General features: G+C 32.2%; 23 protein-coding genes and 1 long non-coding RNA gene across 26 annotated transcripts; 19 read left to right on the forward strand and 5 right to left on the reverse strand.

Moving 5' to 3' along the window:
- Nucleotides 1–1615: 1615 nt before the first annotated feature.
- On the reverse strand, nt 1616–3614 carry LOC149094442 (uncharacterized). Its single transcript, XR_016197983.1, has 2 exons — nt 3483–3614; nt 1616–3106 (listed from the first exon to the last, which is right to left on the reverse strand). It is a non-coding gene; the product is annotated as an uncharacterized LOC149094442 (long non-coding RNA).
- Nucleotides 2112–3537, forward strand: LOC107367172 (enoyl-CoA delta isomerase 3, peroxisomal-like). Its single transcript, XM_015934856.3, has 3 exons — nt 2112–2507; nt 2592–2651; nt 2715–3537. The coding sequence occupies exons 1-3, from the start codon at nt 2144–2146 to the stop codon at nt 3302–3304; spliced, it is 1014 nt and encodes a 337-aa protein (XP_015790342.1). The 5' UTR covers nt 2112–2143; the 3' UTR covers nt 3305–3537.
- Nucleotides 3615–3884: 270 nt separating the features above from the next.
- LOC107367359 (aminopeptidase N) lies at nt 3885–14355 on the reverse strand. The gene is made up of 15 exons (XM_015935059.3): nt 14109–14355; nt 13140–13845; nt 12201–12613; nt 9057–9212; nt 8889–8985; nt 8690–8825; nt 7722–7990; nt 6924–7058; nt 6802–6867; nt 6401–6731; nt 5455–5801; nt 5178–5380; nt 4552–4863; nt 4405–4486; nt 3885–4326 (listed from the first exon to the last, which is right to left on the reverse strand). The coding sequence occupies exons 2-15, from the start codon at nt 13575–13577 to the stop codon at nt 4174–4176; spliced, it is 3138 nt and encodes a 1045-aa protein (XP_015790545.2). The 5' UTR covers nt 13578–13845; nt 14109–14355; the 3' UTR covers nt 3885–4173.
- A 5598-nt stretch (nt 14356–19953) lies between these two features.
- On the forward strand, nt 19954–21760 carry LOC107367163 (decapping and exoribonuclease protein Rai1-like). The gene has a single exon (XM_015934846.2). It carries the CDS (start codon nt 20244–20246, stop codon nt 21330–21332), a length of 1089 nt encoding a protein of 362 aa, XP_015790332.2. The 5' UTR covers nt 19954–20243; the 3' UTR covers nt 21333–21760.
- A 4136-nt stretch (nt 21761–25896) lies between these two features.
- Nucleotides 25897–26913, forward strand: LOC149094443 (decapping and exoribonuclease protein Rai1-like). The gene has a single exon (XM_089266381.1). It carries the CDS (start codon nt 25897–25899, stop codon nt 26911–26913), a length of 1017 nt encoding a protein of 338 aa, XP_089122507.1.
- Nucleotides 26914–27436: 523 nt separating this feature from the next.
- On the forward strand, nt 27437–28501 carry LOC112539423 (decapping and exoribonuclease protein Rai1-like). The gene has a single exon (XM_025161920.2). The coding sequence runs from the start codon at nt 27437–27439 to the stop codon at nt 28499–28501; it is 1065 nt and encodes a 354-aa protein (XP_025017688.2).
- A 234-nt stretch (nt 28502–28735) lies between these two features.
- On the forward strand, nt 28736–30618 carry LOC112539422 (decapping and exoribonuclease protein Rai1-like). The gene has a single exon (XM_025161919.2). It carries the CDS (start codon nt 29045–29047, stop codon nt 30107–30109), a length of 1065 nt encoding a protein of 354 aa, XP_025017687.2. The 5' UTR covers nt 28736–29044; the 3' UTR covers nt 30110–30618.
- An 83-nt stretch (nt 30619–30701) lies between these two features.
- Nucleotides 30702–34578, forward strand: LOC107367161 (decapping and exoribonuclease protein Rai1-like). The gene has a single exon (XM_015934844.3). It carries the CDS (start codon nt 30960–30962, stop codon nt 32010–32012), a length of 1053 nt encoding a protein of 350 aa, XP_015790330.2. The 5' UTR covers nt 30702–30959; the 3' UTR covers nt 32013–34578.
- On the forward strand, nt 33463–34518 carry LOC107367160 (decapping and exoribonuclease protein Rai1-like). Its single transcript, XM_089266382.1, has one exon. The coding sequence runs from the start codon at nt 33463–33465 to the stop codon at nt 34516–34518; it is 1056 nt and encodes a 351-aa protein (XP_089122508.1).
- Nucleotides 34579–35342: 764 nt separating the features above from the next.
- On the forward strand, nt 35343–36392 carry LOC149094444 (decapping and exoribonuclease protein Rai1-like). The gene has a single exon (XM_089266383.1). The coding sequence runs from the start codon at nt 35343–35345 to the stop codon at nt 36390–36392; it is 1050 nt and encodes a 349-aa protein (XP_089122509.1).
- Nucleotides 36393–42916: 6524 nt separating this feature from the next.
- Nucleotides 42917–43968, forward strand: LOC107367180 (uncharacterized). Its single transcript, XM_015934861.3, has 5 exons — nt 42917–43069; nt 43146–43255; nt 43319–43401; nt 43551–43646; nt 43734–43968. The coding sequence occupies exons 1-5, from the start codon at nt 42965–42967 to the stop codon at nt 43850–43852; spliced, it is 513 nt and encodes a 170-aa protein (XP_015790347.2). The 5' UTR covers nt 42917–42964; the 3' UTR covers nt 43853–43968.
- A 1754-nt stretch (nt 43969–45722) lies between these two features.
- Nucleotides 45723–46776, reverse strand: LOC107367159 (uncharacterized). Its single transcript, XM_025161897.2, has 5 exons — nt 46605–46776; nt 46407–46528; nt 46261–46343; nt 46015–46110; nt 45723–45926 (listed from the first exon to the last, which is right to left on the reverse strand). Exons 1-5 carry the CDS (start codon nt 46707–46709, stop codon nt 45808–45810), a joined length of 525 nt encoding a protein of 174 aa, XP_025017665.2. The 5' UTR covers nt 46710–46776; the 3' UTR covers nt 45723–45807.
- A 1039-nt stretch (nt 46777–47815) lies between these two features.
- Nucleotides 47816–48907, forward strand: LOC107367181 (lopap-like). Its single transcript, XM_025161895.2, has 5 exons — nt 47816–47997; nt 48074–48195; nt 48260–48342; nt 48492–48587; nt 48676–48907. The coding sequence occupies exons 1-5, from the start codon at nt 47893–47895 to the stop codon at nt 48801–48803; spliced, it is 534 nt and encodes a 177-aa protein (XP_025017663.2). The 5' UTR covers nt 47816–47892; the 3' UTR covers nt 48804–48907.
- Nucleotides 48908–54942: 6035 nt separating this feature from the next.
- On the reverse strand, nt 54943–56039 carry LOC149094445 (uncharacterized). 3 transcript variants are annotated; one of them, XM_089267147.1, is made up of 5 exons: nt 55755–56039; nt 55560–55678; nt 55414–55496; nt 55253–55348; nt 54943–55171 (listed from the first exon to the last, which is right to left on the reverse strand). In XM_089267147.1, the coding sequence occupies exons 1-5, from the start codon at nt 55857–55859 to the stop codon at nt 55053–55055; spliced, it is 522 nt and encodes a 173-aa protein (XP_089123273.1). In that variant the 5' UTR covers nt 55860–56039; the 3' UTR covers nt 54943–55052. The 3 variants fall into 3 exon arrangements, with proteins under 3 accessions (XP_089123273.1, XP_089123279.1, XP_089123274.1); XM_089267153.1 differs by having other exon boundaries at nt 55253–55318; nt 55755–56037; XM_089267148.1 differs by having other exon boundaries at nt 55253–55339; nt 55755–56037.
- Nucleotides 56040–58003: 1964 nt separating this feature from the next.
- On the forward strand, nt 58004–59022 carry LOC107367185 (uncharacterized). Its single transcript, XM_015934863.3, has 5 exons — nt 58004–58175; nt 58252–58367; nt 58431–58513; nt 58607–58702; nt 58791–59022. Exons 1-5 carry the CDS (start codon nt 58071–58073, stop codon nt 58907–58909), a joined length of 519 nt encoding a protein of 172 aa, XP_015790349.2. The 5' UTR covers nt 58004–58070; the 3' UTR covers nt 58910–59022.
- A 1220-nt stretch (nt 59023–60242) lies between these two features.
- On the forward strand, nt 60243–61283 carry LOC112539421 (decapping and exoribonuclease protein-like). The gene has a single exon (XM_025161918.2). The coding sequence runs from the start codon at nt 60243–60245 to the stop codon at nt 61281–61283; it is 1041 nt and encodes a 346-aa protein (XP_025017686.2).
- Nucleotides 61284–61947: 664 nt separating this feature from the next.
- On the forward strand, nt 61948–63393 carry LOC149094446 (decapping and exoribonuclease protein Rai1-like). Its single transcript, XM_089266203.1, has one exon. The coding sequence runs from the start codon at nt 62201–62203 to the stop codon at nt 63260–63262; it is 1062 nt and encodes a 353-aa protein (XP_089122329.1). The 5' UTR covers nt 61948–62200; the 3' UTR covers nt 63263–63393.
- Nucleotides 63394–65635: 2242 nt separating this feature from the next.
- On the forward strand, nt 65636–67254 carry LOC107367381 (decapping and exoribonuclease protein Rai1). The gene has a single exon (XM_025161894.2). It carries the CDS (start codon nt 66138–66140, stop codon nt 67188–67190), a length of 1053 nt encoding a protein of 350 aa, XP_025017662.2. The 5' UTR covers nt 65636–66137; the 3' UTR covers nt 67191–67254.
- A 2829-nt stretch (nt 67255–70083) lies between these two features.
- Nucleotides 70084–71130, forward strand: LOC107367156 (decapping and exoribonuclease protein-like). Its single transcript, XM_015934839.1, has one exon. The coding sequence runs from the start codon at nt 70084–70086 to the stop codon at nt 71128–71130; it is 1047 nt and encodes a 348-aa protein (XP_015790325.1).
- A 1760-nt stretch (nt 71131–72890) lies between these two features.
- Nucleotides 72891–74276, forward strand: LOC107367155 (decapping and exoribonuclease protein-like). The gene has a single exon (XM_015934838.2). It carries the CDS (start codon nt 73066–73068, stop codon nt 73951–73953), a length of 888 nt encoding a protein of 295 aa, XP_015790324.2. The 5' UTR covers nt 72891–73065; the 3' UTR covers nt 73954–74276.
- Nucleotides 74277–91513: 17237 nt separating this feature from the next.
- Nucleotides 91514–97246, reverse strand: LOC107367374 (uncharacterized). The gene is made up of 16 exons (XM_015935074.3): nt 97086–97246; nt 96931–97010; nt 96722–96872; nt 96408–96547; nt 96256–96349; nt 96004–96161; nt 95773–95907; nt 95470–95715; nt 94777–94887; nt 94492–94563; nt 94264–94423; nt 93562–93738; nt 93372–93492; nt 93075–93289; nt 92197–92712; nt 91514–92124 (listed from the first exon to the last, which is right to left on the reverse strand). Exons 1-16 carry the CDS (start codon nt 97168–97170, stop codon nt 91637–91639), a joined length of 2949 nt encoding a protein of 982 aa, XP_015790560.2. The 5' UTR covers nt 97171–97246; the 3' UTR covers nt 91514–91636.
- Nucleotides 97247–97846: 600 nt separating this feature from the next.
- Nucleotides 97847–98911, forward strand: LOC112539420 (decapping and exoribonuclease protein Rai1-like). The gene has a single exon (XM_025161916.2). It carries the CDS (start codon nt 97847–97849, stop codon nt 98909–98911), a length of 1065 nt encoding a protein of 354 aa, XP_025017684.2.
- Nucleotides 98912–100648: 1737 nt separating this feature from the next.
- On the forward strand, nt 100649–101668 carry LOC107367153 (decapping and exoribonuclease protein-like). The gene has a single exon (XM_015934836.2). It carries the CDS (start codon nt 100649–100651, stop codon nt 101666–101668), a length of 1020 nt encoding a protein of 339 aa, XP_015790322.2.
- A 2269-nt stretch (nt 101669–103937) lies between these two features.
- Nucleotides 103938–104984, forward strand: LOC112539418 (decapping and exoribonuclease protein-like). The gene has a single exon (XM_025161915.2). The coding sequence runs from the start codon at nt 103938–103940 to the stop codon at nt 104982–104984; it is 1047 nt and encodes a 348-aa protein (XP_025017683.2).
- The last annotated feature ends 644 nt before the right edge of the window (nt 104985–105628 follow it).

Raw genomic sequence — 105628 nt, forward strand, 5'->3', positions numbered from 1 at the left:
TGACTTTGATAAAATATTAACTTGTTCAGAAGAAACCATTTCCACTTATTTATTGTTATAATCAATTGTATAGTTTTTTTAGATTCAAACATACCAGGTTATTCAAAAGAAACTTGTTGTGAAGCTCAAAAGTTAGTCAAGTTATCGTTTAGTTAAGATTGCAAATAAATAATGAACGTTACAGAACCATTCCAAGATAACCGTCTTTTCAAGAAAAAATCATATTTTGCAACTAATCAGCGATTATTCTTATTTTTGGCAGAATTATTTTGCTTGATATCGATAATCGCAACAGATTCACATTTCTTTAATCTCAAGTCAAGCTCGAAGTTTTATGCATATGCTTTGTGTCGAATCGTAATCAATATAGTTTTAGTTACTTCTCGCTTCATCCTTGTTTTGGTTTTAGTTAAAAGTGAAAAAATTGCTTCTTTTTTGGACAATTTATATGCAATTGGCGTTCATCAAGATCATGAATTGATAAGATTCGTAACTCGACAGCAGTGGTACAAAAATAGCGCATTTACAACTTTCTTAATCCTACAATATGCGCTTCAGTTCATGCGTTTTATTGATATTGATAAGCGAAGTTTTTCTGTTTGGAGGGAAATACTTTATATTTTTAAGATCTCAATTCATCCAGCTATATTTATCTTTATCCTCAAAGAGATTTCTGATGCTTGTATCCACTTACAAGCAGCATTTAAATTGGTCAATTCAAAGGTTAGTTCATTGGTAAATGACCAGCCAACAAATCTGAAATCATTAATATGTTGTCGTCGCTATTACACTCATGCGGTTAAAGCCACTAAATCAGTTGAAAATTATTTTCGCTATTTCGTTACCTTTTTCTACATTCAATATGCTTGTTATAACATAATGAATATCGTCGATGCATTCGGAGGTCGATCATCAATGGACATTTATTGGATATTTCATACCATCAATGACACTCTATTGATGGTCTATTTAACTACTAAGTTTCAATCAATTTATTATCTCGAGAAAGTTTGGATAATCTGTATGAGCTTTCATTCAAAATGAAAAGGATGGACATGAAATATGAGGTAAAAGCTCGTATTATCGTTTTGCAGGACTAATTTTATTGAATTTCATTTTATCAATATTTTTTACAGAATGAGATTTTCATTGGACGAGTTTTATTCACTGATGTTGGCTTCACTTTTGCAAACCTTTTCACCATAAATACACAGTTCATCGCCTCTATGTTGACCCCATCACTGACCATAATTCTGGCTTTGGCAAACTTTCTCTATCAATAATGAGTGAAAGTTTCAGTCAAATGATAGGTTTCAATCCTGGTCTGTAAACATAATTAATAAACTGATCTCAATCTCATTTGTTATGGGTTTATAATTTTTTTCATGTTATATCGCATTCAAATGCATAAAGATTGTTAATTCATGATACTTCGGATATTTTACATTATATCTTGTTATGGACAAGTTTATTCAAATTATCTGTTATAACTGTATAACCTTTATGCTTCTAAGCATAAGATATACTTGCTGTTCATGGGTTAATAATAGTAAAGAAGAACATGGATAACATGTTAAGGATTAATATTATGAAATAAATGATAAAAATGGGGAAATTGGGAAAAATATCTCATTCAGATATCTAAACATTTATTTGATAAACAATGATAAAAAGCTTGTAACTGACGCAATGTGAGGCTCATTTGATACATCTTTTTACATAGTAACAAATTATGAACCAGTAACTCCTCTACTCTCTGGTAACACAGTTAGTTGTTTGGCTTAAATGACATTGAACGGCCCTAACCACTTATGCTGAAATATTATCAGCTTGTAAAAGTTATCTCATCAATAACTTCCATGTTTTACATGTTTGTTAACATGAATTGACAAGCCTGAAGAACGTGTAGGAACTTCGAATTGGAGGATTTCCAAATCTATTCGTTGATTATCTTTCTATTACAACACAAAATTTCACAATTTAAGCCTTTTACGACTGATAAATAAATGCAAAGTAAAACTGAACAATCAAGGATAATGGCTGTTATTATCAAAGTATAAGTCAGTTCGTGGTTATGTGATCAATTCATTATTAAATTTACATTTTTTCATTCACTTTGCTTGTTGTTCAATCAAATAGCACAATGTCTGCTCCACAACTCAATACATTAACTCGTCTGATCAAATTATCCCATCTGAAAAGCCAATCGTTTGTACATTTGAATAATATCGCAACTCTAAATGTACGACTATCTTCGACGACTTCAACAGCCAATGTTAACAACACTGGCCAAAGCTTAGTATCGAAATCAAGTGATGAAATTGCTGTGATCAATAGAAAGGGCATTTTAACACTTCGATTAAATCGACCTGACAAGAAAAATGCCATTTCCATTTCAATGTACGATCAAATAAGGGAGACTTTTAGTAAAGCTGCCACCGATGACAATGTTAAAATGGTTCTAGTCACTGGAACTGGCGATTACTATTCAAGTGGAAATGATTTGGGTGAGTTTTAATGTTTGAATGATTAACTGTTTGATTGAGGAATAAATGAGTTTATTATTTTCGGTTGTCTTATTGCATGTGAAGCCAGTGGCTTTGGTTCAGGAATGCTCAAATCTTTACGCGCCCAGCTTCAACAAAAAGATGGTAAGCGTACCATTAACCTTTCAATGTGCACTGTAAATCTTCAACTGTAGCTTTCTCATCTAGGTAATAGTGAGATTAAATTGACGCCTGAAACGTGTAAAATGGCCGACGAATCTGCACAACTGGCTGAACAATTTGTCAATTCAATAATTGATTTCCCAAAACCTTTATTTGCGGTTGTTAATGGTCCAGCTTTTGGCATTATGGTTACTACTTTGGGTTTGTGCGATAATGTCATCTGTTCCGATAAAGCTATATTTGTGACTCCATTTTTGTCCACATCGCAAGTACCTGAAGCGTGTTCATCGTACACTTTCCCTCGAATCATGGGAACATCTCGAGCCAATTCACTCTTGCTCTTCAATCAAACTCTGACTGCTCAAGAAGCTTATAATTCTGGTTTAGTTTCCAAAGTTGTTCCTCACGAGCAACTCGACCAATACGTTGAATCATTACTGTTTGATGATAAAAAAGGATTAGCCAGTTTCGAGTCAACAATAACCTGGACCAAAGGTAAACCATTAATCAGAGATGAAAAGGAAAAGGAACTTTTAAGAAAAGTAAATCATAAAGAGTGTCAGGAAATTGCGGAAACGTGGAAGTCACCAGATTTTGCTAAAGCTATGCTAAAATTTTTCAATCGCAAAAAATAAACCTTGAATCGACTCAAGGATTCAAGAAATGTCATTATTTTTCATGAATTGTTTATATTTTAATCAATCTTTACATTTTCTGATTGCAATCAATCGACAGCATAACTATTTCTAGAAACCTTAAAGCTTATAATTTTTCTAGTACATTGTATATTAATAACATGATAAATTTACTCACCCATTATTTGTTAACTATTGATAATAAAATTAATACAAAAATACTATTTAGTTAATTCCTTCTTGAGATTATTCCATGGATTTTAACCAGAACGTGATTACAGTAATTTTTAGGTTAATGCATCAAAAGTGGATTCAAGTAAAATTAGATTCCACCAGAAGGCGTTGTTTTAATGACTTCTGACTATCGTTTGGATTTATTTCCATAGCAACAAGCATTATCTCAATCTAATTAACGTTAGATGGAACTTTTTATGCATTCATTGATAAATTACACCAATTAAATTACAGTAGTCTCATTGGATTATTGAAAAGTCTTATTAATATAAACAGTAATATTTGTAACGTAATGTTTAAACTCTCTTTGCTAATATGCTTACTCTGGCTGTAAGATGAAATTGGCTTAATTTTGATAGTTATTTAATTAAATGGCGATTCTTGGTTTACAGTTTATATATTTTAAAATTAGTTGTAACAATATAACAGTCAAATTACTTGTTACTGTTATAAATCAGTCTTTTCGAGTTTATTAAAGTCTATTTACCGATAAAAGATGACAGATGAAAGACAAAAAATGAAAAACAAAAGCAAAGAAAACAGTAAAAACTCAGAGAGGATGAATTATGGTAATAATATTAATGATGATTTCGTGTAGTCAAAATGAAATTCAAGAAAGCTCATAAAGGTTCCATTTAGGATGTTTTTTGTTGGTTTATCCAATTCTCGATCTCCTGGTAATTTAGATTCATCCAGGCAACATTTGCTTCAGCCTTTTCCAATGCTTGTTTAAAAGCTCTTTGAGCTGACGTTAAGTCATCTTTTACACTTTCATAAAATGATTTAAACTGTGAGTTGAAAATGGAAAGAAATTTAGTCATTAATAGATGATCAGTTAAGAAGCAATTTAAGATTTAATTACGCACCTGGTTCAATTCAAATGGAAGTGTGATTGAACTTGAAACCGATTTTATCACATGGCTCATCGCAAAGTAAGATTTACCATAACTGTAATAGAAACAGAAAGTAGAAGTTAAAATTTGCCGGAAAAAAAATTGGGAATAGCAACTTACTAAGAAACAATTTTATCCCATTTATTACGGAAAAAGTTGAATGCAATGTCCCTACCATAGCCACTTGTGGCAATGGCTCGGAAAACAGTGGAACCATCTTGTTTCCTGATTCCACTTGAATCGTCAAGAGACATTTCTAAGTATCTATTCAATAACCAGGGTTCCCTGGAACATGCTAAACCTCTCATAAGATACTCTTTTTCAGTTGCAGTCGATGCAGACAAGTATTGTTCCCAAACCCATTGCCAATCCTTTTCAGTTCCCCATTGAATACCAAAGCAAACAACATCTCCTCTCAAATTTGGATGCACTCTGTGAAAAAAAAGTGAAAAACATTTCGTGAATTAACGTCATTAAGTTTTCTGTTGAAATTAATGGAATCAGATAATCATCAACAGCTCGTCACACTCTTCAAAACAGATAAATGAAAGCAAGTTAAAATCAAGTTAACTGTGTCAATACTTGGAATACTGATTAATTTCAAAGTATCAATTCGACTCAATTTATCTCAAAATCAGTTGAAAATTTTTCATTTTTTGCCTTGCATTTTGTTTTGAAAAGATTCAAAGATAAAGATGAAACATTTTCCAGTTGATTTTAATCATGATTTACTGCATCTATCTTACGGGTTTGTCTTGTTCTCGGATTTTGCTGTTTTCCAGGCTTCAAATTGCTTCTGAGCTTCAAGAATGCATGGCATATGTTGATAATAACAAGCCCAGTTGATAACTCTTAATTGCATAATTTGACTAGCAATGTCATCTGGATTGTCGGGAGCTCGCCATCCAAATTTGTTGTATTTGTTTACAACTAAACTCAGAACATAACTCTGAAAGAAAAGAAGAAATTAGAAAAATTAATAAATTAATTGATAGACGATTCAATCTCAATTAAATTAAATACCTTCCAACGACCGTAAAGACTTGTTCGTCTCAACATTGAGTCCAAAAATCTGATTTCACTGGAAGCTGAACCCCAAGGAACAAAGTCTTCTTCATTAACAAGATACCGAGTAACTTCCAATGCTAATGAATAGTTGACTATATTAGCACGAGCCAAATCAAACAAATCATCAACAATTTGGGCTCGATTGAGAACATGAATACGATTATGATCTTTTTTAAGTTGATTAATCAACATTAACCAATTTTTTTCGTCGTAGTTCACCTTGTAATAGCCAACTTCTTGTAAATTGAGAATGATCCATTCATCGTCTTTCGGTAAGAAGGAAACCTCCATCGATTTTTCAGCTAAATTGATTAGAGCCATGAAAAAGAAATTAATAAAAATTAAAAGATTATCAGAAATCAATGAGAAACAAATTCGAGTAAATTTGATAAAGAAATGTAATCGTGTTAATGAATTATCTCATCATGCAACTTTTTGATTTTCAATGGGAAATCCTCCATGATAGTGCATCAACTAAATGACTTTTAACAGAATATAATTGAGGTGTTCTTCCATGATTCATGCAATTCACACTTAATAATATGATTCAGCATGAGAAATTTTTCCTTCGTACTTGATAATCATTTCAAAGTTTAATATTAATCTTTGAGCAACAAATTTGGAAGCTTTTACAACAGTAATTTTTGTATTCTCTCCAGTTAGTTCCGTTTTAATTCCAATCAACTGAATCATTCGATTCACAATTTGAATGAAGAACCACCACTGTTTGGTTATTATTGAGGAAACTATGAAATGAATAAATTTTCCCGTTTCATCGGTTTCAGATTGCATTCATCATTCTATATCAAGATTTTGTCGCTTTCATTGAAACAAAACAATTTACAATAATTTACTGATTGATAATGCTCAAGCTAACAGAGCATTGAAACACCTAATTTACCTTCATTTGAATGGATCCAAAACTGTGGTAGTGGATCCCAACTTGGGTTAGATTGGGTTGTCAATGAAATTGGAATTTCCCAGCGTTCTTTAGATTCGATTGAGTTGTTCAATGAGAGTAAAAACCTATTCTGAGTCAATTTTCCAGCCTTTTTACCAGCTCCGTAAGAACGGGTCAATGTGACCAAAGGGAATCCAACTTGAAGAGCCCAAGAGTCCATTACTTTTTTAACAGGAATAACACTTTTAGATGAATTGTTTTGTGCAATGGTCAGGTGATGCCAGAGGTCATCTTGTTCAGCATTTTTAAAAGCTAAAGCTTTCAGATACGTCTGAGAAAGAAAAATAAAGAAACTTGTGTTAAACCAAAAATCAAAAAACATTGATAATCATTTGACTTACCGATACTCCTTCACGGAAAACCTTGTCTCCTAATGTGTATCTCATCATTCTGATGAGAGATGCACCCTGAAAGTAAACGAAAAAGATTAGTCTTTGATTTAAATATGGAATATGTATCTTACCTTTTCGTAAGAGATTCGGTCGAAAATCTCATTAATTTCGTCAGGATCACTGACTTTTACCGAGATTGGATGCGATGAAGTTAAACAGTCCAGTTCGAAAACCACTTGAATTCCTTCAATTATAAATGCATCATGCTTAATTCAAAATAAAAGACAGAGAAATGCAAATTAATAAGTGAAAAATTATCAATCCAGATCAGAGGATTAATAGAGAAATTGATAATTTAATTTGAATTCATGCCTTGAAAACATGGATAAAACATGAGGAAAATAACTTCCAAATAAAAATTTAGAACAAAATTACGTTTCTTCCAATAATGAATACTCTGTTATTAAGGTTCCTATGTTTCTTCTTCTTCCATGATTAGCACCTGAATTCTGATCTCAATCTGACTTTACACCTAGAATAAAATTGCTGATTTAATTTACTATTGAAAACTTTCTTTAAAATTCTTTTGGTTCGGAGCATTATCTGAATGCAAATTTAATGGTTAAAACATCAACTCATTTTACGAATGAACAAAAACCAAGAAATTTAATTTGATTATTTTTCTTTACTCTTTCAGTGTTTTCTGAGTAAACATTTTCGCCATTTTCCATTATCTTGTGATCTTTTGTTCCTTTCTCATCTTTAGTCAGCTAATTGAAAAATGTTTGAGTTGGAAGATTGACTTTTGAAAATGAAACCAACTACAAATGAAATGTATCTTTTTTAATTAGGTTAGTGTGTGGTGGGTTAAAGTTAATCATGACAATTGACTGATTCAAAAAGAAATGAAACAAAAATTTAATAATTACCGTCCTCCATTCCGGATGAACACTATTAACACCTTCATATTCCATGTAAGTAGCAAATCCTTCATTTAACCAAAGATCGTCCCACCATTTAGGTGTAACCAGATTACCAAACCACTGGTGAGCCAATTCATGGGCGACTACATCAGCAACCTGTTTTTTAGTAAATATTGAGGCACTTGATGGATCAAAGAGCATTGTTGTTTCACGATATATTATGATTCCCCAGTTTTCCATGGCTCCAGCATTGAAATCAGGAACGGCAATCATGTCTAAAAAAGAATTGGAAATGAGTTAAAATGTCAATTTACCTCACATTTTATCGCAGGTTTAAGATAAAATCAATTAATTTAAAAACACTAAAAGTTTTACGGTCAAAATCGAATCTCTCCTTTCGGATAACATCATAATCTCTTTAATGTTATATCGTGTTTCAAAGAGTTGACAAATTTTTAGTTTACTTAACTGACCAAAGGCTTGTAAATAATTCAACCTGAAATAACTATCAAAGTTTATCAAGAGGCTCTTCTTGATGTATCATAATTATAATCAGTAGAAGGGTTTTTTGGTTTTTTCATGAGGCAAAAGTGCGTGAGCGAATGAGCCTAAGTATAATTTGCTAGAAAATAAAATTTCATTGCAAAATCTGACTAATGAATATTTGACTAATGCATTAAATTGATCTTCATTTTTAATTCATGATTATATTTCGACATTTCATTGTAACATCACTATCTTTAGGAAAATGAAATGATTTTAAACTTCACCAAGTGACTTATAACTGTCCCAACAAATAACCTAGCTATCCTAGTAAACCAACTATCTTACGATATCGTTAGATAACTTTTTGAATGAGCATCGCTTAACCTTGTGTGAATCGGTTTCGTCAAGAAAAAACTGCTGTTATTGTTATTGCTGAGTTATGCTGATATAAGTTTGAAACATTAACAGGAATCAACAATCCACTTTACCTGTTTTGGGCAGTGGATAACCAATATCGAAGAACTTTTCATAATGTTGTAAAATCTTGGGTCCAATTGAAAGTGCAAATTTTCTCGATTCCCTTGTACCTGGACGGCCCCAAACTCCAAAAGATCGATTACCTTCCTATCAAGTCAAAATAAATACAATTTCAATTAATTTGAATAGACAGAAGTTATATCCATTTACCTTGACAGTGTCATTTTCAAGATTACCAACAACAAAACCCAATAGATAAGTCGACATGTTAACCGATGGACTGAATCGAGTTTCCGTCCATTCGCCTCTAAAGTATGACAAGGAAAATATTAGCAAACATTAAAATGCTTGACTTTGATCAGAAAAACTCATTTTTACCTATGAATTGTTTCCATGACTGGCATGTTCGACAATGCTGTCAAGTTACTCAAATGAACCAAAGTAATGTTGAATATCGATTTAAGTGCTGGCTCATCGAAACAAGGGAAAGCTCGTCGTGCATCCGTCGGTTCAAATTGGGTTGTGGCAATCCATCTAAAGAGCAAAAAGAAACATCAAAAGGCCAAAGATTAGAATCGAATCAAACTCAGACTGAATTGGTGATTGAAAAGGATATAAATCATGAAAGACAAGAGGCATAAAAACCCAAAAATCTAGGTTTACTTTAGCAAAATGATGAATCAAGAAATAATGAGATTTTTGCATTATTTTTAGACATGAATTTGTCAACTGAAATGTTATGAATCGACGTTGAAGCTTGTCTAATCAATCAATTATTTTGAATTGGAAAAGCTTCAAACAACTCAACAATTAATGTTCAATTTAATGGCAATATTTATGCATTGAAATGGTTAGCTTGGTCAAGTGATTAACCAACAAGACTAATGGTTGTTGAAATGTCGTTTCATGATTAATTTAATCATTGATTAACATTTTGAATATCAATGACTTAAGGTAAAAAATTAAATATTCATTTCCTCAGGGTTAACTCATCAAAACCCACACCTTTGACCTGAAAGTAAAATTTAAAAACAATCAATTAATGATGATAAAAGCATCTAACCTGTGGGAAGAAATTATGTTACAAATTCTTGTAAATGAATTATCTTCTTTGTTTTTTATTCAATTGATTTGATTTTTTTGCTGAAGTTAGGTTGAGGTTAGAGGTTTACTCGGAAAAAAGTTAATCTCTTCCAAAACTTCTTAATCTGCCTTAGATTTATGATTTTTCATGATGCGCTTGAGAAAAGCAAAACCAAATTTTTTGCCGTTATTTTTAATTTTGTTAATAATTTGTTGAAAATTCTTTTAGAAAAATCTAGTGAAACAAACTTTAACTTAAAACAGACTTCTGAAAGTATCAACTGTCTCAATTCAGGCACTTTATGATTTAAGAAACGGCCTGAATTTTAAGATCAAAAATGTCTGGCACAATTCCGCTAAATAATCTGAGGATTTAAGACCAGTCCGAAAAATTCGTATATGTCGAATAACTTTTGAACCAAAGTGCGGATTAACTTCAGATTTGGATCAAGTATTGTTCAAAGTTTGATCCTCATTTCCTGAAAATTTCAGCCTTCTAACCCTAAAATTTAGCATGGATTTAATTAAACTATTTGTAACATAATTTCTTCCCACAGGTTAAAAGGTTTAAATCAATAACAACTAATATTAGGTCAATTGATGGTTATTTTTAGATTAAATGGTTCAAATGTTAGTTATCGAGTTAATTTGATCAAAAACAAATATTGAAGCAGCCACAATTGGCCGGTAAAAGAGTTTAATAACCTTAATTGTCTGACCAGAAAATTGTCAAAACTAACTGATAATCAAATCTATTTTTCAATTTCCATATTTTCAATCTGTTGCATGACTCTAACCAAACATATTACAAATGGTAATGACAATGAAACAGTAAACATTGAAATTACGTGTTAAATGGATGCAATTTAACAGGTAAAATTAGTAATTGTTGGTTAAATTAATACAATTAAACTGGCAACCTTGATAGTCAACAATTGAATGTTAAATACACAGAAAGAGATAAAAAAATTGGGTTTAATTGTTGAAATAGCAATTTGATGGGAAAAAGCTATTCTAATACATTTTCACATTCAATTGGCTAATTAAATTGGCTACAATTATCCTGAAAGTTGAGAAATTTAAACAACAATAAAATTGCTATTAACTAATCACAGTCTCTATCAATAATTAATTAAAGGCTACGGAAAAATGAACCAATTGTGTCTCTAACAATGCAAATAAATGATGACAACGCCTGGAGGAGTTTATGGTTAACCTGTTGATAAAAGTAAATTAATTGTCCTCTTCAAAGACCATAATTAACTATTCAAATGGCAAATATTGTACTTGATTGGAAAGCTTGAAAACTGACCAATTTAATGTTGAGAAGATTAGTGATAATTTAATTTCCATTACAATTGCAGTTGATTAAAAGATGAAGCAATTGGATCGCACAATTAACTTTGGGTTGGTTTTCAAAGAGTATTGAATATATTACAGAAAAATGGTGAAAATTTCATGATTAGCAATTAATTAGCTTCAGTAATAATGGTAAGCAAAAATCAATCAAATTAAGTGTATTTTAGAGCTCATTTTTTTCTCTTATTGATTAACAAGCTTAAGAATTGGAATTAACTAAATGCTAATTTAAAGGGAGTGTTGTTGATCTGATACTTGTGGGTGTTAATTGTTCAATAATTGTGATTAAAATGAAAGAAATTAAACACTTTTCAATGCATTCAGAAATTAAGTAATCCATTTGAAAAGGTTAATAACTCGACTTGGATTCAATCTCAATGAGTTAATCGAGCCAATTTATTGATTATCAATTATTAGCTATCTGATTATTTTGACTTCAAACTAAAGGCATAATTTTTAACAATTATAACTGTCGAATGATTGGTCAAGTTTCTTTGATTCGGTTATTAAATGAATTAAATGAATTACTGGATGACTTCATTGCAATCAATGAAATGAAAAAAAGGATTTTGTGATTAAACAGAAGTGTAAATTGTTGTTGAAGAAAAAGTTGAATCAGTTTAATCACACTGATTACTTGGATTGATGAAAAGATTTATGATTCCAAAAAATTGATATTTTCATCAAAAAATTGAAAATGTATCAATTTTCAGTTGATTGAAAAATGAAATGAAATGGATGAAGCAAAATATCAATTGAAATGAAATCGAAAGTAAGAAACATTGTTAACTGTTTAACAAAAAGCGTTGATTATGATGATACAAATTAGTTAGGTGAGGCTAATTGTTGATTTGAACCAATTATCAATTGAGATCAGAATTAACAAGTTAATCGGTGCGAATCAACAAACACTAAATGATATTAAACAATATATACATGTTATAACGTCTAATGGTGGCGACAATTAACAATTTTAGCCAAATAGTTAAGGTTACAATCAATTTGGGTGAGAGAATGTAAAGTGTTGGAGAATACAAAATTGAATAGCAATTAAGTTTGATAATAATAAAAAATAATTACCTTTTTTGGTTAGTATTTGTATCATTGTATGAGCTACGATAAAATCCAGCTAAATCTTTATTCAGATTTCCCAAAAATTTTATTGACAGTGAATAACTGTTACCGGCGACAAGTTGATTGTTCAAGTAAATGATAAAGAAATCATTATCCTTTTCAATTGCTGTAGATACAAGTTGAGGGTTGATTGTTGTTCCCTTTGAATCACCAATTTCCCTGATTGACCGTGATTTGGGTAGGAAAAAAGATGATGATCCATCATCACTTTCATCTTGTTTACTCGGGCTTGATGGTTCCTCTTTCTTTGGGTTAAAGGTTAACCTTTCCACCTTGATACTTTCATCGTAGATGGTTAAATTATTGGCATGAAGGGTAATACGATCAGTTGATTCACGAACATCCAAAATAATTTTTACCTGTAATGATGAGAGAAAAAGAAGGGGAAATGATTAGAAGAGCAAAAATTAATAGATTGGGTTAATGTAAGCTTTGGTATAATAACATACTGACATCATGAAAAAAGTTATTCACAAATTGTTGGTGAGCTTGTATTGATTGGAAAAAATATAGTCTGATTGGGTAATTGGAGATACAGGTAAGAATAGTTTCGACTATCATAAGGTAAGGTTTCGTACCAATCTTGCCTTTTTAAAACACTTTCTGGGAAACTCATACTCAACATATTCACCTTGATATCAACTTACTGATTAGATCCAAATGTTCACTTGTTCAACTAATTAAGTTGAAACTATGATTTTTGGTTGACTATTCAATGATTGAAACAATGTAAAGGGTAAGGGAAAAGTTGACGGTTTACTCTACTCTTTGTCACTTGAAATTTTCTTTCAATATTGAAATTTGTTATTTGATATTTACTAGTTAATGATGATGTAGTGAATGTAATGAAAATTAACCATTAAAAACAAAAAGGGTTAAACTTACATCACCAGCAAAGGTAAAGTTGTCAGGAATAATGAACGGTTGTAATTTAATCGCGTACGAAGTTGGCACAATGGCGGTTGGAAGACGAGCTGCTGGTGTCTTCTTACGAGGATTACTTGTTGAATCAGATGATAAAGATTTGATTAAAGATGAAGATGATGATATTGCACCCTGAATTGGGTTCAATTGATTGGTACAAATGGGTAACAAATGAAATAAAAGAAGTGTAAATATCACGAGACCGGATAGAATCAATGAAGCAATTAAAATGAGAGTCCAACGAGGAAGAAATATTCCTTTGGTTCGGTCAAAGCTTATAGTTGATTCATTTAAACCATGGGTTGATGAAGATGATTGCAATTTATTGTTGCTCCGATTGTTAACACAAAATTCACCCAGATCCATATCCAGCTTTTCTCGGCTACTTTCATTCATCATTGAATATCGAGAAAGGAACCATGAAAGGCAACCAAACCACCAGTAAATGTAATGACACTCTGATAACAAAAATTAACACCAATCGGGTAATCCACTTGCTTTATGAGATCACAAAGAAAGTATACAGTCGAGTCTATGTGAAAAACCAGGGCTTCTCTTTACTCCATCCAAATTCAAAACAAGATCATCAACAGTGGATACAATAAACTGGTGATAATGTTACAATGATTGTGCTGGTAGCTTTTGTGGCGGTGGCGATGTTTTCAATCTAAAAATAAGTTGGAAAAATAAATTGATAGATTAATTCAATACATTCAACAATTTGTAACCAATCAAGAAATGAACACAAATCCACAGAGTGTTAAGAGATAAACAATAACCACAACATGAAAAACCACTTCAAGGTAAACTTTAAGTCTTAAATTACTCAGTGAGATTGTAAAGAGAGCGAAATGAACAAAATAGGAGGTTTCTCAGGTTTCTCAGATCAGAAGGTTTTAATATTAAATTAATGTTGTACATGATACATACCATAAGCGATGACAATTAAAATTAATATCAATAACAGTTGCACTACAATTTAAAGATGTGAAACCAAAACCTAAAATAATGTAACTGGAAAAAAGGAAAACACTGGAATCATTGGAAGCGTTCAAATTAACATATGTTTAGGAGATTGTAAAGCCACCACAGGAAAAGTAGCACTTTTAATTGTTCGGATTAATAGTTGAAATGAATTAATCAACCAACTGATTTGTTGGTTGTTAACTTTGATTGTGACGAGTGATCCAAGTCATGAAGATTACTTGTAATAAAAGGGAGAGACCAGAAAAAAAGAGAGCGAGAACCAAGAGAGAACCAAGTGAGCGTGTTTGCAAGCCCAACAAGTGGATACAGTATTTGAGTGAAAAAAAGTGATTTGAGATAGAAAGAGAAAACAGGAGAAAAAGAAAGAGAAAGCAACTGAACTGAATTGAATTTAACTTGAAATTTTCACTTTTATCAAACACAGAAAAAAGGAAAACGATAAAATTGAAACGAAAAAAACAGTGAAAAAATAAATTTTACATTTCCCTCCTTTTTTGCTGTGATGTCATGTTGACCAACAGTTTCATATGGCGGGAGCTATTTTTATTTGGATTATTTTTACCCAATGAGGAAACCTAAAAATTAAATTAATATACCAAATTTTATTGTTTTATATGTAAATTTACATAATTACGTGATGATCATTGAAATTATTTTCAATTTACATGATATATTTAGGCTTATTAAAGCTCTGGTTTCACCAGATTTACATTTACTTAGGTTTACATCAACCAGACTCTTTAATATTTCATACAAGTTCAACTCTTTTTTTATTGTAATGCACTTTCTATGACTTGATTGTAATGCAAATAATGTTTTGTAAATACTTGATTTAATGATAAAATGGACAATTTGATACTCTAACGAGGAAAAGTATTCATTTAAAATTGATTGTAATTGATTCAATTCCACAAAATCATCAATTTACATTGCAATCCTAATCTTTTTCAAGATTCATTTAAAATTCATATCTGCTAATGATGTTGATTTGGTGCTAATGGTTCTTTAGCGTTTAAAGAACCAATATTTCATTGAACAGAGATTCTGAGTAAATTTAAATTCAGACAAAAGCTGGTTGACTAAACTATTAACCAAGCAAAGTTACCCAAAATTACAGAAGCCAATTATATCGGGTTACATAGATATCATTAGAAGCAAAATTATTTTCAAGATCAATGTTTACAAGGTTATCCGATAACATGGACTTGACCAGAACATTTAAATTGACCGAAAAGGCCAATTTAAACATTTACATGTCATTAATTTGAATGGTAAATTATCAAATTACAATAAATAAACCAGTTAATGATCAATATGTATTGACAGTAAAAAGTGTCATCTTTCCCTTTCCTGGTTAACTGCGGATATTTGGGTAAATGGGTAATTGGTTTGAATCGTGATCAAGATAAGGGTTTATTGTCACGTTGATGGCTAGTTAATTACTAGATCAAAGGTTTAATTAAATTTTGAATCAATTTGTTAATCTAAATTTGGGTTTTTATTTGATGAAACCTCATTAAATCCAAAATTGGGTTCAATGAAGGTATGGGTAAAATTGGGTTTCTCCTCTTGTTATTGCTATTGTTTTTTTGGGTTACAACCCTTTAGAGATTAATTACCAATATTATCAATATTAACTCTGGTTATTTAGTTGATTTTTATCAATTAATCAGATAATTCTAAATATAATTGCTGCACAATCTGTGGAGTAATCAATGATTAACCCAATAATTGAGAGTCTTTACCAATCCATACATTGAACATAATGGCTACTGTGTCCCTGGAAACAAATGGTTTAATTTAACAATTAACTACTCACGTAATTGGCTATTGTTGCTAATTTATGCTGATTACAATTAGACAATTGTATAATTCAATCACAAATCAAGAGTAGCCATTGTTGATCAAGTCTGATGCAAGAGACGCAAACACTCGATTAATCTGAAAGTGTAACCCAAAAACATGTGTTTTTGTTCAATCCAATACAATAAGTAAATGGTAGATTGTTGATTGAATCATGTTTAATTGTTTATTGAATTAAATAAACTCAAGAATCAAGAAAAGTGTCGCTGATAAAGGCAATCAATGTTATTGTAATGCAAATCTGGTAAAAATTTCATCGCTCAACATTGTGTGAAACTTGGTTTCTTTGGTTGCAAAAAGGCTTCAGTTTATTATTTGATATTGTTTGTGAACAGCGAGATTGAATGATAAATTGATTGTGAATATTTGCATCAACTAAACACAATTATTATTGATATTTGCAGCTAAATATTGGCTTCATAAATATATATTTAAGATGAGATGAACGTTGCCGATAAAAAGGTACAGATTTTGCGATTGTTGTACCAGGTTTGAGATGAGCTTGAGCTTTGGTGAATCAGTTAAGATTGAGAAGGATTTACGCAAATTGAATTTAACACAAGAAATGTGTTTTTAACCGTTAAATGACAAATTAAATCATTGGTCTTACCTCTCGATCGCAAGACAATTCGATAAAGCTATTAAATTATTAATTCTATGACTAATCTCTAATCAGTTGCCTGATTTCTTGATGTAGGTGCTTCATTTCTGAACTGAAACTTGAATTGCGATTTTAATCAAGTATCTGATGGCCATTTACAGCTATTATAATTTCATCTCTTTAGCTATGGAAGTTGTAACTAATCAGTAAAATAATTTTTTCTCGCAGACTTGTTGAAGTTTCAAGTTAATATTAGATTTGTTAATGAAACAATAATATTGATTTTTATTCTTGAATTTCATTTCCCAAAGATCGAATTGGATTGGAATTTTTTATAAGCAGGAAATCAGTTTTCACTCTCGAATGTTTAGTTAAGATCATTTGATATTGATAGAGTTAGTGTTAAGGTATGACTGGTAAAGTTTGACAGTAATTTTTACAATCTTTCATGGCGGCTCAACGTCTCGACAGATTTGCACAAAATCAGACTTAATTTAACGGAAATTTTCTTGGCTTTCATTTGATATGCGTTTTAATTAGTTTTAACTCTCTATTTGTCCAGTATGGGTCTTAGTGATAGTGATAGTCCTAAATTAATAATTTTTTTTGTCAGCGACCGCCCAGGGTAAAGTTTATACGAATGATTAGAGCAATCGCAGCATAGTGATACCAACTCGAGGTCAGTCTACAGGGTTGGTGTAAGGGTCGGAAATCAAAAAACTGTAATAACTTCAATAAATGTGGCCGTGAACCGACGTAGATGACGCAACAGAGTTTTGAGCGTTTTAACGACTAAAAGAAGGACTAAACGGCTATCAACGATAATTGGCGGTCGCTGACAGCAAAATTCGACATTTCCTTGGCCTATTGACAGAAATAATTAAAAAAATCTGGTATTAAGGCCTGGAAAAAAATTCGAACACCCAAATCATGTACGCTTTACTGTCAAACTTTACCAGTCATACCTTAATAGATTAATTAATGTAAGAGTTTATTTGTTAACCATGTTACAAATGATTCCCTAATTCGGTTAAAATTATTTACAACTAGCTGTTAACCATATTAGACAATTTTAACTAAACTAGCTTAAATTGACTTACAAGCTGACTTGTTAGATGATAAATGATGATAAATAGAATGCAAATTATTTTAAAGTTTAGTCACTAAATTGTGATTTATGTCAATCAGCACATCCAGAACTCAAAATTATCGCGGAATATCCAATGGAGTCGATTGAATCGATAATTCGCTGATTTGGCTAACTGCGGCCTCTAGTAAAGCAACTCAAATCTTTAGAAACACATTTTCAACTTTGAACATTTGCTTACACGAAACAAAAAGACGAGAAGTACGAATCGATTGAGAAAATAATAAAGCATTTATACACGATCTAAAAAGGACAATAAATCGTATTATGCAGCTTCTAATTTGCAACGTGCGATTATCAAGAGTAACAACAGTTCTGAATGTACTTCTCGAAGAAAACAGGATATTGATGAACAAATTCCTGGTAAACAGGATCTTGGTAACCATGCATTTGAACAAAGCAATGATTTGTAATGTAAGGATGGTAATGTGATATCTAGAGATGCGATCTTATTGCGGTACTTATAGTTTGTAGGATTGGCCTTCTAGATTCAATAAATGGTCTACTAGGGTTAAAAGGATGGATAGTAATTATGTTTTTGAATTACGATTCATGTTATAAGCAATTAATTGATCCACCATTTGCAGTAACAGTGCCTCAGCTAAATGTTTAGAAGTTCAATTTGAATCGCAACCGACAACCATTGACCATTGAATTAGCATCATATCCAAACATAAAGTGCTATGATCATCAATCAATTAGACGTGCATCAATTGTGCCGAAATAGGGACAATAATGTTTCATTGAAAGGACCAAAGAGACTTGGATATCTTTCAAGTTCTGACCATGAAAATAATAGTGCTTTTAGTCAAGATAAATCAGCCCTACGGTACTTGGACTTTCCTGATCCAGTCAATATCGATTGTCTCCAAGGATACGATCCAAATGTCAAGTATGGCCACTTTATATCAAAAGATACACTCTTATTGCGATGGATTTTGGAAAATGAAGAAACAATGCAAAAGTTTCCATCGGATTTCATTGGTAACAATGGTGTTATTAAAGATTTGATGACCATAAAGGATTATGTTTACAATTGGAGCCTTTCTGCAATCAAAATCAGAGGGAAAATTATATTAAATAGAGTTGAATCGACAGAAAAAAAGACAAGAATAGACAAACAATCTGAATCAGTCAACAAATCTACTTACGCAGCTTTCAATTTTCCGAATTTGATTACCAAAAGTAGAAGTGGAAGAGAAGGAACTTTATTTTATGGTGTTTTTCATTCAAAGATTGGGTCTCATCGAATACTTCACACAGGAAAGCTGCACTATGTTGAAAGTGCACAAGAACTGGATAAACCATTTGACGAGATGAAGTTTGTTTCAATCAGAAAGATGCATGCTCTGGTGAATTTCCCTTCATCTATTCAAGCTAACAATTGGTGGTCATTGGCTACTCTTTCTGGAATTGATACAATCGTTTGCGCTAAATGTGATCGAGATTTTACAGTTGCAAAAATCGAGAAGTTACGCGTGGACGATTTGATCGATAAACACAAACAAATGCTATTCATTGCTACATTAAATTCAATTCTCGATCATTTAAAGTCAATCGTTACAGAAGAGAACCAATATTACGACTTTCATTTCAATGGTAAGGATAAAAAGTTTATTGGATGCTTGAAAATGGATCTAAAGGATAGTCTGATTCCATCATGGTACATTGATGGCCAAATTCCTAATGGATCATGCTAATCATTCCATTGAACATTACGTTTCAACATTTAAAAGACTCAAGAAGCAACCAAAATTTAACTTTTAACACAATAAAAAAATCTCTACAAGTTTAAACTTTTCATCTTTCTTAGTTTCTGTAAAAATCGAATTGTAAAAAATTCTTGCCTTTTCCAATAATTTTTAGACACAGGTCAATTAATAAATTAAATACTGATATACTAGCGGAACATTTAATTGATTTTATGTAATAACTATCATTGAATAAAAAATGTGCACCTACAAGTAATAGTTATAAAAATATTGAAAACAGTTTCTTCTTTTGTGATTTAAGTATGGTTAGGTTAATCTAGAGATGCGATCTTATTGCGATATTTGAAGTTCGTGGGAACGACTCTCTAGACTCAATGGATGGTCTACTCAGGTTAAAAGAATGACTAGTAATTATGATTAGCTTTACAGTAAAACCTCTCAAAGGTTGTGAGCGGTCCAGCCATCTAGAGGAATCACTATCGCACTAAGGATTATTTTATTAAAAACTTACTCATAAGCCGGGTTAAACGTCAAATCCGCTAGATGGGGGAGTTCAATTTCTCACAACCCTTGAAAGGTTTTACTGTACTTACATTACGATTCATGTTATCAGCATCTACAATTTAAAATAACAGCTAGCAACTATAAATTCCAATAGTTAACGACTCAAGTCTTTTTAAGCTATTTACTGTGGTAATATCGTTTTCTAATACCAATTGAAATTCAACTCAAAGATACCGTATTTGTGCGTCTAAATGTTTCTAAATCAACTTAACATGCAGGAAAATGAGTTAGATCTATTATCTGTCATAGCGGACCATAATATTTGTTTGGATGGACCAAAGAGACTTGGATATTTTTCGTTCTATTGCAATGCTGGAAATGAAAGTGTTTACTGTCCAGACCAATCATCTTTACGGTATTTGGACTTACCTAATCCAGTCGATATCGACTGCCTCCAAGGATATGACAAGAACATTAAGTATGGTCTTAGAGGATCCAAAAACCAACATTTATTACGATGGATTTCGCAAAATGAAACAATTTTGCGTAACTTTACACACGATTTCATCTGTTCCAATGGTTTACTGAAAGATATAATGATTTTTCCGTATCGGTTCAATTTTGGTCTTACATCTATGAACATTTCTGCTGTCAAGATTAGAGGAAAAATTATATTAGATAGATGCGATTCGACTGCGAAAAAAATGCAAATTGATGTACAATCAGAAAGGGACAACATATCGACTTATGCAGGTTTCAATTTACAACGTTTGATTACCAAGAATAACAATCATTCTCAGTGTGCTTCTGAAAAAGAAAATGATTCATTTTATGGCGTTTTTCACTCAAACATTGGTACTCATGGAATAATCCATGTTGGATATTTGGATTGTGTCGAGAGTCAAAAAGAAATGGATAAACCTTTCGGTGAAATGAAGTTTGTTCTAATCAAAAAGCATAATGTTTCGAGACGAATTAAAAATAACAAATGTACCGAAACTTCATATTCATCTACACATGCTGAAACTTGGTGGTCATTGGCTACTCTTGCCGGAGTTGATACAATTATTCATGCTAAATGCGAACAAAACTTTAGAGTAAAACATACCAATCAATTAATTGTAAGCAATTTGATTGATAGACATAAACAAAAGCAGCGTCTCACTACATTGAACTTGGTTCTTGATTTCGTCAAGTCAATTGTTAAAGTTGAGAACCGATATTATAACTTTTATTTCAATAGCAATGATCTAAAGTTGACTGGATACATGAGAGTTGATTCCAGTGACATTATCATTCCCTCATGGTATGTGGATGGACAGCTGCCCAATGAATCTTAATCAAAGAAAACTGTCGATAAATTGATCCATCGTGCCGTTCACCAATCATTTCTAACGAAAAACAAGTTTCATTAAAAAATTTGACCTCATTGCTGTAGAAAAGACTGTCCAAGTTTTAATTTTGATTTCGATTTACTCGAAAACTGTCGCTCGGATGAATTTTCAAGTGCCTACAAACTCATAAGTTTCAACTCGAAGATCCAATTTTATGCATAATCCTTTCACTTGTAATTTTGCGATTCTTCAAACATAAAGATCATTAATCCCACTGAAATAATTAGAAATCCGATTTTGATCTATTTAAGGTCACTTTTATTTTCATCGCAAGGATAAAAAGTTGATTGCATTATGAAGCTACAGATTAATCCAGCGTATATTGATGTAAAACTTTCTAGTAAATCTCAATAAACACTCATTTTACCATTTCATTGGTACTTTGTATTTTATTCAATTTATAACTCAATACTTCAATCGCATTTTTAACTCTGAGATGTCGTTAAGTGAAGATACTTTTGTGCAAAAAGAGTTGGACCTAAAATGTGCCAAAACAAACCAAAACATTTGACTAGAGAGACCAAAGAGACTTGAATATTTCTCGATGTATTGCAATGATGAAAAAGAAAGTGTTTATTATACAAACAAATCATCTCTACGGTACTTAGACTTATCTGATCCAGTTTCTATCGACTCCCTCGTAGGATATTATTCGAACATCAAGTATGGAAACAAAAAATGCAGGCTTATTACGATAGATTCTTGAAAATTATGCACAACTTAATGATCGCATCTGTAATGTTTATTAAGATTTCGATATAACCTTTCTGCGGTCTAAATCAGAGGGAAAGTTGATCTTAATAAGCAAGAATCAATTGAGATGAAAGAAAAGATTGATACGCGATCTGAAAGAGAAACAAACCTACTTATGCAGCTCCTAATTTGCAACGCTTCATTGCGAAGCACAACGATCGTTTTGAATGTACTTCTGGAAGAAAAGAAGAGTCATTTTATGGTGTTTTCCCTCAAAGATTGGGTCTCATCAAATATTAAATTCAGGATATTTGGGCTGTGAAACTTTTGTTTAGATTAAACAAAAAATGAACAAACCAATGGACGAATTTTAGTTTAGTTTAGTTTAGTTATTTTGTCCGGAAAGTCCAAAGCTGAGAGAATCACAGTCGTCTTAACGTAACAGACGGTGATCATTAGAAAAAACTTGATAGAGTTGTTACATTTATCCGTGCTAAATATGATTAAGAATTTATTTTTAAAAATATCGATAAGTTATCGTCAAAAATCTGGTATTGAATAATTTTGAATCTTCTAAGCTTTTTCGCGATTCTAACATTAAAATGTAAAGTCATAAAAACTTAGAAACTAATTATATTTTTTTGCATATTCAAGTAATAATTACACCTATTTCCATACAAAAAGAGGTAGCTTTTTATTTAGCAAAGATGGATCGAATTGATGAACAGTCTAAATCGGTAAACCACTCAACTTACGCAGCTTTCAATATCCCAAATTGCATTACCATTAGAAGTGCAAAAGAAGGGACTTTGTTTATTGGCGTTTTTTAAATGATTGAGCCTCATCGTAGACTTCATCCAGATAAGTTGCATTGAGTTGAAAATGATAGAACTAGATAAACCATTCGATCAAGTTTTTTTCAATCAAAAAGATCAATGCTCTAGCGAATTGTCCTTCAACTATTCAAGCTAGCAATCGGTGGTCATTGGCTACTCTTTCAGGAATTGACAATCATTTGCGCTGAATGTGCACGAGATTTTACAGTTAAAAAGATCAATAAGTTTCACGTAGACGAATTGATCAATGAACATAAACAAAGGATGCTTGTTGCTTCATTAGATTCAATTCAAGATCATTTAAAGCCACTTTTTACAGAAGAGAATCAGTATTATGACTTTCATTTCAATGGGAATGTAAGTATGGTTAGGTTAATCTAGAGATGCGATCTTATTGCGATATTTGAAGTTCGTGGGAACGGCTCTCTAGACTCAATAAATGGTCTACTCAGGTTAAAAGAATGACTAGTAATTATGATTAGCTTTACTCACATTACGATTCATGTTATCAGCAATTAATCAATATACAATTTAAAATAACAGCCAGTAACTATTTGCAAGTATTGTTACTAAACTCCAATAACTGTTAGTTAACAACTCAAGTCTTTTTAAGCTATTTACTGTGAAGATATCCTTTTCTAATACCAATTGAAATTCAACTGGAACATATTTGTGCGTCTAAATGTTTCTGAATCAACCTACCATGCAGCAAGATGAGTTAAATGACATTTGTTTGGAGGGACCAAAAAGACTTGGATATTTCTCGTTCTATTGCAATGATGAGCAGGAAAGTGTTTATTGTCGAGACAAATCATCTTTACGGTACTTGTACTTACCTAATCAACTCTATATCAACTCTCTCCAAGGATATGATCCAAACACCAATTATGGACATAAAAAGTCAAAAAATAAAAACTTATTGCGATGGATTCTTGAAAATGAAACAATTGTGCGTAACTTAGATTACGATTTTATCTGTTCCAATGGTGTACTGAAAGATATTATGACTTATCCGTCTAATGATTTCGATTGGAACCTTTCTGCTGTCAAAATCAGAGGGAAAATTGTTCTAAATAGATTAGTTTCGATTGAGAAACAAAATGGGATCGAAAAGGACAACAAATCTCTTTATGTAGCTACTAATTTGCAACGTTTATTTACCCAGAATAAAAATCATCCAGAATTTACTTCGTGGAAAGAATATTATTCCTTTTATGGCGTTTTTCACTCGAACATCGGGTCTCATGGAATAATTCATGCTGGATATTTGGACTGTGTTGAGAGTCAAAGAGAAATGGATAAACCTTTCGATGAAATGAAGTTTGTGTTAATCAAAAATCACTATTCTAGGAAATTGCCATATTCATCACCCTATGCTTACATTGGTCATTGGTGGTCATTGGCTACTCTTGCTGGAGTTGATGCAATTATTCATGCTAAAGTTAAACAAGACTTTAGAGTAAAAAATATCGATAAATTGATTGTTAGCGGAATGCTTCCTAGAAAAAGACAAAAGCAGCTTTTCACTACATTGAACAATGTTCTTGATTTCGTCAAATCAACTGTTAAAGTTGAGAACCAATATTATAACTATTATTTCAATAGCCAGGATCGAAAGTTGACTGGATGGATGAGAAAAGATTCCAGTGACATTATCATTTCATCATGGTATATGGATGGGCAACTTCCCAATGAATCTTGAATAAAGAAGACTAGATAAATTGAGAAAATTGTTCGTTCGTTATGTTCACCAATCATTTCTAACGATCAAAAACAAGTTTCATTAAGAAATCTGCCTTCATTACTGTAGAAAAGACTATCCAAGTTTTAATTTTGACTTCGATTTTCTGGAAAACTGTCGCTCGGATGAATTTTTAAGTACCTACAAACCCATGAGCCCAACTCAAAGATCAAATTTTATGCATACTCCTTTAATTTGTAATTTTTGCGATTCTTCAAAGCCAAAATAAAAAGTTAGATCATTTATCTCAATAAAATAATAAGAAATCTGATTTTGAAGCTCTAATATATTTAAGGTCACTTTTATTTCAACCGCAAGGATAAAAAGTTGATTGCATTATGAAGCTACAGATTAATCCAGCGTTTATTGATGTAAAACTTTCTAGTAAATCTCAATAAACACTCATTTTATTTGCTACTTTGTATTTTATTCAATTTATAATTCAATAATTGAATCGCATTTTTAACTCTAAGATGGCGTTAAGTGGAGATAACTTTTGTGCAGAAAGATTTTGATCCGAAATGGGTCAGACAAACCATCTGAAAAAGAAAAAAATCAACATTTGAAGCTTCTTATTTGCAACGTTTCATTACGAAGTACAACAATCGTTTTGAATATACTTCTGAAAGAAAAGAGGAGCCATTTTATGGTGTTTTTCACTCAAAAATTGGGTCGAATCAAATATTAAATTCACGATATTTTGGTTGTGAATAGAGTAAACAAAAATGGATAAACCAATGCATGAATCGCGGTTTAGTTTAGTTATTTTGATCAGAAAGTCCAATGCTGAGAGAATGACAGTCTTCATAAAGTAACAAACGGTGGTCATTAGAAACACTTGCTAGAGTTGTTACAGTTATTCGTGCTAAATGTGATTAAGACTTTATTTTTAAAAATATCGATAAGTCGGAAGTTGAGTCAACTTCGTCAACAATCTGGTATTGAATAATTCACAATCTTCTAAGCTTTTTCGCGATTCTAACATTAAAATGTAAAGTCATAAAAACTTTGAAACTAATTTTATTTTTTTGCATATTCAAGTAATAATTACAACTATTTTCATATAAAAAGAGGTAGCTTTTCATTTAGAATGGATTCATTCTACAAATAATACTTTTCTTGATGCAATAAGTTATTGCGTGAAACCTGAGTCTAAATAGGGAATTCCATTTGCATCGAAGCCACAACCATTGACCATTCAATTAGCATCATATTTTCGACTATCCAAACATCAAGTGCAATGATCATCAATGAATTAGACGTGCATCAATTGTGCCGAACCAGGGACAATAATGTTTCGCTGGAAGGACCAAAGAGACTTGGATACTTCTCATGCTATGATAATGATGATAACAGTGATTTCAGTCAGGATAAATCAGCCCTACGGTACTTAGACTTGCCTAACCCAGTCTTTATCGACTCCCTCAAAGGATATGATCCGAACACCAAGTATGGTCACTTTATATCAAAAGATATGTTCTTCTTGCGATGGATTTTGGAAAATGAGGCAACAATGCAAAAGTTTCCTTCGGATTTCATCGGTAACAATGGCGTGATAAAAGATTTGATGACCATAAAGGACTATTATCAAGATTGGTGCCTTTCTGCAATCAAAATCAGAGGGAAAATTATATTAAATAGATTTGAATCGCCAGCAAGAAAGAATCGAATAGACACACAATCTGAATCAACGAACCAATCAACTTATGCAGCTTTCAATTTCCCACGTTTGATCACCAAGAGTAGAAGTGGAAAAGAAGGAGCTTTATTTTATGGTGTTTTTTATTCAAAGATTGGGTCTCATCGTATACTTCACACAGGAAAGCTGCATTGTGTTGAAAGTGAACAAGAACTGGATGAACCATTCGACGAAATGAAGTTTGTTTCAATTAGAAAGATCAATGCTCTGGCGAATTACCCTTCAACTATTCTAGCTAACACTTGGTGGTCATTGGCTACCCTTTCTGGAATTGATACAATCGTTTGCGCTAAATGTGCACGAGATTTTACAGTTAAAAAGATCTATAAGTTTCACGTAGACAATTTGATCAATGAACATAAACAAAGGATGTTTGTCTCTTCATTAGACTCAATTCTCGATCATTTAAAGTCAATCGTTACAGAAGAGAATCAATATTACGATTTCCATTTCAATGGTAAGGAAAAAAAGTTTATTGGATGCTTGAAAATGGATCTAGAGGATAACCTGATTCCATCATGGTATATTGATGGCCAGATTCCTAATGGATCTTGCTAATAATGCATTTGAACATTACGTCTCAACATTTAAAAGACTTAAGAAGCAACGAAAGTTTAGCTGCTAATTTATTAAATACTTGTGGAATGTGTAGTCGGTTCTATGTAATAGCTATCATTGAAATATTAAATATGTATAACGATATTAAAAACAGTTTCCTCATTTGTAATGTAAGTATGGTTAAAGTTATATCAAGAGATACGATCTTGAAGTTTTTGGGATCACCTCTCTAGATTGAATGAATGGTGTACTCAAGTTAAAAGAATGACTAGTAATTATTGTTATGTTTACTTGAATTACGATTCGTTTTATCAGCAATTGACTCATCCATCGGGTGTTAAATAACAGCAGCTCAGTTAATTGTTATAAAATCAACTATTTACTGATATTATTCATAAACTCGTAACTCCAATAGTTAACAACCCAAGTCTCATTAAGCTATTTACAGTGAAGATGTGGTTTTTGTAATAACGTTAGAAAGTGAATATTGAAAGCAAAAATACGAGTGAATCTTTTCGTTTAAATGTTTTTAAGTCAACCTACCTTGGTACAGAAAGAGTTGGATCTAGAATATGTCATAGCGGACCATAATATTTGCTTGAAAGGACCAACAAGACTTGGATATTTCTCGTTCTATTGCAATGATGAGCAGGAAAGTGTTTATTGCCCAGACCAATCATCTTTACGGTACTTGGACTTACCTAATCCACTCTATATCAACTCACTCCAAGGATATGATCCAAACGCCAATTATAGACATAAAAAGTCAAAAAATAAAAACTTATTGCGATGGATTCTGGAAAATGAAACAATTGTTCGTAACTTCACTTACGATTTCATCAGTAATGATGGTGTATTGAAAGATATTATGACTTCTTCATATAATGATTTCGATTGGAACATTTGTGCTGTCAAAATCAGAGGGAAAATTGTTCTAGCTAGAAATACTGTTCTAAATAGAATAGCTTCGTTTGAAAAAGAAATTCAAATTGATGCTCGATCAGAAATGGACAACAAATCGCTTTACGTAGCTACTAATTTGCAACGTTTGATTACCAAGAACAACAATCATCCAGAATTTGCTTCTTGGAAAGAATATTATTGCTTTTATGGTGTTTTCCACTCAAACATTGGTTCTCATGGAATAATTCATGCTGGATATTTGGATTGTGTTGAGAGTGAAAAAGAAATGGATAAACCTTTTGATGAAATGAAGTTTGTGCTAATCAAAAAGCACAACTCTTTGAAATTGTCATATTCATCTTTACATGCTTACGTTTGGTGGTCATTGGCTACTCTTGCTGGAGTTGATAAAATTATTCATGCTAAATGCGAACAAGACTTTAGAGTAAAAAATACCAATCAGTTAATTGTAAGCAGAATGCTTCCTAGAGAAAGACAAAAGCAGCTTTTCACTACATTGAACATGGTTCTTGATTTCATCAAGTCAATTGTTAAAGTTGAAAACCAATATTATAACTTTTATTTCAATTTCACGAATCGAAAATTGACTGGAAACATGAGAATGGAACCAAATGACAATATCATTCCATCTTGGTTTATTGATGGACAACTTCCTAAGCCTTAACTGGCAGTAAATTAAAAGTGTTCGATCGGTGATAATACTTGTTAATGTTTCAAGTTAATATTAAAACTATCAAGATGGTGTCAAAGACAAACTTTTATAATAAAAATACAGTAACCGATCATTCAAGTTTTCACTCTCGTATATTTAGTCGATATCATTAGATAGTCATATTCACCAGGATTTGCTAATTTGGTTAAAATTAATTAACCATTGACTGTTAGTCGACTTAATCAATGCAACTCGAGTTGACTAAGAGTAGTAAGATGATGAATGATGAGAATTAAAATGCCAATTATGTAATGATTTAGTCACGTAGTTGTGATTCATGTTACCTGCAATCAGTCCATCTAGCCTTCAATAAACGTTGACGGCTAAGCTGAATATTATGGAGTCAACTATTCGCTAATGCGGCTGACTAACATCTTTAATTAAAATGATTAGTGAACAACTCGAGTCTCTAAAAGCCATTTTCTGTTGATATAAAACCATTTCTTATTTATATTCAATTTATAACTCAATTATTCAATCGTTTTTTACTTTGAAATGTCGTTAAGTGAAGATACTTTTGTTCAAAAAGAGTTGGACCTAAAATGTGCCAAAACAAACCAAAACATTAGTTTGGATAGACCAAAGAGACTTGGATATTTCTCGATCTATCGCAATGATGATAAAGAAAGTGTTTATTGTCCGGATAAATCAGCTCTAGCGTATTTAGACTTACCTGATCCAGTCTCGATCAACTGCCTCCAAGGATATGATCCAAATAACAAGTACGGATATCAGCGGTCAAAAAATAAAAACTTATTGCAATGGATTCTGGAGAATGAAGCAATTGTGAGTGACTTAAATTACGATTTCGTCTGCAACAATGGTGTACTGAAAGATATCATGACTTCTCCGTATCAAAATTTGGATTGGACTCTTTGTGCTGTCAAGATCAGAGGGAAAATCATTCTCAATAAAATCGCTTCGAACGAGGAGAAGGAAAAAATTGAAACACGATCTGAAAATGACAACAAATCGATTTATGCAGCTTTCAATTTACAACGTTTGGTCGTCAAAAACAACAATCGTTCTGAATTTACTTCTGGCAAAGAAACTGATTCATTCCATGGCGTTTTCCACTCAAAAATTGGGTCTCATGGAGTACTTCATGCTGGATATTTGAACTGTGTTGAGAGCAAACAAGAACTAGATAAACCCTTTGACGAGATGAAGTTTGTTTTGGTGAAAAAGTTTAATGCTCCAAAGGAATCACACTCATTTTTTCATGCTAACACTTGGTGGTCATTAGCTACACTTGCTGGAATTGATACAATTATCCGTGCTAAATGTGAACAAGATTTTATGGTTAAAAGTATCGATAAATTGCAAGTTGATAGTATGGTCAATAAACACAGACAATCGATTTTTGTGGCTTCATTGGCTTCAATTCTCGATCATGTCAAGTCAATTGTTGCAGAGGAAAACAAATGTTATAACTTTCATTTCAATGGCAAGGATAAAAAGTCGACTGGCTACGTGAAGATGGTTCTAGATGATGATCTCATTCCAGGATGGTATATTAATGGACAACATCCTAACAAATCTCAATCACCATTCATTTAAACTTAGCATTTCTTAATTGTGTCGGGTGTGATAAAAGTTACTTCTCAAGTCCTAAACATAAATACAGAAAAGCACTGTTTTTCATCCTTACGACTCCGTATTTACATTTACAAAAAGTGTTGACATTCCCGAATCTAGATAACTTTTGCTGTGTGAATAGTGTTGCACGAAAAAGAACCATATTTTCCGATAATCGTCCATTCAATGAACATTCAGTCAATTTCAACTTTTAACTATAAAACTATGAAGAACTATTCTGAAGACTTATAAGACTAGATAAGACTAGATAAGAGTTTAATTAGCGCTATAAAAGCTAGCGAAATAATTTACGAGAAACTTTGTCCACACCCGACATCTTAAGATGATAAAACTAGCTTTTGAACAATTGTTTTGTTACTAATGATCTATTAATTGCCTTTTTGATTGTTGATAAATTTTGCCACTATTGTATCATAAATTAAGCCTTCACGATTAAAAAAGACCTTTGTTTAAACAAAGTTTGTTTTGAATTTCATAAGTATTATATATAATCCTTGCATCCACCTAAATCTTAAAGACTATCTGAAATCCCTTATCACTAGATGGAGACTGACAAAAATTGCTTTAACCGGGTACTTTAGTGTGATTATATTACATAATGTATAAGAGTTAGCTAAACAACTACATTGATTTTGTAATGAGTCACTTCTATGCAAGCGTATGATCTAACAAGTGCCAGAATGAATTGTTATATAACTAATATTTTTTCATCCAACTTGGATTTATTTTACAAAGTATAAATTCTTATATTATAGATTCGCTTGAATTAGAAAATTTATTTAATCGATACCATAACCATTGATTTAGTAACATGGCCTCGACCGTTCGAACAAAAAGTGCAACAATCATTGATGCTTTAGATGTTAATCAATTGTACCGAGAAAAATCAAATCGTGTTTCACTAGAACGACCGAAGAGACTTGGAAGTTTTTCATACTATGATGATAATAATGATTACTGTCCAGATATATCAGCTTTACGGTACTTGGCCTTACCTAATCCAGCCAATATCAACTGTCTACAAGGATATGATCATAATGTAAGTTATGGTCATTCTAATTCTAGAGTTATGCTCTTATTGCGATGGGTCTTGGACAACGAAACAACTATGCAACAGTTTCCTTCGGATTTCATTTGTTACAATGGTGTAATCAAAGATATGATGACTGTTAAGCATAATAATCACGATTGGAACCTTACTGCCATCAAAATCAGAGGGAAAATTATTCTTAATAGCAAGGAAACTATTGAGGCGAAAGATAGGATTGGCATTCAAGCAGAAAAGGACAACAAATTGAGTTATGTAGCTTTGAGTTTACAACGTTTGATTACCAAGAACAACAATTGTCCTAAATGTACTTCTGGTAAGGAAAATGATTATTTTTATGGTGTTTTTCACTCAAAGATTGGCTCCCATCGAATCCTTCATGTTGGACAATTGGACTGTGTTGAAAGCAAACAAGAACTGAATAAACATTTCGATGATATGAAGTTTGTTTCAATTGAAAAGTTCGACGCTCCCAAAGAATCACAGAGCTCTTATCAAAGTAGCACATGGTGGTCAATGGCTACTCTTGCTGGAGTTGATACAATTATCCGTGCTAAATGTGGACGAGATTTTACTATTCAAAATATCGATAAGTTGGAGGTTAAGGATCTAATCTGTAAACAGAGACAAATGATATTTGTTACTTCATTGAATGTGGTTCTTAATTTTATCAAGTCAATTGTGACAGAGAAATATAAATGTTATACTTTTCATTTCAATGGCAAGGATAAACAGTTGGTTGGATACATGAAAGAATCAGAGAAAAGTTTCATTCCATTTTGGTACATTAATGGACAACCTTCTCGCACATCTTAATGACCATTCATTAGCACATACATTGTACTTTAATCTGTGGTTTATCTGAACTAAGGCTCCGATTTCTGGTTAAATCAAGTATCCAATTGTAATCTGAATTTTCATCTCTCTACTTCATAGGAATTGACTAATCAGGTTTCAACTATCAATAAACTAATAATTAACTAACATCTTTTTCCCACCAACAAGTTTAAAGTCAATTTTTGCAGAGCTTAGTCTTCGCTTCACTCAGATTACTATGTTACTATGAGTAGTCAAACGAATACATTGAGTTAATGAGAAATTTATGCTGTTTAAGATGTTTAGTTAACCCTTATTTCATTACTTGTTGTGAAAATCAATAATAATTTCTAATAGCGACTCAGCTTTCTAACTCAAAATATCTTAAATGCTTTCTTTGAGTCAAGGTGTTACTTTTAGGCAAGAGTTGACTCTAGGATGGGTAAAAACGGATTGTCCAGACGAATCATCTCTTCGGTACTTGGACTTACCTAAATCAGTCTCTATCGACTGCCTCCAAGGATATGATCCAAACATCAAGTATGGACATGAAGAGCCAAAAAGGGTAAACTTATTGCGATGGATTTTTGAAAATGAAACAATTGTTCGCCACTTTACTTACGACTTCATCTGCAACTGTAGTTTGTTGAAAGATCTGATGATTTCTTCATATACTTCTTCTAATTGGCACCTTTATGCTGTCAAAATCAAAGGAAAGATCATATTGAATCGAATCATATCGACTGAGAATGGAAGCATTGTTACACGATCTGAACAGGACAAAAAATCGACTTATGCAGCTTCTAATTTGCAACGTTTGATCACTCTAAATGTTTCCTGGAAGTTACAAGTGACTTTTTTTCAAACCCAACACCTGAAGATGATAAAAATAGCTTTTGAACAATTGTTTTGTTACTAATGATCTATTAATTGCCTTTTTGATTGTTGATAAACTTTTGCATTATTGTATCATAAATTAAGTCTTCACGATTAAAAAGGACCTTTGTTTAAACAAAGTTTGTTTTGAGTTTCTTAAAAACATTGAGTTATAAAATGGGATATTACATCGGATAACATTGAATGTGATGCACTGGTAGCTGTACCTAACGCAACAAATCGGTCAATTTTTATCGTAGTCGCCATCAATCAGTCTCTGAAATTAACTCCAAAGTCGAGCATTATTTTCGTATTAATGTCTCTAAAACAATAAAATACCAAAGATGGCGACACCGAAACATTGCGCTAAGTGCAGCTACCAGTGTAACTTATACTTATAACAGAATAAAGTTGTAAAGGTTTTGTGTTCACGCATCTTATTAATAGATTCATTTTGCAAAGTTATTTTGCTTTAACACATTGAGTGATATTTGTGTCTAAAATACGTTTTCAGAAGTAAACTTAAGACGATACCGCAACCCTTGATCGATCAATTGACCATAGATTTAGCAACATGTCCTCGATGATTGAAACAAAAAGTGCTAGTGTCATCAGTGAGATAAATATGAACCGGTTGTGCCGCGATATGAAGGATGTTTCACTGGAAGGACCAACAAGAATTGGATATTACTCGAGCTATAAGAATGATGAAAAAGAAAGTGTTTTTTTACCAGACAAATCATCTCTAGCATATTTGGATTTACCTAATCCAGTCTACATCGACTGCCTTCAAGGATACGACAAGAAAGCCAAGTACGGTCATATCCTTCGTGGAGAGATGCTCATGTTGCGATGGGTTTTGAACAATAAAGCAACCATGCAAAAGTTTCCTTCGGATTTCATCTGCTACAATGGTCTTTTAAGAGACTTGATGAATGTAAAGTATACGGATGCCGATTGGAACATTTCTGCTACTAAAATCGAAGGAAAAATTATTCTCAATAGGAAAGCAACGATTGAGGCGAAAGAAAGGTTTGATACTCAGTGTAAAAGAGCTAATCAATCATCCTATGTAGCTGACAATTTACCACGTTTGATTACTAAGAATATTAATCATTCTCAGTGTTCTTCGAGAAGATTGAGGGATTCATTTCACGGCGTTTTTCATACAAAAGTTGGTTCTCATCGTATTTTGCATGCAGGATATTTGGATTGTGTTGAAAGTGAACAAGAATTGACTAAACCTTTCGATGAGATGAAGTTTGTTTCGATCAAAAAGTTCAATGCTTGGAGACAATCACATTCAACATTTCAAGCATACAATTGGTGGTCATTGGCTAAACTTGCTGCAGTTGATACGATTGTTCGCGTCAAATGCGATTGGGATTTTATGGTTAAAAAAATCGATATACTGGACGGACAGAGTCTAATCCATAAAGACAGACAAATTATGTTTTTTGCGACATTGAATACGGTTCTTGATCATTTCAAGTCAATCGTTACAGAGGAAAATAAATGTTATAAATTCATTTTCAATGCCAAGAATAGAAAGTTGACTAGCTACATGATGATGGATCTTGATGAAAGTTTAATTCCATCTTGGTATATTGATCAACAAATTCTTATTTAATGTTAAAAATCATTTATTTGAATATTGTGTTTTCACATTCAACAGATAAATCAACAAAAGTTTAAATTATTATAATTTCGTATTATGTGATGTTAATATTGCTTTATTATTATTATTTTTTTCATAATTGATCTTTAAGAATGGCAATGGTCATAAATGTATTACTGTAACTCATGTATAAATGTAATACTTCTGGAAAATAAGTCGATTTATCTAATTGTGTTATTTCGCTAACATCGGGTCTCAACGAGTACTTCGTGCTCCAATGTGTTCACTGCCAAGATAGATCAAATTTTTGATCAATTAATTTTTTTGTTATAAAATGATACTATTTTTTGGAAGAAATTTTAAAAGCTAAACTACAAGATATTTCATTCAAACTTCGAACTCGTCAGATCGAGCTTGTAACTTTTTATTGATAAGCCATATCGTAAATCCTTGCCTGGCTGTTCGATCTCAAATCTGCTCTCCAAAACTGAATGTAATGTACTTCTGGGAAAGAAGATTATTTTCGAATAAGACTTCTTCATATCAGACTCAGGAATTAAGTTTCAAAAACAATTAACTAACATTTTTTCCCACAGTCTTGTTCAAGATTACAGTTAATTATGTTATAAGAGTTAATCAAACAACTACATTGAGTTTTAATTGAGTCATTTTCTTGCAAGCCTTGGATCTAGCAAGTGCCATAATGAAATTTTTTTAACTCAGCTTGGATTCATTTTACAGAGTAGTTTCGACTTTAATGTATCATTTTTATGTTATAGATCCGCTTGAGTTTGTAAATATATTTAAATCAATACCATAACCATTAATTTAGTAACATGGCCTCGACCGTTCGAACAAAAAGTGCAACAATCATTGATGCTTTAGATGTTAATCAATCGTGCCAAGATACACCCAATCATGGTTCATTGGAAAGACCAAAGAGACTTGGATATTTTTCATGTTATGATAATAATAATAATAGTGTTTTCAGTCAAGACATATCAGCTCTACGGTACTTGGACTTACCTAATCCAATCTCTATCAATTGCCTGCATGGGTACGACCCTAATGTAACGTATGGTCATGTTATCTCTGAAGATATGCTCTTATTGCGATGGGTCTTGGACAACGAAACAACTATGGAAAAGTTTCCTTCGGATTTCATTTGTTACAATGGTGTAATGAAAGATATGATGACTGTTAAGTACAATCATCATGATTGGAACCTTTCTGCTATCAAAATCAGAGGGAAAATTATTCTTAATAGGAACGAAACTATTGAGGTGAAAGAAAAGATTGACATTCAAGCAGAAAAGGACAATAAATCAAGTTATGTAGCATTGAATTTACAACGTTTGATTACCAAGAACAACAATCGTCCTGAATGTAGTTCTGATTCACTTTATGGTGTTTTTCACTCAAAGATTGGCTACCATCGAATCCTTCATGTTGGACATTTGAACTGTGTTGAAAACAAACAAGAACTGGATAAACCTTTTGATGATATGAAGTTTGTTTTGATCAAAAAGTTCGATGCTCCGAAAGAATCACAGGGTTCTTATCAAAGTAGCACATGGTGGTCATTGGCTACTCTTGCTGGAGTTGATACAATTATCCGTGCTAAATGTGGACAAGATTTTACGATTAAAAATATCGATAAGTTGGACGTTAAGGATCTAATCTGTAAACAGAGGCAAATGATATTTTTTAATTCATTGAATGTGGTTCTTGATTTTATCAAGTCAATTGTTACGGAGAAATATAAATGTTATACTTTTCATTTCAATTCCAAGGATAAACAGTTGGTTGGATACATGAAGGAATCAGAGAAAAGTTTCATTCCATTTTGGTACATTAATGGAGAACCTTCTCGCAAATCTCAATGACTATTCATTAGCACATACTTTGTACTTTAATCTGTGGTTTATCTGAACTAAGGATGCGATTTCTGGTAAATCAAATGTCTAATCGCAATCTGATTTTCATCTCTTTACTCCATAGGAATTGACTAATCAGGTTTCAACTAATTAACTAACATATTTTTCCCACCAACTTGTTGAAGTTTAAAGTTAATTATTTTTGTAGAGCTCAGTCTTTGCTTCGCTCAGACTAATTACGTCATTTGAGTTAGTTAACCGGATACATTGAGTTCATAAGAAATTTAATGCTCATATTCATGCAGTTTAATGTTGAAATATTAATTATACAATACAACTCATATTAATCTTGTAGCTCGTATTAAAAGATAAATTAAACGGTTTATAAAAACAAAAGTACATATAGTAAAACCTCGCAAAGGTTGTACTCGTTTTTCGGTTTTTGGACCAGCCCGACAGGGACCGCACCAGCTTTTGTTCGCACTAATTACACATTTGTTATTCTGACGAATCCGGGTAGGGGAAGAGGAAATTTCCAGAAGGCTCAATCTCTGGGTAAGCTGCGAGGGTTTGCCTAACCTCAAAACTTCGGCGAGATTCGAACGCTAACCCCAAGATGCAGAACACAACATATGAAAGTTAGCAATCTTATCGCTTACGCTACCCACTAGGCTACTCGCAAAGGTTGTGAGTGGTCCTGACGCCTAGCGATATTGTTTAGGCAACTCTTTGAAATTATTAACATAATTGCATTGTAAAATTGGGGAAAATCTTAAATCCCAAAGATGGCGTTGCTAAATTTCATACAACCCTTGCGAGGTTTTACTGTAATCCAATCAGTCATGTTTCCACTCTTTAATGTTCAGTTAAGATCATATGAACGAAGCTAGAGTTCACCTATTTCAAGTGATTAAGTGATTTGTTGATTTAGTTGATAGACTCTTTGAAATAAGATGTTAAACACCTTATTCCGTTACTTATTGTAAAAATCAAAACGCTTCCCAATAGTGATTCAACTTCTTAACTCAAAATAGCTCAAATGCTTTCTTTGAAGCAATACGATAATTTTGTGCAAAAGTTCAGCCTAGAAAAAGTAAAAACGAACCCTAAAATTCGTTTAGCCGTGCCAACAAGACTTGGATATTTCTCGTTCTATTGCAATAATGAAAATGAAGCTGTTTATTGTTCAGACGAATCATCTCTTCGGTACTTGGACTTACCTAAACCAGTCTCTATCGACTGCCTCCAAGGATATGATTCAAACATCAAGTATGGACATGAAGAGCCAAAAAGGGTAAACTTATTGCGATGGATTTTTGAAAATGAAACAATTGTGCGCCACTTTACTTACGATTTCATCTGCAACTGTAGTTTGTTGAAAGATTTGATGATTTCTTCATATACTTCTACTAATTGGAACCTTTATGCTGTCAAAATCAAAGGAAAGATCATATTGAATCGAGTCAAATCGACTGAGAATGGAAGCATTGTTACACGATCTGATCAGGACAGAAAATCGAGTTATGCAGCGTCTAATTTGCCGCGTTTGATTACAAAGAACAACAATCATTCTAAATGTTTTGATGGACAAGAAAATGATTCTTTTCATGGCGTTTTTCACTCAAAGATTGGATCTCATCAAATTTTATATTCAGGTTATTTGGACTGTGTTAAAAATAAAGACGAATTGAATAAAACTTTCGATAAAATGAATTTTGTTTTGATCAGAAATTACAATGCTCCGAGTAAATCTCATACATCTCTTCAAGCTAACACTTGGTGGTCATTGGCTAGACTCACTGGAGTTAGTACAGTTATTCGTGCCAAGTGCGAACAAAATTTTACAGTTAAAAATATTGATAAGTTGGAAATTGGAAGTTTAATCAGAAAAAACACAAAAATGAAATTTGTTGGTTCATTAAATTTAATTCTCGATCATTTCAAGTCAATTGTTGTACATGAAAATAGATGTTATCACTTTCATTTCAACGGCAAGGATAGAAAGTTGGCTTGTTATGAAAGTGGAATTAGATAAAAATTTTATGTAATCTTGGTATAGTATTCATGATCAATTACTCATGGAATCTTAGTAATAATTAGTTTAAACATTGTATTTTCACAGTTAACAGATTAAAGAATCAATGAAAATTTAACTTTTTATCAATTAACTAAATATTAGTACATTTTGCGACATGTGATTGATTTCATGCAATAGCTAGCATTGAATAAAAAAGTGCAACTGGTATTAACAATGTGAAAAAAAGTTTCATTTTTGTAAAGTTCCATCTGGAACTCATTCATCTGGTAGTTATTCTTGGAATCATGTCAATGCAGTAAAGTTCTTTCGTTTGAGGCACCAAAGGCTGACTGAGATACTTCATTTTTGTTTGGTCAAAAATCATAAAACTCTTTGTCCATTGAGAAAATTTCGAGACACTGAGAGAGAATGAATGAGACAGTTTTCAATATTTTCAGTATGTGATGGGTGTCTTAAAAATATCGAGTTACCGCACAAAATTTAATTGTTTTCTTCTCCTAAATACCCGATACAACCCATTAACCCGAAGAAAATTCAAATATCCTTTTCTGTCATCAGGAATATGCACAAGAAGAATAAAATTGATTAAAATTATAATCCAATAACTGTCCACAAATCGAAGTTTGAGCTCAGAACATTATTTATTTTCTCGAAATCTGTTAACTAAAGAAGTTTTTCTATCTCCCAATGCTCTTAAAACCCCCACTAATAGCAAAAAAAGACCATCTCTAAAAGATCAATATTGAACTTACGATCTGATTGAGCTCAACCTTTAAAAATTCGATAACTCGAAGAAAGATCGAATGGCCTAAAAGATACAAAAATCATTCATAAATTTAAAGATATCTGATGATTTTGGTCTTTACTCAATCATTTTATTAGTAACAGTTTCCCTTGCGACATCTACGATTCTATGACATTGCTTTTATACTTCATATAATCCTTGCATAAACCTAAATTTGAAGCGCTGTCGCTTTCATTTCTAGAGGGAGACTGAAAAGAGGTTTGCTTTAACCGGGTACTTTAGTGTTTTTGCAATGTCTCATTGAACCACTTTTGTGCAAGAGTTATATCAAAGAAGTGTCATAACAAACCATACAATTTGTTAACAAAGTTTAGATTCCTTTTGTATTTTTGCTTGAATTGAAATAAATTTGAATCGCAACCAAATAGCAACATGCCCTGGACCAATCAGATAACAGGTGCTATCCTCATTGATGAGTTAGACTTGAATCAATCGTACCGCCAAACAACCAATTGTGTTTCACTGGAAGGACCAAAGAGAATCGGATATTTTTCATGTTATGATAATAACAATGATATTGTTTTCAGTCAAGATATATCATCTCTACGGTACTTGGACTTACCTAATCCAGTCTCTATCGATTGTCTCCAAGGCTATGATTCAACTAGAAAGTATGGTCATGTTAATTCTAGAGATATGCTCTTATTGCGATGGGTCTTGGAAAATGAAACAACCATGCAAAAGTTCCCTTCGGATTTCATCTGTAAAAATGGTTTAATGAAAGATATGATGATTGTTCTGTATGATGATGACAATTGGAGCCTTTCTGCTACCAAAATCGGAGGGAAAATTGTTCTTAATAAGATGGAGTCGATTGAGAAAAAAGAAAACATTGATTCACAAACTGAACATGTCAATCAATCAACTTATGCAGCTTCTTTACAACGCTTCATTACTAAGAATAGCAATCATTCTCAGTGTTGCTCTGGAAAAGAAAATGATTCATTTTTTGGTGTTTTCCATACAAAAATTGGCTCTCATCGGATACTTAATGCTGGATGGCTGCATTGTGTTGAAAGTAAACAAGAACTGGATAAACCTTTCGTTCATATGAAGTTTGCTTTGATCGGAAAATACAATGGTCCGAGAGAGTCTCATTCATCTCATAAAGCTAACACTTGGTGGTCATTAGCTACTCTTGCTGGGGTTGATACAATTATCCGAGCTAAATGCGAACAAAATTTTACCGTTAAAAAAATCGATAAGAAGGACGTTGACAATCTAATCAATAAAAACAGACAAATGATATTTGTTGAATCATTGAATGTGGTTCTTGATTTTATCAAGTCAATTGTTACAGAGGAAAACAAATGCTATAACTTTCATTTCAAGGGCGAGGATAAAAAGTTGACTGGATACATGAAGATGGATGCAGAGGAAAACCTGATTCCACCATGGTATATTGATGTTCAACTTTCCAGCAAATCTCTATAACCATTCATTTGGATATGCATTGCTACATTTCACTTTAAGCTATATTAATATCAAATATCTTTTGAATAAATAATAAAGATTCTTTCTGAAATTACGTTAATTGTTTAAGTAAAATTGAAACGATGTCTGTTAGTCGGTTACCCAACAAAACTTTTAAAATCATTGTCCTCCTAAATACTTAAATTTGCTCAGCAACTTAAAGTGGATTAAAATATCCTTTTCTATCCAAATCAAGTAAAATAGACTTTCATAGAATTTTATAAGAAAATTTTACGTAAGATAGACAGAGAAACAGACATAACTTCAAAAGAAGATAATAAATTAAATTATTTCTCTTTCCTATTTTTAACACTTCATGTTCAAGTATTGAGCTTCATCTCTCATAGTTTAAAATGCAAGTTTTCAATTGCACAACAAAATATGATGTTCATTAGCTAAAAATCAAGTGATTTATAACAGATGATTAAATAATGAGAATGCTCAATCAATTTGAATCATTCAATTGTACTGAATTTTGAAAGCAAACGATCGAGAAGAATACACCCAATTTCTGCAAACTCACAATATCTTGACTATAAAATCTCGTTCGCATTTAGCTTGGATAATTGTATCAACTCCAGCAAGTGTAGCCAATGACCACCAAGTGTTAGCTTTATGAGATGAATGAAACTCTCTCGGACCATTGTATTTTCCGATCAAAGCAAACTTCATATGAACGAAAGGTTTATCCAGTTCTTGTTTACTTTCAACACAATGTAGCCATCCAGCATGAAGTATCCGATGAGAGCCAATTTTTGTATGGAAAACACCAAAAAATGAATCATTTTCTATTCCAGAAGAACACTGAGAATGATTGCTATTCTGAGTAATCAAGCGTTGTAAAGAAGTTGCATAAGTTGATTGATTGACATGTTCAGTTTGTGAATCAATGTTTTCTTTTTTCTCAATCGACTCCATCTTATTAAGAACAATTTTCCCTCCGATTTTGGTAGCAGAAAGGCTCCAATTGTCATCATCATACAGAACAATCATCATATCTTTCATTAAACCATTTTTACAGATAAAATCCGAAGGGAACTTTTGCATGGTTATTTCATTTTCCAAGACCCATCGCAATAAGAGCATATCGCTAGAATTAACATGACCATACTTTCTAGTTGAATCATAGCTTTGGAGACAATTGATAGAGACTGGATTAGGTAAGTCCAAGTACCGTAAAGATGATATGTCTTGACTGAAAACAATATCATTGTTATTATCATAACATGAAAAATATCCGATTCTCTTTGGTCCTTCCAGTGGAACACAATTGGTTGTTTGGCGGTACGATTGATTCAAGTCTAACTCATCAATGAGGATAGCACTTGTTGTTTGATTGGTCCAGGGCATGTTGCTAAATCAATAGTTGTGGTTGTGATTCAAATTTATTTCCAAATTCAAAAAACTTACAATAATAATTATTACATAAAAACAAAATTACTTTGTAGAACAGATGTAAATGTGTCAAATGGGAGTAAGGTCACGTCACGTCAATCCATGTTTCTTGCCATTTTAGTGAAATTTTTATTCTAAATCGAACTTAATATGAATATTTATCTGCAAGAATAATTGCTGGGACAAGTAGAGATCGAAGTGTTTGCTCAATTTAATGCAATTGTTTATTTTAATTCTAAAGTAAGAAATATCGTCATAGGCTATTGAGGTCACTTTAATTGAATTAAATTTTCAGCCCTTTGATAACTTGTTAAGGCACCTTTTTGGTTCATAAGGTTCATTAGAGTTAATTCATTCAAATAGATTTAAAATAAAGTCGCATTCAAATCTTATCGAAATTTCTTCATCGTTTCATCGCCTCTAAAGAGGCTAAAAGAGACGAATTTGAATTAGGATCACACATGTGGGGTGAAAATTACGTCAATCAAATAGCTATTACTGATTTGGTTATAACTCATGTTGGTGACAATACAAATGAGAATAATCTCCTTTCTCTTACCTAAAAACACTAAAATCGAACATTGTTTATTAATTTGGTACATGATAGTGGATATTATCTCCATATCCTTCTCATGAAATTCATAAACTATCTTTTTACTTTGAGTGCATTTTCATTGTTTGAAAGGGGCCTTTTCTTGATCGGTAATAAAACATAATAATTTATCTTAGATTTTGATTTCGATATTGAGATGAAATTATTTGATAATCTTTTGATATAAAGTATAAAAGGTGATATTAAACCCATTACCAGCATCAGTTTATCAACAATTTTCATTAAAAACATTTAATTTCTAATCCTTTACCAAAACTATGAAAATGATCGTGACTCTCTTCGTTGTCTTTGCTTTTGCTTCTTCAGCTTTTGGTTTCACTTGTCCAGTTCCTGAAACTACTCGAGGTGCCGATATTGACAAAGTAAGTTCATAATAACTTGTTCTGTTTAGCCGATACGTTTGAGTTTATCCATTAATTCGGTATTCAATTGATTTAGATTGCGGGTCAATGGTATCAAATTAATGGAACAACTTTAACATCAAATGATACGTACATTTTCACTCCTCGAGAAGAAGTAGACTTTGAAATTGAAATTACAAAGCATACGTAAGTAAGCACAGTTCAATGATTTCAATTTTCAGTAATGCAAATTATTCATCCATCATCTAGTGGTGAAAAGTTTAGCGCGATTTGGTACGGCAGACGAACTGATAATCAAAATTTACTTAACATCTATTTTGATGTGGCAAAAGGTAAGTAATTTTTGCCTACTTTATATTACATGATGTGTGTTATTAAATTGACAATTTAACAATTGATCAATACAATACATGTATAAGAATTATTTCTTCATTATTTTTCATTTCAATAATTATTAATATTATTTTTTATTTTTTTCCAGAGGCTCCAGTTTACCTTTCCTTAAATGTAGTTGCTACTGATTACGATAACTATCTGGCTGGTTATCTGTGTTGGCTTTTTCAAACTGAATTTTTCTGTGAGTATCACTCAAGCTAACTAACTAGATGTTTCTAATGTAAATTGATTTTGTGTTGATACTAATTTAACTTTCCTATCATCACAGTCGGTAAATTAATTTTATCCAGGACTAACATCTTGGATGCTGACAAGTATGACGAGTTGGACGCTTTGTTGACTGATAAAGTTGGCAATAGTATTGTACCAAGTATTCAAAAAGACTAACTATTGTTTAATCTCTCAGTGATGACATTTACTTTGAAAAATTGAATTTCCCTGTAATGGTTGATAAATCTAAAAAACAAAATTTAAATAAATAAATAGAAATTTTTCATTGCATAGTCGAAAACTGTTTTATCATTATATGATGACCGTTTTATATTTTCAGCATCTTTTTGTATTCATGCGAAAATTTAAAGCTTAGGCACAAGAATCACTCGTCTATTCAGCCATGCATCTTCTAAGAAGCAACAATAAAATGAAATAACCAGCCAGTAATAACAGGAATAGATACCGAAGCCAGCCAGGTGATGGCTGACAACGGAAAACATTGACTACCCAGTCGAATGATACACTGACGCCATAAAATGAGCACACAGAGAAATTGTCAGATTTGGCGCAAATTTTGCGCTAACGCTGATTAAATTACAAGCAAAAAGATTCCTCCACCCAACCTCGATCCTACTCTCTCAATTATTCATGTCCATCTCCTTTAACCACTGAGCTATGAAAATTATTTAATAGATAGTTTATAATTAATGAGGTCTATCGTGAAAACAGAGATTAATACTTTTGTTTAAATGCGTTTAACACAATCAAACGCAAAAGACAAATGACTCTGGCGTTTTTTTTTCAAAAAATGTCTTGGTGAGCGTGAAACGCGGCTCAGTGTAGCAGTTTTCATTCGACTGGGTAACTGAAAGCTAGCTTTCAGTTAGTTACATTTGGTGGACATTGGCTACACTTGCTGGAGTTGATACAATTATCCGAGCTAAATGCGAACAAAATTTTACCGTTAAAAAAATCGATAAGAAGGACGTTGACAATCTAATCAATAAAAACAGACAAATGATATTTGTTGAATCATTGAATGTGGTTCTTGATTTTATCAAGTCAATTGTTACAGAGGAAAACAAATGCTATAACTTTCATTTCAAGGGCGAGGATAAAAAGTTGACTGGATACATGAAGATGGATGCAGATGAAAACCTGATTCCACCATGGTATATTGATGTTCAACTTTCGAGCAAATCTCTATAACCATTCATTTGGACATACATTGGTATATTTCACCTTAAGCTAATATCAAATATCTTTTGAATTTATAACAAATTCAATCAAAATTCTTTAAGTAATTACGTTGATTACTGAAGTAAAATTATAGCGTCGTTTGTTAGCCAGTTTATTGAAAATATTGAGTTACCCAAAAAAATTGGTACAATCTTTGTCCTCCTAAATAACTTTTGCTAATCAACGCAAAGTGAATTAAAATATCCTTTTCTGTCCAAATCTAACTTTAAATTTACTGAAGATAGACAGTGAAATAGACTGAACTGGGAAAGAGGATGATAAATTGAATCATTTCTCTTTCATATTTTCAACACTTCAATTTTCGGATATTAAACTTCATTTGATATAATGGGAAATCCAAGTTTCCAATTTACGAATAGAATTGCTCATTAGCAAGGGATCAAGTGATTCATTTGTAAGATCGCATGCATTTAATTTAAAAAATTCATTTCCAATTAGCTGTGTTAATCAAACTTTAATGTTCAAGACTATCAAGTTAGAGATGTGCTCAATTTGTCCTACCCATTGTATAAAATAGTAAGATTTGTGTAAACAAAACATTTACATCTGTTATTATAATGACTGATTATTTCATTTTTATTGGTGCTTCTTGGAAGATATATGACTGAATCGACGAGTGATTCGCCTGCCTGAGCTTTAAATTATAGCGTTTTATGATGAAAGTCTTATCAATGCACAGCGAATTTTTGCATGAATGCAAAAAGAAGCTAAAATACGAAACAGTTATCTTGCAATAATGAAACAATTCTCGACAATACAATGAAAAATCTCTTAATTTATTTAAATTTAGTTTTTTAAGATTTATCAACCATTAGAGAGAAAATTCAATTTATCCAAGTAAATGTCATCACTGTCAAACTAAACAATATTTAGTCTTTTTGAATACTTGGTACAAAAATATTGCCAACTTTATCAGTCAACAAAGCGTCCAGCTCGGCAACCTTGTCAGCATTCAAGGTGTTACACCTGGATAAAATTAATTTATCGACTGTGATAATATGAAAGTTGAATTAGTATCAATACAAAATCAATTTAAATAAAGAAACATTTAGTTAGTCAGATTGAGTGATACTTACAACGAATTTCACCCTGAATAACCAAACACAGATAAGCAGCCAGATAGTTATCGTAATCAGTAGCAACTACATTGAAGGTGAAGAAAATTGGAGCCTCTGGAAATAGAGAAATAATGATCACAATTATTATTTAAGTTGATGTTACAATGAAAAATAAAGAAGAAATAATTCTTATATTGTTCAATTGTTGAATTGCCAAATAAATGAGGTACACCATTTGATATAAAGTGGGCAAATATTACTAACCTTTTGAGTCAGTCAAATAGACATTAAGTAAATTTTGATTATCAGTACGCCTACCATACCAATACGCGACAAACTTTTCACCACTAGATGATGGATGATTAATTTTGATTACAAAAATATACAATAATTGAACTATGCTTACTTACGTAGATGTAGAACCTGGAACTTTAATTTCAAAGTCTGCATCTTCTCGAGGAGTGAAAGTCAATGTTGAATTTGTGGTTGAAGATATTATTAGTCCACGAATTACATACCATTGACCCGCAATCTAAATCAATTGAATACCGAATTAATGGATAAACTCAAACGTATCGGCTAAACAGAACAAGTTATTATGAACTTACTTTGTCAATATCGGCACCAGGAGTAGTTTCAGGAACTGGACAAGTGAAACCAAAAGCTGAAGAAGCAAAAGCAAAGACAACGAAGAGAGTCACGATCATTTTCATAGTTTTGGTAAAGGATTAGAAATTAAATGTTTTTAATGAAAATTGTTGATAAACTGATGCTGGTAATGGGTTTAATATCACCTTTTATACTTTATATCAAAAGGTTATCAAATAATTTCATCTCAATATCGAAACAAAAATCTAAGATAAATCAATATGTTTTATTAGCTATCAAGAAAAGACCCCTTTCAAACAATGAAAATGCACTCAGAGTAAAAAAATAAAGTATGAATTTCATAAGAAGGATATAGAGATATTAATCACTATCATGTGCCACATTAATGAACGATTTTTCAAGACCCATCGCAATAAGAGTATATCTTTAGAATTAACATGGCCATATTTCCTAGTTGAATCATAGCCTTTGAGGCAATTGATAGAGACTGGATTAGGTAAGTCCAAGTAACGTAGAGATGATATATCTTGACTGAAAGCACTATCATTATTATTATCATAACATGAAAATACCCAAGTCTCTTTGGTCCTTCCAGTGAAACATCATCGAGTGTTTCTCGGAACAATTGATTTACATCTAACAAGCTGAGACACGATCATGACTGATCGTAAATTTCTTTAACCACCCATGCTAACCGTCTTTTCACGGTATTGTCTATGTGTTGGATTGAGTGTTGGACAATATGGTGGACAATACAAATTGATTTGTTGCAATAGAAAATTTTCATTAAAAACTAAGCGGAATATCCTCATGATTTCATCGCCTCTAAAGGACCTAAAAGAGACGAATTTGAATTCGGACCAAACGTGTGGGGTGAAAATTACGGTAATCAAATAGCTATTCTTGTTGTTGATTTGGTTATAAATCATGGTGGTAACAATACAAATGATTATAATCTCCCAACTCTTTCCTAAAAAACAAAATTCAGCAGAATTGTATTGTTAATTAATGTGGCACATGATGGTGAATATAATCTCTATATCATTCTCATGAAATTCATACTTTATTTTTTTACTCTGAGTGCATTTTCATTGTTTGAAAGGGGTCTTTTCTTGATAGCTAATAAAACATATTGATTTATCTTAGATTTTTGTTTCGATATTGAGATGAAATTATTTGATAATCTGATGATATAAAGTATAAAAGGTGATATTAAACCCATTACCAGCATCAGTTTATCAACAATTTTCATTAAAAACATTTAATTTCTAATCCTTTACCAAAACTATGAAAATGATCGTGACTCTCTTCGTTGTCTTTGCTTTTGCTTCTTCAGCTTTTGGTTTCACTTGTCCAGTTCCTGAAACTACTCCTGGTGCCGATATTGACAAAGTAAGTTCATAATAACTTGTTCTGTTTAGCCGATACGTTTGAGTTTATCCATTAATTCGGTATTCAATTGATTTAGATTGCGGGTCAATGGTATGTAATTCGTGGACTAATAATATCTTCAACCACAAATTCAACATTGACTTTCACTCCTCGAGAAGATGCAGACTTTGAAATTAAATGGCCTGGTTCTACATCTACGTAAGTAAGCATAGATCAATAAGTTAGCATTTTTTGTAATGAAAATTATTCATCCATCATCTAGTGGCGAAAAGTATGTCGCGTATTGGTATGGTAGACGCACTGATAATCAAAATTTACTCAACATCTATTTTAATGTGTCTAAAGGTAAGTAATTTTTACCTAATTTATATTAAATGGTGTACCTCATTTATTTGACAATTTAACAATTGAATCAATACAAGAATTGTTTCTTCTTTATTTCATTGTAACATCAACTTTAACTATTATTGTGATTATTATTTCCCTATTTCCAGATGCTCCAATTATCCTTTCCTTCAATGTAGTTGCTACTGATTATGATAACTATCTGGCTGCTTATGTGTGTTGGCTTGGGGAGAATGAATTTCTCTGTAAGTATCACTCAAGCTGATTAACTAGATGTTTCTACATTTAAATTGATTTTGCATTAATACTAATTTAACTTTCATATTATCACAGTCGATAAATTAATTTTATCCAGGAGTAACACCTTGAATGCTGACAAGGTTGCCGAGCTGGACGCTTTTTTGACTGATAAAGTTGGCAACTTTTTGGACCAATTATTCAAAAAGACTAAATATTATTAAGTTTTTTCAGTGATTACATTAACTTTGATGGAGATGAATTTTCCCTCTAATGGTTGATGAATCTTTAAAAACTAAATTTAAATAAAGAAATTTTTCATTGCATAGTCGAAATCGTTTTATCATTTTACGATAGCTGTTCCGTATTTTAGCATCTTTTTGCATTCATGCGAAAATGCGCTGTTCATTGATATCGCTTTCATCATAAAATACTAAAATTTAAAGCTTAGACATATGAATCACTCGTCGATTAAGTCATACATGTATATCTTCCAAGGATAGAGGTTGGATTGGGTAGGTCCAAGTACCGTAGAGATGATATGTCTTGACTGAAAACACTATCATTCTCCTTATTATCACAGCATGAAACTAATCCAAGTCTCTTTGGTCTTTCTAGTGAGTCGGTCTTTCCAACATCATTAAGTATTTCTCGGCACAATTGATTTGAATCTAACTCATTAATGAGGATAGCACAGACTATTTGATCGGGTTAAGGCATGTTGGGTAATCAATGATTGTAAGATCGATTCAAATTGATTTTCAAATTCAATCAAATGTGATTAAGTTTCAATCCAATTCAATCCATTTTTATTTATGAAATTAATGAAATTTCCGTTTGAAATCAAGCATCAATCAATGAATATTTATTCGAAAGAATAATTGCTTGTACGATTAGAGATTGAAATGTTCGTTGAATTTAATTTAATTGTTGATTTCGATTATAAAATAAAACCGGCATATACTATTCAGACCACTTTAATTGTCTGAGCGAAGCTCGTTTAGCCGACCACTTTGAAAAATTACCAATTCTTGAAGATGATGAACAGAAGAAATGTGGCGATGAAACAGTGGTAATGCCCGCTCAACAGAGAGACATAAGCATAAAAAAATAATTTTCCAGTAAAGCTGTTCGAAAAATCTGAATAAAATCATCTTATTATCGTTGTTCAGTATAAATATATTCCAAGAAGACAATTTTACTCACCAGTGGAAATTATTCATGGTTTTTTTTTGCAAATCTAGAAAGAAAAAACTGCCTGAAAGTAATAACTTATCTCGAAAAATTCCGGAGATGAAAAATACAATACAATTAAAACCACACTTTGGCTTCTCAAACTTCTAAATTCAGGAGTTAAAGATCAGCGTATAATTAAGCAATACCTGAAAATGAATTATTCAACGTTAACGGATGCTGAGATGGTGAATTTACTTCCAATATTAGAACGAAAGTTTAATGCATGGCAATTATTTATAGGAGATATAACCCCGAATTCAAGTTGGGCCGACTCCCGGATGGTCGCCCTTACGGGAGTTAATTTGTGAAACAGTTTAACAATGAAGCATATTTTACCAGGTTCAGAATTTTGTATTGACCTCAAATTAATTCCTAATTGTTTTAAACTAATAGTTGCTAAAGGTTGTTTGGTGACAAGGTGACATGGTGTTGAGAAATGTCAAAGATTCTGTACTTGGAAAATCCTTTGTTTGTAAGAATAGAAAATGTAAACAAATTGATTGGGCTCGAGTAACAATTTTTGATGAGACCGAATTACCGATTTTAACTGTTTTACAAATCATTTCTTGATTGACTCAATGTTTTCGGTTGAGCGTGTCATACTTGACTCTCAATAAAACCCAAAAGAAAATAATCTAATGGATTAAGGTCATAAGAACTTGGAGGCGATTCAAAATCACTACGTCGACTTATAAGTTTAGTTGCAGCGTGTTGCGTAAACAAGGCAAGGGCTTAATTGGTGCAATGAGGAATGGCTCCGTTCTGCTAAAACCAGGCTGTTTCCAACTGATAAGGATATTTTGCTAACTCAGGAATGAAAAAGATTGAATACATTCACGGTAAGTAACCTGACTAACATTACTAGAGAAAAAATAGTGACCTATGAGACACTATGAGCTTAAATTAGCCCAGACATGGCATTGAGGATGAGCGACAAGTTGATTTATGTTTGAATGCTCTGGTTTCCTTGCTAACCAAGTCCTGCTGTTTTGTCGATTGTTTCGTCCCGTTAATGTAAAACGTTCTCATATGAGAACCATATATTTTTGGTGTCTAAAATTGTTAGACGAAACCATTTGTAGGAGCTTGGCGCAAAAACTGAAGCTTGCATCAATATGGATGGCTACTAGTTGCTGAGTATCCGTTGGTTTATGTGAAAAGAGTTTATTAGATTTGAATGTCCTCAATATCGACATTGGTGATAAATCAACAGCCGCTGCTTTTCTCAAAGAAATAGTTGAATCATTGGTAACCATCTCCATCACCTTGGCTTTTTCATAACGTTGTTTCGGGAGGCATTCAAAATAGCCAAAAGACTTGGGCAAAATACAAAATAGCCAAACGAGGAATGAGCTAAATACGCTTAAGCCAAAAAGTCCATGGGCAATAATTAACACAAACAAAAGAGGTTTAAAAATTAAGAAGTTTAAGTTTGGACGTTGAAATAATTTGAGCAGTTTTAACTTGGTAATAGTTTGAGTCTTCGTCTTTTCGATTGTAATAGAAGCTCGATATTGTAATCATCATGAATTTTGAATACGTGAAATCAACTAAGAACCGTGATTTAATAATGCATCAAAGTTTTTTGTATCGAAAGAAATCAATTTATGGAACCACTTCATATTGGATCTGCTGTGATAACACATGTAAAGCTAGAGGCTCGCTCAAAGATGGAATATTCATATTAAATGGTCAACATCAACATGAACCTGATTTTTCTGCTATTATACAACGTCAACAAAACAACTTAATCAAAGAAAAGATAATTTACAATCCAAATCAAACTGGACTAGAGATTTACAATGCCTCCACTCAAGCATTACAAGATGTGCTGAATATTAGTGATGAACAACTTTGTGCTTCGATAAAACCTTATATTTCTGTTCAACCAACAATATCAAGAGCAAAGAATTCTCTATTGCCTAAACTTCCGTTGACAAGAGAACAGATAAATTTACCTGTTAAGTTTAAAGTATTGTCAACCGGTGAAAATTTTTTAATAGCTGATGATGGAACTGACTATAGAATTCTGATCTTTGGAACTTTTAAATCTCATCAAAGAATGGCTCAAGCTGATAAACTCTTCATGGATGGAACATTTAAATCATGTCCTGAACTATTTGCGCAAATATACACAATTCATCTGGTGGTGGATAAATTGATGGTACCAGCTGTATATTATTTACTGCCTGACAAAAAGAAAGTCACCTACGAAAGACTTTTCCAGTTATTAATAAACTATGGTCGACTTTATGGAATTGTTTTCTCTCCACCAAGCTTTTCGATCGATTTTGAAAAAGCTACAATCAAAGCAATACAACAAAAATTTCCTGGCTCAACAATTACTGGATGTATGTTTCATTTCTCTCAATGCATCAGAAGAAATATGCAAAATCGGGATTAACAAATAGATGTCAACAAGAAGAAGTAGGTAAATGAAACTTATACGCAAAAACACTCAAGCGCCTTCAAAATTTGCCCTTAATCAAGAGACAAGATCTAGTACAAGTCTTCAAGACGATTGTAGCTGAAGCTCCTGATGATGATGATCTAGATAAATTATTGGAATACTTTTACGATAATTTCTTAAAAGATAACGCAAGATTCCCGAATGACATATGGAATCACTCAAACAATGATGGACCGCGAACTACAAATCACGTGGAAGGTTGGAACAGTTTACTAAACAATTCGAACAATATAGCTCATCCTAATTTATGGACATTCATTCAAAAAATCATGGAACAGCATAAATATCAAGAAAAAAAATTATCAGTTCATCTATCTGGCCAGTCTGTAATACGGAAAGAAAAAAGAAAATCGCAATCGAAAAACGTTTCTGTGAATTGAAAACTCAATATGAACAACAAAATATAACACCGATGCAATCGTACCGATTTTAGATCAAATAAAGTATGTAAAATTTACTTGCTAAACAATAATAATCGCAACTAATTGCATATTTCTTTCTACTGAGTAAAATAAATGCAAATTCAATTTCACATTTAAAGGCTAAAATTCTTAATATAAAAACATCTTCAATATCAAAACATAAAATATTGTCCATCATTTGGTCATAAAATTTTTTTAGAACCCTTCCGAAAAGACATTATTTTGATGCAAAAATGACTGAACCTAAAATTTTCTCTGGGTTAAATCCAAAAATCCGTACCAAAAAGCTCAAACTAATAATATTCATTTGGAATGAAAAACCATCGTCAAAATAAGAAATCCAAAAAATAAGATCTTTTGATTTTGTCACAATAATAATATTCATTTATAATGAAAATACCATCGTCATAAATTAAATTAAATTAAATTCATTTGGAATTGGTGGACAATCGTTGGTAAAATTGAAGTCAAAGTTGAAACTGGTCTAATTTCAACAGTTGAGGAACCTTATTTTACATCAAACTCTTTACACGAAAGGCTATTTTTAAATGCTTCTAATCTAACAATTAACCAACAATCAAAATGTAAAACATTGAAGGATTTTATTGAGTTTGATTAACACTAAAATCCTTCTGCATTTGGGTCTTCTGTATTTGGCTCTTAAAGCTTTTGGCTGTTTTGTATTAGGCTCATATGTTTTGGCTCATCTGATGGTCAATCCGTTGTTTCTTTCCTTTTGTTGGTTTTGTTTAAAACAGATCCTGTTTCTTTAAATTTTCGGACCGCTTTGAGGATCCCATTCAATGCCATTCCTTCCAATCCTTTACCTTTTCTACTCTCTGAAGGTCACTGTTTAACATCCGATAAACTTCCAGGTAAAGGGTCAAAACTTGAGTACGGTAAGCCATTTTTTGATTTATTTTTATTAATCAATTCAATAATTAATCACTACTTTTGTTTGTTTGTTTATGTTTATTTACAACACGTTTTTGCATAATCGATTTATCGATAAACCTCTACTTTCATTTTGTTCGAAGAGTAATAATAAGAGACCCCTCTTCAATGCTAAATCTTGTAATGAGATATTTAATTAAAACGGTCACCACAAGGTAGCAGCACCATTAAATTTGAGATGAAAATTGTTGAAGGGAAAAGTTTGATCTAATTACTCTTTGATTTTTTCCCCATTTTTTGTCTTCTCCTTTTCATCAACATTCTTATCATTGTCATCATCATTATATTATAATTCTTATCAAAGTAAGATAATTTTCACTTCTTACGCGTTACACCCTTTACAATGACTGATTATTTCATTTTTATTGGTGCTACATGGAAGATATATGACTAATTCGAGAGACTCGAATGCCAAAGCTTTACATGTAATTGCTGTAATGTATGTGTAATCTATGTAATGCTATAGCTCCATTTCTGATAACAACGGAAATACGAAAAATTATTTCATTTTCCGGTTTGGAGCTATATATAGCTTTACTCGCGGCAAATTTTATTATTCATTATATCGTCTCCAAACCATCTTTTTCTACCATCTTTAACACCGTGTTTATACCGTATTTCAACATTAAAAGCAAGGTTTTTGAACCATTAACATTGTTTTTTCAACATCAACGTGTTTTTTGGAAATTTTTACCAACTTTTAAACCAACTTCAACTTCAAAATCTCAAGGGCTGACACTTGATAGAGCAGTGGTAGATATAGGCGAAAATGAAAGAACTTTAGGACTATCATATGTAGCTTTAAGTAGAGTAAAAACTCTTGACGGACTTATGCTTGAAAATTCATTCGAAAAGAGTCGCATTGATAGCATATCTAGGTCAAATATGATGGTTTTTCGATCAAAATATATGCAGAAATTCGTTTGAATTTCACGCAAGGTTTTGGCATTAGGTTCTCGTGCTGCTAAGTAAATCTATTGCTTTGCATATCTATACAATAATTGATAAATGTTGATGCTTCATTATCATAATCCGCACCTATAACTATGTATTTTCTTTAAAAATAAAATAAAAATTCTATAAAAAGTTATTTCGAAATATTCATTTACCATTGTTCATTTAAAAAAATCGCGACGCAAGCACAGACTACGCCACTTCACGGCTGACCTAGTAGTATTTATGATGAAAGCATTATCAGTGAACAGCGCCTTTCCGCATGAATAAAAAAGACGCTAAAAATACGGAACAGTTATCGTAAAATGATAAAACAATTTTCGAATATGCAATAAAAAATTTCTTTATTTAAATTTAGTTTTTTAAGATTTATCCAGCATTACAGGGAAAATTCAATTCATCCAAGTAAATGTCATCACTGCGAAACTAAACAATATTTAGTCTTTTTGAATACTTGGTACAAAAATATTGCCAACTTTATCAGTCAACAAAGCGTCCAGCTCGGCAACCTTGTCAGCATTCAAGGTGTTACTCCTGGATAAAATTAATTTATCGACTGTGAAAATATGAAAGTTAAATTAGTATTAATCAATTTAAATGAAGAAACATCTAGTTAGTCAGCTTGAGTGATACTTACAGAGAAATTCACTATCCGCAACCCAACACAGATAAGCAGCCAGATAGTTATCGTAATCAGTAGCAACTACATTGAAGGAAAGGATAACTGGAGCATCTGGAAATAGATTGTCAAATAAATGAGGTACACCATTTAATATAAAGTAGGCAAAAATTACTTACCTTTTGACACATCATAATATATGTTAAGTAAATTTTGATTATCAGTACGTCTACCATACCAATACGCGACAAACTTTTCACCACTAGATGTTGGATGAATAATTTTAATTACAAAAATGCTATCTAATTGAAACATGCTTACTTACGTAGTTATAATATTACCAGGGACTTTAATTTCAAAGTCTACATCTTCTCGAGGAATGAAAGTCAATGTATTATTTAATGTTAAAGTTGGTCCAAGGATTCGATTCCATTGACCCGCAATCTAAATCAATAAAACACCAAATTAATAGATAAAGTCAAACTTATCGGCTAAACACAATAAGTTATTATGAACTTACTTTGCCAATATCGGCACCAGGAGTAGTCTCAGGAACTGGACAAGTGAAACCAAAAGCTGAAGAAGCAAAAGCAAAGACAACGAAGAGAGTTGCAATCATTTTCATAGTTTTGGTAAAGGATTAGAAATTAAATGTTTTTAATGAAAATTGTTGATTAACTGATGCTGGTAATGGGTTTAATATCACCTTTTATACTTTATATCATCGGATTATCAAATGATATCATCTCAATATCGAAACAAAAATCTAAGATAAATCAATATGTTTTATTAGCTATCAAGAAAAGACCCCTTTCAAACAATGAAAATGCACTCAAAGTAAAAAAATAACTTGTGAATTTCATGAGAAGGATATGGGGATTATATTCACTATCATGTACCAAATTAATTAACAATACAACTCTGTTTTATTTCATTTTTTAGGTAAGATCGAGGAGATTATTCTCATTTTAAGTTGTAACCAAATCAACATAAAGATTAGCTTATTGATTGACGTAATTTTCACCTCGCACATTTGGCCCTAATCCGAGTTCATCTCTTTTAGGACCTTTAGAGACAATGAAGCCATGAGGATATTTCGACCATGAAACTTTTCATCAAATCTATTTGCACTGACCCTAATGAATCAAAAACAAGTGCTTAAAAAAGTTATCAAAGGGCTGAAAATTTGGTTTAATTAAAGTGGCCTCAATATAGTGTTCTATTGTTCCAATATTTTCGCGGAACAAGAACAACGAGAAGAACAGTACAAATCGAAACAAAAAATTCTAGCGGAACAAAACACTAAAACTGAGAACGATTTTGGTGAAAATTTTAATTCATCAACAGATTTTGGGTAAAATAGGGTTTGACTTGAATCCCTCTAATGTTAATGGGTTACTTTAGGCACTCATTTTCTAGATTTGGGTTGTTCTGTTCCTAGGTTGTTCCTAGTTCCGATTTTTCGGAACAAAACAACGGAACAGAACAAAGAACAATTGTTCCTGGCGCTTGAGAACAAGAACAATACAACACTGCCTCAATAGCATATGCCGGTATTTTCTTATTTTAGAATCAAAATCAACAATTAAATTAAATTCACCAAACATTTCAATCTCTAATTGTACAAGCAATTATTTTTTAAATAAAAAATGCATATTGCTTTGTTTCAACCAAAAATGCATTTAAATGGCAATAAAAAAGGATTGAATTGGATTGAAACTTGATCACATTTGATTGAATTTGAAAACCAATTTGAATCGATCTCACAAACATTGATTTAGCAACATGCCCTCAACTCATCAAATAGCCTGTGCTATCCTCATTAATGAGTTAGATGTAAATCAATCGTGCCGAGAAATACACAACCATGTTTCACCGGAAAGACCAAAGAGACTTGGGTATTTTTCATGCTATAATAATAGTGTTTTCAGTCAAGATATATCATCTCTACGGTACTTAGACTTACCCAATCCAACCTCTATCAATTGCCTCCAAGGCTATGCTTTAACTAGAAAGTATGGTCATGTTAATTCTAGGGATATACTCTTATTTTGATGGGTCTTGGGATGTGTTTAAAATGAACAAGAACTGGATAAACCTTTCGTTCACCATTGAAAAAGTCATTCATCTAAACAAGCTAACACTTCAGTATTAATGATTGTGAGATCGATTCAAATTGATTTTCAAATTCAATCAAATGTGATCAAGTTTCAATCCGATTCAATTGCTGCCACTTTAATTAAACCAAATTTTTAGCCCTTTGATAACTTGTTGAAGCACTTCTTTGATTCATTAGGTTCATTAGGGTCAGTGCTAATAGATTCGTTAAAAAGTTTCATTAAAATCTTAGCGAAATATCCTCATGGCTTCATTGTCTCTAAAGGTCCTAAAAGAGATGGACTCGAATTAGGGCCAAATGTGCGAGGTGAAAATTACGTCAATCAATAAGCTAATCTTTATGTTGATTTGGTTACAACTCAAAGTGGTAACAATACAAATGAGAATAATCTCCTTGATCTTACCTAAAAAAAGAAAATGAACAGAATCGTATTGTTTATTAATTTGGCACATGATAGTGGATATTATCTCCATATCCTTCTCATGAAATTCATGTACTATCTTTTTACTCTGAGTGCATTTTCATTGTTTTGAAGGGGTCTTTTCTTGATCGGTATTAAAAAATATTAATTTATCTTAGATTTTTATTTCGATAATTGTATGAAATTATTTGATAAACTGATGATATAAAGTATAAAAAGTGATGCCAAACACATTAGCAGCAGTTTATCAACAATTTTCATTAAAAACATTTAATTTCTAATCCTTTACTAAAACTATGAAAATGATTGCAACTCTCTTCTTTGTCTTTGCTTTTGCTTCTTCAGCTTTTGGTTTCACTTGTCCAGTTCCTGAAACTACTCCTGGTGCCGATATTGACAAAGTAAGTTCATAATAACTTATTGTGTTTAGTCGATACATTTGACTTTATCCATTAATTCGGTATTCAATTGATTTAGATTGCGGGTCAATGGTATCAAATTAATGGAACAACTTTAACATCAAATGATACATGGACTTTTACTCCTCGAGAAGATGCAGGATTTGCAATTAAAGTTCCTGGTACTACGACTACGTAAGTAAGCACAGTTCAATGATTGCAATTTTTTGTAATTCAAATTATTCATCCAACATCTAGTGGTGAAAAGTTTAGCGCGATTTGGTACGGCAGACGAACTGATAACCAAAATTTACTTAACATCTATTTTGATGTGACAAAAGGTAAGTAATTTTTGCCTACTTTATATTATATTTAAATGATGAATCTCATTCATTTGACAATTTAACAATTGATTTTTATTTTTCCATTTCCAGAGGCTCCAGTTTACCTTTCCTTAAATGTAGTTGCTACTGATTACGATAACTATCTGGCTGGTTATCTATGTTGGCTTTTTCAAACTGAATTTCTCTGTAAGTATCACTCAAGCCAACTAACTAGATGTTTCTTCATGTAAATTGATTTTGTATTGATACTAATTTAACTTTCATATTTTCACAGTCGGGAAATTAATTTTATCCAGGAGTAACACCTTGAATGCTGGCAAGGTTGCCGAGTTGGACGCTTTGTTGACTGATAAAGTTGGCAATATTTTTGTACCAAGTATTCAAAAAGACTAAATATTATTAAGTTTTTTCAGTGATGACACTTACTTGGATAAATTGAATTTTCCCTGTAATAGTTGATAAATCTTAAAAAACAAAATTTAAATAAATAAATTTTTCATTGCATAGCCGAAAACTGTTTTACTATTTTACGATAACTATTACGTATTTTTAGCGTCTTTTTTATTCATTTTTCTATCAAAGATTGAGTCTCATCGAGATTTTTGGACTGTGTTGAAAGTAAACGAGAACTGAAAAAACCTTTCGATAAAATGAAGTTTGTTTTAACAAAAAATTTCAATGCTCCGAAACAATCACATTCATCAATGCATGAGGATACTAGGTGGGCATTCGCTACTCTTGCCGAAGTTGATACAGTTATCCGAGCTGATTGCGCACAAGATTTGACGGTTAGAAAAATCAAGTTGGACGTGCAAAGTCTAATCTCTAAACACAGACAAATGATATTTTTTGCTCCATTGAACATGGATGATCTTCAAGAAAAGCAATAAACATAAATGTGCTTCTGAAATAGAAGTCGATTAATTTTATAGTTTTTTCACTCAAATATTGGGTCTCATCGAGAACTTTCGGTATTAAAAATCGAAGTCCTGTTTTTGAAAATTCACTTTTGTATTCAATCAATGTCAATTCATTAAGTGTTTAATGTTTAGACAAATCATCTCTTGTATTTAGACTTACCTAATCCAGTCTCAATCCACTGCCTCCAAGGATATAACAAGAACACCAGTGTATGGATATAAACAGTCAAAAAGGGCAAACTTATTACGATAGATTCTTGAAAACAATTGGAACTTTAATTGCGATTTTATCTGTATCATGGGTTCGTTTAAAGAAATTATGACTTCATATCAGACTTAGGAATTAAGTTTCAACTGTTTTACATTTTTCCCACAGACTTGTTGAAGTTTAAAGTTAATCATGTTATATGATTAGTTAACCAACTACATTGAGTTCATGTGAGATTTGATTATCGTATTCATGCAATTTAATCCTCAAATATCAATCATTAAATATAACAAACAATAAATATCATAATGATATTAATCTCTAAGTTTATTATGAAATGATGGACCGCACAAAAATTTTTATGTAAACATTATACAGTTCAATTTATCAGTTTTTGATTCTTGAATCTATCATAAGATAGCCGTTCGAGTTAACCTGTACTAATTATTTGCTTGCCTAGCTGATAGATTCTGTTAAATGATGTTTAGTTAACAATTTATCCCGTTACTTGCTGTAAAGATCAAAACACTTTCGTGCTTCAACTTCTAACTCTAACTTTACTTTAACTAATATTTACTAACTTTATCAATCTTTTGAAATGTTTTCATTTTATAAAGGTATTACTTTTGTGCAAGAGTTGAATCTAAGAAGCGTCAAAACAAACGATAAAATTCGTTTAACCAAACCGACAAGACTTGGATATTACTCGTTCTATTACAATGATGAAAAAGAAAGTGTTTATTGTCCAGACAAATCATCTTTACGGTACTTGGACTTACCCAAGCCAGTCTCTATCAACTGCCTCAAAGGTTATGACAAGAACTCCAAGTATGGACATGAACAGCCAAAAGGTACAAACTTATTGCGATGGATTCTGGAGAATGAAACAATTGTGCGTAACTTCGATTACGATTTTATCTGTAGCAATGGTTTATTGAAAGATCTGATGATTTCTTCACTTTACTCATTTGATTGGAGCATCTCTGCTGTAAAAATCAGAGGTAAAATTATTCTAAGTAAGTCCGAATCGATTGAGAGGGAAAGAAGGATCTATACTCAATCAGAGACGGACAACAAATCAACTTATGCAGCTTCAAATTTGCAACGTTTGATTACGAAGAATAGCAATCAATGTTCTTCTGGAAGAGAAGGGGAATCCTTTTATGGCGTTTTTCACTCAAAGATTGGGTCTCATCGAATTTTGAATTCCGGTTATTTGGACTGTGTTGAAAGTGAACAAGAATTGAAAAAATCTTTCGATGACATGAAGTTTGTTTTGATAAAAAAGTTTAATGGTCCAAAGATCTCACACTCTATTTTTCAAGCTAACTCTTGGTGGTCATTGGCTACTCTTGCTGACGTTGGTACAGTTATTCGTGCTGAATGTGATCGATCTTTTGTAGTTAACAATATCGATAAGTTGGAAGTTGATAATCTAATCAATGAAGACAGAAAAATGACATTTTTTGCTTCGTTGAATTCAATTCTCGACCATTTCAAGTTGGTTGTTACAGAGGAAAATAAATGTTACAACTTTCATTTCAACGGCGAGGATAAAATGTTGACTGGGTACATGAAGATGGATGCAGATGAAAACCTCATTCCATTATGGTATATTGATCAACAACTTCCTCTTTAATCTCAATAATCATTTATCCAAACATTGTATTTCCATATTCAACAGATTAAAAAATCAAGAACGAAAATTCAAGTTCTATTAATCTACTGATTATTGTTATATTTTGGGACATGTAGTACTTCATGTAATTATTAATAATAGTAACTAGCATTGAATTAAATATGTGCAGCTGGTAGCAGCAATGTGGAAAACAGTTTCATCTTTTGTCATTTCCATCTGCAACTTCATTCCATTCATCTTGAAATAACAACCATGTCAATACAGATATAAAAACATGACAATAACAACTTAATTGCTCATTCCAGAATGATCTATGACAATTTGAATCGATATGACGAGTGGCTATTGATTCAATACAAGATTTTTACTGAATAATGGGCAATCGAATTGTACTTCATTAAATGCTTTTTTAAGGTGATGCTAATATATTCTGGATTTGAATAGTCGAAAAGGATCGAATTACGCTAATTACGAATTACATTGGAACATTTCATTTTTACATTTCCCAATGAAATTTTGAATCTCTTTCTTTTCTTTGTTATTTGTTATATTGTTCTTTCGTTATTTCAAGATACGATCAAATCATTAGATTGATTACTAATCCCTGTCAACAGAGTTTTAGCTAGCATTGAATCATTATCAATCTTCTGATCTTTTAATGATAACAACCCATGGTAACATTACGCTAATCTGCAAATAGTGTGAGTGAACTCAAGAGTCTCGTTATCTCAACCCTAACTGCAGTAACAAATAAAAAACGTTTTATATAAAATCGGTAGTTTCGTTAAGTGAATTTGCTTAGTGAATACACCTTTAATACAGTATGAGTTATTTAAATATCATTTTACAATTGTGAGTAAACTAGTCTAAATTTGAAATTCAATTTAAATAGGTACCAACAACATTGAATTAGCAACATGGACTCGATCGCTGAGAGAATAAGAAATATCGTCATTCACGAGTTAGACTTGAATCAATTGTGCCGAGAAAAACCCAATCATGTTCCAATGGATGGACCAAAGAGACTTGGATATTTTTCCTGTTATGAAAATAATGATAAAAGTGTTTATTGTCCAGACAAATCAGCTCTACGATATTTAGACTTGCCTAATCCAGTCAACATCAACTGTCTCCAGGGTTATGATCCTAATGTGAAGTATGGTCATGTTGTATCTAGAGATATGTTCGTATTGCGATGGATTTTGAACAACGAAACAACCGTGCAAAATTTTCCTTCGGATTTCATCTGCAACAATGGTGTAATGAAGGAAATTATGACCTTAAAGTTTAATAACTTCGATTGGAACCTTTCTGCTACCAAAATTAGAGGGAAAATTGTATTAAATAAGATCGAATCGATTGGTAAGAAAGAAAACATTGATACGCAATCTGAAAAGGACAACAAATCGACTTATGCGGCCTCTAATTTTCAACGTTTGATTACCAAGACTGCCAATGGTCATAAATGCACTTCTGGAAAAGAAGAGTGTTCATTTTATGGTGTTTTTCACTCAAATATTGGGTCTCATCGAGTCCTTCATGTTGGATGGTTACACAGTGTCGAAAGCAAGCAAGAATTAGTTAAACCTTTTGACGAAATGAAGTTTGTTGCAGTTAAAAAATTCAATGCTCCAAGAGCGTCACAGTCTGCTTTTCAAAGTAGCACTTGGTGGTCATTGGCTAAACTTGCCGGAGTCGATACAATTGTTCGCGCTAAATGTGAACAGGATTACACAATTAAAAGTATCGATAAGTTGAAAGTTGACAGTTTAATCAACAAACACAGTCAAATGACTTTTGTTGCTGCATTAAACAAGGTTTTTGATTTTATCAAGGCAATAGTTAGAGAAGAAAATAAATGTTATATCTTTTCTTTCAATGCCAAGGATAAAAAGTTAACTGGGTGCGTGAGGAAGGGATCAGATGAAAACATCATTCCTTCATGGTATATTGATTTACAACTTCCTAACACATCTTGATAAAGATCTATTGCTAATTGATTTTGCTGATTGCTGTAATAGCGATTAAAAAGGAAATTCGGTACAACATTTTTTAATTTCTTTGAAATATTGAGATACCAATAAAATTGATTGTATTTTGCTCTCCTAAATGATTCTGTAACAATTGTTACAAAAGACAGCTTAGCGGTATCGGCCATTGGCATAATCACTCCTCTGTAATGGCGCTATACATGAGGACCTAGTTGGACCTGGACCAAATTATAGTAAAACGACATTTGCATATTGAATTACATTTACTTATGACAACTAAATTTTGAATTGATCCAATAGCTCAATGTATAATACAGTATGAAATGGGATATTATATCGGGTAACATTGAATGTGAGATGAAGAGAGTATCACATCTCAGCCCTTGTTGTAACAGAAATAAATGTTTTGTGTTGCCACATCTTAGACTCATTTACAGTGACTTTGTCTTTAACAGACGATAAGTGTATTTTGTAACATAAATATACTTTTAAAGGTTATACTTGACCAATTCAACAGTATGTCGTCGAGGGTCCAGACAGAAAGTGCTAGTGTCATCAGTGAAATACATTTGGATCAGTTGTGTCAAGAAAAGGACGAAAATGTATATTTGCAAGGAACCAAGATTCTTGGATATTACTCGTTTTATTATGATGACCAAAATAAAAGTGTTTATTGCCCAGATAAGTCATCTCTACGGTACTTGGACTTACCTAACCCAGTCTACATCGACTGCCTTCGAGGATACAGCCCTTATATAAAATATGGTAATAAAAAGCCAAAAGGTTCAAACCTGTTGCGATGGATTCTTGAAAATGAAACAATTGTGCGCCACTATAATTACGATTTCATTTGTAACAACGGCTTGTTGAAAGAAATGATGACTGTCATGCATAATAAAAGAGATTGGGACCTTTGCGCCACCAAAATCAGAGGGCAAATTGTTTTAAATCGAGTCAATTCTGTGGAGGAAAAGGAAAGCATTGATGCACGTCCTGAAAAGGAAAACCAGTCAACGTATGTCGCGAATAATTTGATTCGACTGATTACCAAGAATATCAACCATTCTCACTCTACTGCTGGAAGGAAAGACGATTCATTTTATGGTGTTTTTCACACAAAGATTGGGTCTCATCGAATTTTACATTCAGGATACTTGGGTTGTGTTGCAAGCATCAAAGAACTGGATAAACCTTTTGAAGAAATGCAGTTTGTTCTAATCAAGAAGTACAATACTCAAAAACGAAAATCACATACACCGTTTCATGCTATCACTTGGTGGTCATTGGCTACTCTTGCTAGAGTTGATACACTTGTTCGCGCCAAATGCGAACGAGACTTTACGGTTAAAAAAATCGACAAGTTGAAAGTTCAGGACCTCATCTTTAAGCACAGACAAATTGTATTTTTTGCCTCATTGAACATGGTTCTTGATCAGATCAAGTCAACTGTTACAGAGGAAAATAAATGTTATAGATTTTCTTTCGGTGCCAAGAATAAAAAAATGACTGGATACATGACGGACATTGATGATAATCTAATTCCATCTTGGTATATTAATGACCAACTTCCTGTTGAATCTCAATAATTATGTATTTGAATATTGTATTTTCGCATTAAACAGATTAAAGAGCCAACAAAAATTAAAGTTTTTTATTGATCGAGTGGATATTGTTTCAACTTCGTATTATCGTTATGTTGTGTTAGTGCTTTGATTATCATTTTGTTGACTTCTAACATCAGCAATGATCATAATTGTGCTTCTGGAAAAGAAAATGTTTCACTTAATGTTTTTCACACAAAAATTGGATCTCATCGAATACTTCATGCTGAATGGCTGCATTGTCTCGGCAGTAGACAAGAACTAGCTCTTTCGATGTTCTGACAAAATCACCTTCATCGGTTAAAGCTAATGCTCCGGAAGAGTCGCATTCACTTTGGTAAAGTACATGTAGCCCGTGGTGGTCACTGGCTGCTCTTTCTGAAGTTTTAATAACTTTTTGAGTTGAAGGTTAACAAGATTTTACGATTTTAGATTTGAATTTTTACAATCTAATAATCGAACAAAACGAAAGATGAATTTTTTGTTTCATTACTACAGAACACTTCAGTTAAGCCTCGAGCTTCAGAGTGATGGTAATAATGAAAAAGTGTTGATCTTCGTAATTAAGTCTTGAGTGCACAAGCAATTAGTTGTAAGTTATCGTTAAACAAGTTTAATATACAGTTATTATTGATAAACCTGGTTTGAGGAGGACCGGAGCAAATATGGTCAACTTTATGGGTCAAAACGCTTTAGTCATGGGTCTAACCATTAGATCACCAGACTCTTCGACATTGAATGAGCTGAGTTGCTTTATTTCCTGGTAAAGGTGATTCATCTCTAACCTTAAACTGTTTACGACTTTAATCAAGTATCTAATTGCCACTTACAGCTAATTTAATCTGTTTAGAAATTAAAGTTTTAAACAATTTTTCCCACAGTCCTAATGAAGTATTGAGTTAATCAAATTAAATCTATTGATAACAAAGCTGAACAATTAATATAATTGATTTTTATTCTAGAAATTGGTTATACGGATTATTACCAAAGAGAAATTGAATATTTTGTAAAAACAAAAACACAGCATTCAATCAGCCATGTTTTCACCTTTGACTGTTTGGTTAAGATCATTAGATAGACGTTAGAGTTTACCTTTTAGCCACATGATGTACCATCACATTTTATATAAAAGAAGTAATTTTGTTTAGTGAATTTGCTTAGTGAATTCATCTTTAATACAGTATATACCATTTTACAATTGTGCTTAAACGAATCTTTTGAAATTCAATTTAAATAAGTGCCAACGACATTGAATCAGCAACATGGACTCAATCGTTGAGAGAATAAGAAATATCGTCATTCACGAGTTGGATGTGAAGCAAATGCGCCTTGATAATGTTGTACTGGATGGACCAAAGAGACTTGGAAGTTTTTCATGCTATGATAATAATAATGGTAGTGTTTACTGTCCAGACGAATCATCTATACGGTACCTGGACTTACCCAATCCAGTCAATATCAACTGTCTACAAGGATACGACCCTAATGTAAAGTATGGCCATATTATTTCTAGAGATATGCTTGTGTTGCGATGGGTCTTGAACCATGAAGAAAAAATGAAAAAGTTTCCTTCTGATTTCATCGTTAACAATGGTTTAATGAAAGACATGATGCTTGTTAGGTATTGTGATTTAGACTGGAACATTTCCGCGACCAAAATCAGAGGGAAAATTGTATTAAATAAGATCGAATCGATTGAACTGAAAGATCGGATTGCCAATCAATCTGATATCAACAATAAATCGACTTATACAGCTTTTAATTTACAAAGGCTGATTACTAAAAACAATTATGAGGATGAATGTTCTTCTGGGAAAGAAATGAGTTCATTTTATGGTGTTTTTCACACCAAGATTGGCTCTCATCAGATACTTCATGCTGGATGGTTACACGGTGTCGAAAGTAAACAGGAACTGGATAAACCATTTGAGGAAATGAAGTTCATTCTGATTAAAAAGTTCAATGCTCCAAGAGAGTCGCATTCGTTTTGGCAAAGTAGCACATGGTGGTCATTGGCTAAACTTGCTGGACTCGATACGATAGTCCGTGCTAAATTTGATAAAGATTTCATAGTTAAAAGTATCGATAAGTTGGAAGTTGATACTTTAACCAACAAAAGATTTAAAATGACGTTCGTTGCTTCATTGGACAAGGTTTTGGATTTCATCAAAACAATTGTTACTGAAGAAAATAAATGTTATAACTTTAGTTTCAATGGTAAGGATAAAAAGCTTATTGGATACATGAAGATAGGACCAGATGAAAACCTGATTCCTTCATGGTTTACAGATGTAAAACTTGTTAGCAAATCTTAATCCATTGCATAATAGTTCATTGTACCGCAAGTATTTTTTGAATAAATTATTTTTTGTTATCAAAGAGTTATTGTTAATTTACTTTGTTGAATGTTGTGTTATTTTTCAGTTTCAAGTCTTCACAAGTTTGTCGGTTTGTTAGTCGGTTTATTCAAAATTTTAAGTAGGACAACAAAAACTGGTATAATTTTTACCCAAATCATCGGATCAACCAAAAGTAAATTATAATATCCTTTTCTGCCATAATTAAAAAGAATAGACTTTCATTTTGAAATTAACTCAAGACAGAGAAATAGAAGGATCTGCAAAAGAGGATAATAAATTGAATCATTTTCACAAAATTTAGCATCCAATAAGCATGTTTCAAACTCACATGTACCGTTGAGATCATAAGATAGACGTTGAGTATTTTTTTCCAAGTCCACAATCATTTGCTAATTTGGTTAAAATTAATCATCAATTAGCTGTTAGCCAACTTAGTCAATGTAAAACTAACTTGGACTAGAGGATTAATGACGATAATTAAAATACAAATTATGTTAGCCACTAGATTGTGATTCACCAGCTATCAGTCCATCCAGCCTTCAAAAAACATCGGCAACTCAGCTTATATTATGAAATCAACTATTCATTAATAGTGATTAATGAATCAATTCTTTAAAAGCCATTCGCTGTGGAATAAATGATCAGGATTAAAGGTCTCCTTATTTACTAAGTACATTATACATTCAATTTATAAGTGAATCATCAAAATTTTAACTTTGAAATTTTGTCTTTAAGTGAAAGTACTTTTGTAGAGAAAGAGTTGGACCTAAAATGTGTCAGGATAAACCAAAATATTTGTTTGGACGAACCAATAAGACTTGGATATTTCTCATTCTATCGCAATGAGGAAAAGGAAAGCGTTTATTGTCCAGACAAATCATCTCTACGGTACTTAGACTTACCAAAACCAGTGTCTATCGACTCCAAGAATATGATCCAATTCGCTCGAGATGATAATTTTTCACTGGAAGGACCAAAGAGACGCGGCTATTTTGCATGTTCTAAAATGATAATGATAGTGTTTTCAGTCAAGATATATCATCTCTACGCTACTTGGACTTAACCAACCCAGTTAACTGCCTTCAATGATACGACGCTAATACAGTGTAAAAAGTAGGGCCATTTTTTATCTAGAGATATGCTCTTATTGCGATTGGTCTTGGAAAATGAAGCAACCGTACAAAAGTTTCCTTCAGATTTCATGTTTTACAATGGTGTAATGAAAGATATGATCACTATCAACAACTGTAAGTATAATAGTTAGGATTGACAATTTTTTGCTTTCAAAACAGCACGTAAAATAGCCAGTAAAGCATCGATTTGATTTTGTTGAAAGCTTATTGCTTCAAATAAATAAATTCATTGATTACTCAGGTTTATGTTTTTATTAATATTAAATCAAATTTAAAATTTGAACATTGAAATCTGTTATTAAAATCATTAAATTACACATAGAAAGAATTATAAATAACAATTAATTTGCAAAAATTTAGTCGGTAACAATTTTCAAAATTAAAATTTAGAATTGTAAAAATGCAAAGTTGAAAATATACAAGAATAATTATTGAAAAGATTTCTTAATCTATTTCCATTTCTTCTAATTCATTATCAAAAACCTCCATTGGAATATCCTTTTCTGCATTTTCTTTTCCGAAAGAGTTTTGTCGATATATTATATATAATATATAAGATATTTTTATTTGCATTGTGAGATTCCTGAAACCCATGTATTTTGCTATAGTGCAAAATCCTTTAGAAATTGTATATTTACAATTGTTGGAAAATAATTTTCACGAAACTAAAATGAAATAGACATTTAAGTCAAAGTATATAGAAGAGTAGTTAAAAATTTATTGCCTCAAATACAGAAGCTAGTATTTAAAAACTTACCTTTTGGCATCTTACATGGATATGGATAGTTAAGAAAGATTTTCCACTGATTTTTTATTCGAAGATAAGGTTTGCTAAGATAACTCAAATAACTCAGGTAGTGTATCAAAGACTCCAACTTCCTAACTTTTCGCTTAATCTAGTGTTTGATTTCTCAAGTATTAATAATTTACATTTTATTCTCTTAAGCTATAAAAGCTTGCAAGGAAGTGAATTTCAACTAATTTACCAACATTTTCCCACAGGTGCATTGTAGCTCGAAGTTAATTATGATTTACTCTTTTTAATTGTAATTATAATTTGAACTTAAATACAAATATTTTGAATTATTTCTCATCTGTTTGTTGATTTTTGATCAAGTTAAATTCAATGTCTACAATGTGAATCATCAATCAGTCTCTTTATCAGTGATTTATTCTGAATCCGGGACTCGATTTCTGATAAAATCGAGTATCAAATCGCCATTTAAATTTTCATCACTTCAGCTATAAAAGCTTCATAGGGTTTGAGTTTCAATTAATAAACATTCGTTTCCTTTTTTCTCACAGTCTTGTTCAAGTTTTAAGTTAATTATGATATATGAGTTAGTTAACCAGCTAGATTGCGTTGATATGAGATTTGATTCTCGTGTTCATGCAATTCAATTATACAATAAAACTAACATTAAATATCAAATTGATAGATATCAAGCTAAAGATGAAATGATAGATTGAATTAAATTGTTTTGCATAAACGTAATTAAAACATCCAACAGTCATGTTTTCACTTTGGAATGTTTAGATACAATCATAGGCGTTAATGTTTCACTTGCTTGCAGTAATTTAGTGATTGCCGGTTCAACTAATTGACTCTCTAATAAAGATGTTTAGTTAACAACTTACTTCGTTACTTGTTGTGAGGATCAAAACGATTTCTAGTTTTAATTCAACTTTCAACCCAAAAACATAAATATTTTGAAATGGTTTCAGTGAATCAAGGGTTTACTTCTGTTAAAGAGTTCAATTTAGATAGGGTTAAACCTAACAATAATATTTGTTTGAAAAGACCAACAAGACTTGGATATTACTCATTCCATTACAATAATGAAAATAAAAGTGTTTTTTGTCCAGACAAATCAGCTCTTCGATATTTGGACTTACCTGATCCAGCCCCTATCGACTGCCTCCAAGGATATGATTCAAACATCAAGTATGGCCATAAAAAGCCAAAATGTTCAAACTTATTGCGATGGATTCTTGAAAATGAAACAATTTTGAGCAACTTTACTTACGATTTCATTTGCAGCAATGGTTTATTGAAAGATTTGATGATTTCTGCATACAACAATTACGATTGGAACATTTGTGCTGCCAAAATCAGAGGGAAAATCGTATTAAGTATAATTGAATCGATTGATCAGAAAGAAATCATTGATGCAGAATCAGAAAAGACCAACAAATCGTCTTATGCAACTTTGAAATTACAACGTTTGATTACCAAGAACAACAATAAATGTACTTCTGGAAGAGATGCGGATTCATTTTATGGCGTTTTCCACTCGAGGATTGGTTCTCATCAAATTTTACATTCGGGATATTTGGACTGTGCTGAAAGTAATAAAGAACTGAACAAACCTTTCGATAAGATGAAGTTTGTTCTGACCAAAAAGTTCAATCGTCCGAGAGTATCACATACATTTCATCAAGCTAACACTTGGTGGTCACTGGCTAAACTTGCTGGAATTGATACAGTTATCCGTGCTGAATGTGATCAATCTTTTGTAGTTAAAAATATTGATGAGTTTGAAGCTGACAGTCTAGTTCATGAACACAGAAAAATTATATTTCTTGCTTCATTGAATATGTTTCTCAATCATTTCAAGTCTGTTGTTACAAAGGAAAACAAATGTTATAATTTTCATTTCAACGGCAAGGATAAAAAGTTGACTGGATACATGATGATGGATCTAGATGATGATCTCATTCCATTTTGGTATATTAATGAACAACTTCCTCTTGAATCTTAATAATCATTTATTCAAACATTAGATGTTCACATTTAACAGATTTAAGAGTCAATAAAAAATAATGTCAATACAAACCTGACTAACATTACTTAACTAAAAAACAAAAAGTGCTATTGAGTTGTTTTGCATTAACTGTTTTTTAAGGTTATGTTAATATTTTGTGGATTTGAAAAGTCAAAAAGCACTAAATTTACAGCAACAATAAACTTGAATATTTCATTTTTACATTTACAGATGACTAAAAAATTTTGAATTTATACAGTATAGCATAAGAAATTGTTATTATTACGTTGGATAACCGCGAATACCAATGTCCTTAAATGCATCTCTTGAAAAGATGGAGATTATGCTGTTTTTCACGAAAATGTGGGTTCATACTTCATTTTGGATAATAAAGCGTTGATTGTCAAGACAGATCATAACCTAGATGAATCAAACAAAAATTACTATCGTCAATGCTAATTTGTACTTCAGCCATTGTTTCGTGAGATCATCATAATATTTGTTTGGGAAATTAAAAATACCAAATCATAACAACACTACATTGGACATTACATTTACAAATGATGGTGAAACTTTGAATTGATATTACATTACAAGATCAAAGAACTCTTTGGGCTTGATTGCTATGTGACTCCTTTTATGATTAATCTTTGTTTCTCTTTTTTCCTTCGTTTTCTTAGAAACTGCACTTAACTGATATGCGATCCTTTGGATAAGTCAATTTTCTTTGAGAGAAGTTCATTCTTTCTCAGAGAAACTTTCTCTTTATTTTCTTTGTTTACTCGTTAAATAGCCTTTGTTATTTCGCGAGAGTTGCAATTAGTTGCTACTCATTGGGTCCTACTGCATGCCGAAGAGTCGTTGAGAGAGTAAGAAATATCGTCATTCACGAGTTGGATGTTAAGCAAATGCACCTTGATAATGTTGTACTGGAAGCACCAAAGAGACTTGGAAGTTTTTCGTGCTATGATAATAATAATGGTAGTGTTTACTGTCCAGATAAATCATCTCTACGGTACCTGGACTTACCCAATCCAGTGAATGTAGACTGTCTACAAGGGTACGACTCTAATGTAAAGTATGGTCATGTTATTTCTAGAGATATGCTCTTATTGCGATGGGTCTTGGACAATGAAGAAACAATGAAAAAGTTTCCTTCTGATTTCATCGTTAACAATGGTTTAATAAAAGATATGAATGTAAAATGTAATGATAACGATTGGAACCTTTCTGCTATCAAAATCAAAGGAAAAATTGTTCTTAATAGGAACGAAACGATTGAGGTGAAAGAAAAGATTGCTAGACAGTCTGAAAGAGATAACCAAGCAACCTATGCAGCTTTCAATTTACAACGTTTGATTACAAAGAACAAAAATTGCCCTAAATGTAGCTCTGGTAAAGAAAATGATTCACTTTATGGTGTTTTTCACTTGGATAACATCGAATCCTTCATGCTGGATGGTTGCATTGTGTCGAAAGGGAAGAAGGACTGGACAAACCATTTGAGGCAATGAAATTTGTTTTGATCAAAAAGTTCAATTCTCCAAGATTCAGCTATCAGTAGATCCAGTCTTCAAAAAACATCGGAGGCTCAGCTTAATGTTATGGAATCCACTATTCGCTGTTTCAGTTAACCGTATCTTTTAAATTATTAGTGAACTCAAGCCTCTGAAAGCCAATTGTGGTGAAGATAAAAATACAAACGAATGCATTGAGTTTGACGGTGCTTTTCATTTACTTTGCGCATCCAATTGCCATCGATGTGATAAGATTACAATTAGGTATTAACCGTATATTCATCTATCACACCAATGGGAATTAGATGCGCAAAGAAAGTTAAAAGAACCGTCAAACTCAATGCATTCGTTTGTATTTTCTTATGTGCATTTTACATTCAATTTATAAGTGAATAATCAAAATTTTAACTTTAAAATGTTGTCTACAAGTGGAAATAATACTTTTGTGGAAAAAGAGTTGGACCTAAAATGTGCCCGGACAAACCCTAACCAAAGTTTGGAAGGACCAAAAAGACTTGGATATTTCTCGCTCTATTGCAATTATGAAAATGAAAGTGTTTATTGTCCAGATAAATCAGCTCTTCGGTATTTGAACTTACCTAATCCAGTCTCTATCGACTGCCTTCAAGGATATGATCCAAATACCAAGTATCGATATGAACTGTCAAAAAGAACATACTTATCTCGATGGATTCTGGAGAATGAAACAATCGTGCGCAACTTGCATTACGATTTTATCTGTAATAATGGTGTACTGAAAGATATCATGATTTCTCCATATTATGAATTCGATTGGAACCTTTCTGCTGTCAAAATCAGAGGAAAGATTGAACTTAATAAGATCACTTCCACTGGGGAAAAAGATTTGATTGATGGACGTTTCGAGCAGAGCAATAAATTGATGTACGTTGCAAATAATTTACAACGTTTGATTACTAAGAATAGCAATCATTCTCAGGGTACTTCTGGAAGGGAAGAGGATTCATTTTATGGTGTTTTTCATTCAAAGATTGGGTCTCACCAAATATTACATTCAGGATATTTGGGTTGTGTTGAAAGTGAACAAGAACTGGATAAACCATTTGACGAAATGAAGTTTGTTTTGATCAAAAAGTTCAATGGGCCGAGAGTATCACATTTATCTTGCCATGCTAACATTTGGTGGTCATTGGCTACTCTTACTGGAGTTGATACAGTTATCCGTGCTAAATGCGAACGAGATTTTACAATTAAAAATATCGATAAGTTGAATGTAGACAATTTAATTAAGGAAAGAGACAAATGGCATTTGTTATTGCATTAAACATGGTTCTTGATCATGTCAAGTCAATTGTTACAGAGGAAAACAAATGCTATAACTTTCATTTCAATGGCAAGGATAAAAAGTCGACTGGCTACGTGAAGATGGATCTAGTATCGGAGTCTATCATCGAACATTAATGGATAACTTTAAAACAAATCTTAATAACCATTTATTTTAACATTGCATTTCTACATTGTACCATGAAAATAGCACCTGCAATACCTTTTGAATAAGTTGCCTTTTCAATGATTTGTTGAATTTTGTTGAATGTCATAGTAACTCTCAATTTCAAGTCTTCATAATTAAAAAGTATCTTTTCTTCAACAAGATTTGTTTATTAAAATGTTGAGTTACCCAACAAAACTGGTTCAATCTTAGTTTACCTAACTACCCAAATTACCCAATCAACCCAAAGTGAATTAAAATATCCTTTTCTGCAAAAAATAATAAAGAATAGACTTTCACATGAAAATTGACTCAAGATAGACACAGGAACAGACAGAACTGCGAAAGAGGATAATAAATTGAATCATTTCTCTTTCCTATTTTTAACACTTCAATATTTAGGTTCATTTCTTAATAACAGATCCAAGTTTTCAATTCCTCAACAGTAACTTAATGCCAATCAACTGAGAATCAAGTGACTTATTTCAATGATCAAATGCATTTGATTTAAAAAAATCCATTCCCAATTAGCTGAGCTATCATAATTTAATGTTCAAAATCATCAAGTTATCAAGAGATGTGATCAATGTAATTAGAGTCAATGTTTTTTAAATCAAACACTTGGACTTAATTTTGTAAGAGTATAACTTTTAATACATTAATTTTGAACTAACAGTACAAAACAAGCATCCAAAGCTGACAAAAATTACTTAATTGCTCATTCCTGAATCATCCATGACCATAATTGTGAGTATATTACAACGAGCTAGAGTTTCAATTGAAGGATAGGTTTTTATTTTGAGCTACATTAATCCCTCTCATAATGCGACTTTACCAGGGAAACCATTCATTCACCCGAAAAATCTTTTCAAGTTGTAGAAATCTAAATGTAATTTTTGATTAAAAAATGCAAATTAAATATTAAAAAAAGTTGATTACTAAATATGAAACTTATGAAATCTCGAAAGAAAACACATGAGACAAATTAGCGTCTAAAGAAATTCGACCTGAAAATAGACGAAGCTCTAATCAGAGTCGCATTCATTTTGTCTGGGCACATAATAAAAGTTTTGTTACAATTGATTCCAAGTCTTTCCTAGGGGCCTTTAGATGAATCGATTTCATGATTTATCAACACTGCTTTTATAGGTAGAAATCGATGCGAAACTTAGACCCTTCTTTTGAAAAAAACTTTCGGAAAACACAATTATCCCCATGATTATTCAATTGTTAAATGAAACTTAATTCAATTGAGTCGAAGTAAAGTTAACCCAAAACTTAGAAATGAATAATTTTATTTATTGTGAATTTCATTCATTTGATTGATTTGATTAGAAATGAAAAGATTGATCATTGAATATTCGTAATGACAAAAGTTATAGTTTATCATCTTTCATGTATTAGACCGTATGATTGATATCTTTGTTATTTAAAGGTGAATTTCCAGGTATATTGATTATTGAATGGAAACTATGACTTTGTGAACATATAATATAACATAAGCGGGATTATTTCAATAACACTAATGGACATTCTCATTAAAAGAAATCAAAATACGATTGAAAAAGATCAAGATTCATCTTATGTTTTCCCTCATATTAGCGTTATAATAAAAGTTAAAAAAGTGAAGTTAGGTTGTTTGATTTCATTATTGTGCTTTTAGTTAATCTTTAAAATAAATAATGAACGCTGTAGAACCAGTCCAAGAGAATGGTCTTCTCAAGGAATTATATTTTGGAACTTATCAGCGATTATTCTTATTTTGGGCAGAATTACTTAGTACGATATTTAACATCACAGTGTATTCATTTGCATGTAATCTCGAGTTGAACTCGAAGTTGGATGTATATGCTTTGTGTAGAACCGTGCTCAATATAATTTTACCTGCTTCACGTTTCATCCTCATTTCAATTTTGGTTAAAAGTAAGGAAATTGCTTCTTATTTTGACAATTTATATGCAATTGGTGTTCATCAAGATCATCAATTGAAAAGATTCATAACTCGAAAACAGTTGTACAAAAATATCGTATTTTTAACTCTGTTAATCATTAAATTTGTTATTCTTTTATGCGGTTTTGTTGAAAAGTCAAGTAATCCGGTTTGGAGGAAAGTTTTTTATTTTATTATGCTTTCAATACAGTCAGTTATTTATTTTTTTATCCTGAGAGAGATCGTTGATGTTTGTATTCATTTACAAGCAGCATTTAAATTAGTCAATTCAAAGGTTAGTTCATTGGTAAATAATCAATCAATTAATTTGGAATCATTGCTATGTTGCCGTCGATATTACAGTTATGCTGTTAAGGCCACTAAATCAGTGGAAAATTATTTTCGTTATTTCGTTACCTTTTTCTACCTTCAATATGCTTGTTATAACATAATGAATATTGTCGATGCATTCGGTGGTCGATCATCAATGAATATTTATTGGATGTTTTATACTATCCATGACACTCTGTTGACGATCTATTTAACTGTTAATTTGGTCTCAATCAATTACTTGTCTCGAGAAAGTTTGGATAATCTTTATGAGCTTTCGTTCAAAATGAAAAGAATGGACATGAAATATGAGGTAAGAACTTGTTTTTAGATACCGAAGTTAGTCGATGCAGTCAGTCAGTCAGTCGATGAAAAGTCGAAGTCGATACCTTCATCGACTAACTCGACTCGATAACATGTGAATAAAAAACAACTCATTTTGTCTCTGAGGAGCTGAGAAAAATCATAAATTCGTTGGATTTTCTTAATTCTTTCAAAAGACTGAAAACAGTGAAAGTTGTTCGAGTTAGTCGAGTCAATCGTCTAATAATCTAACAAGGGATGATCAAGGTCTGATCAATTGATATTGAGAGTTCATTGGTAGCTATCGGTAGATTAGACCTTCTCGAAGACCAATACAGTGAAATTAGCTGCCCACTTTTCGATTTCGGCATTTTATCGTTTTTTTCTGGAAAAATTTGTATGCTTTTCTATGGGGATTCGTATTTGTTTTAAAAAATGCATCCAATAAATTTTATTATTGTGCAATAAAAAGTACACTTTAATAAAAAACAAATACGAATCTCCATAGAAAAGCATACAAATTTTTCCAGAAAAAAAACGATAAAATGCCGAAATCGAAAAGTGGGCAGCTAATTTCACTGTATTGGTCTTCGAGAAGGTCTAATCTACCGATAGCTATCAATGAATTCTCAATATCGATTGATCAGACCTTGGACATCCCTTGTAAGTTGACTATAGTCAGTCAGTCGATGCAAGTATTGACTAACTTTTGTGTCTACTTGTTTTATCATTTAGCAATAATTACAATATCTCATTGAGGTTCATTTTATCCATATTTTTTGATATCCATATCCATACACAGAATGAAATTTTCATTGGACGAGTTTTGTTCACTGATGTTGGCTTCACTTTTGCGAACCTTTTCACCATAAATACACAGTTTATCGCCTCTATGTTTACCTTATCACTGACTATAATTCTGGCTTTGGCAAACTTTCTCTATCAGTAACTGGAAATCTATCAAAACGAGCTAGAGTTTAAATTAAATGATAAGTATTATTTCTGCTCACTTATCTGTGTAAATATTAAATAAAGTGATTTCAATATTATTCGTCATCTGAATAACAATCTTTATATACACGTTTATACAGTAAAATTTGATTTGATGGCACTTGTTGTTAATTGAATAACCGACGGACAGGAATGAAAAGGACTGGGAAACATTGATGGATCTGGAGAATGCTTCCCATCAATAGTACAAAAACTTACGTTTCTGAGTCACAGAATGAAAACGGAAATCCCAAAAAACGCCACCTCTTATGTTTAATTGATTAAAGGTTGCCTTTAGCAATTTGAATTACAAATATGAAATTATTCTGAAACTAAAAGTACGCAAAACATGTCAATTTTTGGAAAACTTCATAGATTGCATTATGATCAGTGTTGATTTTTAATATGTAAGTTGTGATCTATAATATGTGAAAAATAAAGATTTTCGTGTTTATACAATAAAATTTATAATATACATTTATAATGTACAATAACGATGAAATAAGTAATAGACCACTGCTAAAGCTCCATGACTCTATTCATATCTGAAGAAATCAATCTGTCTTTTGTCGCATCGATAAATTAGCTGGTTTCAAGATTCAAGGGCCCCGACCTGACTATCTTTGTCCTCGAAATTGCCAATGAAATTTTAAAGAACACCTTGGGCCCTGACGCTCACTTAGCACTTCGTTATCATAAGATAAGCACAAATATTGATGTGTCTGGGTCACATTATCGACGTTTCTGAATCTATTCATGTGATTAATATTCGCTAAAACAAACCCAATTTTTGGCGAATCTGGCCTCATTTTTACCCTGAAAACTTTAACTAAATGAATTACAATTGAATAAAAAAGCCATAATGATCTTCAATGCTGGAGTAATATTTCTCGCTAATTCTCATTATGTTCATCTTATGGGTTGATTTTTAGGATATTGATCAACAATCAGGATGCGAAAATCGGACATTTTTTACTCACCTAAATATAAGGGTTGGATTTTTAGGTTGGTTGTTTTATCTGTCTTCTTGTGATCTTGAAGTTCTTGAATTCGTAGAATATGATTTGGGATCCATGTACTCTTTTGGGTTCGGATTGTTCGTCCTTCTCCACTAAGTACGTTGTTTCTCCGATTTTCTCAATTATCTCGTAAGGACCTTCATATTTAGAGTATAATTTATTTGAGCGTACTTATTTCTCGTATAAGACTAAGTCACCAATGCTAAAGTTCTTAGCCTACGTCTTCTTTCACAATTTTCACTCTGCTTTTCTTTCGATTCATCAGAGTTCCTTCTTGTTTGTTCTTTGACTGTAGTCCATTCATTATTAATGAACTCAACATAGTCTGATAGTCTCAGTTCTCTATTTTCTGGATTAATTTTTGAATCAATAGGTAAAGTTGGTTCCCTTCCATAAAGCAAGTAGAATGGAGAGAATTGTGTACTCTGATTTGTCGAAGTATTGTAGGCGAAGTTCATCAATGGTAATATTTGAGAACAACGAAGACGATTTGTTTCTTGACAATAATGGCTCAGCATTTCACAAATTGTTCTGTTTACTCGTTCTGTCATTCCATTTGTTTGTGGGTGATATGTAGTTGACAACTGCCATTTTGTATTCATAAATAGGGCAATTTCCTTTATTATGTCTGCTATAAAATTTCTGCCCTGATCACTCACGATTGTCTTCTGACAGCCATGTCGACAAAGTATATTTGAACTAGAACAACTTTATTTAATATTTGTATATACAGTATTTGCAAAAAAGTTTAAAAACAAAAAAATAAACTTGCACAAGTGAAAATGAAAAACACTATTTTACTCGGCATCTCCACCAAAGATAGCTATTTCATTTTCACTAGGAGAACTAACTGTGTCCCCTTCCTTTATTTTCCTTCTATTTATAAGGTATACATGAAGGGAGGGGAGAATTACATCTATTTTGAGAGGGACCAAATATGCTCCTTTGCTAATTAGCTAAAATTTGGCAACATGCATTGCCAAAGATATTTTAGTTACATGCGTTTAACAACATTTTGTCCAACATGTCCTAAATCGTCAATTGAGTATTGTTTGGTTTTTACTTTAAATGAATATTGTTATTGAAAATTTATCAACAAAAAAAATATTGTCATCTATCATTCGACAGTTGTTATCAATGAGATGGCTCCGAGAAACAAGGTGTTTATTTCGCTTATTATAGAACGGCTGGTGAACAAAATGTTCCAAGTGATACGAAAAAGAGATGGGTCGCTCATGAAAAAGATGTAACACCCGTGAACTCAACACGTATCGGTATTCTCGGTGCCGCATAGCTAAGAATGAATAGGACCGTCAAATTCTCTGAAAGTCATTATTGTGATATCAAACAGAGTTTCAGCGTTGAAAATCAGCATAAAAAGGCTTTAGAAAATGTTGTTCACTTTACGAGACTAAGACCGGCAAGAATGATTCAATTTCAATTTGTATCCGCAGAAGCAATATTAGAAGTTTGTTTTTGAGGCCAAACGATAGTAGAAAAAAAATACTATCTGAAAATGACCTTGAAATGGTTTAAAGGTCAAAAGGAGCAAAAGCCGACAAATGACCTTGGATGACCTTGAAACTCTAAACATATCGTTGTGCATTCGCCAAAAGTCTATACCGTAAGTATCAAGTCTCTATGACCTTTGGTTCGTGATTTATAACCACGAACAGGCGTAAATTGAAAAAAAACGCCCGGTATCTGATTGTACAACCATTGTATCGATTTATCAGTTTCGAGTAACGGGTTCGTTTCCTAAACCACGAGCCGTCTATTCCATTTGAAATAAAAAATGTACACTGGGAAAAATCTTATAGATCGTCAAGTCGTCCAGGAATACAATGCAAATTATCCGTTGTTCAGTGATACTCTTTCACAGAGCCCTCTAATTCTGCCGCATCAACGAAAGCTTCGTGGGCTTCGTCGATAACCAATGATTTAGAGCATGGGTAGTTGCTCCCGGTTGAGCTCGGCCCATTTGATATAGACTGGTTTGCTGTAAATCAAGCCAAATACACGACGTTATAACCATTATCCAGTTTTTTCAGGCATGAGTCAGCTCGACGTTTCGAGTCAGTGCGTTTACACAGCATGAAACGGATTGCAGATTGCAAGAAGTCTATAATCTCACTCTCCTGTTGAGATAAGTCTACTCAGTGACTGAGGAAATCTTAGCTAACTGAGTAAAAGGGAATTATTGAAATTAATTCTAGCAATAGTTCTCATAAATTAATTGCAACAGCACACAAAATTCAACCTTTTTTCTACGTGTCTCAGCATTTTTGCAGGCGCAAGGTTAGCTCGAGGTATCAAGTCAATGAGTGCCACAGCATAAAACAAACCCCAGCCAGAATGAGTTACATGTCTACCAGATAAGCTCAGTGGCTATAGCAAATTATAGCTTACTGAATAATCTTAGCGATAGTTAAATTAACTGATTTCAACGAATTCTATGGGCTTTAAATATATTGATTGCAGTTGCAAAACATTTTTATTTGTTGTTAAATGGCAAAAATGACATTTATGAATAAATTACAATGATAAATAACTCGTACTAACGGTTGTAAAAACTCGAACTAGGCACCTTGCAATTCATTGCCATCATCATCATCACTTTTGTCAAAACAATCTGTGAAAACATTTCAAGAAAACAATCAGACAACAATATGAAAATCAAAAAATTGCTATTGACTCAGCTTTGCCTCGTGCATGAGATCGATGAGAGGATACGATATATCGAGAAAGTATTGTGATTGCAGTTATTTTCGATATTTGTACTTGTTTAATGATTTCAATACTATAACTATCCTCTATTTAATTTGTTAAATTTAATTTCATAAAAGTTTTTTCAGTTAATCATCTCTTAGTTTTAATAACATCATGAATCGAAAAAAGCTAAATTCTATGTTCGTTATCTTACTACCACGCAAGGGCCAGACTACAATAAAAAGAAATATTCCACGAAATCACTTGATGATATTTGTCTTTGGAAATTTTCCTCAAAAAATCGCACGAATTACGGTGCGAGGTTATTCTTGGCATATCAAATCCAAAACAATGAACCGCTTATATATTGGCCCTATTATCTCATCAATATGAGTAAGTAGTTTTTTTCCTCTCACGCCTTCACCATTTTGTAGTATTATATTTGGAAAAAATGAACTTTTCCTTACAGGTAGAAATGAAAAGCATTGAAAAAACAAACACCACCACGACTGAGTGAATTATGTTATTCGGGGAAAGATATTACTGAGCATCCAGGTGTTGTTGAACATAATAAAAAATTTCCTCTGCCAACATTGCCCGACTATATTTCATTTCAACGCCAAGATCCTCCGATGGATACGATGGGTACGTCAACCTTCTTAGAAAATGTTCTTAATGAATATCCACATCAGCAAGAAAGTATGTTCACACAACAATCTACAGAATTTGTCGAACCATCATCTGCCACTGGAATGCTTTTCCAGAATGAAGCTGATATGTTGTGTTTCCTCTTGCAACTACAAGGGGATACATGACACCAATCATAGCGAATTCCACTGCTTATCCCGGCATCAACACCGCTTTCCGTGATTCAATCTCGCCAATCCTTGCATCTGAAAGATCCCCTCTATCTGCGTTGGATCTCGTGAGTTCATCTGACGAAGTTGATGAAGCCGAGAATGAAACAAGAGGTGATGCACTCCCTGAGTGGCTCTGTAAACCTAGAAATTTTCCGGAAAAAGATAATATTTGGCAACAGCTTTACAATTTCGGCTTCAAATACCGGTTGACTTTCAAAGTGAAAAAGGTTTTGCAGTCTTGAAAAACAACAATTATGATTATGTGTGAGTATTGACCTGATATAAAACTTGCACTAAGAAATAGTAAATTATATTAAACAATCTTTTTTTCAGTGAGGATATAGCGCAGCTAATCAATTGTGATGATCACACGAAAACCGCAACCACTGCTACTGGTACCACTACTTTTATATACAGTGACGATTTCCAAATTGTTACTCCTGAAAGACATACATGGTCCCTTTCAGAATTAAGAGAAGCAGTTTCAGAGATGATGAAAATCGTTGGCAAATCGTTGTGAATCTTGGCTGAGGTTTGGTTGTTGCTATGAAAATCACTGTCACCTCAGGCTAACTACATACCTGAGAAAATGCTGAGGTAGAGAGAAAAACATTGCAAAATTTTGTGTTTGCCTGAAATAATATCATTAATATTGAATCAATTTATTTCAACTCCCTACACTTATGTCATATTCCGACAGTAATACAATCACACAGACTGTAATTTTGCCTTATCCCATGCTTCTGGCGCTTTCTTCTCTTCTTCCCTACGTGCAGCACAAGCTGGATCATAAGTTTGACAAATCAAGTTTCACAAATTTTCAAATTCTTCTTAAAATCCGTCGTACGCGACATGTGAAAACAACGCGACATAATATTGCATGTCTTTCAAGCTATGAAGAAAAAATATTAGCGTTGTGCAACACATATAATCTCTAGATTGGTATACAGTACCGCCACCGTACCGCGGCTCATTGAATCAGACTTATAATTACGAAATTATTGGCTAGAAATCGGTGAAAATTTTATAGAACATCAGTATCACTAAATAATACAATTTATTGCAGCTATCTGAATATCAAACTCTTAGATCTAAATGCAGAAGCGAAAGACATCACTTTTGTACCTAATGGCAACAATTTACACAAATAGTCACAAATGCATTGTGTTTATAGAATAAAGTTCATCCGATTTTGCGTTAAACAAATATTACAAACGGTAATTGTCTAAAGATTTGTCAGAATGTTTGATTGCTGAGGCTACTCATTCAGCTAAAATTTGCTTCAGACACTGCGTGAAGTCTCCGCAACGTTAAACTCTGGCTGGGGTTTGGTTAAATATAAGTTGAATAGACATAAAAATGATTGTTAACACAAATTTTATGTCATGTGAATTCATGTGTTTGCACAGAATTTGCAAGTTTGAACTAGTCTTTTGGATAACTAGCAGAGAATGAAATACATGTTTATTTGCAAATGAGTTTCGATGAGCCAATGAATTAGATTCGGAACTACTCAACTGGATGACTAGCAGACCATAAAAATACATTAAATACACATAAATTTTCTTGGATTAGTTTCAGCGACACGCCAAAATACTATTGAGTAGTAAGCCCCATCCTGTAGCATTCTCTATTCTAGCAAATCATCTAATCCAAGATATCCTGCATCAGTGCTTACAAAATCGATCGTTTTACCAGAAGGGTTATCATCTGGATGAATACATATCTTGAAAGTATAGCTATCTGATCTGGTTATTCCAGCTAATGGATGTTACCTGGAAGGGAAAGCGAAAGGGAATTAGTTATGTGAACAGAATTATGATATATTAATATTACCTGATCAAGAAATTTGCGTTTCGCGTGCTCGTATCAATAAATATTTCCTGATTAGTTCCGTATCTGTTGCGTACTTCGATGGTAGCTAAAAATTGAGAAAATTGAAAAAAGAGTTTTGGTAAATTTGTTTAATAGGATAAAACTAAATATAAGAAGAATTTTTACCTTGAGGAACACAAAGTGAACGAGTAGGCATCTTGAATAAATTGAATTATGAAATTAGGTATGAAAACAAGGAAATAAATATTAGAAAATGTAAGTAAAGTGAATAAACGTGTTCGGTAACATGGAATGTGCTATACTTGAATAATTTCTTTCTGTCACTGAATACATCCATGGTTCAGATACATCTCACACCCTCGAAAGACGTTTTCAGGAGCAATAATTGAAACATTTCACTGCAAATATGTAAACTTAACCTTTGAGAAACCAATATTACATTCGCACGTAAATCATTCTCAGAAACATCATCATAAGCCTAAAAAATAAAAAATCAGTTAATCGTTGTAAATTGGCTATATCTTTGCCCCTGATTGGCCTTATAGTTAGATATTTGGTTTATGGAATATTAAGCGATACTTAATTGTCATATTTCAAGGTCAAGGTTATTCAAGGGCATTGAGTTATTTCACCTCTAACTGATATTTAAAGGTCATTTTCTAAGAGGGCAATCCTCTAACGCAATGAATGACCCAGCCCTTGAAATATGACAATTGAGTATCGCCCAAATTTCCATAAACAAAATATCCTACCTCAAGGTCACTCAGTGGCAAAGATATAGCCAATATACAACGGTAAAATTAGCTGAAATGCCCTGTACTTACATGATCAGACATCCTGAATCTTGTGCTTATTGGATCAAATTGACAAAGCAAATTACAATAAAAACAATGAAATCAAGACTGAAAAATATCAGAAGTCTCCAGACTGATGTTTGAGAAAAAGATGATGAAATTAGGAAAAATGTTACTCGTTACAAGTTTTTACCATCGAAATGAGTACCATCTAGCGGATTTGCTAATGTTGCGAACGTTGACTGTTGATAATGCATCAAAAAATGACTCACAACAAATGGAAGTGAATGTTAGTGACAATCAACAAGAAGATTTATTTGCCTTGGAAGAAGGAGAAATAGTGTCGAGTGAAGATGATTCAATTATCGATTGTGACTGTGCAATGTGTTTATAACGATCAACATCGATCGAAATAGTTTATGTGATACTACCAAATGTGATGCCAACGAGGAAATTCTCTATAAAGAAGAAGAAGGTTGATCACGCTCGACGTTTCACTAGTACATGCTGTACAGTTCCGTTGAATAGGGTCTTAATTTGTTTAGAAAACATTTTAAGTTACTTAGAAAACAATAGAGACTCTCAAATGATGTTGAATTAATTACCTGTGCTTTTTACATCGTTGCAACGAGAATTCGGACATCAAGCAATGTAAGTACAGCTTTAATACAATGATTCTTCACTAGTTAACTGTATATCATAAGTCTCATTTTCATTTCTCTTTATTCAGGTAAAATCTTTCGATCCAAGATGTTTATTGAAAATAAAAATTTTCATGTTGATTGTTTTGTTAAATTTCATTTAAGTGCAAAGATAACTGTCGGAGATAACAATAGATAACAAGGAGTCGTCAGACCCTCTGCCTCAACTTGGGCTATTCCCATTGTACTAGTTTCCAAACCTGATGGTAGTAAGTAGGGAGATGTGTGTAGACCTCCGGAAGGTCAATGCAATTACTAAAAAGGATGTCTACCCATTGCCAAATATTGATAGCATTTTGTCATTACGAGGGCTCTTATTTTACTGCTCTTGATTTAAATTCAGGATATTAGCAATTAACGCTACATCCAGATGATTGCCAAAAGACTGCTTTTACAACCCCGGATGGTTTATATGAATCAGGAATGAAAACTGACCCAGAAAAGATCAAAGATGTTAAAAATTTCGAAGCTCCTCGCGATGTTACCGGTATTAGAAGCTAGTAGTGTAGTTGTGTAAAAGAAGCTTAATTGGTATGGCTGGCTATTATCGAAAATTTATCCCAAAATTTTCTGAGATTGCTGCACCACTGACTAAATTAACTAGAAAAGATGTCCCTTTTATTTGGAGTGAAGAACAAGAGAAAGCTTTTCATGAGATCAAAAGCTGAAATTTGTCAGACGCCGTTACAAGTAAACAAAGAATGAAACCGATAAATTAAGCAGCAAAATTCTTTATTAAATTCAAAGAAAATCATTGTTTTCCTGCATTTTTCCATTTTTCAAAATCAACTGGTTGTAAACCATCCCCATTCGACAATTTCTCAGGGTGTACGCGTGCCAAATGTTGAGATAGGTTCTGCCAACGGTAGGTTCTCGAAATTTTACTATCTCGCCGCAAAAGGTACATTTCAAATCAGGAGGGGCAAATGCGAATCCTCGCTAAAAAGCAAAATGTGGATTTAATTTCATATTTTTTGCCACCGTGAGAAAATTTTCTCTAAGTTGTTTGGCTTCAGAAATCAGCGTTTGAAGATCATACTTTTCACTTTTTGAACCACTCACTAAATAAATATTGGCTCTTTTAATTGCGGTCTGTGGATGAACTATCCGTCCAATAGTACCAACTATACTTATTTCACCACTTTCAGGATCAGTTTGATAGATCCGTTTCTCCTCGATGATGTTGGGCTGACAGAAAGGCATACACGAATAGGTATGGTCTCCGTTATTCTTGATTGAAGACATTAAAATTAGGATAAATGAATAATACGATAAGAAAATAAAGTAATACTGACAGATAAATTATACAAAAATGCGGGAAATATAGTAAACAACTATGGCAGATACGAAAAAAGGAAACTAATACAGTGGCGCCATCTGTTGGTTAATGTATCAAGATAGAAATTGAGTTCAAAATCGCAAATTTTGAATTAAGATTTAATGATTTTTGGTCTGAATTGGTTCTAATTGCCTTTGAATTAAAAGAATGATTGTTTAAAATCAATGACTGTAAAGAAAACATTTTTAGAGTCGTCCAAAAGGGACTTTGGACAAGTTGTACAAGAATATCGTATTTTCAACTTTCTTAATCCTACAATATACTCTTAATGTTTGGCATTTTATCAATATTGATATAAGAAAGTCTCTTCATACAATACTGGTTTTTATTTATCCAGCTATATATTTGCTTATCCTGAGAGAGATTGTCGATGTTTGTATCAATTTACAAGCAGCATTTAAAATGGTCAATTCAAAGGTTAATTCATTGGTAAAGAACCCACCAACCAATCTGGAGTCACTGATATGTTTCCGTCGTTATTACAGTTATGCTGTTAAGGTAACTGAATCAGTTGAAAATTATTTTCGCTATTTTGTTACATTTTTCTATGTTCAATATGCTTGTTATAACATAATGAATATCGTCGATGCGTTTGGCGGTCGATCATCAATGAATATTCATTGGATGTTTCACACCATCAATGATACTCTATTTATGATCTATTTAACTATTAATTTGGTCTCAGTCAATTTATTATCTCGAAAATGTTTGGATAATCTGTATGAGCTTTCATTCAAAATGAAAAGGTTGGACATGAAATATGAGGTAAGAACTTGTTTCATCGTTTTGCAGTAATTGATACAAAATCTGATTGAATTTCATTTCATCAATATCTTTACCAGAATGAGATTTTCATTGGACGAGTTTTATTCACTGACGTTGGCTTCACTTTCGCGAACTTTTTCACCATAAATACATAGTTTATCACCTCAATGTTGACCTTATCGCTGACCATAATTCTGGCTTTAGCAAACTTTCTCCATCATTAAATTTGACTCTATTACAACGACCCAGAGTATCTAGGTTTTATTTTTGGTCATTTGTCTGTAAACATAATAAATAAAAGTATTTCAATATCATTCGTTTTCGGGCTGATAATCTTTATTTAATTTGCTGTTGAAAGTTTAAATATTATGAAACTGTCAAAATTTTCATAATCATGCATGATTGAACGCAAATCAGCACAAATATTCTTTCGTTGAGATACCTTGAACAGCCGTTCTATTATACAATCGACAATTTTCAAGAGCATCGAGGTCAAGTTAAAACTCCTCTGACTTTTTGTACAATTTTTAGTTCAAATTTTAGTATCTCAATCATGATAATAAATTCTGTTTTCTGCATAACATATTGATTTTCGGTTAAACTTGGCACTCCGAGTAATCTCAAGATTTAGAAACCTGAAACTCATTTTAGTCGATAAAAATATTTGGTCAACGTCAAAGAGTAAACTTTTTTTCAATTTTTCAATCATCATTTATTTGATTGATATGAGCAAAAATGAAAAGATGATATAAATTTTGTAATTCATTGGATATATTTCTAGAACTTGGTGAAAATTATATTTCCTTTACTTTGATGTAAATTATCTGTATTGCTATACTTATTCAATGGTTTGATCGAACTGAATTCAATAAAGTATTCAAAAAAGTAATACGAAACGAGAAATAAAGAATTTTATTTTTAGCGAATTTCATCCATTTGATTGATATGATTAGAAATGAAAAGAAAGATTGTTCTATATTCGTAATAACAAAAGTCTTAGCTTATCATCTATCATTTATTAGACCATATAATTGATATCTTTGTTATTTAAGGTAAGTTTCCAGGGAAATGGTTATTGAATGAAAACTATGACTTTGTGAACTTTATAATGTAAACTTATGCAGACGCAATAATTTTCACTCTTTTATTGAAATTATAACTGTCTAATTTTTTTTGTAAATTCAAACATAATACCAGGTTATTCAAAAGTGACTTGTTTTGAAGCTACGAAAGAAAGCCAAGTTATCGTCGAACAAGGTTGAAAAGTCACTTTTGAATAACCTGATATTTTATTTATCTGGTGAACAGAAAATTTTCTTTTTTAGAATTGAAAGCTTGAAATTGAACGCAATGGTTGAAAATTGATTACTTTAATGACATCAAGGGACACCCTCATATAAAGAAATCAAAATTCATTGAAATAGATTAAGATTCAGTCTATGTTTTGCTTAACATTAGTGTTTCAATAAAAGTTGAATAAGTAAAAACAGATTGTTTGATTTCATTCTTGTGCTTTTAGTGAATCTTTAAATTAAATAATGAACGCTGTAGAACCAGCCCAAGAGAATCGTCTTCTCAAGAAATCATATTTTGGAACTTATCAGCGATTATTCTTATTTTGGACAGAATTACTAAGCATGATATTTAATATCACAGTGTATTCATCTGCATGTAAGCTCGAGTTAAACTCAAAGTTGGATGTATATGCTTTGTGTAGAACCGCACTCAATATAATTGTACCGGTTTCTCGTTTCATCCTCGTTTCAATTTTGGTTAAAAGTAAAGGAATTGCTTCTTATTTTGACAATTTGTATGCAATTGGTGTTCATCAAGATCATCAATTGAAAAGATTCATAACTCGAAAACAGTTGTACAAAAATATCGCATTTTTAATTTACCCGATTCTACAATCTGTTATTCTTTCGTTCAGTTTTATCGAAAATAAAAATTATCTTGTTTGGAGGAAAGTTTTTTATTTTATTATACATATTATCAGTCCAGTTATATATTTCTTCATCCTCAGGGAGGTTGTTGATGTTTGTATCCATTTACAAGCAGCATTTAAATTGGTCAATTCAAAGGTTAGTTCATTGGTAAATAATCAACCAACAAACCTGGCAGCATTGACATGTTGCCGTCGATATTATAGCTATGCAGTTAAGGCCACTAAATCAGTGGAAAATTATTTTCGCTATTTGGTTACCTTTTTCTATGTTCAATATGCTTGTTATAACATAATGAATATCGTCGATGCATTTGGCGGTCGATCGTTAGTGAATATTCATTGGATGTTTCACACCATCAATGACACTCTATTTATGATCTATTTAACTGTTTATTTGGTCTCAGTAAATTTATTATCTCGAAAATGTTTGGATAATCTTTATTCAAAATGAAAAAGTTGGACATGAAATATGAGGTAAGAACTTGTTTCATCGTTTTGCAGTAATTGATACAAAATCTGATTGAATTTCATTTCATCAATTTCTTTTACAGAATGAGATTTTCATTGGACGAGTTTTATTCACTGATGTTGGCTTCACTTTTGCGAACCTTTTCACCATAAATACACAGTTTATCGCCTCTATGTTTACCTTATCACTGACCATAATTCTGGCTTTAGCAAACTTTCTCTATCAGTAATTGAGAATCTATCGAAACGAGCTAGAGTTTCAATTAAATGCTACGTTTTATTTCTGGTTGCTTGTATGTTTCAACATTAAATAAAGTGATTTAAATATCAATCGTCATCTGTTTAATAATCTTTACTTTATTTCTTGCTAAACCGTTAACATTCAGATTCGTATAAGCAAAAAATATTATCCAGTATTTAATAATAATAGTTGGAATATTATTTAAACTCATCTTAAGCTTATGGTAACAAAGCAACAAAATTTTGAGTTATTATGCGAAACTTCGGCTTGACCATCTATCTTTTAACATCATAAAAAATGAAACTTTGCTTGGCTAACAAGGGAACACACCCAAGTATGAAATCGATATCGCGATTTTATTGGTCACTATCAATTCATCAGACCTTAATAAAGACTAATATATCAAAATTAGCTGCCACCTTTTCGATTACGGCATTAAATCGCCTTTTTTGTAAAAAATTTTGTATGCTTTTCTATGAGGATTTGTAAGTTCATTTTTTGTTGAAGCAAAAACATATACTTTTTATTGCACAACCAGATCATTTATTAGATACGTTTTATAAAACAAATACAAATCCCCATAGAAAAGCATACAAAATTTTTTAGGAAAAAGGCGATTTAATGCCGAAATCGAAAAGGTGGCAGCTAATTTCGATATATTAGTCTTTATTAAGGTCTGATGAACCGATAGTGACCAATAAAATCGCGATATCGATTTCATACTTGGGTGTGTTCCCTTGTAAGCAGCTATTTTCGCACAGCGTTTCACCATCTTTTCAATCTTCTGTTGAACTAAACAGATTATCTCGCGATCTAACGTTATATCTTTTAATTACAAATACTTCGAAATTGATCGAAATTTTTTCCCGTGTTTTAAAATCATCTATTTCATTGAAAAATGGAAACTCGTGGAAAACTTTCCCTTGTTGTCAATTGGTTACCCGAAGGACTATAACGGAGAGAACTGTTAAACATTTAATCTGGAGAATCCTTCCCATTTAACAGACGAATTCATTTCTTTTAGTTTTCGGTGCTGTGGAGCGGCCTATCCGAAAAAGGCCAATCAGTTACGCCATAAAACAAAACATAATGACCCTTCAAATTGATTGACTTAATATAATTAGTATTATAATTTTAAAAGTAACATTAAGTAACAAACATCCAATGCATTTAAAACAGTTTATTCAGAAAGTAAATTGTTTAAATGTTGCACGAATTAAGCAATTGTGTGATTTTGTTAAACAGATTTTTTCAAATCTGAAAGTAGTGCTAAGGTTTACAATGAGATTCAATTGCTATTCTCAGCTTGTTCATTTACTTGTCTTGACCAAGTGAAACTTTCGTTGGCTTCTGAATCATTACGCATTTGTTTAACTTTTGAGTAACCAAATGGTCCAGCGAATCCCAATAAAGCCCCGACAAACAAGAACAACATAATTATTCCAAAAGCACCTGATCCACTTGTTCCTTTCGTTACTTCAGTCGAACTGGATTCTTTGCTTTTCTTTCCATTTGATTCCACTTTCAATTCGTAATTTGAGCAATCGCCACCTTCAGAAGTTTTAGTATTTGCACTTTTAACTGAAAATTTGGTTAATGAACAAGAACTTTCTGTTCTACTTTTAGGACAATAATTAAATGATTTACATCCAGTTTCACCATCAGACCATCCATGACATAATGATGCACATTGTTCAAAATTCAAGTTCATTTCAGTGTAAATCACATCTGAAACGATTTTGTTTCCCGTTTTTTGGTATTTCTCAGATACTTTGGCTAAGTTAATTAAAGAATAAGAAAACAATTAGACAAAACAAAAACTTGTTACTCATTTTCAAGAGTACTTACGATGATATACACTACATTCTCCGTCATATTCAGTAGCTGCATCTGTATAAAAACCACCAAAACTACACTGAAAATCACACCATTGGAAGGAGAAACAATCAGGTGAAGCATGACAAGATTCGGCACAAGAATAAGGATCTTTTTCGACTGCGATCGAAGTCTGGGTTTTAAATTTCCTATGAGGTACTTCCGAGTATTGATTGACAACATTCACAGCGTGAACAGAACATGACTTGTCTAGCTCAACATGTGAGTCATTATACAAGTCTACAGTTAATAAGCTACTGACTCTACAGTCACCATTTGAACAGAATGAGAAAGTATTGCATTTAAGTTGCTCTGAATTATGACAGGTTCGATAACAATCAGCGAAAGTTTTTGCACCTGGAGCAGTCACTGTAACTTGATCTTTGCTGTCCAACTTTGCATCAACTCTAATGGTGGTTTGAAAGACATCAGCTGGAGTAATTTTATTTTCCGTTTTGTCGATGATATCAATGATTTTATAAATTTGCTCTTCAAAGAAAAAGTTACAAAAAGAAAGGTTTCATTATATTCAGAGTCTGTACGTTCATGTGAAATAAAAGGGAAATATTTCCATTTTCTAACCACCTAACCAAAATTGAAAAATAGTACCATTTAATTGAGGAAAGGTGTCAATTTGATTTCGCTAACGCGTGAAATTTTGATATTGTTTGGTAAGCGGTTGCGCTCCTCTTTCATAATCAGATTACTTTTCACGAATTGAGTGCTTATACTGTTATGTAATTTCAATTTTTTGATTGTTTCATTCAAAATTTATAAAAATCAAACGTGGAAATATTTCAGCAGTACCAGAGTGGGCTGCTTAGCATAGTCGCAGGATGGGAATTACTTACGAGAATCCCAAGCATAATAAGAGATAGTCCATCCTAAATTTTCCATCAAAGTATTTTGAATTTGATCAAGTGGTATTTCTTGATCAATGCGACGCAAATTATATAAAGGGAAGTGATAGACGCTGCATGGGTCTCCGCCTTTACTATCTTCCTTGAGGTCGTCAAAATTTGTCAAATATCCGCAAGTTAAATCTGATGGTCTATAAATTACAACACTAATTGGGAAAAGAAGAATAAAATTATTAGAATCATATTTGAATTATACAAATGAAAATGTGCAGGTTCCGAGATATGTACAGGATATTATCTTGGTATTTTGCCATAGCGTCCAGACATTCATATTCACTGTTTGCTTTGATTTTTTTCATCATTTTAAATGTATCTGCACTGACGGACATAGTTTTAGAATTGAAAACATCTGGAAAAGAAAAAAAATTTCAAAAATCGAATTAAATTGCATGAATGTAAAATGTCAAATTGTTATTACATTGCAAATTAGGTGAATCCAGGAAAGTCACTTCCATATCAAGTTGTGCCTCATTGATATTATATTGGACATTATCGATTCGAAGTGGACTGATATTTTTGTTTAAAATAACATAATCAATGAGCTCTCGTTTCAATTCGTAAGCACGACTTTCCATGAGTTCGGTACAAGAGTCACCTACAAATGAAGGAAAAAATATCAGTTAAAATACTCAAGAGCAATTACATAGCCTTCCATTGTTAATAAATAAGTCATGTACACAATTATTTAAAAAATCATGAATCTACAGTGAATAAGCAGAATGATATTATCCAATCTGTGATCATTTCATGCACAATGACTAAAAATTTCACTGAATTACAGTGATTTTTGGTTGAAAATAATTCACAATGAAAGACAGCATTTTTCAGCTAAGTAACTTTTGACAATTAAGACAATTTTAGACAGTGCGAAACCCCGCTAAAAAATAAAGAGACCAAGTTAATTTTCAATCCTAAAGAGTTTACAGGGAACCACTATTTGGTCAAAAGCAATAAAACTTAAAAATTCAATTTGGTGTCAAGCCTTTTCTTTGTAAAAATTGCCCCTTCATTGTGAATGCTTGGTCTTTTCAATCGCAAATCACTGTATAATTGAAATATGTAATTGCCGTCAACCATATTGCCATACCAAGCTGGCAGCTTCATTGTTATCAATACATACCTTGGCATTCAAATTTGAAGTCAAGGGTTTTTGTTTTATCGCTAACTAAGTATTTACACTCTTTTAATGTAAAAATGTCATGAAGTTCATCTTCAGATCCAGCCTTTTCAAAGTTCATGAAATCTCTTGTAATTCCATCCGTCAAAGTGTAAGTTTTTTTCTAGCAAAAGACAAAAAACAAAAAACATTAATCTTATTTGAATCATAACCATTTAAATGAATACTTACCAATGAATCCAATTTATAGATGGCAATTGTGGTACTGACAAGAGTATAGCCAGGAAATATTTGACTATTTCGCTAAAAGCCATTTTGATTGAATATTTTAGCACAAATTGAATGAGAAATAAAAAATTAAGTTACACAAGAAAAAATCATATGTTTGAGTTATCTTATGATAAACTTATTTTCACTATTTTCACTACATTTACAGTTGTTTTATCTTATTATTTTCATTAATTTTATTTGTTATAGCACTATTTGTTAGTATAGTTTAAAGTAATTAAAACTTACCGATTTAGCAAAATATTGAGTAATGACAGCTTTGTCGGCCTTTTTCCCGTTGATGTTAACATCATATCTGATTGATTCCCATGCATCTACAGAAAATCCAGATCGGTGTTCCTAAAATCGGTAGGAAAATTTCATAAAAATATTCAAGAACTGTTGTAAATTTTACATCTAATCTTGTCCTACAAAATTTTTCTGGTAACAGTTTTCTCTTTAAATGTAACTTTACCAAGGAAACAATTCGTGTGCATCTATAGCACCGGCCTATTTATTATAAGAACTATTTCTAACAGACAAAAAAATTTCTATATGCGTCAATGTTATAAATTTCAAGATAGAATTCAATAAAATTTAGAAAATCTATAATTAAAGCTTAAACGCACTTATTTGCTGAAAAAATACAGAACAGTGAAAAAATATTAAAAAACTCTTAAAATAGCGTCTAAAAAACAAGAGATTGCCTTGTAAATAGACGAAACTAGAGAGCGATTAAAAATCACTGAAAATGAGAAAAAATTTCCTTATCACTTTTCAACTGAATTCAAAGTTTTTCATATTTTTAGATATCGAAATTGGGAAATAAAAATAAAATTCCAATTGATATTCAATCTAAAACCTCCTGCTAAAATCAATAGATTATCAGTAAAATTAATGAATTAAGTTACAAACTGTGTCATATTTTTGTTAATCACTTACTAAATTGAGTTTTCCAAGATAATGAAAAGGAGAAACAACGTCATCAACGATTAAAAGGCTTTGCAAGTTGAAATAACCATTAGAATTGACTCCAGGTGAATTTAAATCTGCAGATAATACTCTACACCCTCCACCCTCTTCAAAGAGGTAAGAAACTCCGAGGTTATAATCATAAATAGCTTCAGTTGTTACACCAAGAAGAGTTGCTTTCAATCGTAATAATTTGTGCTTTTCTGATGCATGAATCTGAAAATGAAATGAAAATGAATGTAAAATTGGAAATAGTTGACCAAATAAACTAACCTCACTGAATGTTCGAGAAGTGGTTGAACCTTGAATATACTCGTACATAATGTAATGTACATAATCAGTTCTCAATTTAGGGAATGAAATCTCGCTTGTGGCTAAGTAATGTGGGCATCCGATTCCGGGTAAAGGCTAAGGTCAAGAGTAAAAAATGTGGAAATGTTAAAATCTTGAGTCTCTTACGAGTATTGTTTAATAATGAAAATAAAAGCAAAGTGAAATACTTACATTAACTTCATTTGCGAGTTCATCATAATAGTTCTCATTTTGAAGGTAAATATCAAGAATTAGATTCTCCCTGACACTGTATGAAGTTGACGATGGATCATAACCACTGAATTCAATTCGACTTGGATTTTTAATTCCAGAATCGCTTGCATAATGGTCTAGTTTTTGAAAATGAAAAGGATGAGAACAGTTAAACTTGATTAAACTTTTGTTCATCTAATCACTCAACAAATCTAATCGATTCCTACTCACTTTTGTAATAATAAGTGATTTTCAATCTTCCGTTTATTTCAGTTGTTGCACCCTTCATCATGGTTCCTCTTATGCTTTTATCTGCAACTGATTTCTGTTGTTCAACAAATGAATTTGATTAAAAATTCTCACAATGTTGTTGAAATACTTACCCAAACAAGTGAGGAATGACCAAGTCGATATAAAATTGAAGGTCCCATTAAAAGTACCAGATTAGTTACAGGTAGGTTCTTGATTCCAGGTAGAGTTTGATCCCAATTATTCTTGTAGGCGAATGTTAAACAATTTGTACCTTTAGATCATGAAATAATTAAGAATTGTTATAAGATTATTTTGATAGCGAATTCCATCGATGAATGTTTCTTGAAAAATTGTAGACAACAAAGAATTTCTTACGAATCGAATCATATTACAAGAAATTGTTTATGTTTTTTCATTTCATCAATTGTTATTGTAAAACTCTTACCGTGAATAACCAACCGTTCCTGGTTTAAACTAGAAGCAGTATTATAAAAGATGTTGTAGGAATCCTTTTCACCTGAGATCACAATTTTGCCTTTGATCTCTGTACCAGAAGCTGATATGGATTCTTGAATGAAATATTTATTGGCTCCACTCTAAGACGAAAAGCATTAAGAGTTAAAATAGTCACAATTGGTTGGTTGTTCAACTTACGGCATCGGTTAAAGTAGCGTGAATGTTGACGCTTTTGCTACTTAAGCTCAACGGTAAATCCACCAAATCTCTAGCACTTGCTGTGTTTGTGAGGAGTTGAATAGAAATTGATTAAGTTTATATTTTCAGTCAATAAATGAATAACTTTTTCTTACCTGTTTTAATAGTTGAAAGTAAGACGACTACGGTTGATAATATAAACAGCATTTTGTGTCTTTCATTCAGCAGTGAAGATGACATGTTGAGACTTAGCAAACACAACCAACTGTAACAATTTACTTGTGTTTAGTCGAGAGTAGGTTAATATTTGACACTAGAAAACGGTTGGAATTTTTACTGAACATCATTTCAAAATAACAATAAACGCCCTAGATTATTCGTTCGATTACTCTTATCGATCATATGTGATACGGAAACAAAACAATATCGACACAGATTCTTTTATAGCTACTCTAACCTCATATTTACTATTACAAACCTTACATTTCAATTGATATTACAAATTGATCTGATTTTGTCTCAAATTATAAATTATGTAAAACGGAAAGTTACATGTATCGCTAAAGAGCTATGTGGTCGCCAATTCTGGTTTGTGGGGTGGAGCATCACCCGTGTTAAAGAGTGGCACTGAATAAAACCAAACAGTGTCTCTGCGCGTAGAAGGGGGAAGTCCCTCACACCAGAAACTTTACGATTACTCTGTAAAAATGAATCGGGATATTATAACGAATAACAATGAAAGTGAGATGAAGAGAGCTTCTGTAACAGGTATAAAAGTTTTGTCTTCGGTTGTTTAAGATTCATTTTGAAAAGTTTTTTTGTCTTTAAAACATTAAGTCCTATTTGTGTGATACGTACGCTTTTAAGTCAACTTGAGACGATACCGCAACCTTGATTGATTTATTATTGATTCAACATGTCGTCGACGTTTCAAGCAAAATGTGCTAGCGTTGTCAATGAGGTATATTTGAGTCAGTTGTGTCGAGAAAAGGACGAAACTGTTTCACTGGAAGGACCAAAAAAACTTGGTTATTACTCGTTCTATTACAATGGTGAAAAAGAAATTGTTTATTGTCCAGACAAATCATCTCTTCGGTACTTGGACTTACCTAATTCAGTCTACATCAACTGCCTCAAAGGATATGATCCTAATATCAAGTTTGGCAATAAAAATCCAAAAGGTTCAAATCTATTGAGATGGATATTGGAGAATGAAACAATTTTGAGCGACTTATCTTACGATTTCATCTGTAACAATGGTCTATTGAAAGAGTTCATGACTTTCAAGTTTAATAATGATGATTGGACCTTTTCCGCTACCAAAATCAGAGGAAAGATTATACTCAATCGAATCCATTCAGACGAGGAAAAAGCTTCGATTGATGCTCGTTCCGAACAGAGCAACAAATCGACGTATGTTGCAAACAATTTACAATTGTTGATTGCCAAAAATATCGATCAGTCGCAGGGTGATGTGAAAAGAGAGGAGGACTCATTTTTTGGTGTCTTTCACTCAAAGATTGGATCTCATCAAATATTGCATTCTGGGTTTTTAGGATGTGTTGAAAGTAAAGAAGATCTGGAAAAACCACTTGACGAAATGAAGTTTGTTTTGATAAAAAAGTTCAATGGGCCGAGAGTATCACATTCGCCGTTTCAAGCTGACACATGGTGGGCATTGGCTGCTCTTGCTGGAATTGATAAAATTGTTCGCGCTAAATGCCAGCGAGATTTTATGTGTAAAAATATCGACAAGTTGGACGTAAAGAGTCTAATCTATAAATCGAGACAGATGGATTTTGTTAATTCATTGAATACGGTTCTTGATCATGTCAAGTCAACTGTTACAGAGGAAAACAAATGTTATAACTTTCATTTGAATGGCAGGATTAAAAAGTTGACTGGATACTTGATGAATGATCTTGATGAAAATCTCATTCCATCTTGGTATATCGATGAACAGCTTCCTGTTGAAGCTTGATAATCATTTATTTGAATATTGTATTTTCACATTCAAAAAATTAAAGAATCAACAAAAATTTAAATTTTGATTAACCGACTGAACATTTTCATAATTTCGTACTATGTTATATTATTATTGTGTTTTATTTTTAATTTCAGTGTTGATCTCCGTACTCAAGTATAGAGTTTACAAACGATGAGTTGCAAGTTAACGTTAAACAGGTTTAAGATACAGTTATTATTGATAAACCTGGTTTGAGACGAACCTGAGCAAATACGGTCAACTTTCTGTTTCAAAATGATTTAGTCATTGGTCTAACCATGAAATCATCAGACAATTCACCAAACATTGAATGAGCTGAGTTGCTTTGTTTTCTGATAAAGGTGTCTCATCTCTAACCTGAAACTGTTTTCGACTTTAATCAAGAATCTAATTGCCACTTACAGCTAATTTAATCTGTTTAGAAATTAAAGTTTAAACAATTTTTCCCACAGTCCTAATGAAGTATCGAGTTAACCAAATTAAATCTATTGATAATATAACATACCGAACAATTAATTTAATTGATTTGCAATAGTTGGTCAGTTAAAAGTTCATTATAAGAGATTATTACTCAAGATAAAATTGAATATTTTGAAGTTTCATTAAGTTGGAAGTCGATAGTTCAATCTATGAACAATTTCAAATTACATTTGTTTCTTCATTGAACAAGGTTCTTTATTTTATCAAAACAATTGTTACTCAAGAAAATGAATGTTATAACTTTTCTTTTGATGGTAAGGTTAAAAAACTCATTGGATACATGAAGATAGAGCCAGACGAAAACATGATTCCATCTTGGTATACCGATGTAAAACTTGTTAGCAAATCTTAATCCATTGCATTGTAGTTCATTGTACCGTAAGTTAATAGAGATATTTTTTGAATAAATAATTTTTTGTTATCAAAAATTTATTGTTAATTGACTTTGTTAACTGTTGTGTTATTTTTCAGTTTCAAGTTTGTCGGTTTCGTTAGTCGGTTTATTCAAAATTTTAAGTATCACAACAAAACTGGTGTAATCTTTACCCAAATCATCGGATCAACCAAAAGTGAATTATAATATCCTTTTCAGCCAAAATTAAAAAGAATAGACTTTCATTCTAACTCAAGACAGAGAAATAGACGGATCTGCGAAAGAGGATAATAAATTGGATCATTTTTCCAAAAATTTAGCATCCAATAAGCATGTTTCAACCTCCAATGATTAGTTGAGATCATCAGTTAGACGTTAGAGTATTTTTTCAAGTTCACAATGATTTGCTAATTTGGTTAAAATTAATCATCAATTAGCTGTTACCCGACTTAGTCCATGTAAAACTAACTTGGACTAGAGGATTGGTGACGATAATGAAAATACAAATTATGTTAGCCACTAGATTGTGATTCACCAGCTATCAGTCCATCCAGCCTTCAAAAAACATCGGCAACTCAGCTTAATACAGTACTTTCACGCATAAGTTGCATTTTGATAAGCGCCGTCTACTATAAGTAAAATGCTTATGTATACCACTGGTAATACAGTAGACGGCGCTTATCAAAATGCAACTTATGCGTGAAAGTACTGTATTATGGAATCAACTATTCACTAATAGTCATTAATGAATCAATTCTTTAAAAGCCATTTGCTGTGGAATAGATGATTGAGATAAAAGGTCTTCTTATTTACATTATACATTCAATTTATAAGTGAAGGATCAAAACTTTAACTTTAAAATGTTGTCTACAAGTGGAAGTACTTTTGTAAAGAAAGAGTTGGACCTAAAATGTGCCGAAACAAACCATAATATTTGTTTGAACAAACCAAATAGACTTGGATATTACTCGTTCTATTACAATGAAAAGGAAAGCGTTTATTGTCCAGACAAATCATCTTTACGGTACTTGGACTTACCTAATCCAGTGTCTATCGACTTGCTTCAAGGATATGATCCAAATACCAAGAATGGATATCAACAGTCAAAAAATAAAAACTTATTGCAATGGATTCAGGAAAATGAAACAATTGTGCGTAACTTTGATTATGATTTCATCTGTAATAATGGTGTACTGAAAGATATTATGACTTATCCGTCTTATAACGACGATTGGAACCTTTCTGCTGTCAAAATCAGAGGGAAAATTGTTTTGAATAGAGTCGCTTCGATTGAGAAGAAAGAAAAAATTGATGCGCAATCAGAAAAAGACAACAAATCGACTTATGCAGCTTTCAATTTACAACGTTTGATTACCAAGAACATCAATAGTTCTGAATTTCCTTCTGGAATAGAAAACGGTTCATTTTTTGGTGTTTTTCACACAAAGATTGGGTCTCATAAAATTTTAAATTCAGGATATTTGGACTGTGTTGAAAGTAAACAAGAATTGAATAAACCTTTCGAGGAAATGAAGTTTGTCTTGGTCAAAAAGTATAATGCTCCGAGAGTATCACATACATCTCTTCATGCCAACACTTGGTGGTCATTGGCTAAACTTGCTGGAGTTGATACAATTATCCGTGCTAAATGCGAACAAGATTTTAAGGTTAAAAATATCGATAGGTGTAAAGTCGACTGGCTAATCAATAAACACAGACAATCGATTTTTGTGGCTTCATTGAATATGGTTCTTGATCATGTCAAGTCAATTGTTACAGAGGAAAACAAATGTTATTACTTTTATTTCAGTGGCCAGGATAAAAAGTCGACTGGCTACGTGAAGATGGATCTAGTATCGGAGTCCGTCATCGAACATTAACAGATAACTCATCATAACATATCTTTAGCATCATTTATTTCAACTTTGCATTTCTAAATCTCTTCATATAGTGCTTTAAGTTCAAATGATCAAAATTTTAACTTTGAAATGTTGTCTTTAAGAATTAAAAAGTATTCAAACAAAATAAAAACTTTTCATCAATTAACTAGATATTGCATGTTTTGGTACATTGTTTGATTTCATGACATTAGTAACTAGCATTGAATTAAATATGTGCAGCTGGTAACACCGATGGGGAGAACGGTTTTGTCTTTTGTGATCTCCACTTGCAAATTATACAATTAATTCAGGAAAAACAGTAATGTCAATTCAAACATACAGTGTGGCATATGAAATTTTCGAGATTTTTTTGATTGCGTTTGATTGTCCAAAATACAAATGTTCATAAATGCATCTCTTGAAAAGAAACAGATTGATCTCGAGATGTTTTTCATTAAAATATGGGTTTAAGCGAGTACTTTATATTGCCAAGACGAATCATAACCTAGATGAATCAATCAAACGAAAATTACTATCGTCAATGCGGATTTGTACTTCATCAATTGTTTCTTAAGATGTTAATATTTCTTTTGAAGGAATTGGAAGGACCAAATGATAGCAACACTGCATTTAAACATTGCATGAACAAAGGACGATGAAACTGTGAATTGATATAACAGTAAATTAACTATTATAATTAATAGTTTCAAGATCAAAGAACTCTTTGGACTAGGTTGCTATGTGACTCATTTTACATGACTGATCTTTGATTCTCTCGCTTTTTTCTTATTAAATGCGCTTGATTGGTGAACTTCTATCTTCTTAGCCTTTGTTATTTCGCGAGAGACGCAATAACTGGTACCTACTTCATTAGGATCCACTGTATGCCGAATCAGATGACAAAATTATTGTTTACTAATCCCTGTCGATGAAGTGTTAGCTAGCTACGAGTCATTCTCAATCTTGTGATCTTTTAATGACACCAACCCATAACATGACGCTGTCCTGCAAATAATGTAATTAGCTATCTCAAGAGTCTCATTATCGCATCCCTAACCGCAATTAGTAATGAAAAAATTGAAATATAATACCATCTCGAATATCGATAAGAAATACCGTTTGATCTGAAAAGAGCTTCAATTGAGCAAAGGTTGCAATGAAAAATAGATGTTAAATTATCGATATTTTTACAGATTATCGATGATATTTTTGGTAATATCGATATCATCAAAACAATTGTTACTGAAGAAAATAAATGTTATAACTTTAGTTTCAATGGTAAGGATAAAAAGCTCATTGAATACATGAAGATAGGGCCAGATGAAAACATGATTCCATCTTGGTATACTGATGTTCAACTTTCTAAAAATATCCATCCATTGCATAATTACATTTTTACCTTAAGTTGATGAAAATACTTCTTGAATGAATACATTTTGTATTACATCTTGTACTTGTTAATAAAGAGCTATTGTTGATTAACTTTGCTGAATGCTGTAGTAACTCTCAATTTCAAGTCTACACAAAAAACGGACGCTTTGTTTGAACAAAGTTGTTAAACGGTTTCTCAAAATATTGAATTAACCAGCAAAACTGGTTGTCTTCCTAAGCACCCAAATCGACTCATCAAACCGAAGTGAATAAAAATATCCTTTTATAACGCTTTATCAGGAATATACATGAGATTTCAGAGTTTACAGCACAAAGATTGGGTTGCATTAAATTTTACATTCAGGATATTAACGTAAAGTATCAGGAAAGTAAACGAGAATTGAATAAACCTTTCGAGGAAATGAGATTTGTTTTGATCAAAAAATTCAATGCTCCAAACATTTCCCATTCATTTCTTTATGCTAACAATCGGTGGGCATTAGCTAAACTTGCTAGAATTGATACGGTTTTTCGAGCTAAATGTGAACATGATTTTATGGTTAAAAATATCGATAGGTTCGAAGTCGACTGGCTAATTAATAAACACAGACAATCGATTTTTGTGGCTTCATTGAATGTGGTTCTTGATCATGTCAAGTCCATATATGATTGAATGTTCACACACAAACAAATGTCTAACATCAATCAATTATGTTTTCACTCTTGAATGTTAAGATCATTCGATCATTCGATAGGCGTTAGAGTTCACCTGTTTAAGTGATTAAGTGATTTGCTGGTTTAGCTAACAGACTCTCTAATAAAGATGTTTAGTTGACAACTTATGTTACTTGTTGTTAGATCAAAACGCTTTCTACTTGTAATTCAACTTAACACTGAAATGATTCAATTGAATCAAGTTACTCTTTCTTTGCAAGAGTTGAACTTAGGAAGGGTCACAACGAACCATAACATTTGTTTGGACAAACCAAAAAGACTTGGATATTTCTCTTCCTACTACAATAATGAAAATAAATGTGTTTACTGTCCAGACAAATCAGCTCTTCGGTATTTGGACTTACCTGATCCAGTCTCTATCGACTGCCTCCAAGGATATGATCCAAACATCAAGTATGGCCACAGAAGGCCAAAAAGTTCAAACTTATTGCGATGGATTCTTGAAAATGAAACAATTTTGAGCAACTTTACTTACGATTTCATCTGTAGCAATGGTTTATTGAAAGATTTGATGATTTCTCCATATTATGATTACGAATGGAACCTTTGTGCTGCCAAAATCAGAGGAAAAATCGTATTAAGTACGATCGAATCGATTGGTAAGAAAGAAAACATTGATGTACAAACAGAAAAGGATAACAAATCGACTTATGTAGCTCTCAATATGAAAAGTTTGGTTACCAAGAACAAAAATCAGTGTACTTCTGCCAGAGATGAAGCTTCATTTTTCGGTGTTTTCAACACGAAGATTGGTTCCCATCGAATTTTACATTCAGGATATTTGGACTGTGTTGAAAGTGAACAGGAAATGAGTAAATCTTTCGATGATATGAAGTTTGTTTTGGTCAAAAAGTACAATGCTCCGAGAGATTCACATACATCTCTTCATGCCAACACTTGGTGGTCATTGGCTAAACTTGCTGGAGTTGATACAATTGTTCGTGCTAAATGCGAACAAGATTTTACTGTTGAAAATGTCGATAAGTTGCAAGTTGAAAGGCTAATCAATAAACACAGACAAATGATATTTGTTACATCATTAGATTTAATCCTCAATCATTTAAAGTCTGTTGTTACAGAGGAAAACAAATGCTATAATTTTCATTTCAACGGCAAGGATAAAAGGTTGACTGGATACATGACGATGGATCTAGATGATAATCTCATTCCATCTTGGTATATTAATGAACAACTTCCTCTTGAATCTTAATAAGCATTCATTTGAATATTGTATTTTCACGTTTAACAGATTTTAAGAATTAAAAAGTATTTAAACAAAATAAACACTCTTTATCAATTAACTAGATATTGCACATTTCGGTACATTTGATTGATTTCATGGCATTAGTGACTAGCATTGAAGTAAATATGTGCAGCTGCCAGCTGGTAACACCAATGGGAAAATAGTTTCGTTTTTTGTGGTCTTCACCTGCAAATATTAATACAATCTATTCAGGAGTAACCATCATGTCAATACATTACAGTATTGCATATGAAATTATTGAATCATTGAGATTTTTTTGATTGCGTTTAACTGTCCAAAATACCAATGTTCATAAATGCATCTCTTTATTGTCAAGACAAATCATAATCTGAATGAATCAATCAAACGAAAATTACTATCGTCAATGCGGATTTGTCCATTGTTTCGTTAGATGTTTGATATTTCTTTCAAAGAAATTAAAAGGATCGAATGATAACAACACTGCTTTTGAACATTTTTAAAAATGACGATGAATTGGTATTACAGTGAATTACAAGTTACGAGATCACAGAACTCTTTGGACTAGATTGCTATGTGACTCCTTTTACATGACTGATCTTTGATTCTCTGGTTTTTTTCTTCGTTTTCTT

The sequence above is a fragment of the Tetranychus urticae genome, chromosome 1, assembly GCF_039701765.1.
Source record: "Tetranychus urticae isolate SD_2017Ah chromosome 1, NJAU_TeUrti_SD_1.0, whole genome shotgun sequence".
NCBI lineage: Eukaryota > Metazoa > Arthropoda > Arachnida > Trombidiformes > Tetranychidae > Tetranychus > Tetranychus urticae.

What these genes read in the sequence shown, in the direction of transcription:
- LOC107367172 (XM_015934856.3), top strand. Translation starts at nt 2,144, where the DNA reads ATGTCTGCTCCACAACTCAATACATTAACTCGTCTGATCAAATTATCC. An exon ending in TTCAAGTGGAAATGATTTGG is followed by an intron (nt 2,508 to 2,591) that starts GTGAGTTTTAAT and finishes TTGCATGTGAAG; the next exon opens with CCAGTGGCTTTGGTTCAGGA. An exon ending in CCAGCTTCAACAAAAAGATG is followed by an intron (nt 2,652 to 2,714) that starts GTAAGCGTACCA and finishes TTTCTCATCTAG; the next exon opens with GTAATAGTGAGATTAAATTG.
- LOC107367359 (XM_015935059.3), bottom strand. Translation starts at nt 13,577, where the DNA reads ATGATGAATGAAAGTAGCCGAGAAAAGCTGGATATGGATCTGGGTGAA. An exon ending in ACCGAATCTCTTACGAAAAG is followed by an intron (nt 6,868 to 6,923) that starts GTAAGATACATA and finishes GTTTACTTTCAG; the next exon opens with GGTGCATCTCTCATCAGAAT. An exon ending in GTCTTTACGGTCGTTGGAAG is followed by an intron (nt 5,381 to 5,454) that starts GTATTTAATTTA and finishes CTTTTCTTTCAG; the next exon opens with AGTTATGTTCTGAGTTTAGT.
- LOC107367163 (XM_015934846.2), top strand. Translation starts at nt 20,244, where the DNA reads ATGTTTCTAAATCAACTTAACATGCAGGAAAATGAGTTAGATCTATTA.
- LOC149094443 (XM_089266381.1), top strand. Translation starts at nt 25,897, where the DNA reads ATGATCATCAATGAATTAGACGTGCATCAATTGTGCCGAACCAGGGAC.
- LOC112539423 (XM_025161920.2), top strand. Translation starts at nt 27,437, where the DNA reads ATGTTTTTAAGTCAACCTACCTTGGTACAGAAAGAGTTGGATCTAGAA.
- LOC112539422 (XM_025161919.2), top strand. Translation starts at nt 29,045, where the DNA reads ATGTCGTTAAGTGAAGATACTTTTGTTCAAAAAGAGTTGGACCTAAAA.
- LOC107367161 (XM_015934844.3), top strand. Translation starts at nt 30,960, where the DNA reads ATGGCCTCGACCGTTCGAACAAAAAGTGCAACAATCATTGATGCTTTA.
- LOC107367160 (XM_089266382.1), top strand. Translation starts at nt 33,463, where the DNA reads ATGTCCTCGATGATTGAAACAAAAAGTGCTAGTGTCATCAGTGAGATA.
- LOC149094444 (XM_089266383.1), top strand. Translation starts at nt 35,343, where the DNA reads ATGGCCTCGACCGTTCGAACAAAAAGTGCAACAATCATTGATGCTTTA.
- LOC107367180 (XM_015934861.3), top strand. Translation starts at nt 42,965, where the DNA reads ATGAAAATGATCGTGACTCTCTTCGTTGTCTTTGCTTTTGCTTCTTCA. An exon ending in ATTGAAATTACAAAGCATAC is followed by an intron (nt 43,256 to 43,318) that starts GTAAGTAAGCAC and finishes TCCATCATCTAG; the next exon opens with TGGTGAAAAGTTTAGCGCGA. An exon ending in CTATTTTGATGTGGCAAAAG is followed by an intron (nt 43,402 to 43,550) that starts GTAAGTAATTTT and finishes ATTTTTTTCCAG; the next exon opens with AGGCTCCAGTTTACCTTTCC.
- LOC107367159 (XM_025161897.2), bottom strand. Translation starts at nt 46,709, where the DNA reads ATGAAAATGATCGTGACTCTCTTCGTTGTCTTTGCTTTTGCTTCTTCA. An exon ending in CTGGTGCCGATATTGACAAA is followed by an intron (nt 46,529 to 46,604) that starts GTAAGTTCATAA and finishes CAATTGATTTAG; the next exon opens with ATTGCGGGTCAATGGTATGT. An exon ending in TATTCAGGGTGAAATTCGTT is followed by an intron (nt 45,927 to 46,014) that starts GTAAGTATCACT and finishes ATATTATCACAG; the next exon opens with TCGATAAATTAATTTTATCC.
- LOC107367181 (XM_025161895.2), top strand. Translation starts at nt 47,893, where the DNA reads ATGAAAATGATCGTGACTCTCTTCGTTGTCTTTGCTTTTGCTTCTTCA. An exon ending in CTATTTTAATGTGTCTAAAG is followed by an intron (nt 48,343 to 48,491) that starts GTAAGTAATTTT and finishes CCCTATTTCCAG; the next exon opens with ATGCTCCAATTATCCTTTCC. An exon ending in TGGGGAGAATGAATTTCTCT is followed by an intron (nt 48,588 to 48,675) that starts GTAAGTATCACT and finishes ATATTATCACAG; the next exon opens with TCGATAAATTAATTTTATCC.
- LOC149094445 (XM_089267147.1), bottom strand. Translation starts at nt 55,859, where the DNA reads ATGAAAATGATTGCAACTCTCTTCGTTGTCTTTGCTTTTGCTTCTTCA. An exon ending in CTGGTGCCGATATTGGCAAA is followed by an intron (nt 55,679 to 55,754) that starts GTAAGTTCATAA and finishes TTATTGATTTAG; the next exon opens with ATTGCGGGTCAATGGAATCG. An exon ending in TGCGGATAGTGAATTTCTCT is followed by an intron (nt 55,172 to 55,252) that starts GTAAGTATCACT and finishes ATATTTTCACAG; the next exon opens with TCGATAAATTAATTTTATCC.
- LOC107367185 (XM_015934863.3), top strand. Translation starts at nt 58,071, where the DNA reads ATGAAAATGATTGCAACTCTCTTCTTTGTCTTTGCTTTTGCTTCTTCA. An exon ending in CTGGTGCCGATATTGACAAA is followed by an intron (nt 58,176 to 58,251) that starts GTAAGTTCATAA and finishes CAATTGATTTAG; the next exon opens with ATTGCGGGTCAATGGTATCA. An exon ending in GTTCCTGGTACTACGACTAC is followed by an intron (nt 58,368 to 58,430) that starts GTAAGTAAGCAC and finishes TCCAACATCTAG; the next exon opens with TGGTGAAAAGTTTAGCGCGA.
- LOC112539421 (XM_025161918.2), top strand. Translation starts at nt 60,243, where the DNA reads ATGTTTTCATTTTATAAAGGTATTACTTTTGTGCAAGAGTTGAATCTA.
- LOC149094446 (XM_089266203.1), top strand. Translation starts at nt 62,201, where the DNA reads ATGGACTCGATCGCTGAGAGAATAAGAAATATCGTCATTCACGAGTTA.
- LOC107367381 (XM_025161894.2), top strand. Translation starts at nt 66,138, where the DNA reads ATGGACTCAATCGTTGAGAGAATAAGAAATATCGTCATTCACGAGTTG.
- LOC107367156 (XM_015934839.1), top strand. Translation starts at nt 70,084, where the DNA reads ATGGTTTCAGTGAATCAAGGGTTTACTTCTGTTAAAGAGTTCAATTTA.
- LOC107367155 (XM_015934838.2), top strand. Translation starts at nt 73,066, where the DNA reads ATGTTGTCTACAAGTGGAAATAATACTTTTGTGGAAAAAGAGTTGGAC.
- LOC107367374 (XM_015935074.3), bottom strand. Translation starts at nt 97,170, where the DNA reads ATGTCATCTTCACTGCTGAATGAAAGACACAAAATGCTGTTTATATTA. An exon ending in AACTCGCAAATGAAGTTAAT is followed by an intron (nt 95,908 to 96,003) that starts GTAAGTATTTCA and finishes TCTTGACCTTAG; the next exon opens with CCTTTACCCGGAATCGGATG. An exon ending in TCTATAAATTGGATTCATTG is followed by an intron (nt 94,424 to 94,491) that starts GTAAGTATTCAT and finishes GTCTTTTGCTAG; the next exon opens with AAAAAAACTTACACTTTGAC.
- LOC112539420 (XM_025161916.2), top strand. Translation starts at nt 97,847, where the DNA reads ATGTCGTCGACGTTTCAAGCAAAATGTGCTAGCGTTGTCAATGAGGTA.
- LOC107367153 (XM_015934836.2), top strand. Translation starts at nt 100,649, where the DNA reads ATGTTGTCTACAAGTGGAAGTACTTTTGTAAAGAAAGAGTTGGACCTA.
- LOC112539418 (XM_025161915.2), top strand. Translation starts at nt 103,938, where the DNA reads ATGATTCAATTGAATCAAGTTACTCTTTCTTTGCAAGAGTTGAACTTA.